This window comes from Semicossyphus pulcher, unplaced genomic scaffold (assembly GCF_022749685.1).
Source record: "Semicossyphus pulcher isolate SPU_LCO1_2020_fin unplaced genomic scaffold, fSemPul1.0.p SCAF_19, whole genome shotgun sequence".
NCBI lineage: Eukaryota > Metazoa > Chordata > Actinopteri > Labriformes > Labridae > Semicossyphus > Semicossyphus pulcher.
Genome location: NW_027211692.1, coordinates 12,052,900 through 12,197,078, shown reverse-complemented (window position 1 = coordinate 12,197,078; position 144,179 = coordinate 12,052,900). Strand labels below are relative to the sequence as shown.

General features: G+C 41.8%; 6 protein-coding genes across 7 annotated transcripts; all 6 read right to left on the bottom strand.

The window, feature by feature from the left end:
• Positions 1-47,598: 47,598 nt before the first annotated feature.
• mfsd1 (major facilitator superfamily domain containing 1) lies at positions 47,599-57,438 on the bottom strand. Its single transcript, XM_069668094.1, has 16 exons — positions 57,254-57,438; positions 57,015-57,067; positions 56,585-56,697; positions 56,429-56,471; positions 56,233-56,300; positions 55,877-55,985; positions 55,681-55,783; positions 55,090-55,188; positions 54,640-54,751; positions 52,800-52,856; positions 52,213-52,369; positions 51,983-52,080; positions 51,747-51,859; positions 51,572-51,619; positions 51,341-51,407; positions 47,599-49,812 (listed from the first exon to the last, which is right to left on the bottom strand). Exons 1-16 carry the CDS (start codon positions 57,435-57,437, stop codon positions 49,809-49,811), a joined length of 1,428 nt encoding a protein of 475 aa, XP_069524195.1. The 5' UTR covers position 57,438; the 3' UTR covers positions 47,599-49,808.
• A 2,697-nt stretch (positions 57,439-60,135) lies between these two features.
• Positions 60,136-64,268, bottom strand: LOC138596955 (P2Y purinoceptor 13-like). Of its 2 annotated transcripts, XM_069668442.1 has the most exons (4): positions 64,078-64,268; positions 63,093-63,304; positions 62,629-63,018; positions 60,136-61,127 (listed from the first exon to the last, which is right to left on the bottom strand). In XM_069668442.1, exons 2-4 carry the CDS (start codon positions 63,273-63,275, stop codon positions 60,654-60,656), a joined length of 1,047 nt encoding a protein of 348 aa, XP_069524543.1. In that variant the 5' UTR covers positions 63,276-63,304; positions 64,078-64,268; the 3' UTR covers positions 60,136-60,653. The 2 variants fall into 2 exon arrangements, with proteins under 2 accessions (XP_069524543.1, XP_069524544.1); XM_069668443.1 differs by lacking the exon at positions 64,078-64,268 and having other exon boundaries at positions 63,093-63,617.
• A 1,899-nt stretch (positions 64,269-66,167) lies between these two features.
• On the bottom strand, positions 66,168-67,301 carry LOC138597423 (P2Y purinoceptor 13-like). The gene is made up of 2 exons (XM_069669021.1): positions 67,274-67,301; positions 66,168-67,180 (listed from the first exon to the last, which is right to left on the bottom strand). Exons 1-2 carry the CDS (start codon positions 67,299-67,301, stop codon positions 66,168-66,170), a joined length of 1,041 nt encoding a protein of 346 aa, XP_069525122.1.
• Positions 67,302-71,198: 3,897 nt separating this feature from the next.
• Positions 71,199-72,188, bottom strand: LOC138597422 (P2Y purinoceptor 13-like). Its single transcript, XM_069669020.1, has one exon. It carries the CDS (start codon positions 72,186-72,188, stop codon positions 71,199-71,201), a length of 990 nt encoding a protein of 329 aa, XP_069525121.1.
• A 1,739-nt stretch (positions 72,189-73,927) lies between these two features.
• p2ry12 (purinergic receptor P2Y12) lies at positions 73,928-77,254 on the bottom strand. The gene is made up of 3 exons (XM_069668699.1): positions 77,156-77,254; positions 76,565-76,828; positions 73,928-75,364 (listed from the first exon to the last, which is right to left on the bottom strand). Exons 2-3 carry the CDS (start codon positions 76,817-76,819, stop codon positions 74,519-74,521), a joined length of 1,101 nt encoding a protein of 366 aa, XP_069524800.1. The 5' UTR covers positions 76,820-76,828; positions 77,156-77,254; the 3' UTR covers positions 73,928-74,518.
• Positions 77,255-89,393: 12,139 nt separating this feature from the next.
• Positions 89,394-102,003, bottom strand: igsf10 (immunoglobulin superfamily, member 10). The gene is made up of 10 exons (XM_069668473.1): positions 101,949-102,003; positions 101,346-101,607; positions 99,571-99,700; positions 98,994-99,384; positions 97,627-98,394; positions 95,647-97,413; positions 93,891-95,519; positions 92,519-93,422; positions 91,930-92,296; positions 89,394-91,847 (listed from the first exon to the last, which is right to left on the bottom strand). Exons 2-10 carry the CDS (start codon positions 101,549-101,551, stop codon positions 90,297-90,299), a joined length of 7,713 nt encoding a protein of 2,570 aa, XP_069524574.1. The 5' UTR covers positions 101,552-101,607; positions 101,949-102,003; the 3' UTR covers positions 89,394-90,296.
• Between the last annotated feature and the right edge of the window lie 42,176 nt (positions 102,004-144,179).

Genomic DNA, 144,179 nt, shown 5'->3' with positions numbered 1-144,179 from the left:
TTGTTTTCAGGTGTGTGTTTGGGACCGCTAATACCCTGAGCACTGGTTTTATGGAGCATGCTCTGTTTTTTCTCCAAGGGTGACATCCAATTGATCAGTACTTTCTACACTCTCCACTGTGGACATTACGTCGTCAATCAAACGCCGCTAAAACAAACCCAGTAAGCATTTACGGCCTCTTCACACACTCACATTTTCACACTCGTCCTCCTGCCCTCACAGCTACGACTTTCCCATCATCCCTCTCTCTCTGTCTCATTCCCTCTATCTGAAAGCTAATCTCCTTAAAACGGCAATCTCTTTCTCCCCTCCTCATCCCTCTCCCTTTGTCTCTCCCGTCTCTGTTCCTTCCCGCAGATCGCCCTCTGCCCATCACCAGACCTCTCCGTCTTCCCACCTGTCCGCCTGTCCTTCTTCGCTCATTTCTCTTCGCTCACATCTTCACTCATCATTCTTTTTTTTTTACCCCAAACAACTCCTGCTCCTGTTTTCCCTCTGTCCCCCCCCCGATGGATTGCTTCTCGGGCCATCCGTGCCCGCCGTCCTCTTCACATCTCATTAGCCCTTTTTCAAGGTGAAGTTCAAACGCAATAGATCATTTTTCCAATCCTGCAGCTAATTCAAACTATTAATGATGTATTATGGATGAAGCAGTCTGCAAACGTCCACATCTATTCTAAATGTTGATCCTTTAACAAATCAGATAGGTTTGAAAGCAGGGCTGTGTGAAGGTCAAACAAATTACTCGAACACACACACACGCGAGCAAGCACACACAACTGACATTTTAATTAACACAAGAGGCAAATATTCAAAAGGTGGAAATTAGAAAGAGGATGAGAAGTGTTTGCTTTCCATCACACTGAAAATGAATGAGAGAAAGAAATAGGAAGTAGGACAGAAAGCGAGGACAGGACGGGGTGAGAGATGAAGGACCAGCTGAAGGGAAAGTGTTACACAGCGCAGCCAGGGAAATGGAGACAGGTGGCAGGTTGGGTTGCTGGTGATTGACTGATGTTCAGGGCAGAGGGAGATTAAAGCAGAGCCAAGAGGCCACCGCAGACAACACACAGAGAGACAACTGGGAGGGGAGGGAGATGAAACAAAGCAGGGGAGGGAAATGGAGAATGTAGAAGCGGAGCGAAACATAGAAGGAGGGGTTTGGTAAAAATGGACGAAAAGAAACGTTCATTTGCAACTTCTTTTAGGAGAATATTGTCTGTAAAAAGGGCTTTCTCAGTACATGGAGGTGTGGCTCAGTGGTAGAGTTGGTAGTCTCTCAATCAAAGGTTGGGGGTTCGATCCCTGACTGCTACAGTCACATGTCAAAGTGTCCTTGGGCAAGAACCCCAAATTGCTCCCAGTGGCATAGCCATCGGGTATGAATGCACAGATCCTAATTGGAAATCGGCACTTAGGTCATTGTCATCAGTGTGTGAATGAGTGTGTGAATGGGTGAATGTAACATGTAGTGTAAAAAGCAGCTTTGAGTGGTCGGAAGACTAGAAAACAGCTATATAAGTACAGTCCATTTACCATTACATTATTTAGCCCTGAGTAGTGTCTGCAGGGCTTCTGCAGGCTGCTTGTTTAAAGGATTCAAACTCCTCTGTTTGCTTCCACACACACAGCCCAAATGACCTTGACAAAGACGTTTGGGAAGCCTTTTTGTAGCCTGACAGACGAAGCCCAGGGTAAAAAACATGTTGGAGCCACTCACTACACCAATTGTTGTCACTTTTCCTTGGAAAAAAGCATTACTTATTGGAAGAGAAGACGTGGGATGGGATTAAAGACCTGGGATGCCATTGGTCTTTAATTTTTTGTTTCAAACTGTAAAAATCTTTTTTTTTCCAGAGTATAAAGATCACATTTTGTGACATTCCATTTTTTCAAAGTAACTAAAGTTCACTGTAGTTGTGCAGATGTTATATGTATCCCTCGTCTTCTTCTATTTAAAGACTTTCCCCCCTTCGATAGGAGCGCAATGCTGGCCAGGAATGACAAATCCTGCTGGGTCCACATCAGGGGTTTATTCTCAAAGGTTAAGATGGAGAAAGGGAAAGAGTTCAGGGATAAATGGTGGCAGTTCTGGAAAGAAAATTGCAAAATAGTGATGTAGTGATGCTGAACTGGGGGACAAAACTGAAAGAGCAAGACAAAGGGATGGAGGAAACGAGAGTAGAGGGAGCAATGCAAAGGATGAAATTGGAGCATGTAAGAAAAGGAGAGGAGAGAAGGTACAAAGAAAGGCGGGGAGAGAAGAGGGTATAAGTGGAGGGCACTATCAGAAAAAAGGAAACAGGGGTATAACGGAGGGAAAGATTGCAACAAAGGGGTAAAAATGTAGAGGGATGGACACAGTAGGCTTCAAGGAAAGTGCTCAGAAAGAAGAGAAGGAGGGTGGTTAAGAGGAGGCGGGGGGGAAAATGGAATAAGGGGGAACAGAAAAGAGGGGGTGTTCAATGGGCCACAACGTATCTCACTCTCAGTACGACATCTTTCCACTCAAAATCTCACAGGTGGAGGGGACACACACACACGAGGACTTACACATGCTTACACACATAATACACGCACCAACAGAGCCCCATTACAGCCTTGTTTCAGTGTGTCAGTGCCAGTATTCAGCTGTGTTCTAGCTGAACTAAAGGCTCATTGCTCTTGATAACAAGTAGAGACAAGCCAAAAATACTTTGAAAATGGGACCATGATGGGACGGAGGAAAGGCATGAAATTTGTGTTAAAGCAAATACAGAAGAAGAGGGTGCATCATATTCTACTTTAGAGGCTCACATAGGACAGAGGTGGTAAGAAATTAGAAATACATTGTTACTGTACTTCAGTAGAATTTTCATGTATCTATTTCAAAGAGACAACTTTTTACTTTACCCCTACATTGTAACACACAAATATATTGGTTTCCACTTCTTACATCTTACATCTTACAAGAGGCATTGACACCAAAGAGGCATTGACACCAAGACCCATTGATGCTTTGACCCATTGACACCAAGTCCCATTGATGCCATGACCCATTGACACCAAGTCCCATTGAAACCAAGATCCAATGACACCAAGTCCCATTGAAACCAAGACCCATTGACGCCAAGACCTATTGAAACCAAGATCCATCAAAACCAAGACCCATTGAGACCAAGACCCAATGACACCAGGATCCATCGAAACCAAGATCCATCGACGCCGAGACCCATTTCAATATAATTGAATTGGACATACATAGACACACAACACGTAGGAAAATTGGTTCATTGGTGGATCCATCAAGACAATCCAAGACAAGACAAGAAAAAAAGGAAGAAAGGAGAACTTGACTGCTGACAAGACATGTCTGGTTAATGCATTTTCAGTGACTGACTGGGAGAACTTGTAGTGGCATCACTGGTACAAGTGAACCAGCCAACATGATGATGACATGCAAGCCAATTCAGAGCAGCAAGACATCCCTCATCTAACTGATGTGGGATATTCCATAGCTCCCAAGCCTCATATCCTCCCTAAATGATGTAGGTTGTTTTGGCTTTTCACAGAAAGAACTGGTAGAAATGTCCTACAGAGGGCTGCTTTTTACTTGTATGCTTTGAGTACAATTTCAGAGCTTTCTCTATTTTAAATCAGTAAAGAAGTCATACTGTGTAGTACTATTCTTACACAAGTACCTTTACTTTTACTTTAGTAAAGAACGTATACTTATGCCACTTCCAATGTGGAGTGAGTAATTTGAACAGGAGGTAAAAACCCACCCACCCAGGAGTTGGAAAGAATTTATACGCTATGCTGTACTACTTCTGTTTTATGATCTGACATTTGTTTTTTATGCTTCCGCCTTTGCAGCATGAGGTCATGATGTATGGCTGTTCGTGCAGCAAGTGCGGAATACTAGTTTTATACTTGCATGCTTTTGCAAGTAGGTGCTACAAGTTGAATACAGAGGCCTGGAAATTATCCCTTTAATATTTAAAAGTGCTGTCTGCAGCATTAAGATTGATGCAGGTTTATGTGTAGAGGTACTGCACTCACAAAACAGAATTTATCGCTGAGGACTGAAACAGGGCCGCGAGTGTAAGAAGAGGGATTTATGCAAAAGGCTGCAATGGCCCTTTAATTCTGAACTCAGCACAACCCATCTCACCTTCTTCATTATGATCACTGGCACTTTGCCAACACCACCTGCTATGTGTAAGTGACTCGCGCTGCTGGATGTAAAGAATATAATCCCTGGTATAATTGCTGCATTGGTGAATGTCAGCGTTGTAATATTCTGTTACAGAGGAGGGATAAATCCAATAAAGGCAAATCTTGGAACATTTTCCGCCCTTATTTGGATAAACCCTTAGCAGGGATATGGATTTGGACTGGATTTGGAATGTATCTTTGACTGTCAGTGAATAGGGTCATTATTCTAATGCAGTGGACTGTCTGATTGCACCATATCTGCTTCATTGTGTTGACAGTGAAGGTTATGCACATCGGTGTGTTCATGTGTGCTCCGTGAATGTCGGCATTGTCTCCTCTCAGGGAGCAGGCAGGTTACTTGGCTGCCGTGTCACAGCCTGTGCTCCTTACTGATAAGCTCCGCTGTTTATCTCAATGAATGATTGAGCCGCATGTATGAATGTGTGAGAGTTAGGGAGAGAGGGATTTGCTGCCACTCCAGGAAATTGTAAAAACACTAGTGCATGTAAGAGGGCACAATTTGATATGATATTTACCATCAGAGTGGACATTTCCATCCTATGACAAGCAGCCTACTTTAGAGGTCCTCACAGGCCACAACAGACACTAGGACTCAAGACTCAAGGTGGATCGCTGAAGACCTGTACATAGTGCAGATCAAGATGGAAACACATACTGCTGTTTGTGTAATTTGCATAATGCTCAGGCTTAAGATCAGTTTACGATTGAAAGTAAAAACCTTAAGCCACAGCACCTGCCAGTCAGAGGCATTGGAGCGGAGAAGAGGTAAATACTCTCTTCTCTGAGGTGAAAAAAAGAAGAACCTCTTCTGTCTGTTCTTGCTTATTGCAGTTTGCACAATGTCAACAAGCGCTTTTAAGTGTAATACGAGTGTCTGTTACCGTTCACCTCAGTAAAGACGGACACATCTCTGCATGTCTGTCACAAAAAACTAAATGATAAAAGAATGAAATCGTAAGATGGGTAGAAGAGTCATAGTTTCGGACACGATAAGTATATTTGAAGTAGAAAATTCCATTACAACATTTGTCTGGTCTATTTTTAACCTTTTAACTTCTGGTCACAGGTGCATGTCCTCTTTAACATGCACTAGGTCAGGTCTGTAATATCTCAGGAAACAGCTGTTCAGGTAGACATACTTATTTATAAAATTGTGGGTCCATTCGGCCTTGGAAGAAATGTCCCAGGTACATTAGGGTTTGGGTCCATCATTTTGGACCTGTGAGGACCTCTAACTTACTACATACATGCTTGTGTTAGACCCACAGTATAATTATTCACTGGGGAACAACAATATGTTATTTAAAGCTCCTGTGAGGAGTTTTTCGCTGCTTATGAAACAGACTGAAGTTAATTCTGATTACTCTATATGAGCTACTAAAGCAAACCAGACCATCAGCGACAAGATTGATTATTTTTTTAATAGTTATTTTTAATGCCTGAAACAGCTGGTGGGGCGAAGCGGTTAACTGCACACTGCCTTTGTTTACATTTTCCAGTGCAAAAAATTAAAGTGAGTGATACACATGACTGTTGAAGAAAGCACGATTAGATTTTTGTCAAAAACCACCACCTAAGCACGATCAGGACAAAATAAGCAAAGCAATATGCGTCTTTGTCCACAGGGGGCGCCAAAATCAACACAAGCCGAAAGTTCCTCACTGGAGCTTTAATGTATTCTTATAATTATTATCATATTATCAATGAATAAAATTACCATGTGTAATGTGAAAGCGGTAATCGTAATAATGAACCCACAGAGGATTATTACCTAACTCAAGGTTCTTCAGCTCTGAGAGGCACCGTAGGCTCTTTCAGCTCATTGTTTTGGTCTTAAGGCTGCAATGACTTGCCATAATTTGACCAAATGAACATATTTTTGTCCCCACAAATACACACATCTTCCAATTGTCTGAAGTCCCCAATAAGCCAATATAGGAGGAGAACAAACATCCACACATATAAAAACACCACATATACAAATGGATAATCAGAAAAGTTTGATTAGTATTTTTCCAGCAATCACTCGTCCATACTGCTCCTTACATATTTCTGACGTCCATTCAGAGCGACAACCATGGCACCTAATATTTGTAGATCTGATGACTAATTCCAGCCAGTTAATGGGAAGGTTTCCCGCTTCTTATCACTTTAGGACAGATGAGCTAATATGGATGGAAATTGCCTCACACAATTACGACCACAAACAGGATTGTTATCAGTGTAATATCGGTCTATTAGTCATGCAGCCTGATGCTGGCGTTTATGAAGCTGCAGCCGAGGCGGTGCAAAGACTGGCAACAGGAGAACAGCCTGCACAAAGTCAGACTCGGTATATTAGAGGTGAGCTAAGGTGGTGCAACCCCATTTTTTTTTTTTAAATCACTGTGGCTGTACTTAAGTGAATCACAGATATGGCTCTCTACTTCTTTGTCCGTTCACTCCGCCATTGTGGCTGTGAAGCAGACAGCCACACAAACACAGAGAAAAGGCGACGGTGGCATCTCTAATCCTGTAGAAGCAGCAGCAGGAGGGAGAAAACCTTGTGACGGCAGTGTTGGATAGAGAAAGCTTGCCTACAGCGATGTCTCCGCTTTTGGATACACTCTGCTGGGAGAAAATCATGCAGCTACACACACTTTACACGCACACACATGTAGGAAAATAGTACATGCAGACACCAACACAGAGGTTTGGGGTTTCAATATGCTCTGCCTGCTGTCCCACCTGGATGCTCGTGCAGCCTGAGGAGCATGGAGAAAGAGAGGCAGCGAGCAGTGAAAAGCATTTCACCTCACTGTGGGAGCGGGTGACAGGGTGAAGCTAGCACACACTGGGGCCCTGTCAGGTACAGAAACACACACACAGACACACACACTCAGACTGAGCGACATGCAGGCAAACAGACAGATCTGGCTGTCCCTGCATTGCGGTGAAAAATTCAATTATATGAGCAGTATACATTGGGTGCTTGAGCCAGTGCTTGTTGTCGGTTGAATTGCTCACAGGTGTTTGATTGCAGTTAACTTCCTCCAGGTCTTTAAATTATAACTCCCTGTCTCACGTGGCACTTTAAAAGCAAAGGAAATGTGTTCACTCATGTCAGACTCTGCTCTTTCCTTCCCTCCCTCACTGCTGTGAACGTCTCAGTCAGGAGCAAAGTGTGGACGACTCTTTTGAAGTCGGGGGTCTGTAGTTAGAGAACGCAAGCTGTGCTATTTGAAGTTTCCAAGTCTACAGATGGCCGAGCAGCAACGTTACTTGGAATTTAAAGTGGTAAAGGCCATATCATTTCATATACTACACTGTTAACAAATACATCTCGCTTCAACCATCAACTCTGAGCGCGATGTCACATCTCAGGGATGTGTTCATTATAGAAAATGCCAATTGTCCCTGTCAAACATCCCACCCTCCTTTGTTGATAATCACACACTCACAGCTGATATTTATATTTGTGTGTAGCACAGTGTGACATCTCTGAACAACTTGATTGCACGTTATGTAATGTATAATTAGTCTGACATTGTGAGCTCAGTGTACGGAAGGTAGCACACGGCACATTAAAGCTGTAGGGAGAATCAGACTTGTATGATTACATTTGCATAGCATCCCTGTTCAGCAGTGTGGAGGTGCAGGCCAGTCTAATTTAGGACTACCAGAAAGAATGGGACCTTTTTTCTAGTGATTAATAGACCAACAAAAAAGTAAAATCAAAGTGAATCTCTTCACTGATCTAGCACAGTCGGCAACTTGTTCTGTGCAGCCAGATGTCCCCATCCAGACAGATTTCAAGCTCAACCTGATTGGCCCAACCTGATTAAGGCCGGGCCAATCACAACGTTATGGGGCCGGATTTAGCCATTTTTTTAAACAACTTAGACGGCTACCTCTGATTTGCTCTCAATGTCCGAATCCTCTATCATGTCAGTATTCAATAACTGGAACTTACCTCACATTAAGTATACATGGTAAGCAACTGCTGCTAAATCATGTCCTGCCAGTTGACCATGTTGAACTAGAAGCCATATCAGCTGGATGTTAGAACTAGCCTAGCCGAGCAGCCTATTGCTACTTGACATGTATTGTGCATTAATTGGTTGTGGTGTCTAGAGACATTTTAAGGATCTGGTTAATGCCCCTTGGAAATAAAAAAATCTGGTGATGTCAGGCTGGAGAATAAGTACGAAATACTAAACATTTCCAATTGATTGGTTGGCAGGGTCGCAAAAATCCCCATGGGTCATAGTTCAAAATTATGGGTTTGAAGTTTTCATTAGGGCAAGCTTCATAAAGCTTGGATAAAGAGCTGGAACAAGCCAATGTGCATGTCCATCCATCCATTACCTATAACGCTTCAGGGTCGCGGGGAGGCTTGAGCCTATCCCAGCTGTCATTGGGCGAGATGCGGAGTACACCATGAACTCATCACCAGTCAATCAATGATGTTATACTGGTAAATGAGGTGATGTTTTTAGCTTCAAAGCTACTTAAGGGGAAGAAAAATCTATAGTCAGGGGGTTATGAACTGACTGCCCATTGCCAGGTCAACATGCACACTTGTAAAACTCACTGCTCTGGATGATTAGCTCTTAATGTCAGACACCTACAGGAAGCTTTTCCAGCTGAGCTAACCTTAAAGTGATGCAGCAGTTGGGCTAGTTTGTTCGTAATAATTTGTTCATAATAAACAGTTGCAGGCCAGATATGCGACTTAATCTTGTTTCATTCAAAGTTAAAGGCCACTCAAGGTGTCCGTGACATAATTTAAGTTAATTCTACAAGGCAGACTTAACAGAAAGTCATTCTAACCTTGTGTTTCTTTTTCTAATTTCTGTAGTATAAAATCATATTCAACAGAACAATTCACAGAAAGCCAATCTGTTCCTTCTATCAGCTCGGTGATGAAAACCACAAACCTGTATGAAGTCTTGAGGTGTTCAGCTTTTATGTTCTCGTCCTTTCACACTCTGACTAATGCTCTCTTTCACTGTCTCACTCCGTCTCAGAATAAAGGAAGAGAAGGCTGGAGATTTCAGAGAGGAGGCAAAGTGTTCTTTCTTTGTGATATTCCATCCCATTTCTTCCCCAAATGGATCCTTCACAAGTCGGAGAAACCTCCTTCACAGCTATTCACCAAGGAAACTAGTTTTGTGTATGTGTGTGACATGTTGGTACGCCTTTGGACACGCACGTTCATGATACAGAGACAGAAAAGAATGATGTGTTTGGCTTCCATGTAATAAAATTCACCACAATTGGAAGTATACCCAGTTGTTGTACCATACATTATGTAAGGGACAATATATAGTGAGGAGGTTGTTATCGCGGAGTGGAACCCCGACAGGGTGATAGTTTTGTGAAGTGGTTCCTCCACGATAACAACCTGCTCACTATACATTATCCCGCTTATTACACGGCAACCTACTTACGAAATCAATTATTTAACAACAAATAATGATATGGAAATTATTTTATAATTTGAAAAATGATTTTAGTTCTGTTTTCCATTTAAAACTAACAGCTAACATAGCTGTTATTACTCACATTAAAATGAGCTAACCTAGCTGTTTTTACTTTACTCGCATTAAAATGAGCTAACCTGTTTTTACTCACATTAAAATGAGCTAACCTTGCTGTTATTACTCACATTTAAAAGAGCTAACCTAGCTGTTATTACTCACATTAAAATGAGCTAACCTAGCTGTTATTACTCACATTAAAATGAGCTAACCTAGCTGTTATTACTCACATTTAAAAGAGCTAACCTAGCTGTTATTACTCACATTTAAAAGAGCTAACCTAGCTGTTATTACTCACATTTAAAAGAGCTAACCTAGCTGTTATTACTCACATTAAAATGAGCTAACCTAGCTGTTTTTACTTTACTCGCATTAAAATGAGCTAACCTAACTACCCACATTAGAACGAGCTAAGCTAGCTGTTTTTACTCACATTAAATGGAAACATTTCCACTGATGGGGAAGTAACACAAGGTGAACAGGACGACAGGAATCAGCGCAGCACCTGATTGAGGTTTTCTGTCTCTTCACTGTCGGAGTCTGTAGACATTTTCTTTTTCATTCACCATCTTTAAACTCAGCCGTATCCCAAACTGTGTTCCGTTTAATGTTTACTTAATGAGCCGTCTTCAGTTTTGTAGATCTCTCTGTCGTAGCTTACAGTTGTTGCATCGTTCAAACTTTATTGCCTTCTCTCTTCTGTTTTGTCTATTTACTTTTTTCCCTCTGTTCTTCTTTCGGCGGATTGATATGATTCAATTAGTCCTAGCAACGGAGAAATAACATTCCTCGGAATGCCGTAAATCCAATCAGAATCAAGTATTTAACAAAGCCTTGTAATAAGATGATTATATCTAAAGACTCTGTTAGAGCCAGTTCATCCAGTCACATAAGTGTCCCTCCCACCTACCTTACCTCCTCTTTCCTTCCCCCCATCCCTTGCACCATTACCACTAATACAAAGTGCCATAATGCTTGGAGTAAATTAACAGAACGATGTTGTTCACGACAGTTTCCGTGCCTTGATCAGACTTTAATGGGCTCGTAAATGTTGGGGTAAATACTGATCAGGAACAAAGTGGCTTGGCACTAGATCTTGGAAGACGTCTTCCTGTATTTTTGATGTTCATTAACTGCAGATTTTGGCGGGAGACAGAAAATAAATCATCTCAATGACTACATAAATTAAAAGTTTTCCTCAAGTGTCATAAACATGTCATACGGAGGGTGATCATGTGATGTAGGTTTTACTTGAAGCACTTAAATCTCCTCTAAGTTAAATGTGCCAAACTCCAAATTAAAGAGCGAATTAATTATCTTTACAACATATCTGCCAGTTTCTTTATAGGCTGTGTTCCTGCGTGTTTGATTATGCGTTGCATTCCTAGGTACGCTGTAATCTCCTGAGTGCGCATCCTGTTGTTTCACAACGAGCTGCAGCCTTCCAAAGTGCCTTCAAGACGGGAGCAGGGGGCATAGTAACACCTGGAGCGTGTTTGGCTCTTTAACAGCCCAAGAACATCTACATAAAACTCCAATTACACACACTCATAAAAACTCACACAGGCTACAATATATCACCTGCTCTAAAGTAGATTGATGACGAACGGAAAGGTGGGCATATTTCAAAAGAGCAAAGGAGCACCCTGAAACTGAATGCATCAAACTTCGCCCCCCAGCAAGTCTTGGCTTCTTGTAATTAGAAGGTAACATTAATGCCATATTAATGAGCACAAGTACACACACACACACACAAGGAGAGAGAGGAGAGCGTGTGAGAGAGACCCAGAGAGAGGTGGAGAGAGGAATTAAATCATGACGTCAAATTTATGTCCCGGCCATATTTACTGCTTTAATAAGAGTTGGGTAAGCAAAGAGAACTGCTGGAGGGCACACAGCCTATGTCAGCAGATATTCAAACGCACACACATTCACGCACGCACTTACACGCACGCGTCCTTCTCGATGTGACCTGTTTTACATATCAGCCTCTTTAACCAACCGCGAGCCTTCAAATCGCCCACCTTTATACGCATGCGGCTGCCATATTTACACAGTAGAGACTTACGAATGTGTGTGTGCATACTCCTAACAAGCTAGGGGGGTCATCCCTAACAGGCAAGAGCTAACTGAAAAAATGGTGTGTTGTGAATGAGAGCGATAAGAGATCAAGAGATGCAAAAGGAAAGAAAAATGTAGGGTGGGTGGAGGGCGAGTGAGAAAATTGACCAGATCTAATTAAAGGCCCCTCAGACTCACGCTGCCTGATAAACCCATCCTGACTCTATCTCTATTGTAAACAAAGCCTTAACAATATCGCTGTCATCCCCCTCCTTTAACTCATTTGTATGTCCACACCGGCCGGCCCTCAAGGACAAGAATGAACAAACCATACTACAGCTTGTGTCCAATACTGTCGTCTATTTAACCAGACTCCAATAGGGAAATGGATGATTTGATAACAGCGGTGGAGGTGGCGTTGGAGGGGGCTGGAGTCGGAGCGAGCAGCTGGCCACCCCGGCAGCTCGCAGGGGGCTCAGGGGCAGGCTGCGATATCTGACTGCTGGGTCGAGGTGGGAAGGTGGAGGATGGAGGTTGTGTGGGGAGATAAAAGCCCACTGATAAAAGCAATGAGCGCAGAGGAAAGGCTTGGTGCAGAATCTCAATCAGCCTGTAATACAACCCCAGAGAAGAAAAAAAAAAGCATGGCCGCTGTGGTGTGTAAGCGTGCATTATCTCGCAGTTAAATGAGATATCTGCAGTAGATGGGTGGCGCCACCATCTGCCGCCATCTAGCTATGTATGGGAGCGGCACTGGGGGTAACCTTTGAGAAGATGACCTGTCATTGTGTTATCATGGCGTGGACGAGCTCTGCCCCAACGCTTATAACCAACCTGACTGCAAATGGATAGAAAAACGCAGATCTATCTCCATGATTACCGAGCATATTCTAACAGCAGATGAAGACTGTCTGATGTGGTTTAAAGTGTACACTGTAAGCAAACCTTTAGATGGAACCGCTTTGTCCAATAATCATTTGGTTATTAAACTTTAAATCTGACAAGGACGAATGAAATTACAACTTTCCTTAAAGCATCGGTTTGTCAGCTACACCCAGAGGATATTGGTTCGGGCATAAGCTGTCTCTCGCTCTATCTTCTTAAAGCTAAATAGTGTGTGAAAATAATTATTGGCATCCTCTCACAGATGTGAGCTTCAGGCTTGTCATTACATTTCTTCCAAACAATCAAACAAGCTGCAAGAGCAGAATTAGTTTCGTCTCCGCTTGAAAGTTTATTCCTGACCTTGAAATGTTTGTGTAAGTATGACAGAAAAATCTCATGGTGCACTGGTCGTCATTAGTAGTTGGAATTGGCTCAAATGTCATCACATGACTGAAGTGTGCGGACCATTAAAGGCCCTGACTTAGGGTGCTTTCACACCCAAAGTCCATTTTACCAAGCTTTTACCAGCCGACCAAAAGAGGAAACTGCTTTCTGATTGGTCAGAATCTCCATGTGGGAAAACTCTCTGAAGTAAACAAAGCGAACAAGTACAAGAACAAAAGGACAAGACGGAGAGAATCGCAGATTTTTACTTTTAACCAACATTGTTCCACAGTTTGATCAGTAGCCTTCTCCTTTAGTTTGTCACTGAGCCGTTTGAATACCTCTGTATTCTTGTGCGCTTCGACAAGCATCAGTGAAGTTGTTTGGTCAGCACATATTTCTATTTGAACCTTCAACTAGTTGCTCCCCCGACAGTTGTCCTCTGCTCATCTTGCTGCCTGGCTGCGTGGATGTCTCTGCAAGTGTCAACATCCCTCAACAACCCACAATGCACAGTTTTTGTGTTTGCTTCCTATTTCAGGTCCTACTTTAAGTCTGTTTATCTTGAGATCTCTCCTGAATTGAACCGGACCTGATTTGGAAACGAGTCCCATCTTTTCTGGCGGGCCATGGTTTGAATGCGTGTTCTCACCTGTCCAAACGAACCGAACTGTCAGGTGAGAAAGCACCCTTAGTCTTCGACAGTAAAGAGGTAGCCTCCTTGATTCAAAAGTGAAGCCAATGAGGGAATGCCTTAAACCTGCAATTTTCCCAAACAGCCAGCAGGGAGGCGACTCAACTGGTTGCTAAAAGTAACATGGCTGTATGAAGCTAGATGAGAAAATTACCCTATTGTCATTTCATTTATTACCTCAGTAGACATTTTCAAAACTAGTTTAGGGTCTTAATCCCAATCTTCTTCAGTAAAATAGACCACAAAAACCCTGGTATATTTTAGGGTGTGGCTACATATGATTGAAAAGTCACTACTATAGTGACATGTCAAGATGTAACAATGCGTATCCTCCATCTCACCCAAATATGATCCCTTCAGGAGCCCAAAAAACAAGATGGCCATGGCCAGAAGGTCCAACTTCTCCTACTCCTCCTCCAAAACCGTAACCCTCAAATTCCACAGGAACCGTCTCTGGTGCGTTCCGTGTGCGCCGCGACCTCCGGAGTCGATCGCGCCCATTCAAGTCAATAATCGTGATTCCACAGCACGCGCTGCAGTCCCTCTCCGGCGCGTCCCAGAAGCGTCTCTCAGCTCTGCTCCACTAAAGATACACGCAGTTACTTTTTTGAAGGAGGCTGCTTCAAGCGCGTGTCAAGCTCAACAAGGCAGATCGTTCCAAACAGGAAGTCAGACAGAAAACAACACAGAGCATCCGGTCTTTTCAAAATGAAACAGACCGGTACAGACTCCCGGAATGATATCCAAAATGAGCAGATAATCAGCCTCAGAGGTGCAAACTGAACAGTTGTTTGTGAGTTTCTCTGTTTAACTTGGATGTTATTGTTGTTTTGTATTTCCAGCACGATAATGTAATCCTCCCGCGATCTTGTGATCTCCAGCTGCTTGGGCCAGCGCTCCACTGCCCTCCGCTGCCCTACGCTGCGCTGCTGACCAGACAGACGGAACGTGCCGGACACGGATCCTGTGGGATCGAGGGGTAATCCACGTCAGAGAGACTACATTAACTTCCTGTACACATAGAGAGTGGACCTTGAGTTGTTTTTGTCCCAGGTACAAAAAAAGGGACTTTCTTTCCTCTTTTAATCTCTGGCCATACAGAAAGTTTGTTTGACAGTACTAAACTGCCGGGAAGAATTCAACATTAGCAGGCAAGCTGCAAAAAAAATATTTTATTCAGCTCCATAAGGGAAACCTTGGACACACACACTGACAAATAAATGGACAAAAAGTAATTTCCCAGTCTGAAAGCATCCTCCGTTACTGTGAAGATAAATGTCACTGCCTGACCCGTCTTTCCCACTGGACGGGGTGGACACAAAGTTGCAGAGGAACAGAGAGCCCCTCTGGGGGCCGCACCGACAGACGGCATGACCGGGGGAGAGAGGGCGAGGGAGGGAGACGGATAGATGGATGGGAGACTGATAAGTCATTTCTCCTTGACATTCAGGGTAGTCAGGCTGCCTGATATGGGAATAGGTTGTCCAGGACGGGAGCGAGGCTACCGAGAGAGAGACATCACACAGACACACACCATAATAATGTATTGCAGATCCGATAGACAAAGTAATGCCTCTGTGTAGCACGAGATAAAGACAAGGCCACAGGCATCCACAGGGCAATCACTGCCATCCAGTCAAGCAGAGAGGCAATGACCTTATTTGTGTTTGTTTGTACGTGTGCTGCATGCATGTGGTGCAGCAGATCAACAAGTTGCTCCCGGAAAAGGAAAGAGTATATAAATACTCCTGTGTGGGTGTGTGAGCCTGATTTGCACCAGACGACTGTGCAGCAGCTCCGAGGTCTTCCCTCTGCCTTCTTCTTCGTCTCTCAGTGAATCAATCGTGTCTGACCGAGCTCTGTCAAAGTCAGACCAGAGAGTAATGAAACCAGGGAGGAATGGAAACGACAGAAGTGTCCAGCCTGGCTAAAGGTTTTACAAAAAGGTGCAGGAACTTCTGCCCCTGAGGAGACCTCAATAAGAGCCAGACAGAGCGACAGAGACAGACACAGACAAAGAGAGTCAACAGAGGGGCTGATGGTTAGAAACACCACAGCAATACACTCCTTTATCACATAAGATATCTGTCTCAATATCTTTTACAGTATCTTATCAGTGAAGTAACAGATTGTGCAGTGGGAGAGTTTAGAATCTACCATTACATTTTAGCATTTTCTGCGCTCGTGTCTGATCTTGTTATTTTAGAATAAAGCATTCTGTTGTCCTGAAATAAACCAAATCAGAAGCACAAAAGGAAAAACGCACAATGTCACCGATCATTGTTTCTGACAAAAGCAACGCGACTCCACACACTTTTTTTTCTCCATCCACTTTGCTGTTTTTGTTCTTTTGATCTTTTTCTGACATCCTGTGATCGGTGGAGTCACAGAGATGGAAATAGAGACGATGCAAGACACGATGTTAGAGTTTGGTTTCTGCAAGGATTTTGGAGGGCCTGGATTTCAGAATCTGGATCTTATTGTGAGAGATTAGGGCAGATGTTATACCCTTTTCCCACGGAAATTAGCGCGTTGACGCGGGTTTTTCAGACACGGGAAGACCCGCTTATAGATGCAGATTGTCTCTGTTCCCATTGCCAGTGGAGTATACGCCTGTCGGTCTATTTTCTGCAGCGTCACTGTCTGATGTCACAAACAGTGAAGATGTTACGGTGGTTAGGTCTTTATTGTATCTATTACTCATTCAGTCTGTTTATCAAACTCGGCAGCGACAAATTTGGATCAATGTTCGAGCGCTGCTCGGACGGGGATGGGCAGAATTTGTAGCTGAGAAGACAAGGAGTCGCAGAAGTTACCGACGTAGCATAGCATCACTTCAGAAAGGGGGCGGAGGTGAGCGTGTCAACACGGGCTTTGTGTTCCCATCAATGTCGATTGATGCCGGAGCCGAGGCGATAATTACCCGGGTCTACTGCAGAATCATTTGAATGCCGATTGTAGCCTTTCCCATTAAGCAGGTGTTAGCGTTTTTTTACCTGTGGGAAAGCAGCTTTAGTCAAGGCAAACAAAACTGCAAGCACACATGAATCCAAGGTTTTACATCATTGTGGGTTTACTTTTTTGTTCATAGAAAGGTGTCGGGGGTTTTCCTCTCGACTTTAGTGTTCTGGGGGTCATTATCTATTATCTGAAAGTATCTCACAGTGGCTTCAGCATTTAGCCGTGTTGTTTCCTGTTTATGCTAAATCGATAGCCTCAATGCCAAAGACAGATCACAGGTGTTCCAAGGTTGCAATGTAAAGTCTTACAGAAGCTTTGTGTCAATGTGTGAGCATATGCTTAGTTGCTAGCACCAATCTGCTACAGGCTGACCAGCAGGACAGCCTCTAGCTTAGAGGGTGTTACTTCCATATACACAGGGCAGCATGCATTAAAGATGAGAGCTGCTCACACCAAATACCAGCAGAGAGCCTCCTTACACTTATGTACACACGTGTGCTAAGATACAGAAAAACAGAGACGCACATGGGCTCGAGCTCTGGCTTGTGTTGAAGTGTGAAGAGCCAACATGCAACAACTCTCAGAGAGGCAGAGAGAGAATAACTTAATTTAGAAAGCAAACAAGCTGTTCGCTGCCTCCTCATCTATAATGCAGAAGAGAAAGCCCCAGTGTTTCAGCAGCAGCAGAACATACTGATGTCGTCAGCGTGTGTACAGTACCTGCAAGTGCAAAAAGTGTGCATGCATTCATGCATGTGCTGTGCGCCGGTGTGCAACACTGTGAGTACATGTAATTCAAATTCTTGTTTGTGTGTGTTTGTCATGTTTGTGCAGGATGTATGGGAAAATCAATGCCTCAGCTCATCCTCCTCACACACAGATTCACTATGACTGAGGGGCTTTGGAGGCAGTGTAGAGAATCTGATGTAATGCAGCTTCAAACACTCAGAGGGATCAGAAGAAACATCACACACTGTCACAAAACACACACACACCCTGTTTCCAACTCTTATTCTGCCAGACAGATTACTGAGGGAAACTAGGGGGGAAGGAACAGAGGTAAAGAGACAATACAGGTGAGGAGAAAACGCAGAGGGATTGAAAAAAAAAAGTGAAAAATGAGAAGGATCTGTATTCCTTATGCTACAAGCGAGGCTGGGGTGAAATAAAACCGACAACTATACCGACTGCTAAAAGACGACTTTCATTACACACTTAGGGCTGAGAAGACTGAGCAACTGTTGTGTAAACAAAAGATGATCATCTTTATTGATTATTGATGCTTTAGTTTCGTCTGGGCCAGAATAGCATCAACCGTTCCCAGTTTCCTCAGTTCTCACCAGAATATGCTGCTGTGCCAGGCGACTGTGTTCAGAGAGCCGTCTGGGAGATAAGGAGCTAAATATAACCATTACAGAGCCTCTACACATGCTACTACAGACAGCAGCCCTGCTGTCACCGATACAGCCCAGCCCCTTCCAGCAGGCGGCTGATTTATCGAGATTTAGCTCGAGTGTGTTTAGCTACATGGGTATGCTGAGATGGAGAAATGACAGACTTTCACTGGATTTTAGTCACGCTGTATGTCGGCCGTTGGTGTAGATTGTGGCTACGAAGTAAGGACTTTAAAGGAAATAGTTTGACATTTTAGGGGATACTGATAATTTGCTTTCTAGTAACTGTCAGGAGCCTTAGCTCCGCAATTAGACGCTTAATTTTATGTTATAAGTGAGCTTTGGTGTGCTGGTAGGCCTATTCAGTTTCTTTCTGTCAGATTCAAGTTAGTTGTTTCCCCCTTTCAAGTCTTTTTGCTAAGCTAACTAGCTGCTAACTTGTAGCTTCATTTTGATCAATGCCCAATTGGAACCCTAGATTTAAAAAAAACTTGTTTAAAGAAAACAGGTTAGGTTATGCAAGGTGTGGAAGTGTGGAAGAGTGTGGAATGGGTCGATGGGTTGATTGGTTGAAACCATGATCTGTTCCTGCAGGTTGGGTTGGTTAGCTTCCAGGCACCAAAACTTAAATGGACTCTACATGGTAAACAGCGCTTTTCTAGTCCACCGACCACTCAACACGCTTTTACACATGTCACATTCACCCTTTCACACTCACATTCATACACTGATTGCAAAGGCTACTATGCTAATCTCTAATCAGGATCTACGGATATTCACACGCTCAACTTTGGGAGCAATTTGGGGTTCAGTGCCTTGTCCCAAGGACACTTTGACATGTAGACTGTAGCAGTCAGAGATCAAACCACCAACCTTCCGATTGAGAGATGTTCGACTCAACCACTGAGCCAACGCCGCCCTAAGAAAACTTTGTTAGTTGGTTAAGTTGAGTGAAAGATCATGGTTTGGGCTAAAATAATACACTGTTGACTTTTGGTTTTGCGAGGGACAGGGACAACAGTTCACGAGAAGGAAGAGAAAGAGCAAAGGTGCAAGAGTGACTGATATCTAGGGTTAATATCGAGACAGAACCATTCACATTTAACCTACATACTTAAGAGTGATATTGATAATTGTTAAACTAATTCTTTAAGGATTAAGCTTCCTCAAAACCTCAAGAACAACTTAGTTCAATCGTTCTGTATCCTTTCAGTCTCTTTTTTTCAGGCTACTTTTACAACAAATCGAGAAGTTTTTTGTGTAAGTTAATGAGACATTGTGTGGCCACTGTTTGTGTTGTATTGGAACGTTGTCTTTTATACAGAATGACAAGGATATATGTGACATTAAAGAGGTATAAGAGATGGAAATTGAATAATAATGAGAAGGTAATTAGGGCTTTTGTTGTGACATTGCAGATGTGCTCATTATATTTCCTGAGCTCTGTACTGCAAAGATACAGTACGTCTAGCTGTCAAATTATCTATGTATCTGTAAATGCGTGTGCTCTATAGTTGAGTATTTAACTTTGTCCAGCAGTGACACAGAAAAACAGTGGACAAGAGCAGCAGAAATGATTGTCGAGTTGGAAAGTGTCATCTCAAGATTGTTATGCAATCATTTTGTCAAGTGCAAGGTTATTCTGGGTTAACACTTCTTAAAAAATATATCTGGAGTTCTTCAGGTATGAATGCATCAGTCATTTAGTAAGTGCACATGTCACTTTTTCAAACAATAATGTCTCCTTTCTCCTTTCTTTCCTTTATACTCTTACTCTTTGTGCCGAGCAAGGAGCAAGAAAAAAAAAGGGAGAGAATACGGATATTTATACGCCTCACACTGCAAGGACAGAAGTATTTTGGGGTGACAGACAAGCCAATTAACAGTCGACACATGGAGTGTGAAAGAAGAAGAAGTGAGAGGAATAGATGTAAAAAGATACAGAAATGGTAATTAAAACTGAGCTCATAAAGTGCACTTATTCTCATTCTATTATATTTCAAATGGACCTTTTTAACCACCATTACAAATAATTAACCAATGCAACTGTTAAAGGAGTAACATTTATGAGGATAATTTTTACTTCTAGAAATCAACTAACTGTCTTTATGCTGAGTAAATAAAAGACCACCATTGGATCCCCAGAATGCCATCTGGGTGAGTAATTATCTGCTGAGCTCTTAATGGTGCTACCTTATTTAATAAGGGTAAGATACTCTCAGAGCCGGCTGACTTTAAAGCCTCCGTGTGGCCATAAATTGGAAAAAGAGAAATTATTTTATGAGTCATTTTTCTTCCTGAAAGCTGCATATTACAGTTTTAAAGATTCATATCCCCATTCTTTACCGAAGCTCTTTATCTTCTCATCCTCCTGCCAGCTGAGTCTCTTACGACTCGGAGCCAGCTTCGTGTTGAATGCATATAATGATATATGGTGCTCATTTTTCTGCTTAAACAATGAAAGTAACTCTTTGTTTTATTCTCTGTGTGTATGCACACCCATGCTTACTTTAATACGAAGCTCTGCACAAGATCTTGTTAGTACGTATAGGGTATGACTAATGGGGTGAGGTGCAATTACAGGGATACTAGGAGCATCTACATTAAGGCTGACACGTCTTAATGATGATGCGCTTTTGTCATTTATATTTTGGGACTTTGGACCATTGTGGACATATAATGGATGGAAATATTGGATTAAGTTTAGGAACAGAAACTTGCAATGTATTAATTTTATCATAAATTTGAATAATGCTATGACTAGAAAAATACAACACTGGATCCTCAGTTGGAGCTCAATTTATCCAAATTGGACTGAAGATTATTTGGAATGATCCAAGTGAACTTATCAATTTTCTTGAAGAACTATAACAGTATATATATATACGACTGCGTATACTGCACAATCTGCATCTTGTCTTTATAATAACAAACACTATATGTTTGTTATTGCCCTGTTTAGCTTCCTCTGATTGTCAGTGGACAACGTTGAGGCGAGCTGATTGGCTGGTTAGCTGAGGCGTAAAGAAAGGGTCAAAATCAGTGCTTGTTACTCGTAGCTCGTAGCTCGTAACTTCAGGTTCACGCATGCAGATGGGCAGTTTGTGTGTCTGTAACTCAGACTTAGGGAAATCTCAAAGTTGAAAATAGTTTAGTTACTACAGTTACAAAATTTACATATATACATATTTATACTCCTTCAAAACTTATTTACAAATTCACAAAATTGAATGTGTGAGGACAAATTAATTTTTTTTCACATGCACGCAAAAAGTGAGACACAACTGCGGGCTGTGAAATTATTTGTGAACATTATGTTGGAAGTCAGTGTTATTTGACTCCATGACACCACTCTACCACATCACTGCAATAGTTAGAATTTTAAACATGAATAACCAAAATATGGCCACAACACAAAATGCGAACACGAAAAGGTAAACAGCTAAACACTTGATGATTTTACGCTTTCTCGAATGTGCAAATACCTCTGCAAAAATCCTGCAAAAACACACTGTTAATTAGCTGAAAGTAATTTAATACTGAGTATCAAAGTTTAATACTCCAGTGATACATGTATAATATAATCAATTCTGCTTCTTAGAGCAGGATAAAAAACTAAAAGTTAAACCAAACGTTCTCTAAAGCTCCTTCAACTCCCAAAACCATGCTTATCTCTGTGCTGTCAACAACAGCACTGAGTCAAGAGATATTATGTTCAGTTAATGCAACTGCTCTGAACTGTGTCACAGCTTCTCCTTCCTCTCTCTCTACCTCTCCTCTCAGTGTCTTAGTATTTCAAGTTGAATACTAATTCTGCTCTCTCATTCCCTGTTCACTCCGTGGCAGGAAATAGCTCCTGCTAAATGACTGCAGGAGGCGGAACATTTGGAGATGATGCATGATATCATTCTTCAAAGTAAATGTTTTACTGTAAACAGTGTCGTAAACCTCTTTCCCTCACGCACACACACACACATGCACACAAACCATTATGTTCAAGGAGATAGAACAGCAGCTCATAAGTAGTCATTAACCATACACAGAGGCTACCGTTTCCTGGTTGCTATTACAGCTCAGGCTTTTAGAAATTGCTTCATGGAGAGGATCGCTGAGCTATTTGTGTTTCCGTGCCAAGATCGGAATAACTTATTTAAGACCACCAGTGAAAATCACCCGGAACAATATTTCAAAACGTTTGGGACCTCCGCCAGCAAAGTATCTCATTTGCCACTCCCGCCCTTGCTCTTTCCTCTCCCTGGACAATCCCAAGGCCAGATGGGATATACAATAACTTCAGCGTCTTCAAGGTTTGCCCCAGGCTCTTATTCCAGATCAAGGTGTCCAAGGAGCTTCTGAATACACCACCTCAACTGGCCCTTTCCAAACTAAACGCTCCTAACACTACCCCGATATGCCAGCCCATCATTCCATACAATGTCATTTATTAAGGCACTCACTGAAGCTCTCGACTGACCCCGGCTTGTAAAGAAGACCATGACATACTTGAGCTTCCACAATCCACAAAATCTATACCCAGATGGCTCGGCCAGGACAAAGTGGAAGATAGCTGCTTTAACATTTAATCGCATACTTTGTCACTGAAACACGTACATATTGTAATGATTTGCACAGTGGTGTAAAAAGTGGAACTGTAAGAGAAGCTTTATGTGGGAGCTGCTAAGGCGGAAGAGGATTGGGGAGTTAGGATAGAAGACGAGGAGATGAAGAAGCTGCTAGAAGAAGAAGAGTGTCTAGTATCTCAGGTAGGAAAGCTCAGGAGAAGACTCAAACCAGACTGGAAAGGAAAAGAAGAAAGAAAACAACCCGGACTTGTGTAGCTTGTACAAGACGTAGAGAAAGAGCACTGTGCTGGTTGTCTGTAAAATGCAGTAAATCGTCTTAATTTCCCAAAACATTTCAACAATTTGTAATGTGTAAACAGACAAAATAAATGAGCAGAAGTTTAAATGCTGCTGGGTATGCTTGAAGCTTGAAGAAAACAGTTACGAAAACAATACCACACAAATAAAAGCGCGGTTAATAGGATTACAAAAAGATAAAAGAGAGTAAAAGTTCTGATGTTAAACTCACCAACATGGCCATGAGGTAATATGAGATTTGTCACAGCTTCAGAAAGCTTCACTCTTTTGTACAGAGAGCACTTGGCAGACACGTATTGTGCTTTGGACAAAGTGTTGCACAGTGGAGGTTACATAACTCGCCGAGCACAGACTGACAGTTCTCACCTTTTCGTCTGAATTTCTTAACAATATGCTCAGGATTGTGATTGACGGGTTGGAGCGCTCTAGGACGACATTTGCATAGGTAAATAAAGACGTCCTGAAGAAGTTCGCTGTTACCATGGTGATGGTAGGAGATTTTTTGAGGACACATTGGGCCAATATTTAAAGTGCTACAGAGGGCAGGGAGACAAGTGCTTTGTGAGTGGGTGCACATGACACACATGCATGCACTGGAGCGCGCACACATGCCTGCACGGTACCTTTACAGTTGATGTAAATGCATATGCAAATACAAGAGCTCTAACAGTGGCTTCAAAGATTCAACAATCTATTATAGACAAAGGCACAACTTCAAAGCAAAGGCTCTTGGCTGGGAAGATTCCCCAACACAGTAAAGCTCTCTCACTAAGTTAGTGCACGCCAACATGTGCACATGGACTGCATGCATTAGATGAGTGCTTTGGCATTTGGCCCACAGCAATCTCCACTCTATCTTTTTCACTCCTTTAATGTGTTATGCTCTTCCCTTTGTGATGCCGTAAAGAAAGGATACTCATTATGTGCATCAAACCAGAGGACAAAACCTCCTCCCTTAATCCCTGACTCATAGATCAAAAAGACATGAGAACAGGGCAGACAGAGATCAAATGTGCATGTGAGAAATCCACCCACGTGACATCTTCAGAGCCTCTACTGGCATACTTAACACAGTTTTCCAATAATAGAAAAACACACTTGCGTTCACGGACGCACACACATACTTATTTTTGTCACAACAAGAGGACGCCCGGCTGGGAGGTTACAGATGAGGACCACACTTCCTAAATGAAATTAAGGCCTGTTTTTAACACCTTATTTTACAGACTTGCGTCCACACACACACATACTTGTTTTTGACACAACATGAGGACGCCCGGCTGGGAGGTTACAGATGGGGACCACCATTCCTAAAGAAAATTAAGGCCTGCTTTTAACTCACAATTTCTTTGACTTGCATCCACAGACACACACACACACTTGTTCATACATCAACATGAGGACGCCCGGCTGGAAGGTTACGGATGGGGACCGTCATTCCTAAAGGTAATTAAGGCCTGTTTTTAACTGACATTTTGTTTCGACTTGCATCCACAGACACATACACACATTCAACATGGCTGAGTGGTTATAGTTCAGTCTGAATCCTACGAGGTCTTTCTTCAATTTAAAAGTCTTGAGATTTTAGACCAGGATTCATTGACTGAGAATCGACTGAGCCCTGCAGCTGCCAGCCGAACCAGAAAGCAAATACTCTGAGGAGATGATAACAAGACTTGCTGCTTCACAAATCCCCTATAACTCATATCCAACAATTTAACTATATCATAGCAGAAATAATTTCACTGCATATCTTTGCAACTGCCTCTGGAGGCTTTCTGGGCACATCCAACTGGGAGGACACCTGGAGGTAGGCCCAGAACTTGCGGGAGGGATTATATATCTCATGTAGCCTGGGAAACCTTGAGATCCCCCAGAAGGTGCTGTGGAGAGAAACACCTGGAATATCTTGCTTAGCTTGCTGCCATAGCTACCTGGTCCCTTATAGGTGGACGACAATGGCTGGATGGAATTAATGCTTTTGTGATGGCATTGTCTACTTTCAGTATCAAATGTAATCTCTTCTGGTGGAGCTGGTTCAGCTTTGACAATGACTACTACCGAATAGCCATATTGTCTATTCAAAGATGAATATAAAAGGCAAAGAAACAGCTCGTTACAAAGTAAAGAGGTACAAGATCGATGGGTTGCTACAGCAGGGAATCCAGCGTCTGACACAACAGCACACTGGCTATTGAAATACTCATTTGAATGAGTATTAAGTATCTCTTTCAATACCTTAGGTGTGCCCCAGAGATAGACAAGAGACAAATAGATGCAGATGCAGGTGGCTGGATAAATAGATACAAAGGATGAGGAAACTTGCACGTGTCTGTGAAAGGCCAACCACTAACCACACTGCCAAATACAGAATCCTTAAATGGCCTGAGAACATTTCATTAAGAGTCTCTTTTATCGAACTCCTGCTCAAAGTGTTAATGCACCGCTACAGCAGAGAGGTAGACGCTCGGCTCTCAGTTAGGGCAGAGACTAATGAGACAATCAGCTGCTCGTTGTCAGTGCCCGGACTTTATGATATCAGCGAGGTGCCTTTAGTTTAACATTCATCGACCGGCTCATCGCTCCTTTCTACTTAGCCGCCCTGTGGTCGATGGAGGACTGAGCTGCTGGATGATCTTTACCAAAGCTCATTAACATCAGAGAGATTATTTTTGAAAGAGGACAAGCAAACTTAAAATGAGATCTGTAGCTAAAGCAAGGGGTTATACGCTTGATGCATTGACTATATAAGGTGCAACGATCAGATCATAAGAGAGCACCTTATGGACCTGCTTCACAACAGCAAACTGAGCCTGAGGCCGAATGTGTAAGTTTCTGTGTATATTTATTTGTAGTAGTAAAGCACGAAATGCGTTCATAGAAAGTAAGCAGTGAAAGCCTTGAGTTACAAGCCAGGGACCCTGGAGGAGATTGTATAATGTATTTATGTTTATGTTCTGTTTATATTTATGTTGTTTCATTTACACACACATTATTCACTTGAAACCATGCATGAACTCAAGACGCAGACTGACTGGCTTGGGGTTCAGGATCGGCATCAGTGGGGGAGGGGCGCATTTGGTCTCATGCATTTAGGTTAGGAAGGGGACAGTGTACTCCGACTCAAAAGACTGTTTAGGGAATGCATACAAGTACGCCCGTTCTTACCAGCTGAGTAAGTCATCTCCCAATCAAAAGGTTGGCGGTTCGATCCCCAGCTCCTTGGGCAAGACGTTAAACCCCAAATTGCTCCCGAAGGCATAGCCATCGACGTATAAATGAGCGTGAATGGTTGAAACCTGATTGCTGATTGGCACTTTGCATGGCAGCCTCTGCCAACAGTGTAAAAGCGCTTTGAGTGGTCTGAAGAAGACGAGAAAAGTACAGTCCATTTAGAAGCCTGAGTGGAAAGTTGCAGAGTAAAAGATGTGTCTTGATATGTGCATTTCCACTGCCTCTTTCATATGCATGCATGGTTTACACATTCGGTCGCTAGACTTCATTTTCTTTTGCTTTTCTGGCCCTCCATTGCCGTCCCCACCCTCCTCTTACATATGCACGCTTTAGATTCTCCTCTACATTCAGAGACGCTCCACTCTCTGAAGACTGCAACCAATTTCTGTCTCTGCTTCTCCCTCAGCTCCTCCTCCCCACCAAGCGTACAGTACACACAGCAGGAATGCTGTCAGAGGAGTATTATAATGCCTCTGATCTTGTTAATGGACAGTAATGGCAGATGGATGATGAGCGGAGTCAAGGAGGAGACGATGGAGTTAGGGAGACAGAAAGAAAGTCGAACTATTCCAGTGGTTTAATTTCTGAGCAGGTCAGAGAGGAGATCTACCCTCAACTCTTCTCCTCCCTTCTGCCGCCCATCCCTGCTCTTTACGCTACTCCTCTCTCCTCCAGGGATCTCATTATGGAAGACTCGCTGGCCATGAGGACTGAGCCGATCTGCGTACGAGACGGGCTAAAGAGGGGCACAAGCCTTATATGTGCTCGAGAAAGGAGGGGGAGACTGAAGGAGATGGTGGAAGAGAGGATGGGGAGGGAAAACTATAAGAAGATAACTGCAGAGGAAGAGTGTGTGCAGAGGAGTGTGCTGTAATAGAACAGTAGAGCATATAGCCTTAGGTACCAGATTGTTATTATAGCTGCAGATGGTTGGGAGACGCTTCCAGCTGATTTATGTTGCATTATAGTCCGTGTGAGTGTATATATGTGTCACATCCATGTCTGCGTGAGGCATGCATGCAGCTACACGCTTGTTTAGTTTAAGTAATGTCAGCTAAATGGCACGTTTTCTAGATAAATAACCAATTAGAAGCTCAGGGGGGAGTTTGCACTCAGCTACAGCTTCCAATCAAATCCCCAATACGCCAGCTGTAAACTGCCCCTCTCATTGAAATGCTGCACACGACCTGCTGTAAATATCCAATCAAGTGATTCCGGATGCTTTGCTGACAAAAAACAACAGTAAACGCCACAAAGGGAGACGACTAAAATGAGCCGTCCCGTCTTCCCTCCAGTGTCTTGATCAAGATCCATCCTACGCTCTGCTCTCTCTCACCCGTCAGTCCTTCTCCATTTGTGTAACAGCTCTCATTGATTTTTTTTCTGAGGGGGTCATAAGATGGTCTTAATGTGCTGCTGAAGACCGTCGGTGTGTTTATGTTTGTGCACGTGAGTGGATAGGAGCATGTAAGACGGTTCGACGTTCATCTTTGGTGCACTCTGGATGGAGACAGTGATTAAGAAGAAGATGCACGCTTTAATAGACACATACAGTTCATCTCAGACCCACACGAGTGGAGGCTGTAATGTAAATCTATTATCCTCGCATTCGCTCCAAAATCCATGACATCTTTTTCCTCATTGTTCTCCTCCTCCATTCAGCTCCCTACTCATTCATCGTTCTCTCTCTCTGCCTCCACGAGTCATCAGCTCTCTCCTCTTGTCGATTTCCCAAGATATCTTCTCAGTGGGCTTTCACAAAATCAATGGCTATTTTAGAGCACCACTTTCCAGGTATTATATCGTGTGCATGCTGAGTGTGTACAGCACTGTATGTACTGTAGCTTCTCAGATGCTGAAAATACCTTCTCTCACTCTCGTGCACGTGTTTGCTAAGCTATGATTGAACACTCGTAGTGGTATTTACTTTATTTGACTATTTGCGGCACGGTGGTTGGAAGGTTCCTGGTTCGGATCATGGATGGGACAAGGGCCTTTCTGTGTAGAGATTGCATGATCTTCACGTGTCTACTTGGGTTCCCTCCGGGTACTCCGGCTTCCTCCCACAGTCCACAGACATGCTTGCTATGTTAACTGGTCACAATGAATTGCCCTAAGGTGTGAGTGTGCGCTATGTGTCAGCCCTGTGATTGACTGGCGATCAGTCCAGGGTGTACCCCCCCCTGTCGCCTAATGGCAGCATGGATAGGCTCCATCGCCCCTGCGACCACGAACAGGATAAGCGGTATAGAAGATGGATGGATGGATTTGCAAAGAGGGCGGCACAGTGGTGCAGTGGTTAGCCTCACACTTAGAAGGTTCCTGGTTCAGATCTTGGTTCGTACAGGAGCCTTTCTGTGTGGAGTTTGCATGTTCTTCGCATGCATGCGTGGGTTCTCTCCAGGTACTCCGGCATCCTCCCACAGTCCAAAGACATGCTCATTACTTTAACTGGTAAGAATAAATTGCCCGAAGGTGTCAGTGTGCGCCGTGTGTCAGCCCTTTGATTGACTGGCAACCTGTCCAAGGTGTACCCCCCTGTCGCCCAATGACAGCTGATGAACAGAAAAAGCTGTATAGATAATGAATGGATGGAATTTGGTTGAAGCAACCAAGTCCAGTTGCCTTTTAGATTAAGCTGCCACACAGTAAGTACAATATGATTGTGTGGTTAAATATATATTGTAGCGCTGGGTATAAGCTCCTGTTTATGTTGCTGTTGTTTTGCAGTTGGTTATTGAGGGAGGTGTCCACCGTTAATTGGCTGAAGTAGTTCCGGGGAAGGGAAGAGGCAGTTATAATTGTTATAAAGCTACTTTTAAGCAGGAGTTCGGCGTTCTGGGGAAGAGAAGACGCATGTCGAGTGAGTGAGAGCTAAGTGAGAACACTACAATATTATCCTGCATTTATCAATACAAGAGGGAAATATTGAACATTGTCGAAATGGAAACAGGGAACAACTACAAACTGTGGCTGTTAGGTGGCAAGGCCTGTGTCAAGCACAGGCTAGTGCTGCTATTTAGAAATGTACACTATACGATAAATGAGTGTTTCTACATGATTGGAGCTAACTTAAGTCCATGTCAGTGTGTGCACTTGAATTGAATATCCCTCTACAGTTTATTTTTTGCACAAGCAATCACGTTTTTCCCTCTAACGGATACAAATGGAAGAGTTAGAGTCTCTCAGGAAGCCAGCTGAGCCGCGGCCTGTTTTGACAGTAAATAAGCTAATAGGCAAATGTCACGGCTATTAAATGAGTTAAGCCCGATCGATGTCAACTCCCAGGCAGAGGTATATAAATTCATTTCAAATGAGACACCAACTGACACCAATAAAACAAGTAATCTGTTAGCATCTGTCTGCAGAAACGGGGTGTGTTGGGGAGCGCAAGGATATGCGAGTGTGTGTGCGTCAAGAGGCGGTGGGAGGGAAAGCGAGGGATGACACAGAGTGAGGGTGGGAAAAAGGGATTAAGGGGGGTAGAGGTGGAGGCACGGATGAAGCCGTCACTTGGCTTTGTGAGATTGTTGGCGGTGAGAGATGAGAGAATGATCTCCTACGCAGGCTGCAGGAATGCTTACACTAACACTTTCTCTCCGCCTGGGCCTCTGAAAGGAGGCGAAAAAGTGCAAACATGTCACAGAGATAGGAACAAATCAATGTCCACAAACACTGTGAGCGAACAAACGCAGCCAAAAACTTGTATTACAGCCCGAGCAGAGATGATGTAATGTGTTTTTTATCTATATTTTACCCTCAACTCTTTATTTCTCTCTTCTACTGACAGTCCATCTCGTCTCTTTGCCATCCATCTCTGAAATCTTTCCATTAGCGATCAGGCAGCCCAGCAGCATTATTATTAGTTCCTTTGTAATGACAGCGCTGAAGCTTTTCAACACTTAAGCTTTGATCACTGGTTTGTGTCCCTGAATAGATCTCAGCAAGCATCCCAGAGGGTCACGATCAGCTGTGAATCATGGGAATCCACTCAAGCAACAAAGTCAGCACGTATGGATACTCACACTTAAGCACATATATGCGTCACACTACAAAAGAGCGTAGTTTCAAAGCTAAACACGGAGCTATCTGTGCAAAATGTCCCGTAATAATCTACATTTATGCCAGCAAAAAGCACTGAAATCCACCTTGTGTCCATTACAGCGAGCAGATGTTCACATGTTCAGGCTCTCTCCTGTGTCCAAGCCCTCATATGTATTCAAAGCTGAAATCCAATCAGTTATCGGGCAGCTTTTTCAGATTTATACCCAGATAAGTGGACATGCAGAATGTTAAGTTAAGCCTGGAGGTGCGTTAGAAACATGGCCTGCACTACTATTAGTGTTGCCCTCAGCGTTTCCCATTAAAAATGTTAAGTATGTTGGTACATTTGATGAATATTTTAGGTTGTATTAAAGGGAGATGGACCAAGAGCTACATGAAAAGATGCCAGTTTCATGTCTGTGCTCTGACTACGAAACTACAACCAGTAGATGGTTAGCCTAGCTTAGCATAAAGGCTGGAATCAAAGGGTAACTGGAGAAACTCTTGTTGTCAGTGTGGTTGCCAGGAAAAACATCATCTAGAAGGTCACCCCAAAAAATAGTCCCTGACATAACCCCCGTAAAACCTCAACTTGTCATGGAGATGGACGTAGAGCTACATGAAATGATACTCGTCTCATGTCTGTACTCTGAGTATGAAACTACAGCCATGAGATGGTTAGCCTAGCTTAGCATACAGACTCGAAAAAAAGGGTAACTGGAGGGACTCTTGTTGTCTGTGTGGTTGCTGGGAAAATAGTAGTGAATCTAGAAGGACACCGCATCCGCCCCCCAAAAAATAGTCCCTTGCATAACCCCCGTAAACTTGTTTTTTCTTTTGAGTCGCAACAAAAGGACAATGTGGCAATTAGTGAGTTTTAAAGATGCTGGTTGGCAGATATCTTTGTTTAGGGACAGGCCAATCTCAGAACCCATCGGCTACAGTCTGACGATGATATAGCCTCTGGGGACAACATGCTGGGCGTGTCTGGTTCAACAAGCGGTTAGCGACAAGGACTTCCAGCCAAGACTTCCTTTTGCGTGCGCTGCTTTGTTTACGGTCAAGCTAGCAACTTGAGAAGCTACCGCGTGGTCAGATCAAAAGTGAGGCGAATTTCGCCGCTCCAGATGTGTCAGCAAAATAAACAGCGTTATTTCCCGGTTCATTAGGCGTTCAACTGTTTCTAGTGAGTCTCGGTTTCTCTGTACTCTGGCATGATTTAGCAGTATGAACTTGAAAAAGATTTACTTGCAATTAACGGGTTATTCTTTCAAAGTTGTTTTTACTGGATTTTAACAAGCCATACAGTTATTATATATTTATGTAGTACAGTTAAGACTTTAAATCCCCGCCCACATTCCCACCCCCGTCTACCCCATCATTATACCCACTGGCCAAATAAGATAAATTAACGGGTCTTAAGTTTGCATGGTCTACATTTTTATGTAGAATCTGTTAATAGAGGAGGGACGGGCTAGCGTTTTCCTGTTTCCACTCATTATGCTAAGCTAAGCTAACTGTCTCCAGGCTGTAGCTTCATACTCAATGGACCAACACGAAAGTGGCATCAAAAATTAGGGGATTATTAGGGGGTGTTACGGCTTTAAAATGCACACATTTGGTTCATGTTACGATTGTTTTTGGTGCTTTTTTGGTGCTTTTTTTTCAGCCGGATAAAGAAAAAACAACTTGCCCAATCTATATGGGCAAGTCCCAAATATGGACTTTATAGGCAAAGGAAGCATCCAATCAATTTAGGCTCGTAACCAATCAAGAACATGCAATAATATTGAAATTCAAATTTAATTCTTACACTTTTAGAAATACATCAAGCTTTGCATATCATAAAAGACTGAACTATTGGCCTTTGTGGAGGTCAGCGCTCTCAAAGTGCCCATCTGTATTTTATAATAACCCCGCTCCCAACATCTTACATAATCACCCACACAGCAGCCCCTGCAGCTCAGCCCACACACAGCCGCAGTGTGCTCAGAACAGTCAGACCTATTGATTTACTATCAAGGGGCCAGCAATGACCAGAGCAGGACATGCAGGGCCTGGCCCCTCTTTGTATAAATAATGCATTTGGGTCGAAGGTTACGTGCTTGGGCCCACCATCGCTGGACAACTGCGATACATAGAAGACAGCTTGACAGCGATATAGACAGAGTTGAATCCTGGGAGGTGTTAGGACAGTGAGAGTGTGGATAGAGGGTTTTTTTCTATATCGGCGTTTCATTAAATATACATGAAGTATGTTTGAACCCCCCTCCCCTGCAGGCCAGTTGCAAGGTCCTTGAAGCCCACATGAGCTCACCCGAACACCAACACACACAGGCAGATATAATGTGGCACCCCTGGCCTTATACCTGATGAATGTCCGTCCTTCAGAGAGCCAAACAGCCACAGGAGAGTGACACAGCGTGAGCGAGGACGGACGAAGAGAGCGGGAGGAAAGGTGATGTAAGGAAAAAAAAACGTGAGAGGTAGAAGAGAGAGAGAGGTGTGGGCAGAGGTGGAGGCACGAGGAGTGATGCAAGGGAGTGGAGAGGGTAAAGAACTGCAGTGCCTGTCCACAAAAACTGAATTTTAGTTTAATCCGACATGAAATGTGGCTCCCGTTTGATAAGTATTAGAGGACTTGTGCTTAACAGACGAGTATACGACTCAATTTTAGACTTTTCATTTTTCTGCATCTCCCTAATTTATTTTGTTTATGTAGTAGTACGTAGTTGAAGTCCAAGCGGCGCGTCGAAGGCTGTCCCATTTCGAAAGCTCCTTCAGACGTGGCCGTCAATTGCGTCCTCCTTTTCCTGCGCCGCAAACGATCCATCGGGTGAATCCTTTGCGGCCCAATGTATCCGGAGATTCATTGCGCGCCAATTCAAACGAGATTCTTAAATGGCTGTTAGCAATGATGGCTAGTTAGCCTGCCAGCCACCTGTCGCTAGGCAACAGGAGCAACGTATGGTAACGCAAGGTTAAGAGCGGGAACAGCTAGTGACGCAAACAGGAAATCCTCTGTAGACCAGACCGTCTCATTTCAGTTCGGTTGTAGCGGTCTACGCAGGCTACGAATAACTCGTCTTCCATAGATTGTGTCCTTCGAAGGATGCAGCCTCTGAACTGAGACACAGTTAAAGTTGTTCATGTAATCTGTCTACAAAGCTACAATAGTAAAGTACTTTATAATGAGTAAATGACACGCGTCAAAAGTGTTATTTATCATTAAACAGTACTAACGAATGAACAGGACAAAATCAGCAGAGAGATAAGTAAGTGGTACCGCTTTGTCCACAGGGGGCGCCAAAATCCACACAAAGCTGAAGTTCGTCAGGGACCAAGGACCTTTAACAAGATGTTTAAAGTTGAGGAGCAGAAGTATGATCATCAAGCACGAAAGAAAATACTAAAGTAAAGAACTTCTAATTTACACTTCCGAACTTTACCTGAAGAAATTTACACGACCCACCACGGGTGTCGAACAATGCCACCCTGTTTAAGGAGGGGGCTTAGGGGTATAGAAATAAGAGTATACCAACCTTCCAAGCCACTGCTGCATTGCAGGGACAGGATGGGTGGTATATTTGTATATATGTAGACAATATACTTTAAATAATGCTGAAAAAAGAGAGAGAAGGAAAAGAGAGAAGGAGGAGGAGGAGGAGGAGGGGTCTCTGTTATCTTGGTTTTTAAGTTACAGTAACTTTCTAATTAGGAAGACATTTGCTGCTGTGCTAATGAACAACAAACTCTTTCAAGCAGAACAAACAACCTAAAAACAAAGCACACACGCACACACACATGCAGACACACCACGACACCAGCCCATCTGTTTGCTGAGGGAGAATCTTGCTTTCCACCAGCACTGCTTAAAAAGAGAGTGGGATAAAATGCTTCCCACACACACACACACACACACACACACTGGTGAGTATGCAGACATGACATCATGTTTTTCAGTGCTGAGTCTCTGCACAGAGCGTGGGCAGGAGTGTGCAGGTTGCTTGTGTGATTACTACACTGCGAAAGCCAGCACAGACTGAGAAAGCAGCCAAGCAGACTGTGCGTGTGTGCGTGTGCGTGTGTGTGCGTGTCCTCGTCTGTCACTTAGAACTTGAAGCGATCTAAAAGGCCTCTTTTTTTGCATTCATCTCTTTATCTTCTCCTCCTGCCTTTGTTCCTCTCTCTCCCTCTTTCTCTGCTCACTGTTGATCTGCTTCTCGTACAGTCATTTTTCCCTCCCTGGCTCTTGTTTGGCTGCCATGCCCTGTGAGCACTGTTTAATTCTCCGCTGATCTCCCTCGGGAGCAGGACGGGGTGAGGAGGTGGGTGGAGGGGGGGTAGGACAAGGGCAGAGGCACTTCATTAATCAATCAACCAGCTTTGAAAATTTACCTAATTAACGGCTAATTACAGATCTGGGCACAGTGCCAGCTGGCATCAGATCCACCTCCACCAATACGACCCCCGCGGTCCCCACAGATGACACTGGAGGTAAACACCCCTCCCTCGCTCTCTTCGTTATTAGTCTATCCATCCATGCGTCTACTCACACAATAACTTTCACCCACCACGGAAACAACAGCTGATAACTTGTGTGGATGTATCGCCACCTGCCTCACTCTCGTGTCGCGCCATATGGCCGTCTGGGATCTTTATGCGGTCTTACCGGAGAAATGTTGGTGGTCATGACGGGGTCCTGGAGGCTCTCGGAAGGCTGCGTCTCACCCAGAGGACGGCTGGTGCTGCTCTCGTCTTGTCCCTGCCAGCGTCCTTTGCGGGATGTGCTCGCACGCCAGGCCCGCTGAATCCTGGGAAGAATAAAACAATTTAAAATGGGACTTTAAAGTAGTAAAAAAACATCAGTTTCTTCTTCTCTGACTTTTATTTCTCCCACATCTTCTCTCTGTATTTTGTCTTCCATTTAATTCCTGCTCACACCTTTCTGACCCCTCCCCTCCTATGTTCACAACCTCCACAGATCGCTCTCTCCGTCTCTCACTTCTCACTTTCTCTCATCCCCGTAGTCAGCCCGTCGGCAGGGTCCAGAATGGAGTGTAGGATCAATTACCCAATGGAGAAACACATTCACCTCTACTGGAGCAGAGAGACAGCTGAGCCAAATGGAACAAACTGAATTAAGCCATAACTCCTGGCTCCAAAACCAATACCTACCCCCTCTTTCCACCTTCCTCCATCCCCATTTTCTCCACTTTTATCCCCCCTTCCTATCTCTCCATGCTTCCCACTCCATTGCCATTTTTTTCCTTCTATCCGTCTCACCTCTATAAACCCCAATCATGTTAACTCTCCGCACATACATTGGCTTTCTCTTCTCTGTCCTCCGACTTTCAAGGAAGTGGAAGCCTGAGGCGAGAGCTGTCCTTCAGTCTACACCTATAAAAGCATGGTCTGGTGTTTAACTAAAGTGGTGTTAGATGGCAGTCTACGAGGGTCCCTGCGCTCAAAAGTGCACCCTGACCCCGAATCCAAAACCTAATAAGACAGAAGATTGAATTTAAGCCGCACAACAAACATAATGCACTTTTTAAGGTCAAAGGTAACACGCAGTGGGCGACACTCAAAGTGAAGTATAAGAAAAGTGAGGAAAAGAAGTGGACGTAGACTCACAAGGGAAGAATGGCCTTAAACCTGCATTCTTCCTAATGGCCAGCAGGAGGCGACTCCACACAGAAGTTGCATTGTGTAGAAGTCTTTTTCAATACAGCATGGTGTTCATTTTGTTACTCACTGCCCCATTTAGTTTAGAATTGGTGATTAAAGCAGGTTATGCTTTAGCACAGATAATCCTGTGATTGACAAGTTGCTACCACAGCAGCCTGTCAACCAGGATAGAAACAAAACTATGCTTGTCCACCTTGTTGGCCAAATATGGTCACTTCCGGGTCCAGAAAAACCAAGATGGCGATGCCCAAAATGCCCATCTCGAGTCTTCAAACCAATGACTGTGTATAAAGATGGACGACTCGTCTCCATCTGCTCCTATTGTACGAAATTGAAGCCGAAACAGCCTCCGTGATAGGAGCTGCTATCTTGCGCTGGTGACGTCATTTGGAGGGTGGAGCCGCCGTAGCCACTTCCGCTAACCAAAACACACACTTAACTTTCTGAAAAAAAACAGCAAAGATCCCGCACGCATTTAACAGCAGAACAGCTTCTTGTGTTGGTCTGAAGCAGACGTTCACAGATACGGAAACTTCAATGACTGTAGTGATTGTTTCTCTCGCCGTTCCTCCTCTACTCTGCTAATAAGGAACAGATCGGCTGCAGGAGCCATATTTGTCAACAATACTGTCAATCATCCTTTTTACAGCATCAAATAACTAATTAAAAATAAACTTGTCAGAAAAATGAAAAAACACTTTGACGTAAATCAGCATGATAAGAACTAACTATAATGACAGAAACCATGTTTGAGAAACATTTATTTGGCGTGTATTTTGATTTTATAGTTTGTCTCACGTCCCATCTGTTAACATGGAGGAGGCGGGCTTTATGACCTTTACTGCAGCCAATCAGCAGGGGGCAATAGAGAGGTTTGGGCTTCAGTTTCAAGGAGCTGTCATGTCGTCCATCTGTTCATACAGCCTATGCTTCAAACCAATGGGTGTAATCAAAATGCCCACTGCTTGTACATTCAGTTGGCTACACACTGAAAGAGCCACAGGTGATACTCACACTATAGCCTTAGTCTCCAGGTGCTGCTGTTGCTCACGACGATGAGGACTATTGTCGTCCTCTTCCTCACTTTTCTGAGGACGGCTTCTAGGACGATAACAAGGAAAGGACAGAAAAACTTCAATATTTGATAAGAAACAACAAAAACAGCACACACTGTTGGCAGCTGCTCTCGTTTACTGAATTAAAGAATAAATGAGGATGTTGGGGGCACGACTACCGACTTACCTCTCCACCTTTGAAGCTGCTTGCCCTCCGCTGTGGTTGCAGTAGCGGTGATACCTCTTCACTTCATCCTGCACAGTGAAAAACACAAATATGTTCACACATTTTTCATTCTTTATGCCGTGGATCTGACACAGGAGGAGATGTGTTTCGATACAGCAATAAATCAGCAGCATTTCCTGTGTGCGTAATTGCTCCTCCGCCCACTCAGACTGTCTGTCTGGTACAGCTGCATAACTGAGACAAAACACAGGAAAACTCCTTTTCTTATTCTTTATATAAGTTGTTTAATTAACCTTTAGTAGCAGCTTCTCAGACTCTGTGTCAATAATCATAAACACACATATTGTTAGGGAGAAGAAAACAACTGGGAATGCTGTTTCTGATGCAAAGCAGCACGTGTGTGTGCATGCTGCAGGTTGCCAACCAGCCGGGCAGCGGCTGCAGGCCAGGGAGGTGAGGCCCGAGTCAGGCAATTCTGGGTCCAGTGCCATCAAGCTGAATGGGAGCGGACAGATGGATGCGCTCCCAAAGCAGCAAAGCAGCTCCACTTCATCTCGAGTACTCACTCATCTCTCTTTTGGCAAGTGTGTTGGTGTTTATGTGCTTGGTGTAAAGATACGTTCAGGTCCCAGATCAGTATGATGGATAAGGATTCAATGATGTCTAGTGCGTGTAATGAGAAAGGTGACCCTCGTAGCGATGAACCCACAGAGAGTTCCCCCGACTCAGCAGTTCCCCAGGAGCATTTTAGTGTCTTAGGGAACACTTTATGGTAAGTGTACGTGAATTATGATGAATTTATGCATGACTTCATGCATGAAAAGGCTCAAATTCAGTCATGTAGTACATCAGGACATATCAGGAATATTAAAGAGTTAACTGTCTCTCATGCATGACTCAATGCAAGAAAAATATGTTAATTAACGCATCAACTAGGTGTTTCAATCATCAGGACTTCTGAGTTAATAATGATGGTCATGATTTCTTCTGATGTTTGCAGTTAAAGGGACAGTGCAAAAAATGGAAAAAATTCGGTTTAAGTGTTGTAATTGTAGATTATTTAAGACTCACTTCTTCATGACTTCGTCATATTTGTGATCTGTGAATCTTTACGAAAAAAGATGCTTAAATCACTTTTAGTGCTACAACCAGAGGTGTAAAGAGTACTGAGATATTCTGCTCAAGTACTCAAAGTGAAAGTTACTTAGTTAGTATGCAATGAACTTAAGGTTTATGTAGTTAAAGTAATAGGTGTTCCCTCAGCTCAACAGTTATAATTAATATGAAACTTTGAAATGTTCAAACCTGGGCCCTGTGTTAACATGTCTTGATGTCAAAATGACGAGAGACAGACCTTTTGTTAAAAAGTAACATCCTTTGTTTCACCAGAAACAGCAGTTATATAGCGCTCTTCTTAGCCACCAGACTCCATTGACAAAAACAGCAATTTTACCTCGCAGAACCCGGGACTTGCTCATGGTCTACCGCTGCCTCGATCAGTTAGTTTGTTTGTGTTGTTGTGTGGTGTTTTAAAGAGTATGTTCGGTTCCGAACTTACCTGTGTTACGACCATAGACTGTATAAATAATGGACGTAGTCTCAGTGACGTCAGACATTTGTTTCAGAAGAAGCATTTTGAAGCCAAAATTGCGCCACCGCTGGGGGTCGCCATATTGGAAATGCCAGAGCCGGCTTATCCAGAGGAAGGCAAAGAGCTGAAGCGCGACCGATTGAGGACAATAGGCGGGCCGCATGAATCAGCCAGCTACGGCTATGAGGCTAGGCTATATGCTCCTCAGCGTAGCTAGCGGTTATTATCCATAGACTGTATAAATAATGAATGAGGTAGTTTGACTTTGCCGGGAGGACATTCTGCCGGTGACTGACTGCAGGTGTTTAGTTATCAGACTAAAGAAGTAGCGGACTCGCTGCTCGCTCGCCCGGTGAGAGAGCGGCGAGCCGACACTTAACGGGAAACGTAAAAGAACCGGTCTCTTCATCACTACGGTCCGCTGTAATCTCTCCAGGGAAAAGCCAACAACTCCTGACTCCTGTTTACTGACTGACGAATAAATAAATAAACACTGCACAGGCTAACAAGCAGCTAAAGCGAGCACAGTATACCTGCTACTTAGTGCTAAAAATATTTCAGTACAATAACACTAGCATTTAACTTACCGAAAAGCTGGAGCTCAGACTTCTTGCACAGCCATAAAGTTCCATAAATCCCACAGAGACAGATTATTTTTCCAAACTTTGAATTAAAAAATCCCCAAAAGTCTCCAACAACACAAACAGGTGAAGTTAAGCTCAGTGTCTGTGTCTGTGTGACAGCCAGTAGGATCCACCTGTCAGTCAAGTGACCCGGCCCCTATGATTTAAGGCTTAATATAATTAAAACGAGTGTGTTACGTCTGTTTTGAAGCGATGCATGACACTTTGATCTGGTTGGCCTGTTTTTGATGCGATGCATTTGATTGGTGTCTGGTCCAAGTAAGTCTGAAGATACATATTTTACTCAGTAATCAATGTACAGATGTAGCAAATGACTTCATTTAAAACACACTTAAGTCAAAGTGAAATTACTGACTTTGAAAAATATACAAAAAAGCTACTTCATTACAGTAATGCGAGTTCTTCCACCTCTGGCACCAACATATAATTTAACCCCTTGCATGAGCTCATTTGCCTGCATGTTTTCCACACACACTGCGCACTAGTTTTCTGCATTACTTCAACAGTCCTGAATGTTCTCGCTTTTCCGCTCAGCGCAGCCAGAAAGGGATTAAGTGTCCAGGATGTGCCAGGCAGAAGGCCCAATGAGGGTTTACAATATAACAGTGTCAACAAGTGTTATGCAGCTATAACTGCAGACTCCATCCAAATTCTCAGGCTAAAATAAGAATCCATGACAAATGATAATGATGCCGTTTAAGTACATTTTTATAGACAAAACCTTCATATGCTGATATCCTGTTGGGCGTGCTGAAATAACAGATATGCCCAATTTAAAGCGACAGTAATACATCTATATGACAACAGACCTACCAACTGTCATTGTGAAACACTTATTACACATTAAATCTATGACTAAAACACGGACTATTACAGTAAAAGTGTCATCATGAATTGTTACTATTCCTCTGAGAAGTCGCAACACTTGCTTGATATTCCTTTGTTGTTCTTTCTGCAGCTGCTATCATTGTTTACTCATCTTTTACAGCTGCTATGTATTGTGTTTACAACCAAACGTAATGTATTGGGTCTGCGGAGCGGATAAAATGCACTAAAGTTATATGAGAGCGATCGTAACACCCAGGGAGCAACAAGAGCAATCATGACAGGAGGGATGGATTACATGCAGGATGTAGACACAACAATTTATTAAATTAGCTGTATATAGGTGTTAAAGGGGAGATGTGTGAGCATGTAAGCAGCTTATATCAAAATCAGGGCAATCAATAGAGTGAAGGACTGAAGGAAGGAAGCTGGAGGTAGGCGGTAATAAGCGTTTTGTCACTGAGAAATGAGGGAAGGAAGATGAAAAAACAGCAGCGTGTAGCAGAAAGTCTGCTGCCCTTTAATTTACGAGTTATTAAAATCATAATTTCTCAGAGTCCTAGTTCTATCACGGAGATCGATGGCAGGCTGAGCTGAATGTCCACACTAAAACACTCACGCACACACACAGAAAAAGAGGCTTGTTCCTTTGAGAGTGTGAGAGATCAGCTTTCTGTCCCCTGCAAAACGGACACACACCTGAGTGCACCAAGAGAGGAAACACACCTGAATGCACACGGTCACATGTAAACACACACACACACACACACACACACACACACACACACACACACACGCACACCTGATCTCATCAGACTATTGGCTGTTTAGCCGCAGCTCGAAACGTCCAATCAGGAAGAGGAGGAGCTGCGCCGGTGGAGATGCTCGTTAATCGCAACATCGGAAATCAATTTACATGCGCAGTGCGTGCGCCGAGTAATATGGAAGTCAACATTTACTCTTTGGAGTCCGCCGAGAGATGGAGGTGTTACTGATGAGCTCGTGAGATGACATGATTTGAAAGGCCTTTTTTCTCTCGCTGTTACGGCTACCTGGACAAATCAAGCACTTTCTCCAACCTCCAGGTTGAGGAGAGTAGAGAGGAGGGCAACAACAAGCAGGAGAGAGATAGGAGAAGATGCTCAGGTTTGAATTGACCAAAAATCAAAATGATAAACTTTTATTGTGAAAGAACTGCAGCGAGGAAGCAGTTTCATCCTGATCAGATAACAGCGTGCAGGAGCTATACATTCGCACAATAACACCCTGCAGTCACACAGCCATCAATACAAGGCTGCAGCAGGAGGTGCGCACTGACCTAGGCTCAGATAAGGATGCACACATACAGATGTGCTATTTGGTCCAAACAGCAGTAAAAGAAAAGTGATATAAGAAGCTGGAACAAGCTAACATGTGGAGGTTCTGCTGGATACGTGATGATTGATCCACTTTCTAAAATGGTTGTGGATTAATTTTCTGCTGATTTCTGCAAAGTGATTCATCACTTCAGCTCTAATGCACAGAATAAACATGAGTGTTCAAAACCACATGGAACGAGCCGATGATCCTGCTGGGAAGAATGCTAAGAGGTTTTGAAGACGGTATGAGGGATGGAAGAAGATAAGGGAGCTCCTAAAGGAGCTGGAAGAGGAGAAGAAGAAAGAAGAGGAGGAGGAGAAGCAGATGAAGTAAAGGGAGGAGAAGAAGAAACAGAGGAAGAAGAAGAAAGAGGGGTAGGCAAAGCAGATGAGGTAGAAGGAGGAGAAGAAGAAACAGATGGAGAAGAAAGAGGAGATGAAGAAGCAGATGAAGTAGAAGGAGAAGAAAGAGAAGAAGAAAGACAGATGAAGAAGGAGAAGAGTGAGAGGAGGACAAGACAAAGAAGAATAAAAACAGAAAGAAGGAAGAGAAGGAGAAGAAGAAGAAACAGATGAAGAAGGAGGAAAAGAAGAAATGGATGAAGGAGAAAAAGAAACAGATGAAGGAGGAGGAGAAAAAGAAGAAACAGATGAAGAAGAAGGAGAAAAAGAAGAAACGGATGAAGGAGAAAAAGAAACAGATGAAAAAGAAGGAGGAGAAAAAGGAGGGAAAAAAAGAAGAAAAAAAGGAGAAGAGGAAGAAGATGAAATGGATGAAGAAAAGGAGAAATGGAAGGAGAAGAAGAAGAAGACATCCAAAGTGTGGAGAAAGGTGGGATGTGATGAGTGCTACTCTATCAAAGTGCAAAATGGAGCGCGGGGAGATTCCCCCTGCTGCTGTTAACCGATAGGGAGCTGCTCTGGTTAACATATGGTGAGGGAGGGAATGAGAGCATGTTCACACACACACACACACACACACACACACACACACACACACACACACACACACACACACATGTGCCTATCATGGGTAAAGGGGGCTTCTCTCAGTGATCAAAGACTGAGCTCATTCATTTAGAGCAAACCAGGCTTCCAAGGCGCTGTAATGGGACGGGATGGAAATGACAAGAAAATTGGCAGCAGTGTGCATTCATGCATGCACCTTTTATGTTTGTTTTGGAGGAGTTATGGTGCATTTTCCTTTTAAAGAAAGTGCATTACATTATTTTTCCTCCACAGTACACACACACACACACACACACACACACACACACACACACACACACACACACACACACACACTGTGGGTATATAATTCTCTGTCGTATGACCGTGGCGGGCCGACAGTCACCTATCTGTCAGCGCGCAGGCTCATCTCGCTCCTGCACGGGTTATTACGACTCAATCGCTGGGCGTTTGAGTGAGCTGGCACAAACAGCACTCAGCAGAGCTCCGTCCCACTGGGGGAGAGAAGATAATGCACTTCTGAAATATGACACCCTTCCCTGGCAACACACTCCCACCATGTACATCCCTCTATATATTACAGCAGGCCGCATCTGTGTCTGACTCCCACGGTTTGTGTTAGTGAGCTGTCACGGGGTGTATAAGACGCCCGTGTGTGTTTGATTTCTGTGCATTTTCATTGAATTAGGAGCAACAAGAGGCTTCGTGCATGATATTGATGAATGATATCAGGGAGTGCTGTGTCAACAATGTCGCCTGCTCTGTATATTTCATGCTTAACCCCATTAAAACGTGACCCCCGCCTGCAGCATGCTGTTTAAATAAGCTCTGTGTAAAATGGTTAACAACCAGGACCTGCAGCCATAAAATTCAGCTGTCCCATTGATTATGGGGTAATAGCTGTGTAGATTAATGGGTTTCTCAGGGTGGGGGGTTCACGCCTCGACGATGAATCTGCATCACATGCGCGGACACAAGCCTCCATATTCAATAACCTGCATTTGTAGCCTCAGTCATATTTCACACGCCAATTACCGGGCTTCTTCTGAGTGTCCTCCTCGGCAGAACTCTGACATGACGTCTCACAGAGTCTCATTTTTTGGGGGGGGAAAGCGGTAATGGAATTCAACCGCAGGTGGTGCACATGGAATGGATTGGAACAAATCTGGAGGCAAAATGAGGAAGTTAAAAGGAACATGCATGGAACAAGAGAGAGAGAGAGTGTGTGTGTGTGTGTGTGTGTGTGTGTGTGTGTGTTGGAAGGGGGTTGTTGCACCATCATAATATATTGCAGAGTAAGTCAAAAGCTGTGATGGAACAGTGCTTTCAGGGCTCGCGCGCTCAATATCCCCAGCCGCCGATAATGCGCAACACTACATCACTGGCATTAAATATTCAGAAGCTCCATGCAACCAGGTGAACTTGTGCACCTACGCTTGCTCAAGCACACAAGACGACATCATCTGTTGAGGATGACTCCAGCTGAACGGCTTCACATGAAGAAGACGATTACAACTTTTTCTCTTCTGAAACTGTCAGTCTCGTGTTTTTTATATCCCCACACATGAGCTCTGAGAAGATGAGAAGTTCAGCTCTATATGCCCTCCCTGCTCCGTGCTGATAATGAAGGCGTTTATAGCAGGAGCTATGCTATGTAGTATTAATGAGACCTTTTCAGCTGCTGCCATGACAAAAATCTTTAAGTGGCCTAAAGCCAACATGAAAAAGCAATTTCCCAACACATATTGCACGCAGTCAAGTGTGCGACTGAATGTCTGAAAGAGGGGAGAGAAATTAAAAGAAGTTAATGTTGCTACACAGAAGGGAAGGGGGGAGGGTTTAGGTAAAGTTTCTCTGTCCATGGTGCTGATGCCTCTCTGTCGTATCTCCAGCTGCTAAACCACAGGGGGATGTGCCGAGAAGCTTTGTCATACTGCAGAGGATCATCATTCAATATTTGGAAGGTATTTTGGTTCGTTTTTCCCCATGGGAGAGACTTGCACGAGCAGACCAAGCATCAACTTACTATAAAAAGATCACAAAGTGAATTACATCATTGCTGAAATGTTCCCTCACCAAAAGGGACCATCATCCTCTGGCAATATTTTTTCAGAGCGGTGGACAGATACATACAAACTAGTTTAACGAAATGCTCTAATTTGTCATGTGAATGCATCTTACCTGGTTATTAATGCACAGAGCAAGATGTTTCCTCTCCCGAGCCACAGCCAGAGTCCCGCTGCGCAGCCTCGCCTCCTCCCCCTGGTACATGCTCCTGGAAGGACACCGCTCAAGTTAGGACACAACAACTCTCTAGATATGACATATAATAACCCGTGCGTGAAGTGGACAGCCTGTCCTGCTCTCTGTCCAGCTGCACGTAGTAGAAAACGTCATGCAGGATTGTATCACTCATCAGCAGAGCATGTCTAGGCAGCCTTTGCAGGAGCTTGTCTTCTCACCTTAATAAACACTGTTGCATTACATGCATGACTGTGATGAGCACTAACCTGTAAGTGCCGTTCCTCAGCATGACGAGCTCTCTGTCTGTCTGCCTCCCTCCGCGGTGACACAGACAGGGATGAAGTGAGAAGTGAGTCGGGAGCAGCCGGAGAGAGACCACACTTGGAAAATCCTCGCAGCCAATGGGACGCTGAACGTGCGCGCGCTTTTATACAGCGTGCGCTGACGGTGTCGTTTAACTTGGCGATCGGCTGTAATCACAGCATTAATTATTCTGCACGCCTTCTCCCTGGGGAAGGGCGATCGCACACTAGTATCCCAGGTTATTATTTCATTGTAACAGTGGTGATGGGGGACTACAACTTCCTTTATCTATTATTATTATTGTTATTAATTTATTTTATTAATTTATTTTATTTTATTTATTTATTTATTTGGGGGGGGGGTCAACATGTGCCTCTATGCATCTTACCGGTGCGTCCTGTGAATAGTAAGAACATAGGCCCAGAGGTTTTGTGTTGTGTCAAAGACAGAAGTCGATCAAATATTTGTTGTGTTTTTACTAAACACGTCACCCCTACACGGCAGTCCGACGAGGCAATATAAGAAGCGGTCTAGTTCACGTTATGTGACAGGGCCTTGAAATAAAACTTCTGAGCTCATCTGTTTGACAGGGCATCTCCACATCTGCAGTGACTTACTACATACTACCTTTGGTGGCCTACAGCCATTTGGTTTTTTGTGGGGTGTGAGTCAAAACGGTGTTCTGCTTGGGGGTCTGTGCGTCAGGAGGCGCCACTGGAGCACAGTCATCCATCTGACCTCACCGTGGAGGCGCTCTCCTCCCAGATTTGTCGCCTCTCATCGGGAAGAAAACTTTTTCTTAATTTCCACTGCAGCTCGATCTTGGTCTCTCGCGCACAGCTTCCTTGCACTGTGCTCTCGTGCATCCCAGCACAAAAATCTCGCGCTCTTTGCACACAGAGGTGTGATCAACAAAATTACTGCGTGCTTTGAAATCTCTGCCCCGCTGCAAGTTGCCGTTTGGGGTTCATGAAACCTCCTCCTCCTCGACGACGTGTTATTGCTCCATGATGAAGGTGCTCGCGGACAGCACGTGCGCGCAACAAGTCCCTGCACACCCCTTGTTTCCTACCCTATTTGTTTGTGAGGGTTTACGACCCCAAAGACTGTCATCTGTTAAACGTGGTTATGGTCAAGTTCAGGGCCTGCACGCCTGAAGTCAGTTCGAAATTCTACATTGATCATCTCCACTTTTGGGGCTCTGATACGCACCGTCAGATCCTCCGTGCCTGGCTGTTGATGAGGAGTGGTGCAGCAAAGCGTGTGTGTGTGGAGGGGGAAGGCAGCACTAACAGGCCCGGATGGCAGAGAGCACGCATTAACATAGAAGTGATAGTTACCATGATGATTCAGTGGGCTTTACAAACCACCTACAAGCTGTGTTTAATAACTCATTTTTTATTTAAAATATAATATGAGGAAACACTCAACAGGTCACAGAAGTCACGGACTTGTAAGGCCTTTTGTACACTATGATGTCCTCTAACTTATTGCAATCTATAAAACATAAAGGACCAGCAAAAGGAAAGGCACTTACTGATATTGCACATGCTGAGCCTGCTGTAGGTGGTTATTAAAAAGCAATGATACTCTGGCCTGGAGGCAACAATAAACATTTGAGTGAATTGGCGCCCTCTGTCGTTTGCAGAAGGTAGAGCCTCTAAAAGAAAAGTCACCGTGGCACTTTAAAGAACCAGTCAAACAAAGAAATAACGTGTGGTTTCTACAAAGAGGCAAACACCTCAAGTGTGCAACCAACTGAACTTCATAAATCCAAAAATAAATCTCTCTAGTGATAATTTAAGTCAAAAAAAATCCCCAGAACAACAATCACTCATATGAAGGTTAAAAATACCCTGAAGGTATAAAGTGCTTGTTTAAAAGAGGACACTTTGTAAGGATCCTCTGTTTCAGTGCATACTTGTCTGCAGCCAAAGAGCTACAGCGCTGAAGGGGGCAGACGGCTGAATGAAGGGCGTCATTTCAGAACACTCCTGTAGGCGAGTGATGACAGATGGGTGGAGCAGTGGTCTGGGAGCTGAGAGGGGAGAAAAAGACAGTTGAAGAGTGTTTAATTTTACAATGAAGCTGTTAAATGAAGCCTCCATGGCTTATTTTTAATGAATGTATGCTGGTGAATGAATGGGTTTATGCTTGAGTTGTGTCTTATCATTAGTGTGCGTGTGCATACCTGCGCGCCCAGCCTGGAGAGGTACCTGTTGCGTAAGCCAAAAGCAGACATGGGTGCTAGTCTAGCAAGCTCACCCTCTGTTGGTTTACTGGGTCGCCTTTTAATCCTGCAGGGATAATAATGTCGCCATCTTTAATCATCTCTGCAGGCAGCTCTTACACAAGAACAAGTATATTAACACGAGCATCAGTCAGCCGCAGTCTGTTGCTAAGGGCAGGGAAAATGACTTAAGAGTTGTACAATAAGAAAAGGACTCAAACGCTTTGACAAAGGTGTTTAATTAAATGCCATTGTTCCATGAACAACCTGATGTCAGATGTCATTTGGCTGTACAAAAACAAAAAGTGACTTTCCTTCCAGTCTCTCTCTGATTGTACAACAGATTTGGAATTTCTCATATACACTGCATTTGTAGTTTAACACAAATATTCTGAGTTAGCAAAGTCACAACATAGTGCAAATGAGTGACACGTCAGGAGAGCAGCATGTATCCGTCTGTGTGACACGGAGGTCATTATAATGTGCAATCACAACCTTTAACTCAGAGCTACTGACCATATTCTTATTTGTTCTGGGCATTTTCCTTGTAACTGAAAGTCATAAACTCGAAGATTTTCATTTAAATAAATGTCTGTTAGGTCACTATCAATCGCCGAATGAGGTAACACAATGGTGACTGAGCCTATGGCCCACTGATGAAAGCCTTGCAGTAATACGGACTGCGTGCCGGTGGCGACTGACAAGTTAGTGATGTGTTTTCCATCACCCAGCAGTGGTTGGTCTGCCAGAGAGGGTAGGCGGAGCTACGTGGCTGCTTTTCCGGTCTCTGCAAGTGTTGCGAGTAAACAGTAATCTACTATGGCTGAACAAACAAAGGAAAGATCGATGACTACAGATACAACTTCAAACATAAGTGAAAATCCAAAGAAAAAGAAACAAATTCGAGATGAAGGCAAACAGTCTAAAAAGGAAAATCAAGAGTTACAACCGGAGCCAGCCGTGGACGTCACACATGCGACACTGTCTGGATATCTGGGAAGTGTGCTCCCGCAATAACCGTTTATCACCATAGGTGCCGCCAGAGAGAACAAAACTGAGATCTTCGAGATTACAACTTTTAAAACAGATTTTTTTTTTAAATCAGCCTTTCACTGCCCGTCCTGTTTGAAAGTTTAAATCTGTTTCACTTGTAACTGAGCTGAGTTCTCTTTAATATTTACTTGACCAACTGAGGTAGTGAATGTTTATCATCCACAGTCTGCACCCTGATGAAACCACAGAGAGATAAATCTATTTCTAGCTACTGGAATGGTGAGAGTTTAAATATTGCACGAGTATTTTGTCTCATCCTTCAGATGAAGTGAGTAAAAGTTTTGGGCATCGCTCACAACAAGTTAATTACCTGAGCTTGATAAACGAGCAGAACACAGTCCATATTATTTATATGTGGAGCTGAGCCTTTAAAAAGGTTGCGTTAATAAAACAATTTGTAAAAAGTTCTGAATATCATTACACGGGTAACTGCGTTCAAAAGTGAGCCTCTCTCTTTTTCTTATCGTTATAGTAATGTGCCATTTGATGATGCAACAGAAAATTAATTTTTATGAACCCCTGAAAGCAGTGAAGAGCAGATAAATGAATTAAGATATAAAAGAATTAAGCAATAAAAATTTTAACAATAAAGAGATATGCTCTTTTTGAGATTATCCAGCGTGAAAGGTCAATGAGGCGTATGATTAAACTGAATATGAACTCACACAGCCTAAAGGAGAGTGCAGTAAGGAAGATTTTGATTGGCAATTATTTGCGAGTGCTGACGAACGATATGTGCGTAAATGAACTGCTGAGTCGTCTGCAACACGGCGAGTCCTGCTGAAAACAATTTGTAAAAAGGAACGTATAAAAAACATTTAAAAACATGTTCCCCCTTTACATACAAAACAAGTTCATTATTACAAGAGTCCTATAGTGGTAGTTGCATTAACATGTCATAAAATCAAGCACTTTTTATAAAGGCTATAGGCACCTTTTCACAGAATACGATTCGTCTTCTGCTGAACATTTAAAAAGGTTAAAACGCTTTAAAAGCACCTCAACTTTGTTCATTTACTTTCAAAACTTCATGCTGAAGTTTGACACGCATTCACACACACACACACACACACACATACATACACACACGTCAGTGGAGAGTGGATATTGGAGATGTCGGAGAAGTCAGAGAGTCCAAACCGTTACGTGTCATTTGTCCGTGTCCTCATAGGGACGTGAAAAGCTATGAATTCAGGGTCGGTTATGTAAAGCTGGGTCCAGACAGTCAGTTCAGGTGGGAAGAGCCACAGGTGACAGCACTGGGCGGAGTCAGAAGCGCAGTCCCGCCCCATGGCAGTTGATTGACAGCTCTGGGGTGGACAGTGCAGCATGCTGGCTCTGAAGCCCAGGACTATGTGTGTTTCCTTCATCACCATCATCATCATCATCTGGAAAATATCATTTACACGGACCAGAAATATTAGTCTGTTTTCACACAGCACAAGCCATAAGTAACATATAACACATTATGTATACACTGTTATCTATTACAAAGATAAGATGAATAGAGAGACGGACAGGCAGAAACAGGTGTGACCACTCTCGTGCCAAAAGTGAGAACAGAAAGTGGGTTTACCCAGCAGGAAATTTGTGTTTTTTTAAGTCTAGACCCATAATTCTCTGAAAACTAAAACCTAAATAAATGTGCTCATCTGGTCTGCGTATATAGCAACCACTTCCTCTATAAGGGGTTCGGTGGAGGAAATGCTGCAGCACAGTGAAACAGCACATCTAGGTCACAGTGACCAAATTAAAAATATGTCGTAGCACTGATGACGCAAGGTAGGCCACCAAAACCATAGATGGACCAGAACATAAACTCAACTTTTCTCTTGACATTGTTCACAACCGTAGTTAGGACAGTTTTTATTTTGTTTAAGTTTTAATACCTACATATGAACTAGGGCTGCACGATATTGGGGAAAACTAAAATGTATTGCAGGGAATTATACCAGATAAACTGAGTGTGTTTTCATGTTCAAACAAACAATTAACAATCATACTTCTTATTATTTTGGGACTTTAAAGTCATGTCCGCTCTGTTTCTGTAGCCACAGCTTTAACCAGGTTCGGCTGACACCAGTATTAGTCTCACTTATAAGCCACCTCACGTAACGGAGCGTCTGCCTCGATCATCCCGCCGACATGATCTGTGACGGCAGCAGCGTCGTGCGCATGTTGACAGTTTTCAAGCAGGTGACACACAGACTCTGCAGCTCATCGGTCAGTTTTCTGTGTGCTCTGTTGAAGAGCGGCACTAATGCGATATCAGACGGACTTTTCCTGGCAATTAGTCATTGAAAACGATAAACCGGCAAGTTTTCATTTGGCACGGAGCAACAATAAAGTAGAGGCTTGAGGTGTTTCACTTAATCTGCTTCACCATCGCACATCCTGAGATCTGACACACTGACACAGCAGGGCGGTGAGCACGTTATCAGGAATGTGTTCTGTTTACCACTTTGCACTCCTGAACCTTGCCAGCTTTTTACACCAGTAAAACGAGGCCTGATTCTGCAACTCTGCATGCCAGTCATTTGGCTTCAATACAGTATACGGGATCAAAGATCAAACCCATAAAAACAACAGTCTCTTATTGAGGAAAACATCATCAACTGTAACTATCACAGTGAATACGGCACTCAATCTATGAACTTGTTTATTTTTTTACCTCACTGGATGCTTAAGAGACTCGAGCTGAATAAAAAGTAGATTTATAGTCAATAAATTTGGATTCAATTGAATGCTGGAAGTTCAGCTAAGGACACATCCTGAACAAATGAGTACAGGAGCTCTTGCCTGTGTGCTGCTTGATTATACGAGTGGGTTTGTAATTATGTTTCTGAGATGCTTGTCTAATTGTTGGGTAAAGTGGGTCGTAAAAATGATGGAGGGTGAAGGGTCGAAGCTACTCACTCTGCGTCTGAAGTGGCTTCTTTCTGGAGTCTGGCTCTGGCTGAGGCTGACCGGTTCAGATCTCCTCCTGGAACAAGAGAGGGAGAACGGAGAGTTTAGAAGTGGGCGAGACTGGTTGAAGGAGAGAGGCGTGCTGAAGAGTGTCAGTAAAGTGAAAAAAGGAAGAAAAGAGAGGTTGGAAAGCAGAGAGGAGAGGGGGAGAAGTGAAGAAGTGGGAGAATTAATTCTTACCTCTTAGATAATCCACAAAGTACAGCATCACAACTGTCATCAGTGCAACTGCATGAGATGAGGGGAGGAAACAATGTGGAGAATTATAACGTCTCTCAAAAGCACAAGTACACAAGCACAAGTTTGAAAGACTTGAATCTCATTAACCCACACACAAACAGGCAGGATAACTTACTGCAGATGCAGGTGCAGAAAAACACTTCCAAAACCAGGTATCCTCTGGTGTCCAGGATGGATCCAGCTGCCATGGCAATGAGAGCGAGTCCCAGGTTCTGTATGGACTGCATGCTGTTGGTGACAATGACAAATAAAACCAACAATAATTCATCTATCTATCTATCTATCTATCTATCTATGTCTTTTAACTGTGAGCATGAGATCAGTCATTTTACTGCCACTACAGGTACATACAATCCATAGGCCGTCCCCAGCTGATGCTCAGGTACCACAAAGGCCACCATGGGCCACAGAGCACAGGCCAGTAGCGAGTATGAGACACCCAGCAGGGACTGGAAAACAAGCAAGGACACACACGTTCTGTCAGTAATTATCCAGAGAATTTCTTAATATCAATTCATCTGACAACAGTTTATAACATAAGAAAAATATGTTACACTACAAAAGGTTGCCAGGAGCATTACCATTGCAATCCATGGGTTCCAGAAGGTGAAGGCCAGCATCATGTGAGCGGCAAGAGTGGCAACCACAGCAATCATTACCCAAATCACATTCCTCCCCGTCTTATCAACCATAAAGCCCAGAATTGGAGATGCAGGCGCTGAGATGATGTACACAATACTGGGAGAGGCAGAGAATGGAAGAGACTAGCATCAAGACATGAATCAAAATCAATCTATAAAAGGTGCATTGTTGTGCTCATTTCCAGCTCTATCTTGAGATTCTTGGACTCCACTAGAGGAGCTCTGCATGTATCGCAGTTAGATAAAAATCCTTATTATCATATCTCGGCCCTTTATGCAGCCAGCAAGTTCATCCTCCATCTGAAACATGTCGTTTTAGCTCCTTTCTCTTTCAAGTACCCCTACATTAGGCAAGATCAGAACATTTCTCAGCTCAAACACTTGCAATGCTAAAAAACAAAAGTAATTAAGCGTGTCATCCACTGGAATAATAAAAATGCACCTCACACGATAGGAAAAAAAAGTTACCGGCAGACTATAAAAGTGTAAGTACGGCTCTATGGTTGACTACAGCTGGTCTGAGTTACCTGTTGACAGCTCTGGCCTGAGCAGGGGAGAAGTTGAATTTTTCAATGAAGAACACCCTGTAAATAAAAAGACAACATGATGAGCTCATATTTGAGAGTGCTGCTCAGCCTTTATAATGATGTGACCACAAGAGAAGGAGAAATCAAGTGGACTCCTGGAGCAGGTAGCTGTCAGTGCTCCATACATTGTTTTTTCTGCTCCATTTGCATAACAACAATTTGCTCCGTAAGCGCTGGCCCTCTGTGGAGAAACATGTCAGTTACTAAGTGATTTGAGAGTGCTTTTCAGAGAAGGACATGCAGGTTGTGAGAGCTTCCATTGTTTTCTTTCACTGCAAACCCATGTGTCAAACTGCCTTCCATTTATGACTCCATTTCTGCATTGTTGGGTTGCACTGTTGAATCTTTCCTCTGACACAGGCACTGTTCCTATTTAATTCCAACTAACATGTACCATTATATGACCTTGTTTGGGAAGCGAACAGCATGTTTTTCTTTGGTTTATTTATTTAAAATATTGCAGTGGAGATAGCTATAGGGGAGCAGCATTCGAGTCTGAGACAAATTTTCCTACAGGGACAATAAAAGTGTATTGTATCGAATCGCATTGAAACGTTTTATAACAATTTATTGTATCGTAAAGATCGTATCATATGTCGTATCGCACCGCATCGTATCATATCGCACTGTATCGTATATCGTTTTGCACCACATCATATTGTATATCATATCTTATCGCACCATATCATATCATGTCGTATCGTATCATATTGTATTGTATCATATCGTATTGCACCATGTCATATATCATATCGTAACGCACCATGTCATATCGTATTGCACCATATCCTATCCTTTCTCACCATATCACATTGAATCATATGGTATCGCACCATCGCGTCGCACCATATTATATCGTATCATATTGTATCACATCATATTGCATCGCACCATGTCACATCGTAATGCACCATGTCATATTGTATTGCACCATATCCTATCCTTTCTCACCATATCACATGCAATCATATGGTATCGCACCATATCGCATCGCACAATATCGCACTGTATCGTATTATATCATATCACACCATATCGTATCAGAACATATTGTATCGTATCATAACCTCTCGTGCCATATTGTATTGTATCATATCATATCGCATGTTTTTTTTTTACAAAAAAACAAAAGCCTTGAGGTGTTTCGAGTTCATATGTCAGAAATGTTCGATTCGTACACCTAAGGACCTGAATGGCTTGTCTGTGTTTACAAAGACTTGTGTATATATCTTACTACACTTTGCCACACCTGATGGGTGTCTGGTTTCCTCATTACTAAGAACATAAGCAATGGCCTGCTGCCATATACAATATACAAACTACATCTGCTGTAACCCCAAGCTGAAAACAGTTAATATATAAGGAAATCACTATTCCTTGTTCTCGTAATCTAAACTTAATACACTGACATGAATGAATAATACAGTTAAAGTTAAAAGGTATGTTGCACTGGGCTATATTAGACTGAAATCCTATTTACACACATAAAGGAGTCCAGTACAACACCACTAAAATGACCTCAATGTTAAAACACACTGCATAATTGAACTAACCACTATGGCAGTGTCAAAAAAATGGACGTAGACATTATAAAAAGATTCGATTTTACAGGCGTATCACACAAAGGACAGACAAAGCATATAACATAATAAATAGGTAAGTAACATAAAATGAGAAATGTGAAATTAGGATTAGGATGTTTAATGATACACAGGTATGCAGAAAATGTAAGAGACAGTAAATGCTTGTGATTGATAAATGGTACTGATGCAATACTCACTGTCCCAGTCCAATAAAGGGGAAAATGGCGACATAGTAGCACACACAAATGATGAAGATGAGCCACAGGGTGAAGGGGAAGTCTTTCACGTCTGTCAGCTTGATCACTTCACCTAATATGCAGGACGAAAACACACATTCAGATCGGCTGGAGAGCATTATTTACTATTTGACAGCCTAACAAAGATGCCATTAGCTCTAAAGGGAGGATTATACCACATCACATTGAAAAGAACTGCCCCCGTCATTAGACAGCAGACACACAACAGAAGTGAAAGTGCTGAAACCAATGATCTGTCTAGGGAGAGTGGGAGTTTAAGCAGATAACAACAAAAACAAAACGTGGCCTCACAGACTGTCATGGTCCACTCCCCACACAGACTGTGACTCTGGTAGCTATTGACAGATGAGGCCAAAGAGGAAAAACAAAAGATAAGACAGAATTCATTACCTGTGTTGCCTTGTTCCTTGTGGAGGATCCTCTCTGCTCTTTTGTCCAGGAATCCCAACACCAAGGCGCAGATGAGTGAAAACAGGCAGGTTACAGAAGCTAAGGAGAGGAAAAAGGAATTAAAAAGGCTTAAATAAACACAAAAAATAAAGTTATATTTTGGTGATAAGATAATCCAACAGCTCAAATTAAGATACCAGAGGAGTGCTAATTGATTCTTTATTGACATTTATCTCAAATGGTCTGGTTAAAGTTTAACCAACAGTGGCAGTGGATACAGACTGTTAAAGGACACTTTTACTGCAAGATAAGTGGAAGTATCTTTAGCACACTAAGAAGTGAACTGAGACAATTTTAAGAAGTGATGCTTCTTCCAACTCATCATGTGACTCATCTGTAGCAGGCAGCCACACTTTTAGTTCCACTTCTTCTTTCTGTCTCAGCTGGCTGTGTTATCCGAGATCAGCAGTCGCGGAAGAAAGAGCTCGTATTCGAGGCAGAAAACATGTAACCTGAGTAGTAATGTTAAACACTTGGCAATTTCAAAGCGTCTCCCTGACTGAAGCACAAAATAGTAAACTATATTTTTACCTATCATGAGAGATGCTCCCAGTGCAGTGTGTCCAGGAAAGCCAACGAGGATTACGATTTGGCTGTACACCCAGCCCATGATGTTCATGTTCACTGTGCTGCCCTTGAGACGAGTAGAGAAGAGGGTGAATAAAGCTTCACATGCTGTATTACCTATTAATTTCATTACTTCATGTCTCGTGGGCAGTGGTCTTACCAGTCGAGCCATGCTCAGCTGAAGGCCGAAAACAAGGTTGAGCTCCTTTCCTTTGAACCAGTTGACTGCATATGTGTTCTGGGCCACAGCCAAGGACTCGCCTCCAATACTGCAGAAGGAAAGAAAACAGCTTTTATTTAGCAGAAAACTAGTTTTGGCCACACCATGGACTATGGACAGATAATGCAGATTGTCTAGGGGTAATTTATTTATAATTTCCTGGTTAAAGATATAGGATTTCTGGTGATAACATAAAGGTGTAATAGTGCAGAAAGACAGCCAGGGGTATATAAACTTGTTAGATTATGTGCATAAATTGAAAAGGTTTTGACAGAGAATCCAAATTATGCTCTCACCCGAATATGAAACGTCCAACTTCCATAAGCCAGAAACGATTCACTATAGCTCCAGTCGCAAATATTACCTGTGCAGAAGTTAAAATACAACCAAGAAAACTTCCAGATTGATTGATATCTAGATTATTCAACACACGTTATCATATTCTCTCTTTTATGTAATGCCTTTCATGCCTAGATTTCAAAGTAAACCTACCTGTCCAACACAGACAAAGAGCGAAAAGAGGATAGTTCCTAGCCTGTAAAAAAAACAAAAGATCATAAAGAAAGATGACACTTAGCAAGATAACAAGCACTTAAGCTGTTCAATTTCACCAAACACGAAGTAAACGTGACTTGTTGGTCTCCGTACCTGATGCCGAAAACCCTGTCTAGAAGGAATCCCCCGAAAAAGCAGAGGACCACGTTGGGCCAGGAGTACCAGGCGTACAGCTGCATGAACTTTGCAGTGTTCAGGTTCAGATCCTGGCACAGTCAGGGAGGAAACATATCAGATTCTTGTCCGTCACTTAAATAGTTTTCAATCTCCCTTTGAAACACATGGTAGTCTATAGTGTGTGGACTTTAAATAATATCCTTTAATGGCAGCATAGGAGGATGTTAACTTGACTGTTCTGGTTGGATTATAATGCAGATTTCACGATGCAAAGATGCCTATCTAAATGCAGAAGCCTATCTCTCTTCCATGTATCTCTAAAGGAGGACTGTGTCTCAGCCATGTATCTGAATTACTGTATATAGCATTCTGGTGTACAACTTTGCATTTAATGACCATGACTTACCTGAATGACTTGAGTTTGAAGTGCAGCTGGGTTGTCATAACAGAAGTAGCTTCCTGGAACAAATAAACTAAATTAACAGACTTCATTCATAAAAATACTGCATTTCTAAATGAGCAACAAAGAGCAACGACAATGCAAGCTTTCGAACACATGTAACTTATTTAACTTAGTCCCAAATCTCGACAATACCCATTCACGACGCTTAGGGAAGTTATTGTTATGTGTTTTTTAGTACTCACCGAATCCCAGGAAACACATGAAAACCAGGATAACCACTCGGTGCAGGAGGTGGCTGGGGTCGCAGATAGCCGGCAGCGGTCTCCCAGGTCTCGGCGTCTCCCGGGTCCCGTCAGACTGACTGTCACTATGCGACACATCGCCCTCATTTCCAAGCAGACTCCGCCGCTCTTCAACGTCCGCCATGTTCGTTTGTTTGGGATATGCGGGAGGAAAAGTTGACGGCAGCGAAGAAGACGTAGCTCGATCACATGACCCAGCAGTCACGTGGCGTTAGCCTTGTAGCCTTGTAGCTCGTGGCTTGTACAAATAGGGCTTTGCATCCGGTGTTTATCTCGGCGCGTGCTTGTACTTAACTTGAGCGCGCGAAAGCGTCAATATGTTTCATGTTGTTGTAGACCATATACTGTCATTTTTGTAGACATATACCTTAACTTTTGTTACCCATGCCACGAGCTTAGAAGTTTATCAGTTGAGTTGCTAGAATGACTACTGTGTTCTGCTTTTCCCAGAGAGCTTTAAATGGCTGTATGGTATTATAATAAGGGGTTTACACCCAGAGACATGCACCTTTATTAAACGCTCCCTAAAGGCTTTTATTACAAAAAACAACAAAAAATACTTACACAGTCATACATATGGATACATCAATCTGGTTTATATACAAAAGTAAACTAACCAATTTGAGTGGGTGTGTTCATATCATTACCAGTCTGATTGAACATGTAGGACGGCATAAACATAATTAACTTTTGTAGTATGTGAATTGTGTTCAAACTATTGATTGGAACACAACAAGTTATTATTATTATGGACTGCATTACTTTTGTTATAAGATAAACTTAAAAGTCCATTATTAATATCAGTGACAAAGACAGCTAATTCCAGCAATGAGGATGCTTATTGCTAATGTGGTGGAGACTCGTTTTTCCACAATTGGAGGAGGACGATGAAGACTGGCCAAAGGAGCGGCATTAAAACTGTAAGTTAGCCTTGTGAGCTGAACGTAAGCTAGGCCTAATTGTGTTATATTAAGTGTGCCTTGGGCTAACGTTAGCTGTAGCTGCTCTTAGCTAGCCAAGAGTTTGCTATCGTAATTTACTTCCTGTATGCACTTCTTTGGTATGGAGTTAACTGAACTTGTGTTGTAAATGTTAACACGTTCGTTTAAAGTAAATACTCTTAATCTCGTTTTTCTGTTGTAATATTCTGTTATGTTGTTTTGTCAAAAACCATTAGCACTTCCTCCTCACTCTCTTAGATAACATACCCATAAAGTTACATAAAATAGTTTCATTAACTATTTGCAGAACACAGTGGCCGAATTGATTGTGGTCAGTTTGCATTTATGGTAATGTAGATAAAACCCAGTTTTTGAGAAGAGTCCAAGACAGTGACAAAATACTGGTTTTGCTGCATCAGGTTTTGTCCCCTTTCTAACTTTTTGTCCTGTTTCCTTGTTCAAAAAAAGCAATGCTAAATTAGTAGTGTAAAAACACTGATAAACCTTAAAAAAAACCTATTGCTCCTGTACAATGTCGGTTAAATATCTTGCTTATTGAACAGCCTGGCAATATATTCTTGAAACTCTGTAGTCATAATTATTTTTGTAACATAAATTGTATTTAAGTTCCGCCTCTAGGGGAAAAGAAATCCCAATGCATTTTCTTCCAGGCTTTTCTTCCCCCTAGTGGCCAATATTGATTATTACAGATTTCAGAGACTTGACCTCATAGTGGATTTTCTAGTTTTCAGTTTTACCTGAGGTGTTGAGAGGAATAAGGTGTGCCTGTTCTGATTCTTTTTTTTCTAGAAGATTTAACAAATTAATATGTCTCAATATGATTTATTTGAACCTAAAGCCCAAGTCAAAGCTTTGATAAGCTGCTTTAAAGCCAATTCTCTGTGTCATGAAACTGTTTATAAACCTCTGCTTACTGTCATGTAGTCTTGACAGGTTTCTATGTTTTGCAAGCTTGTTCCATTAGGCCCTTCGCACACATCAAGTAATATGAAACTGTCAGCCCCCTCCTCCACCTGCCCCCTGTTTATCCAGCTCTCTTCTGTCCCCAACTTGTGTCTGTGCATATACTGCTCGGCAACACTATCTCTAGGGTTTATTTAATTTCCATGAATGTCATTTAGAATTTCATATAATTCACCACTGCAGGGTCATCTGTCAGAGGATTTAATCTGAGGGTGACGAACGGTCCTTCCCCTCGGCTGCAGTGTAGCCGCTCCGACCGTCGTGAAGCTCATTAATTTCCTGCCCAAATATCAGCTTCTGTCGTGGCGGACAGAGTGTGGGATGGAGGGAGATCATATTTCATTATTACATTAATCAGAGCCACATGCAGAGACCAGTGTAAATCAGGTGGGAGGTGACATTAATCCTGCAGAACCAGTTTGTGAATGTCCTGAAACCCGTCTTGCAGTGTTGGAAAAAGTCAATTTATTCCAATTCTTCGTTTTTTTTCCTCCTCTTGTTCAATTTGAAATTTAATGAGGCAATGATGTAGTGCAATACTTATGCACGGCTACTTGCAGGTTTGCAGGGCGTTGTTAGATTTTGTTTGCATTTAAGTTTCATTGAAAACCTAACCTTGTGCAAGATCGTACTGACCAAGATAACGTTATCTTTATTTTCACTTGATGCATATGACTTTTTCATGATATTTTAAATGTGCTTGAGCATGTTGTGAGCTATGAATCATATCAACATCTACATCAGCAGCACTGTGGTGAAGCAACTGGTTTTATCTTCTATTGTTATTGGCTTGTAATTGTTGCAAAGCCATGCAGTCTGCTAGTTTTTATTTATCAGCTTTGACTTCCGCATACTAGTTTCACAGAGAAAAAAAGGTGCTTGTTTGAGCTCTGTTAATATAACTTAAGAGATTTAATGTATAAAAGTGAAACAATGTGCAATTGTAGTATCTAAAATATGACTTTTATTATCATTATGGTTATTGTTATTTATACACAGACGTTATGGCTTAAAGATGTGTCTGTGGAAGTCCTTTTCCCCCTGCTTTTGTTATCATTCAGTCCCTGGTCACATTGTGTGTGTTGTGCATGATTACATGCTCGACTTTTGTACCCTTAAGCCAAAGTTTGGTGGAGGGAAAGTGCAGTTTGAGCGAGATTAGAGTGGAGGAAGTGGAACATGATAGAAAGCACGATGAAGGAAATGTGTTTGGATGACTTAGCAAACAAATGTGACCGGTGGTTAGTGCTGTATCGAGAACAGTCATTGTTTGCGTGACCCATCCAGACATGTTGCACTCATGCATTAACCTCAATGTTCAAAATAAAATGCTATTTACAAGTAAAATAACACGTTCTTTCAGGCCTCTTCACACCCTGACAGTTATTGTGTCCCATTGTACATTGTCCTGTGTGTTACTGTGGCATCCCGTTGTATGACAGTCGGTTACTTTGGCCTATCTGTGACATCTCCACTTGAGTTGACGTCAATGTGGGAGACTCCATGGTACCTTTGTGGACCAGCTTGTAACAGAGTGCAGCTGTCAGTCTTTTCCTGAACACCTTACACAGGAACACGTAGATGAGCGGGTCCAGACACACGTTGGTGGCCGACAGCCACAGGGTGGTTTCCTTGGCGATGTAGAGCGCGTTCTGGGCCCGGCAGTGACTCGCCATGCTGCCCGTCTGGGTCAGAGTGTAGGGCACGCGGGCGAAGTGGAAGGGGGCGAAGCAGATGAAAAACACCCCCACCACCACGAACACCTTCGCCTTGGTTCTGCGACTGGCAGCTTGAGATTTGCTCTTTGAGGCTTTGTACGACTCATAGACTTTCTTGCTGATGAAAGTGTAGCAAACCACCATCAGGGCCAGCGTGCCCCAGAAAACCACCTGCAAAGTTCATGTAAACAAAACATTTAGCAAGACGGGGAGTTTTCACAGCTTCTTATCTATATTTTCATCAGTGCATGAGAAATTAATAGGTCAACAGTTTCATCTGTGCAAAATTCAAACCATTAAAATGATATATCACCTCGGTATACTCTCACCGGCGACTTCATTAGCTACACCTGAGACATCTAATGTAATCCAATACACCAGCTCAGCCTTAAGACTTGCTTATATGTTGCCTGTAACGTACAGGCTTCTTTCTAAGCTGTCGCAGAGGTGTTAATTCAATGATATTTCAGCATCAACCTCATAATTGGTGGGGCTGTACTGAGCTGCATTATGTTCAGAGGTGTTTCTAATACTCTGGCCCCCTCGTGTATGTAAGGATAACAATGAGAGACACATCTCAATATAATGTAGTTCAGTACCACCTTTAAGTACGGCCTCAGTATTAAACATCATTGAATTTACGAACTTCTGATTCTTCAACAACAACTAAACTTCATAAAAGCAAATTGAACTGTATTAGATTGTACAGGCGTACCTAATGAAGTGGCCGGTGAGTATATAATCATATACATGGGTGGAAAGTAACAAAGTACAAATATTTGCTTACTGTACTTAAGTAGAGTTTTCATTCATCAGCACTTTACTTGAGTATTATTTTTCTGACAACGTTTTACTTCCACTTCTCAGATTTTAACAGTAGTATCTGCACTTTGCACTCCTTGCATTTTGAAACAACCTCCTTACTTAATCTTTGATACATTGGAGGGAATCATCAGTTTTTCTTTTTCAATCATCAGGAGCAATTTTAACCTCAATGGCAGGGACACTATGTATTATTTGGCGCGTCCCTCTGTGAATTCTACGCACGACAGGTGTAAAATGACATAAAACTAGTAAAAGTGGAAACTCCACATCTGAGAAGAGGCGTCTAGCAGATGTGATTTCTCTTGATGACTGGGAGGACTTGTAGCGATACAGATGAAAGTGAAACAGCTTACATTGCCAATTTATTTTTGTCGTTAGACGGATTAAGTCTAAAAGTCTCCTAAATAAAACGTTACATTCGGTTAGCTTTGCACATTTAAAATGTACTTTAGAGAAATCACTTCTCACTTCTATATTGTGAGTGCATTTCCGAGAATTTTCCCTTTCACTTTTACTGCAGTAAAGAAGCCTCATCAATACTTCTAGTAATACTTTTACTACTTGATAGAGTAGTTTTTTAATCCAAATATTTAGCCAATACTTGCAAATATAATACTTTTACCACTTCTGTTTGTATGTTGTTATTTTTTTATTTTGTTACTTTCTTACAGAGCTGGGCTAGCTGTTACCTCCGTTTCCAGGTCCAGTTTTTATGTTAACCTTAGCTCACCACTATCTGGCTCAAGCTTTATGTTACCATACATGAGTGTTGTACTGATCTTCCCTTAATCTTGGTTTGAAAGCAAATAACCCAATTTTGTAAACTACAGCTTCCTTCAACATTTACCTGACAGAAGTAGTTGAATCCTTCGTGCCACAGCATGCCAGCTTTGCTCTTCATGGACGTGCACTTCAGTCGGCCTCCAGAGACCCGGGGTGGCTGATCACTCAGGATAACGTTGGGCAGCGCAAGAGAGAGCATCACCACCCAGATAACCGCACTCAGCACCTGGCCGACACGGACCCGCTGCAGAGCGCACTTCCCGAAGGGCCGGACTATCTTCAGGTAGCGGTCCAGGCTGATGAGGCCCAGCAGGAGGATGCTGATGTACATGGTGATGTAGAAGAGGACGGCGGAGTATCGGCAGTGGAAGGCGCGGAGCTTCCAGGAACCGACACCTGCATCACTGAGGACCCTCAGAGGGATGGTCAGAGTCATGAGCAGGTCAGCCACCACCTGGTAATGAGGGATTTATTAGTTTTACTCCACACTGGCGAACACATTTTAAAGCCAAAATCTGAAAGTCTTACCACATTTTTTAGAAAGACGACAAATGTGGAGGTGCTGGGGATGCTGAAGAATATCCATGCGGCCAGGGAGTTGAGTATGAGGGCGACTATAAAGAGGATGCTGTACAGACAGGGGAAAACCACGGCTGTGACGCCGGTTTCACGAACACACTTGATGGAAGTGTTCGACAGGGTGGCGTTCATCTTCCTCTCTTCAGTGGACCTTCAGGAAACTGTGAGTAAGAGATATGATGAGGGTTGGATTGATACACAGATTAAGTAGATGAAGGGAAAACACACAGAAAAGTCATATAAATAAATGACATAAAGAGGAAACACTGTGTGAAGATTTAGTTTTCTACCACTTTCTGCAGCATACGCTTCGTTTTGTGCAATTAACAGAAACAAACTTGCCTAACTCTATTTCACCACCTTAAGACACGGTCTCAGTTAGCCATGGTAGGACTTCTAATTCAGTTCAACTGCAGAGATATACCTCCCACACAGTGATGAATGCCTCCAACAACAGACTGCATCCCCCTCCTGTCTGACAGTATATCTGCCTGGTGTGCTGTCTTTACATTGAATAGAATAACAACCAGACCAAGAGCAGGAGCTATGGCAACCAACATATACAATACTGCGAGGAAAATAATGTTAATTAGGTCTGTCACAACTGTTGTTAGATAAAGTATTCTGTCTAGAAGATGTAGGTTCTCTTACCTCCTTAATGCGTCCTTATGGGCTGTGAGTGCAGAAGATGTGCAGATAAAGCAGAGAAAAAATACAGTATTTCAAAAAGAGGAAGAGGGGAATATCCACTTCTCTTTTCACCTTCCTACCCACAGAAATCTAATGAAATAAAAGAAAAACCAAGTTTTACATTGGTTTCTTTTATCAATCTACAAATACACAGCCTCTAACCTAAAGAGAGTTTCAGTCCCTCTGGATTACCCAGTATTTCTCCCTCACTCTTTAAGCGCATGTGTGTGTTTGATGCTCTTACAATGGGTGGTCTCTGCAGCTACTGTGTGGCTGTCTTGTCACAATCCCAACCAGTTTGCCAGTCTTCCTCCGGGGTGAAAGCCCCTTTCCTTCCTCGCTTCCTGCTCCGATTGTCTTGCCGAGAGCCTTGTTCTGCTCCGTGCCAGTCCCCCTTCCTCCGCTAGCTTGCGTCAGTCTCCGTGGCCGCTGACAGCTGAACACCAAAGCCGTGGGCTCGTTGCTCGACACACATCTATAGACCTCCTGCTCCCCTGCTGCTCCACCCCCCCCATATCCTGTGGCTTATATACCCCCCCCACCTCTATCTGTCTGTCTTTTCTTTATCATGAAACTCAGAGTTGTGGTTTTAGTTGCTGAGAATGATGTGAACATTTCACCACTAATTTGTTCGTCTTTGTGTTTCTCTTGTAAGCAAGGACTTTAGAAGCAGATTATTTAACTACACCACACATCTTTTTTTAGATTGCAAATTGTGTGTAACAACTGTCATAAACAACACATTACATAAAGTAAATTGGAAAAACTCCTTGCACTAATTTCTGATCCTGTTTTGCTCTCTTACCGTTGAATTCCCTTCTGTGCTATCGAGACAAAAATAGTTCATCCTGAGAACAACAGCGATATTTCCTTCCTCTGTGAATTTAGTTGGGTCAGGGCCAACTGGGGGAAATAAGTATCTGAGAAATGATGTGTGTACAGAACTCGGAGTAAACTTTCAATTCATGTGACCCTTACTTGTTGTGTCATTACAACTTTTAATGACACACAGACAGGTGTTTTCCAGAGCCGCAGAGTTGGTACATTTGAGCTCATAGTGGCAGTAATCAGGTCACACATCCGCATTGCAGTTAGATCACACTGTACCTCATTTACAAGAAGTCTTCTGTTGCCAAATCACAAACTTAAAAGAAATTAAAACCAAACTTTTAGGAGACTTTTCAGTAAAAAAACCCAACATACTTTTGCTCAGCTTGAATACTCAAGCAGTCACCTTTAAGTTTATTTTGGCTTATTTTCAGAGATGAAAAAAGAAGAATACCTGCCTTAATAAATATTAATAGTCATAAATAAAAAAAGATCTTTATTATACATTTTGATGGAAAATGTGTTTGCTTTCATATACAAATTATTATACATTAAAAATGAAATATTATAATAGTTTTTTTATTTATCACTACAATTTTTAGATCTACTGCACATTATTATTATTTTTCTTTATTTATTTTCTTTTTTTTGTGTTGAAGATCAATTTGCTTCTTACAGTGAACATTTTGTTTTTAGGTAAAACCACAAAAAGGTAAAAGAACAAACAGACATGGACTGTATATTACAAACATGAAAGCATTATGTCCCGATCAGACAGAGCCCGTTTACGCGCTGAGTTGTTTTCAATGAGGGAAACTTTTTGCCCTTAATGCGTAACATTAAACCAATCTGCTAATGCCGGTGGCACCTGATATAACCACTTTTTCATAGTGGCTTTAATGCTTGAAACCAGCGTTATTTTAAACGTGTGCTTTAGAAAAGCCAGAAAGTTGAGGTGGCATTTTACCCAGAAGCAAAAACTGTGGTCATGTATTTTTTCTATCAAGACAAATAACACGTTACAAACCAAACTTTTGCACACACCCTTTATTCTATGCAGTCAGTAACTTTGAATGTTTAGCACTGATGAGCATGCAGCAAACTGATGATAAGAGCTGATAGACACATCTGCAGAGCCACATCAAAGACATTTTAACTGTAACCACAAATGTTATACAACTTGCAAATGTTAACTAGCTTTAACCTGCTTTGCATGGCAGCTTCAATGAACCCTTTTTGCCTTCTAATTGTATGCACCTATAAAACTGTGTTTTCTACAAAAACAGCACATTAACACTCTCACACTGTCTCACACCATCCTTATTGTGTTTCCTGTTCATGGTTTACAAGTTATTTAGAGCGACATGTTTGCAAGCCACATAACAGCAGAGGCACATGTGAAACCAAACCAAATAGAAATAGAAATGACACCACAATCTGACATTTAGTCTACGAAATCAGCAACATCTGAGATTAGTCTATAGAAGAGCATTTTCACCAGTGCTGTCAGAGTCTCGTCTGTGGTAAAGCGCGGCCTGCTTTCCCTGCCGAGGCCGCACGAAACGGGGCAGACAAACGCTTCATCATAGACTTCAGTTCCTCCATAAACTCCCGACACAGAAACACATAGAGAAGTGGGTTCATGCAGATGTTTGTTGTGGCAAACCAGAGGCTGATCTCCTTGGCAAACTTGCCTAACAAGTACGCGCAGCTGGTTTTGGAAGAATAGTTGACTTGCTGAAAAGTGTACGGGATCCTGACAATGTGGTACGGTCCGAACGACACGAAAAACACGATGACGACCAGGAAGACTCGTAGTTTGATCTTCTGCTTTCCCTGGCTGTTGTTGCTGCCGGAGTTTCTGAAAGACTGGATCACCTTGTTTGTGATGCAAATGTAGCAAACCACAATGACCACGCTGACGAGCCAGAAAAGGACATTCAGGTAAATCACTGTCCGTTCATGTGTTTCGAGCCCGGCTGGTCCTTTCAGCTTCATACAGGAACCGATCTCCGTCATATTCGCCGTTGATTGATTGCTTAAGATGATGTTTGGTAAAGCACTGCTGCCAAACAGAATCACCCAGATTGATGCTGATACCACTTTGCTAAAGGTCAGATTAGCAAACACCTTGCTTTGGGGCATCATGATCTTAAAAAAACGGTCCAGACTTATTAACCCCAACAAAGCGATACATGTGTACATGGTGCTGTAGAAAATGACACTGAAATAACGGCATGAAAGTGCAAATTGTACGTTTGACGCACCCGACAGGTCACTTGCAGCTTGGATTGGGACGATTACGGCTATAATTATGTCAGCAGCGACGAGGTTTTTCAGATATACTATGAAAGTGGAAGTGGACTTGAGGTGCAAAAACACCCAGGCTGCAACACCGTTTAGCAACAGAGCTATGGGGAACATCAAGAAGAAGAGAGCGGGGGCAAGATTCGGGTTGTAAATGAAGCCTTCACAGTGCGAATCATTGTGAGATGTTTGATTTGATGGTGTCGCTACGCCTGAGGAAAATGAAAATACATTTTAGAATTCAGCAAACATTTTCTTTATGTGTCAGCATCTTGAGATCAATGGTGTTTGAGTTCTCGACTCACCATGCTGGTTAATGTCGAACGGGTCCATCCATGCATCGATGTTCTGTCGCTGTTGTGTGTCAGGGTTGCAGGCTAAGCAAAAAGGGAGTAATGTATTGTTTACAGTGTTGTTTATTGTTTATTTTAATCTTTACTATTCTCTCTCTCTCTATATATATATATGTATATATATGTATAATATATATGTGTGTGTGTGTGTGTGTGTGTGTGTGTATATATATATGTGTGTGTATATATGTATATATGTATATGTATCTATATGTGTATATGTATATATATATATATGTATATGTGTATATATATGTATATGTGTATATATATGCACATTTCTTCCACATTCATTCAGTATTATATATACTCTTATCCCTATTTTTGTTCACCCTAACCAAATGTAGTAAATTTAAAACAAATATAAGTACATACAAAGTAATACTGCAATAATAATACAATATAATTATAAAATAAGTAATACAAAATCTGAATTCATTAAGGGTTGCTTGTTGTTTTCTTCTTCCCTCTCTTTCTTCTGATGGACTCTTATTAGGTAGAAGGCATAAAAGAGTAACTAATTAAACTAGTTACACACGAGACATCTTTACTCTGAACATTAACTGAGAGGCTGATGTGTAATTTCATGTAAAACCAGAAAGAGATAAAGCACAGGGTGAACCAAAAACTCTAATTGAAGCAGTTTCTTTATAGTACATAGCCTTTAACCAGAGGTGACATGGTATGGTTTCAATAAAATAAACATGTATTCATTATTTCTTACTTTCTGACCATTTTAAACGCTATAATAAAATAAGATAAGATAATCCTTTACTGATCCCCAGTGGGGAAATTCAGGTGTTGTAGTAGCACAAATAAAAATTTGCAAGTAAGTAAATACAATATAAAAGAATCAACTGAATAAAATATAATAAAATAAGTGTTATATACAACTGTTAAACAAGTAGGGGTAAGTGACAAGTTAAAGTGACAGTTATGAGATAAAGTGACATGTATGGGTAATAGCAGCGACATTTAGCAGCATGAGATAAGGCAGTACGATACGAGGTATAATGTGTATGATATAGTACAATATAAGGTGCAATATAAAAGTGGCAATTACATACAGTATGGTATATTACAGTATGTATATGTATATAATATAGTTTGATACGGAATATTAAGTCAATAGTAAAAAGTAATATAAAAGTTGAACTGCAATTATATAGTATAATATAATAAACAGTATGTGGTATCAATAATGATAATAAAAGTAATAATATATTTATAGTAATGATTTTCTAATGTACAGTACAGCAGCAAATAATTGTCATTTGTTTGACACTGTGTTAACATGCTGTGCTTACATGTATCATAGTACATCGTATAAAATCTTACCTCTTCTCAAAGAAAATATTAAAAGAACACGCTGAGTGTCTTTAGCTACTCTTGATCAACTACTACATTATGAACCATTCATGTAATCAAGATACATTTTGATTATAACTTACAGTTGATGACTTGACTCACTCTTCTCAAACCCAAAGCTGCAAGACAGACCTGTGTGGCAATGTACCGACATGGTAGGTGTTTAAGAAACACTGTTGATTTACCTAGCAAACAAATCAACATTTCAGCTGTGATGGGACAATTCGGAACATATGCAAAAATAGGAAAAACCCACTGGTCTTTAGCCAAAAGCAAAGCAGACATCACACACCCAGCCCACAGTGGAGAAGGGCAGAGATTGGATTCAGCTGTCAGTGCTTCCTTTGGCCTACAAATGACTCCTATACTGTTGTTTCTGTCTTACCTTTTAAATATGAGCTGATCAAAGGTAGTTTGTTTATTGATTGATTGCATTATTTACCGCAACAGTTCATCAGCTGATTCTGCAGCGCCTGGCGCAGTGGCATCATATGACCAACAGGTGGCCTCAGCTATTACAGTAAAGCAGAACAAGTGAGGCCACTCTGCAGCAAAGAAAGGAAGTGCAAGAAGATTTACTGTCTCAGTTCCACTTCGGTCAGACTAATTAAAATCTCTGTCAAGAGTGGTGGTGTGTATTAGTGACCAAATTTATAGGTGCAGTGTGTTGTGCTGATGAACAACGTGGGTGCATTGGTTTTTCATTTACATTTTTAATTTCATTGCTTGGCACTTAGGAAGACAGTATTGCACAAACGCAAAGTTTATTACTTAGAGAGTCTTTAAAACTAATGAAAGGTTTTAATGTGGTGATGAAAACCTGAATGTAACAAATTAATTAAATAAAAGAAGTTATTTTGTGGCAACTCAGCCATGATGACTGCAGCCAAGCATTGGCAAGTTATTCAATTTATGTTAGCAGCAATTGGTAAAAGCAACTGAAAGAAAAGGCTAAAACATTGTAGGGCTCATTTATATTCTTGCTCTGTGTAGCAATTTGTAACGTTGCAATAAAAGTACTAATGATGAAGAGTATATTCTAGAAACTCAACAAAACGTCCCTTCAATATTTATATGTTATAGTCTTTGTTTAGTGTCAATCACCCTTTAAAGGGGCCATATCTTTTAAATGGATATTCTCATATTTTGCATGGGTTTCACTAATTTTTGAAAACGTCGCCTCTGAATGTGCCGTTCAGAGCAGCTGCAGGTTTCTACATAGAACCTTGCTTTCGCTGAAATCGACATCCTCATTCATCGTCATTCACCTCAGGCTGCATTCTTGCACTAGCTTGTTGTCAAGTCGTTGTCAAGATTTCAACTAATCATTTTGATACCTCCTCGTGATTCAGGCTCGTACATATAAGGCCGAATAACTGATCCTAGAGCAGCCATGTTTTCTACAACTTTGGAGTGACAGTGCAGTGCGGCAGCTCCCCCACGGGGGGCTACGCGGTCACTCCAAAAACTGTCAGCCAATCGTGGATAAGTTCTGACCTTCAGGAGGAAGGAGAGGCTCCGAAAAATAATTAAATTAAAATATATGTACATTTTTAAAATGAAACAAACTTCACCAACGTGATTCAAAAAGACAGAGTAATAGAAAATTGATTGCAGAGCTAAAACATGTCCCCTTTAAAGCTACTGTGAAGAACTTGTGCTTTGTTGATTTTGGCGCCCCCTGTGGACAAAGCCGTACCTCTTATCTCTCTGCTGATTTTGTCTTGTAAATGCTTTAGTGGTGGTTTGAAACAAACAAATCTCATCCTGCTTTCTTTAACAGTCATATGTATCACTCACTCTAATGTTTTGCCCTGGAAAATGTAAACAAAGGCAGCGTGCAGTTAATCGCTTCGTCTGACACCTCCCCCCCGCCAGCAGTTTCAGGCATTAAAAATATCTATATAGAAATAATCAATCTTCTTCCTAATGGTCTGCTTTGCTTTCGTAGGTCACATAGTGTAATCACAATAAATGTCAGACTGTTTCATAACCAGTGAAAAACTCCTCACAGCTAATGGTACAACTGTACCTACAGTGTCACAATCACAGAAACACAAAACCTTTTTTAACTTTATTGATAAATGTCTCAAAACAACACCTCCATATGTTATGAACAATAGTGTAGATTCATGAAAACTCCTACTTATATATCTTTATAAATCTATACATCACTCTTTACATGCATAAGGACACCCTGCTCTTAGACATGACCATGAAGTTTATCACAATACATTTGCGTAGTGTATTTTTGTCATGGAATTGACATATTAATGAAATCAAATGCATCATATTTCTGCCTTATATTTCCCTTTTCTTAGTCTAGATAGAAAACAGTCCTCATGTGGTCACTAGAGGGCAGTCCAACATAAAATTTCAAGATAAAAAGTTACTGTTAGAAAGCAAGGGCCTTAATATTCTAAGTTATTCATGATAGTCATTCCATAACACAACACAGCCTTGTTTATGTCTGATAACATCTCATTTTTTTTGAAGGTATGACTTTAATTTACTCTGAGGTTTCCTCTCTTTCCCTTGAACAAAACCTGACACATATCCCTCTCGCTTTCATCATGTCAGCCAGCTTCTCCCTGTACTCCCTGCACAAGTAGATGTAGAGAAGAGGATCCAGGCAGGCATTAGTGGTAGAGAACCACAGTGCAAACTTGTGGGCTATATTAATCCAGGATTGAGTGCAGCCGTAAATATCAAAGACTTCATGCAGAGTGAATGGAATACGCATAATGTGAAGAGGCACAAAACATGCAAAAAACACCAGAAGGATCAAGAAGACCCGAAGCTTGGTCTTCTTCTTGCCTTGGCTGTTGTTGCTCCCAGAGTTTCTGAAGGACTGCAGGACTGTCAGGGTGATGCAGATATAACAAAACACAATCAGTATGCTGATGAGCCAGAAAAGGATCTCCATGGAGAGAACCACGCACTTGTGAAGGGAAACACCAGCCGGACTTTTCAGGGACATGCAGAAGTCGTTTGTGACATTTTCAGGGTTCCGGTCGGTCAGGATGATAGTCGGGATAACCGTAGTGCCAAATAACACCAACCAAACCAAGGTGGACATCACGTGACTGAAGAAGACGCTTTGTCCCAACAGCTTTCCACATGGGCGAACGATTTTGAAGAAGCGGTCGAGGCTGATGAGACCCATCAAGGTGATACTTGTGTACAAGCTGCAGTAGAAAATGACAGAAAAGAAACGGCAGTTGAACGCCCTCAAAGCAACTGTTGCTCCGGGTAGCATGCTAGCTGCCATCGTCGGGAGGGTCAGTGTCATGAGCAGGTCAGCGGCCACCAGGTTTTTGAGATACACTACAAAGGTGGAGGTGGACGGGAGGCGCAAAGACACCCATGCTGCTACCCCATTCAACAGCAACTCGACGGGGAACAAGAGGAAGTAGAGACATGCGAGGGCTACATTAATGGACACAAAGCTGAAAGGAGCACAATCAGGCGAGAGGAACGTAGAGTTTTTGGAGTCCATTGTGAAATCTGGAACAAAGAACATACAGACATCAAAGAAAACTCAACAACGTTTTCTGATTTTGAGCAGAACCTGGTTTACATCTGTGATTAGTTCTTGATGGAATTTGTATGGAGTTGTGTTGGGCCTGTAGACCAGATCCACACCCAGAGCTTTTGCTTCAGATATCTGAACTATGTTTCAACAAATTTGGAAACGAAAGCAAGTTGAATCTATTGGTGCAAGAGTGCATTGGCATTAACTTTTAAAGCAACATTTTGTATAGTGCAGTTTCAGAGCTATTAAGTTGAGGTGCGATTCTACTGTAACCAGCAGCTGCCCAGGACTCGTCCGAGACTCACGACTGCCCTGAATGTTCCCTGCTTTCCCATTTGACCCTTATTTGCATTCATCATTACTTTCAAACACATTTGTTACTATGATTTGGTTTTGAATGCTCAACCAGAGCATTTGAATGCGTCCTAGATGTGGAACCTGACGCTTCCTCTTTTGACACTGAGTCGGGGAAGTTAGGTAATTGTCAGATTTGTTTTCACCGTACAAAATAGAACAGCAAAAGAAACGATTTTATGCCTTTATCACATAGAGTAGTGCTGGATGTACAACACAGAAGTCACATGACAGTTTGTAGTTGCTTAAAAGCTTCTTTAATAAGCCTGCTGTTCTTTTTCTCCATTGTAATTTGTTTAAAAACGTTTTACCTGGAATCCGCTGGTGTGCTCTGTTTTTAAATGCCCTACATTCAGGTGTCTTTTGTGTAATAAAACTAAGCCTTACTTTATGAGTGAATATATATATATATAGAATGGGCCATAACAGTAAAAACTACCTGCTAAAAAAGTGGCAGAAAAGCACTAGTTTGAGACAAATTAAAGCTTCTGTGCAAAACGCTTTTGTCAAAACACAATATAGTTTTATAAGTTTAGTTGAGTTACACTTACTTGAGTTTGCTGTAATGAAATCCAATGATCAAATTGGATTATTTTTTAGCATTTTTTAATCCTCTACAGAAAGATTAAAGTTTGCTTTTGATAGATAATCTTGACAAAGTTCGCCAACAAGGCCCAATTATAGTTCTTCAACCAGCATAGATACAATTCTCTCATTGGTAACCAAACCAAGAGAGGCTAAAACTCTCTCTGGCTGTCTTATGTTCACATAAATCAAAGTCTGTTGCGATATGTCTTTAGTCACGCTTACATCCAACCTAAATACAACACTCTTTCCAACTCATAAAGAAAAACATCATTTTAAGTCACTCACCTGCGATGCTCACCTCTTTTGCTCCACACTGTAACACCTGGGTGGTAACACGTTCAAAAGGTGAGTGACAAAGTGTGGACGCCTATTCAACCAGAAAGATGCAAATCCAGGATGATTGAGGTGCTGTGGAAGGAAAATTATTCAAATGGCATACAGTGTTTTTAACAATGTCTTTCAGGCTACGCTGATGAAATCTTTTGTCAAATCCAGGTTGCTTTGTTTCTACTGGTCCCAATATGGTCATTCATTCTTTAATGGGAACGCATCTCTTGTTTTTGAAACATATGAACTTTCCTTTTTTTTACCATAGTATAGTGGTTACAACTGTGTTCATTTAGTGACAATGTTGCATGTAATCATTATCTTCTTTTACTTTTTTACTACTATAGCCTACAGCCCTATGGGGTTTAATGCTTCTTCTTAAACAGTTACTTTCTCATACAAAGGTCGCTGTTAGCTGCACAACTGGACACAAATAAAGTACAAATGTTTAATGCTGATAACATTTTGACACATCAACGATGGACATACAACAATAAGAGATTACAGAGTATTTACAGGAGATAATTATAAAACATGAGGTTTATTATACAGGTTAGCTACTAAGAGGACGATTAAAGGATTAGATATATTTTTTGTAAATAACAGCATCACGTGTCTTTTTTCCAATGTATTGGTTATGAAAATTCTAAAAGAGGAACTTCATGTTGTTTATAATAACTGGAATGGAGAACAGAAAGGAAAACATAAAAAAAACAAAAACATGCCAGTTTCAGTTCTTGGAGTGTCGCAAAAGAAAGCAAAAAAAACATGTTCATGTTTTTGCTTTTAAACATTTTTCACATGCAAAGATTATAATTTAAGTTTACGATGTTCAGCCTGTATATTTTTTAAAAGCATTGTATTATTTTTTTTAACATTCATGAACACAAACTTATACTGTGTCTCACAATATTCATGACTGTCTTGAGGACAGACTGCAGTCCTATTCCGCTGGCTAAATAAAGCAGGAGTCTGCACTGTATCAGATTCAAATAGCATATAAGGAAAGTCTTAATCATATTGCCCTACGTACAGCCAGAGGAGTCTCTCATAGGAGTGCTGTCCGTGTCCGAGTCTGACCCCCTCTTTAGCAGCCAGCTGCAGGTCCCGGGAGGCAGCTGCAGGGTCTTGAACAGAGTGGTCCTGAACGACTTACAGAGGAAGAAGTAGATGAGAGGATCCAGCAGAGAGTTTGAGGATGAGAGGAAGAGTGTGCTCTCCTTCAGCTGGAAGAAGAAGAGTTTGAGTTTACAGTCAAAGAGAACCACTCTGGTTTGGCTCATTGTGTACGGCACGCGGGCAAAGTGAAACGGCACGAAACACACAAAGAACACCGCCAGAACCAGGAACACATTTGCGCTCATTTTTCTTTTAGCCTGGCCCGGCTTCCGGACTGTTGCCCCACTTGGTGCTTTACATAAAGCCCCTCCAGCACCCTGGGCTTTAGTGCGGGAGTAGGATCGGTACAGCTCCTTGGTGATAAGAGTGTAGCATACGACCACTGTCACCAAGTTTCCCCAGAAAACAACCTGACACACATAATTCACCACCTCGTGCCAGTACAGCCCAGCCTCGGTCTTCAGGTCACTGCACTTGAAATCTGGAGACTTCGGGGTTTTACTTGTGAGGAACACGTTTGGCAGACACAGACCCAGCTGAAAGGTCCAGATGGCTCCTGAGAGGAGTTTGCGACGGGTCAGCCGGGCTGCGTTAGTCCCCCTGAAGGGCTTGAGGGTCTTTCTACAGCGGTCGATGCTGATGAGGCCGAAGAAGAGTATGCTGATGTACATGGTGAGGTAGAAGAGCACTGAGGAAACCTGACATACAAATATACGCAGCCCAGTGGAGCCGATGTTGGAGTCTGACAATACCTGCGGAAACACATATTATGCTATTAAACACTCATATTCATCCAAACCCTATAATATAGTTTGTTAATTAGCTAACGGTGCCATTTTTTAAGTAGCACCTCTTAATAAAAGGTTATGCAAATGAAACAACCATTTAGTTGTATACAATGAACATCTGGGATCCAAAATTGCGAATGAACAATTTGTATAGTTAAATACATAACTTTATTATTGATAATCATTCGCTAAGTTATATGGAAATGTGTAGAATATTTGGGATGCAAAATTGTGAATGACCTGTTTAAAGGATGAAATAGAAGTACCATTATTATTGATGATTATTAACTAATTTATATGGATATAGATAGAACATCTGGGATGCCAAATAGTAAAAAAGAAAACGATTATAAAGATCAAATATATACCTTTTATTATGGATGATCATTAACTCATATATATAAAAATAAATAGTAAATTCGGGATGCCAAATTGTGAATAAAGCGTTATAAATATGAAATAGTTAACTGTATTATTGATAATCATGTACTAATTTATATGGAAAGACAGAACATTTGGGATACCAAATTGTGAATGAACTGTTTAAAGCAGGGGTGCCCAATCCTGCTCCTGGAGAGCTACCTTCCTGCATGTTTTAGGTTTCTCCGTGCTCCATGGCCGATTCGAATGTTTTGCTCATTATCAATCCCCTGAGAAGCTTCAGTTGATAATGAGCAGATCATTCAAATTAGCTGTGTTCAAGTACAGATAAACCTAAAACATGCAGGAAGGTAGCTCTGCAGGAGCAGGATTGGGCACCCCTGGTTTAAAGGATGAAATAGAACCTTATTATTGATGATTATTAACTAATTCATATGGAAATAAATATAACATTTGGGATGCCAAATCATAAAAAAATGGTTAGAAAGATGAATTAGAAAACTTTATTGTTGATTATCATGAACTAATTTAAATGGAAATAAAAAAGTATTAGGGATGCCAAATTGTGAAAAATCTTCCTGACTGTGTCCACCCTTCCCTTGCAGAAAACTCTCTTTTTATTAATGACTTTGATATGAATTAATTTTTTTAAACCATACAACCAAAACATTAGTCTTATTAATGACCTATAACTTATCGATTCAAAATAGTTCAATAACTGTTATTAAACGATTCAGTAACAGCATATAAACCCTTATAAGTAAATAACCAGTTAAATCATACCTTGAAAGGGAACGTTAAGGTCATGATGACATCAGCAACCACAATATTCTTCAGGTATATAATGAAGTGAGACTTGGACGGGATGCGAAAAAACACCCACACCGCCACGGAATTTAGAGTCAGCCCCACCAGGAACAGAAAGGAGTAGAGAACGGGAAAAACCACCGTCTTCAAGACGTTGTCTCGGGAACAAGTGGTGTTGGTGCGGCTGCTGTGATTGCCAGGGAAAGTGGGGAAAGTTATATAACTCTCCATGAGTGTTGTCTGAAAGAATACAAAAGAGTTTCTCTCATTACTATAAAAGATGAGTACACATAATGAAGCTGGACAAAAATATAATAACCTTGTACTTAAAGCAGTAGATAAAGCAATCAAATGTGAGAACCTGGCACATTTTGGAGACAATTTGAACACATGTTCAAGTTGCGTTAAGCATAAAAATATAGAACAAGATAACGTTCCTTAAAGCTGTAGCTGTTAGATTACATCCAATCTGCAGTTGATGTAGATCTCAACATCTGCACAATCTGTAGCTCTGCACATCCATCCTGATAAACTATGATAATTACACTTTAAGGTTTTGTAACTGACCTGCTGTTTATTCTAATATCTGTCGGTCGAGTCCCATCAAGGTCCCAGTGCAGGTCTTAATAAGTTTTGTGCTCCTTGTCGCTTATGTGACATGCACGAATGTGATGCCCGTCTGTCTGGTCAGCTTAAATGTTGCAAACAAGAGTACTTGTTTGCACGTTGGTGATACACAAGCCACGGGAAGACTTTCTCTTTTTCTTCTGCTTTCTATTTCCTGTCATGTGTAAGGAAGGGCTGCAGACTACAGGGTTATTATCTTCAGAGCCATTATTGCACGCATGTTTTATGGTCAACTCATAAAGTGTAAACATTGTATTATTATATGAATACTGAAATATGACAGAAGCTTTGCATGCTCAAATTTAACTATCTTACTTTTTGTTCTTGCCACTGCTTCTGTATTATTTGATATAGTTGCTTAACCGTTAGATAGGAAGGTATTGTGTATTATTTGATCCATTTAAACTTGCTTCATTGTGCAGGGGTGTGCTGATATGAAATTTGAAATAACAGGAAAATCACTAACAGGGTCATGCAAGAAAAAAAAGGATGAGTCAAGATGAGTAGTTAGACACATCCTTCTCTTTATTTTCTATTTCCGTTTGTTCCTCTGCAGCTTGGGTGAACTGCAGCCCACCCCAGCATTGCACTGCACAAAAGGAAGAACAGTGAAATATATTGGTAAAGCACGGACCAATTTAGATAGTGGAAGTAAGACCTTTGAGACAATATAGTGCAATTCCTTCAAGAATAAACTGCTTTGAAACATCTGGCAGTAAAACCTCCTGTTCCAAGGTGGAAAATATATGACAGCTTTTGGCAGATGTTTCACTGATATAAAACTTCCCCACTGCTCACAAATCCATTCACATTTTGAACCCACTGCCTTCCCACCCTGTTAGGCTTTACTAAGTTGTCTCTAAGACACAATCCATGTTGTGAAACTAGACAGTTTTTCTCTGTTAGTGGTTTCACCCTCCATCCTCCGTCCCTCTAGACAGCATGAAGAAACTTCCCTATTTTATTTCTTTTGTAATTTGTAGCCGACACTGTCCTGTCTGAAGGTCTCCAGAGAACGAGTTGTTTGGGGAAGGTTGAGTGTTATGTTGCCCTGGTATTCCTTGGCCGAGACCTCTAAATATAAAAAGTATTCAGAGTCTTTGAGTCTTGGGGGTAGAAAGTTCATTGAGTCATTTTTTCTTGGGCAAGTCAAGTGAAGTCACAGGTTATCGGTCTTTATAAAGAGAAAAGACAAGGTGTTAGTAGCCCGTCTAATAATGATATTATTGGCCAATTTATATAACCTGTTCAAAAAGAATTGTATCTGTATTATCTTGGCACAGAAGCAGCCATGATGATGGTCTGGTCTGGGACTGTATTGAGTAGTAATGAGTACGACTGATGAGGCTTCTCTTTAAGGAAAAAAACATCAGGGAGCTGGGGGTCTTTGATGTTGTGTGTTGCCATAGCGAGGAGTTTGACTGACAGCCAGTCCTCCAATCATGACAATCACATACCAGGGAGCTTCGTGAGTCGTCTAATCATGATTCCCAGTTTGCGCTGCATACATACTTGATAGTTAGACAGAAACTTGACAATTTTATCATCAGCTAACATTTTAACTTATGAACACACTCAAGTCATCCCAGTCATCATGCCTCAAGTCCAAGTCGAGTCTCAAGTCATTTATTTTTTGGTCCAGTCAAGTCACAATCCATCAAAACAGTGACTCCAGTCGACTGGAGTCAAGTCACCAAGTCTCAAGTCCACACCTCTGATTAGCACGTATAAGCACTAAAAATAGTGTTAACGTTCAATCAAACTGCAGTCCTGCCAAAGTACGGTCTAACAAGCTATTAGGCCAACAAGCAGCGAGTCATACTCTGGTGCATGAATGAATCTGACGATGGCCTTGTCAGTTGTCTTTTTTGCTATTTTTAAAAGTTTAAGCCGGAAAGCTTCAGCAGCCAACTAAACTTGGTTAGTCAGTTTCAAATTACATGAATAAAGTCTTTTAAGTTTTTACCTAAAGATGACATTAAAGCTCCTGTGAGGAACTTTCGGTTTGTGTTGATTTTGGTGCCCCCTGTGGACAAGGTTGTACCTCTTATCTCTTTGCTGATCTCACTCACTGAAATATTTATCTAAATCATCATTTTTATGTTGCATATAGAACTATATGCTTTAGATGATGACCCCAAATATCATAAAGTACATCTTATAACTGACTTTTATCCATTTAAATATAATGTTTCTTAATGTGATTGTTTATTACGCTTCATAACACGCCATTAAACACTACTGTGGTTTATGTTTTCTTTATAAAGATATGGCTCTGGTTGTGTTGCAGTGATTAAAAACTGTATACACATGTTGGTATCTACTTCTCTCTTCTTATCTCACGACCCGGATGGCCTTCTGCCCCCCATTCTGTCGTGTGCCAGCAGTTAGCATGGCAGTGCTGCAACTTCCTGTGTCTGGGACAAGATCAGCATGGTCAGCAGCATTCACTTCCTCATCATATGCTTAACTAAATTTGTGTTTCTCTTGTGGTTGTTGTGTTATGTAAAGCTCAGCCTATATTTTGTCATATGTACTGTACCTGAGGTCAACTTCTCAACCTCCATATTTACATGCAGTCTTCATGCTCCCCATAGCTGTGATCTCTGCACATCTGGGTCTGATCAGGACTGCATCGAGCATGACTTCTCCTGGAAAGGACTTCACTTTACTTGCTGCTTTTCAGTTTAACACGAGTCAATCTGCGTGTCTCTATTTCTCATCTGTGCTTCCTTGTTGGACGTCCAGGGTTTCATGACAGGTCTGACATAAGTTGGTCAAATGATTAATCTGCTTTTTAAATAAGCGGCCTTTTGTTTTGTTTTGGCAATCGATCTCTAAAATCACAGAGTTCTCCAGGACGAGGCTCTCTTTGCAAACTGGCCTCTTGTATTAATGTTTTAAATTTGCATGAAACATTCACACAAAGGCATAATCAAATATGAGTGTGTGAATGCACAGTTCAGGCAAACTGCACTCGATCCGCACACACAGTAATCCTCGTCAGCTCCCTCTCAGACAGACAGGAAGAACGGAATGAGGAGAGGAAATAGAAAGAGAGTAACACAAGACTTGGACTGACTTTCCATTTAAGCCCCTCTGAGTCTCCTCAACACCCGCCCTTAAACACACACATGCTTTCCCCTCTCTGTAGGTGCGCTCCTTTTCTCACCTCCCTCGCCACCCTTTGACCTTAAAGTCACCACTCATCACTTTCACCTCCTGCCAAATCCCACACCTCATGATTACTCAAACACAGCTACCGTCTCGCACGGTTTTTCCCCCGATGGAGCTGGAGAATGGACGCAGAAAAACTTAATTTCCTCTCCGGGTTTTTGCCGTCAGCAGCCCTGCTTTGAGCGAAAAAGGCGGTCTTTATGTAGCTAGAGGGGTAATGGAAAGAAACCCTGCTGATTTAGGGCAAATATCAAGCTGACACAGAGCTGTAACAGCTGTGGTCTGAAAAGCCTCTGATGCGAGGGCATGGTGTGAATGAACTGTGACCCCTGACCTTTACAAACACTCGACAGTTGATCATCTTGTCATCGTGACAGGTAGAAAGACGTACAAAAGGACCTAGAGAGAGAGAGTAAAAAAAGCATTCAGGGTGGCCCTCGCTGGTGGTTTGTTTGTGGCTGTCTTTGTCTTTGTGTAGGCATGTTTATCCGTATACATTTCCTACGGCAGCTTCTTCTTGCGTAGTTGAAATGTGTGGGCCATACTTTGTTTTGACAGTGTAAGGTTTCTTAGCTACTGCTTCTGCTGGTGCGCTGTTCAGTGTCTGCCTCCCATATGGTCACCCACACTGACTAATCTACAGCAGCACATATGGAGGTGAAGGAGGTGATGGATAAAAATACTGAGCTACAGCGGTTCTATCTTTTATTCAGGATAAAACCACATTTGCTGCCATGAGCCATTAGGGTGTAGAGTATCATTCTATGCAGATGATAAACACGTTTAGAAAAAGGTCAATTTGTCCGACTAAAGCTTCTTGTTTTATTACTTTAGGAGCTTTCTGAGGCCTCTACAACTGCTGACTTGAGTGCATTCCATCATTTCTCCTGAGTCCAATGCTCTCAGTGTGGGTGTATTGACCGTCTGCTTCAGAACTGTGCAGGCGCTCGCACACACGTAAATCAGCATGTCCAACTGGCTCCTTGACTTGTACCGGTGAATGATGTCCTCGATTCCATCCCCAGCTCCAGTTTGTTTCTCTCACAGACGCTTACCTAGCAACTGCTTTTGTTTGGGTATTACTACAAAACCTCTCCCATCTCTTAGGTCTGGGATATGCATCAATGAATGACCTATTAAACACTACCTGACTTACACAACTGATCTTTGCAGGAATGCATGCAATTAGACCAACACATGTTTAGTTAAAGTTTTAATGGTAGTTTTGCTTCTCCATCCGACTGTGAAGTGAGTTCAATCCAAACCTTAAACCTATTAAAAACAGATTACTTCTATGTAACAAGAAAAGTAGAACACTTTGACAAACCCACAATTGTTACCCAATTGCTGGTTTCCTCATAAGGGTTTCAACATCTCTCAGATCAGTCTCTGTTGGCTTTACAGGCCATATATTTTCTGGCTTGGTTAAGTCTAACTGCTGTTTTTGGCCGGACCAGGCAGCTGTTTTTTCTTTTTCAGGAATAGCTCTGATAAAACCAATGTATACTACTTGGATGTCAGATGTCAGACAGACAAAGTCTGGCCATGTCTATAGTTTTATCCTCCTTCGTTCGGCCTTCCACACAAGCACTAGGGCTGGGTTTAAAGAAATCGATTTTTCCAATTCGAATCGTGTCTGATCACTCATGTTTCTGAGTGCTCCTGAACACAGCACGACTCAGCGCATCCCCCTGGAACATAGCAGTGAGGGAGACATGCCCGGACTTGTTTACTGCTCTTAATACGGAGACATCATTGATCGCAGACGGACTCTTTTTATCGTGTGTGCGTCTATGAACATATAAGTTAGTTTTGCACTGATGTTTATGTTACTCTCTGTTAGCGTCGGCTTTGGCCACCAGTGTATTTTCGGCGTGTTGTTAAACAATATGCCTCTTCCTATAACTCTTAGTCTCATGTGGTTTTGTTCTTCCCGCTATGAGATGTCAAGTTGAACCCCAGTTTGTTTAAACAAAACCATGAGCCAGATGTACAGACTGAACATCTGAAACTGGACAAAAAGTTCATAAGCTGTCTAATTCACAAAAATGTTAATCATGTAAAGAGGAAAAGGGGGATGATATATCAATAAAGTGGATGAGTAACTGTATGTATAAACATGTATAAAGTCCTGTTAGCTAGTTTAGAGGCATCATGTTTTTTTCACATCCGTCATTTTGCAAGGAAAGTTGCCTCATTTGTGACACCTCACAAGGGAGATAACGGCGCACAGCCTGACATCACGAGCCAGTTTACCCCGCCTCCATGGATACAGACTTTCCTCCTCCTGGCTGGAGTTTTACAAAAGATCCGTATTCAGTGACCTGAAATGGCATTTGTGTGAGGACGAAAGGCCAAAGCGCAGAGAAAAAGCTAAGTTATAAAAAATACCGGTGTACGTGTAGACATGGCCTTAGTTACTAGCTGATCCTATGGGAGAATATAGCTCTTTAAGAGCCAGATATTTCCCATGGGATTTGGTGGAGACTAGGGCAGAGCTAAAGTAAGAGCGACTGAACTTACATTGGTAAGGGGGACAGAAACATGCCTGCATGCTAGATCCAAAAATAGTCTACTGTTCGCCAACAAATTCCCTCTTAGAAACATGGTAACATGCATGCTTCAAAGTGTCTAATCTACTAATGCATGTTAAAATAGCTCTGTTACAATCACCATAGGAATTTGTGGTTACATTAAAATAGAGCTGTATCATGTTTATTCTTGAGTAGCATTTTTTTGTAGACATATTGTGTCATCAGGAGCGTCAGTATCTACAGCTTTACTTCCAGTCTAAACAGCATTGACCACACTCTTACATACCGTCTCAGTGACTCTTTTTTTAACAGATGACCTCAAAGCAAAACCACAGACTAGTGAGGAAGCGAGACATCAGCTTAGTAATGTTGAAAAACTCTATCTGCTACTGCAATTTAAAACCAAAGTGGGAACACTGTTTGAGTGCTTCTGGCACCTGTCAGCAGTGACATTCCTCTTTTAAATTCTCAACCAGAGTGTTGATGTTTGTCTAATAATCCCTCAGCCCACTGCCTGTGAAAGCAGGATGCAGAGCCCTGGCTTGAGACTTTGCGGGGGGAAAAAATGAGGCACAACAGCTCTCTTTGACAGACCGGCCAGTGTTGGATACCAGGCATATTTGACAGGGTGTCTATGTACTCGGCAGAGACCTGTGTGCACACAGAGGGCAGCAGATAGGCCAAGAGACTGGGCCGAACGTGTCAGCTTCAGCTGTTAACCATGATGGTGTGGAATACATGTGCAAAAAGGTCAATGTCATGTTCAAACTGGGGCAGAAGGCACTGTAATTGCCTGACCCTTAAACACATTTTCTTCATATGTAGACTTAAGTTCTAAAATTGAATTCTGAGGCCTGTAATTTCAAGGCCTGATGAGACATAGGGATTGTGTTGTGAGTTACTTGAAACGAAACCATGCCAAAAGGTTGCTTGACTGCCTTGGACATTAAACATAAAACAACTTGTTATAAAATAATATGACAGAAAACAGCTTAAGGCAATTTCCACAGCTACTTTTACAATCTAAGTAGCCAACATGTCTTCAGGAGCAGCCAGCGAACTCAGGGCTATAATGAGGCTCCGCTTTTCCTGTGATGTCATCGTGGTATCTGAGGTTGCTAGGTGCCGTAAAGACACAGACAAGCAGCAGCAGGTGGTCTCAGTGATGTCATGTCAAATGATTTCACCGCACCACTTTGTGTAAAAGTAGAAGTGTGAGTCTGTTTACGAGTTTAAAACAATACATTTATGTCTGTTTTTGTCTCTACTGCAGTTTACAAAGATGTTTATATTGAAATCTGGAATGTAATGTAATTTGCAGGTTATTAAGTATTGCAAAACAGGTGCAGACAGAACAATAGAGCTGTTGATGCCATCTATTGGAGGCTGGTAAGGACAACACAATAAGGGTAGATAGTTGCACGATTTAACTGGATTTGCAATCTTATATAATAATTTAATAATGTATCTAATAGTTACAAAAATAAAAGCTTTGTCCTGGAAGTAGTTTTCTTACAAAATAAGACACTGTGTGTGAATGTTTGACTATATGTTTACTTTAGGACTATTGTAATTTACATCATGACAGCTTATGATATTAACAGTCCAAGGTTACATATTTATATCAATAATGGAAAGCACATTTCTAAAAGAGCCTCTTTCCAGAGAATGTACATATATCTTACCTAAACTCTAAAACACTTCTATACAGAGCTGTCCGATTGTAGGACTTCTGCTCCCGCCTCATTTTTTATTTATAGGTGTTTAGTGTTTCCTCAGCTGTGTTACAGCTCCACCAGATTGCCTCTAAATTACACATTGGATTTACAACATGGTGGTAAATTAGACTCTTTTTTGTTTCCACAAGCACAGAGGAAATGCTGGCGGTGGATGGGACTGAGGAAAGGAATGTTATTTGCCAACAAATGTCCCTTTCTCACAACAGCACTGCAACTTATTTGGCTTTTTGTTCTTATACTGGAAACAATGGTGTTGCAAAAGATTATGATGAACCGGATAAACACAGCGGAACTTATTCAAACAACCATTGGCACAGAAAAGAGTACAAAATTCCCTCAACTCCAATCTTCGAATAAATCAACTAAATATTTGCAAGCCTTGACTAAAGGAAACACCTTGCCAAAGCTAATGTTAGGGATATTGCGAGTAAACGGTCATCGGATGTATCACACCTACTACAGACTGAGGGGTTCCATGTCATTAATGCTAGATCCCAAAGTTCTTGCCCCTGGAAGTTTCTGCAGGCACCAACCCTACTTACCTTTATTGATTCAACACTGAACTTGAAAAGTTTCCTGGAAAAGCTGTCAGACAGAAACATCAACCTCTCCTGTAAAGTAGCAGTGCCACATTGTTGATGCAGCCTAATTGGCTGAGCTGGCTTGTTTAAAAGCTTCCCCTCGCCTTAGGGACTCAATCATGCAGAAGTGCTTTGATGTTTTTAGTTCAGTGTTTGTGCGACTGAGGTTGGGAAGGTTAGGTATACAGCGCTAGGCTCCACAAGTCCACCTGGTTACTCTCTGGGGACCAAAGGACCACATCTGCACCCAATCAGATTGGAGGACCCCCACTGTTATACTTCCACTGCCCCCAGGACAGAGACTGAGGGATAGGCACCCATTAAAAAATGTATTCCATGCTTTATAATATAAAATGTTTGTGCCATGTTGGATCCTTTTTGTTGTTGTATTTATTAGGCCTCTCTTGCCTAATAAAGGTTGCGTGTCCACTTTCTAAAAGGTATAGCAAATTTATGGCTAAAGTCAGTTGATTTATGGTTGCACCATTGCCCTTGTACCTGGCTCTTCTACAGTACCAGACTTAAAGCGCTTAAAGGGTCTTAGGTAGGAAGACCTTAAGAATTAAAGCTTTCACAGAGTCCCATTGTAGAGCCAACGACTGATAACTGCATGCTTTTCTTTCCAGTATACCGGCCAAAATATTAGCTCTGTTGAAATTGAAACACGATCAAAAATAGTTCTGAGTCAGTTCCTCAGAAGCAATGGTCTGAGAAACCTGGATCCGCCAACACAGTGCAACAGATCCTACATGGCAGCGAAGTGCAAAGATGAATCTGTCTTACTTGTGGTTGAAAAGGTGGATGTGTGGATTCTACAATGCAGATGTGAAATTCCAGCATTACCAACTGTACTGAGAGAGACGGCGATCTACTGTATGAGCATGTGTGTACCTATTGGAAGGCTTACCTTTATATTTTAAAAAGATTTTCCCGACTACTTGCTTGGATTGCAGCAAAAGACAGACTCACTGAGCTTACACAGAAGTACTGTGTCAAACTTCTCTTGCTCAGTGCTCTCCTGAGTTCTCAGTTTCCATGTTCAGGCTGCGAGCACTCTAGTTTAACTGTGGAACGCATACCATAAACCCAAAAATATGTCTCACCCTATCCTGGTTTCCCTCATCCACCACTGTAGACTTTATCCTTCCTTTCCTCCTTTTCTCACTCGGCTCTAAGTTTTCCCCCTTTTAACTGTTTGTCATGACTCATTTCAGTTATTGCGCACACACAGATACATGGCACACATATTGTCAACTTATATTAGTTGAATAAGTGGTAGTGAATTCTTAAATGTATGGTAAAATATGAAATTTAAAAGAAGCATGTGCTGATAGTATCTTAAGAAATTGAAGTTAAATATTGGATTCAAATATCTTCTAACATTATAGAAGAAGCTCAGTTGCAATTAAATTTAACATCCAATTTTGCTTCCTAATACGATATCCTGTTACCAATGTTAGAGTGTTGGCTCCATCACCAAAAGCCCAAAATATTTCCTAAATATTGTGTTTTTAAAATATTTCAGCTTTGTTTCATTTCCCTTAGTCTCTGACCGCAGCACGCAATCTATTTGTTTTATTACTGTGGGCACATTGCCTTCAATAGGCAGGACCTAACTGCAGTGAGTATTATATTATGGTATTATTGTATTGTGTGTGTCAAGTTTAATTAGTACAGTCATCAATGTGAGCAAACTTGCTAGCCAGCTAGCTAATTAGCTTATGAGCTATTGATATAAAGTTGGTATTAACCAGTCAACTGCCATAAGTATTAGTAACTTGGTGAGACAACTAGCTTAATTGCTGGTTAGCTTTCTAATTTTAGCTGGGGTTAGCTCGCTAGACAATGTTAGCTTGGTTAGCTCTCTAGCTGACATAAGCTGATTTGACTGTTAGGAATTTTCAGGTATGGAAGTGTAGATTAGAGGGTTGAGGAAGAGAGAAGTGTTGAGAAGAAAAGAGTGACAAAATAGTAAAAGGAGAGCAGATATGCATTTATGTTTTCTGCATCTTAAATTTTATAATTTGAAATCTTAATACTGATTTTGTTTTATGTTGACACGTTTTTAGCCTACTGTGCTATTCAAAAAAACAAAACAAATATAACTTGTATTGACAGAATTGATGACCATATTTATTTATTTATTTATTTATATTGGCATTGTTGGGATCTTTGATTTGCAATTACTGTGGCCCAGATTTCTATGGCATAGATCATAATGTAGCAGATTTTTTAATTTTAACATTTATTCTCTCAACCATTACTGGTTGAACAAAGCATCTATTTTTAACTATCACTGCAGTTTAGGCATAATTTATGGAGTCTAATATCAAAAACTTTGGTAGTGAGTTGACAGCAGAATCCAGATAAAAAAAGAATGAACTGTGCAAAATCTAAAAGCACAGCACTAGCAGAATGATGTCATTTGATTCTGTGCAGATTTGTTCTGTTTTTCCACAATCTTCGAGGTGGCCAAGGAGTGGTCAAACTGCCCTACCTCATCTTGTGTAAAAACAGTTTTTGTTTATTCATCTTGTGAAATGGTGGTGGGAGTGCAAATCTTCATGTTGACACATCTCACTTTACCCACTGTGTCTAGATCTCGGGTTCAGAGGTACAGTATATTTGACCTAGTGAAGCTGAATGCACACAAACATAAAATACACACTGCTCCTTTCAGTAGCTTCTCGTAAAACCATATTTTGTAAATGGTACGTGTAAGACTTCAACTCTTTTCCTTTTAAACACCCGTGAGAAAAGGAACAAATGGGAAAATCACATGTTTAAAATCCTCATAAATATCTTTTCTCCAACACGAACCGCAAAGGCAGAACTGAACAAATAAACTCTTTACCTTCCACAGGGGACACAGGGCGTGAATGATGAACTGTCTATCACACAGAGAACCAGATATAATGATATATAGAGGCTTTTAAAGACGTCATTTAACTAGTTTAATTTGTGTATGATTGTCGCCTAGTTCACATATGCAAGCAGTTTTCTCTGTAATCATGGAACCAGTAGCCTGCATTCCAAAGTTTATGGAAGACAATTCCCTCTCTCCCCGTATGTACCTGGGTCATATCACACTGCCGTGAACTCGCTCTTAACTATGGAACATTTGTTTCTCAGAAACCTCAAAATGTTATTTATTGGAATGTATCCACCTGAGGATAAACGACTGACCTCTTTTTTGAGTGCCCATTAAAATGCAGCTGTTAGGTACTAGAAGTCACTATAAATTAATTATATCATGTTACCAACATTTGTGGTTAAAGCTGTCCTTTGTGCTACAGCAGTAATAAAATACTGCAGGAAATAGTCTGATTTAGTTTTATCCGACACATTTTAACAATAAGAAAATTGATTTTCTCTTGTTTTCCAGATGAGTGTAAAAATATACCTTAGTTTGAGTCGCAGCAATTTTTTTTATTTAAAAAGGGTCGATTTTAAATGTGCTTCATTATAAGGCGATTCACATTTTGTGCAAATTACTGACAAATTGTTTCCAGGTGCTGCCCTTAAGGCACAGCGTAGTTGTCCCAAAGTGTACCATTAGAAATAACCTATTTTTTAGGACTAACAAAAAAAAGTTAGCGGCCAAAGAAGTGTATGAACAGAACAAACATCACTATATTAGAGACGATCTCACTCTAAATATTTCTCAGTGTAATTACACCATCATTATTGATTAACTTCAGAAACAGGAATAATACATCAGGTCAATTACATACAAGTTCAGATTTTTCATATACATGTCTCTGTTCCCCTATTCTGTCTCAACGTCCCTCATCTTGCAGTTCAATTTGCAGGAGGGCAGTAAAAAACAGCACACAATCAAAAACAAAAATCCAAGGCTCCCCTGTGGGTCATTCTTATTGACGAGCTGGGTGAAGAACTATTTTCACAGCTGCCGAGTTGTGTATGTCTGGAAGGTTTCTACCGCAGCCACAGTCATTACCCCCTCCTGTAAGGTGGGGTACAACTTAATCCTAATGGTCTTCATTAAAGTAGCCGGCCAGTAATGTGTATCTTCAGCAGTACTATGCCGTATTTCATATACATGATACATGTAATGTTTAAAAATGCTTTAGTGTATCAAATCATCAAATATAAACATACAAAAATTTATTTTCATTTTCTGGAATACTTTAATGAAGTAGATACTACAAATACATATACATATACTGTATTGTTACAGATTAGCATAATGTATAACATTACTGTAAATTCTTGTGTACAACACAATAGATTGATAGTGTCTTTGTGATGATTTGGCCATTGGTCCAATGGACATAAAGGAATCGGCTTTACACTGTCATCAAAATAAAAAGTATGATAAAGAAATCTGTTGTAAATCTGGTATCAATGCACTACTGCAAATGCAGATATGTATCCAGTGTTAAAAGGGCCTAATATATTTTTTGAACATCTTGGGATTAGGATTTTCAATGAATTCCTAAGGAATTCTATTTTACTTTTTGCTTAGCCTACTGCCAATGCTTTTTCTCTTGCTGTTAAAGAACAAAACATGTCATGAGAGTGACAACTTCTGGCCAATGTCTAAAGATAATAACCCCCCTGGGAGACCTAATGTCTTTCTTTCAATCTGTTATATAGTTTGTTTCCACTCTCTGTGTAGTATGTCTGTATGTGCTGTAATAGGACATATTTAAAGCCAACAACCCCTACTCAGAAAAATAGCCTATAGTTTGAGTCTTTGCACTGGCTTTTTTGTTCCCATGAGAAAGAGCCTAAATGAGAACCACCAATGAATTTCCAGACCAACGGACCAGAGTTACAATAACAACTTTCTAGCTCCACGCTGGGTTTCTCTCCTTTCTCTTTTATAAAATGTCATTCATTTCTCTTCTTGTGATTGTGTACTTTTTAATCCACAATTGTCACTTTTTAAATTACATACCACAAGCTGTGTTTCTCGCTAACCCACATGTGACAAAACAAGTACCGTACCTCGTAGACACAAGTGACAGTATGTCTGTTAATGTTTACATTCAGTTTTACCACTGTTCTCCCTTGAGTCTTTTTCTCACAGTACATGTACATATGTGACTTTTGAGTCTGTACCCAGGTGGTTCTTGGCCAGGCACTTGTATGTGCCAGAGTCTGAAGCTGTGGGCCTTTGAATGATGAGTGTGCCCTGAGGATGAAGCAGTTCACTACCCATTGGCCGGCCCTGTTCTGCTGCTGACAGAACTGAATGATCAGGCAGCTCCCAGGTGATCTCTGGCTTAGGCATTCCAGTCGCGGCACAGTTGAGCTGGAAAGGTTTCCCAGTCACTGCCCTCACACTAGGAGGTGGACCTGACGTGATCCTTGGAGGGTAGCCGATGATGATAACAGAGACAGGGAGCACCGCTTCCCCAGCATCATTCCGAGCCCTGCAGATGTAGTTCCCTCGGTCATTGAGAGTAGTATCCTGAACAACCAAAGTACCATTCTCTAGTAATTGGTAACGCCCAAGGACTTGAGGCCGAGTAAGAGTGTGGCCACCTGGAATGGTCCAGTAGATTCTGGGTCTGGGACTCCCATCAGATAGACAGTGAAGAAAGAGAGGTTCTCCAGAAACACTGCGTATGATGCCCCTAGGCCTTGTCAAGATGTAAGGCTTCTGCCCAACATCCAAAATTATTAGCTTCTCTATGTAGCCCAAGAAATTCTTGGCACCACAGCGGTATTTCCCAGCATCCTCTTTGTCAGTGTTGTAGATGAGCAGCGTTCCATCGTTGCCTAGGCGGTGATGAGAGCCATGGTGGCGTTCTCCAGTAACCCGTGTCCCATTAGGCAAAGTCCAAGTGATTTCCGGCATTGGGCGTCCATCAGCAGAGCAGTTCAGAACTGTGGTTTTCCCAACCCGAGACACAATGCGTTCGTTGAAGGGATTCTTGAAGATGGGCCTTCTGAGCATACTGGTCACCTCCAGCTGCACCACCATTACTGCCTCTCCTCCATCATTCCTTGCCATGCAAATGAACTCTGCTGTATCAGTTGGCCGCACATTACGAATCTCCAATGTCCCATTATGGTGAACATTAATCCTGCTACCAAAGTATGGTGCGGCCAGAAAGATGTTATCAGGCATAATCCAAGTGATACTAGGAGTGGGGTTGCCCTCAGCCTTACAGGCTATTAATTTCCTAGAGAATTTAGCAGCTACGTCTTTGATTACAGTCCTGTTCTGTCGGTAGCCATTGATCATTGGTGGATTTCCGTCTATATCAAGCTTGTAGACATTTCTATTTTCTCCAGCAGGATTGCGAGCAATACAAACATACTCCCCACCATCGATAAGCTTCACATCCCTGATATCCAGAGAGCCATTGACATGCATTAGGTAGCGTTCATTTGATGCTCCAATTACATCGTTGCTGGGCAGCATCCACATGATCTTGGGTTTTGGTTCCCCAAGTGCTTCACAGTCAAAGCGGATGCTCTCTCCAGGCTTCACTCTGGCATAGGTCTGGCTGGATGGACGTATTCTGGGGGCAGCAGTCACCACGCTGATATGCACATGCATTTCATCCTTGCCTACCTGGTTTTCAGCATAGCAGGTGTAGTCCCCTTCCTCTGACATACCAACCTGGGGAAAGATAACACAGTGATCTTAGTCTTTTTAAAAGGTTTTTCTATTTCATTGAGGAAAATGTCATGCAGTTGCATACCTGGTTTAGGTATAGTGTTCCATTGTCGAAAAGTGTGTAGCGCCGTGCTCGTCCTCCTCCACTGCTGGCATCCGACTGTAGTGCGCTGTTGACCACTGTACCATCTGGTAGACCCCACGAGATCTCTGGCTTTGGTGCCCCTGAGGCTTTACAGTCAACCTTCAAGTCGTTACCGTATGGTATCTGCTTTTTTCCATAGAGCTTATGCTCAATCTTGGCAGCCTTCATTGACACACTGACCTTCATCATTTGGAGATCATCACCAAGTTTGCTTCGTGCTACACAGAGATAGTCTCCGGCATCTTTATCACTCACAGTGCTAACAATAAGAGTACCATTATCCAGGACCTGAATTCTGCTGCCCATCCTGGAGAAATACAAAACATATATGAGAATAACTTAAGTTAGGAAGGAAGGAAGTAGTCTGCCTTTAAAATAATTAAGTTTCTTTTTTTAAGTTCTGCAATCAGTAATGTTTCTTCTTTCAATAACATTAGCCCTGTCTATTTTAGCTTTTACCAATAATTTTACAATAAATGCTACCATCTTTTCTTCTGAGTATTACTGCCACTGATCAATGCATTTTTACCTGTGTAACTGGTCCACCACAGCTTTAGAGGGCAGCCGCCACATGATCCTGGGTTTAGGGTCTCCTATGGCTGAACAGTTTAGTCTCATCTGGTCCCCAAAAAACAACACTGTCATGCGCTGAGATGTCGCCACTATTTGAGGTGCAGACTCTTGTTTCTCAACCGTCAGAGTCACCACCCTTCTCTCTGAACCAGTTGAGCTGGTAGCAATACATTCATATTTCCCGCTGTCTGCTAGAGTCACATCCTTAATGTGCAGGGTTCCATTGACATAAACTGATATCCTTTTGTTACTGGCAGGTCTGTTAAATCTAACCATTGACCCGTCATGGAGGACCCAATGAATAGTGGGCTGTGGGCTGCCTTGGCCAGTGCATGGTAGCCACAAGTTGTGGCTAACACCAACTTTTACCAGCTGCCGTTTCTCCTCCATGATGCCTGGGGGAGCTGCCACAACCTGCAGTCGGACTGTAGCAGTATCAGCTCCTGCTGGATTGCTGGCGATGCATTTGTAATGACCTCTGTCATAAACAGACACCTGCTCAATGATCAGTGTTCCCTCAGCAGATACTGATACCCTGCCCTTCTCTGTGTTTTGACCCCTGACCTGAGTTCGGTTGGCCAGGATCCACGATATCATGGGGGACGGCCGACCCTCTGCTTTACATTTCATCTCTACAGTGTTTCCTGCGTAAGACTTTATGTCCCGCATTTTTGGCTCCAGGATGCGTGAGGGGTAGGCCACAACAGAGAGGGTGACAAGAAGTTTATCGGATCCATGATCATTCTCAGCTAGACAGAGGTACTGACCACGATCCTTAACATTGGCATTCTGGATCGACAGTGTGCCGTTGCTCAACACCTCGAATTTGCCCATTCTTCCTGAAATGGTAATGGTGCTTCCTGAAGAAAAAAGACAATTTCTTTTAAGAAACATCCAACTTAAAAACATCCAGAATTTAAACCTATTTAAACGTATTTTTCTATTGTGGTTTTTGAGTAATTTATTACCTTTTGTAATAGTTAATGTTAATTTTGTTTAATTTGGTAGTGTTGTATTAAAATTCCATATAACAGAAAAAAAACACCATACATTCTTCATGAAGCAGACTGGGTGTACACATAATTGCCCTAAGACATAACACAACAAACGGCAGTTTCAGGAAACGTAATTACAGAGTGAACAAAACTGTACTCTCTGCTCTTCGAAATCAGAAAAAAACATTAAATTTACATTTGACTTTGACAACATGTAATGACTATTTGCCCCTTTACTACAGAATGAACATTTTTGCATGACTTTTTAAAGCTGTTCACCCTGCACCTGAACCTTTTTTCTAAATGATAAGATTAATGAAATTGGTTTGGTACCTGTACTTGAGGATAAGCGTCTCCAGGTTATAGTTGGCGGAGGGTTTCCAACAGTCTCACATGGCAAGAAGGCATCAGAGTTGGATAACACAGTAAAGCTAGCTGCATTGCCCCCAACAATCTTAGGCTTGCTTGTCATGACCTTTGTAGTTGGTTCAAAGCCAGGAATGTTGGCACTTGTAGTTTCAACGTTAGTGACATGATTATAAACACTAGATATGGCATTGTGTGTGCCTCTGTTGTTGTTTGGGGTAGGGTTGTTGTTGTATTCTTGCTCAGCTGTAAAGATGGTCATTGTATCAAAGATAAGGCTCTTATCTGCACTTTCTTTAGTACCACTGCTCTGCAAAGTAGGCCTGATTCTCCTTATTAGTGGTCTACGAGTGGTGTAACCATTCCTCTTTGGTGGTCTGATGTTGCTGTGGACTCTGGTCCGAGCTGTTGTGTAAGCCCTCTTTGTGGTAGGTATTAAAGTGGTAGTGGGGTTGAATGTGGTTGAGGGGATCAATGGTGTCTTGGTTGTAGTGGAGACAGGTAAACTGCTAGATGTGCTCCAGTCTAATTCCTCATTTAAGTCGTTCTCCTCCTCTGATGTTTGGTCAGTGGAAACAGCTACTGCAGTTCTGTCCTCTTTCCTAGATGGTTTGTACAGCGGATTGTGGAGTATAACAGTCTGTTGTGGTATTCTGGTTGTCTTCATTGTAGTTTCCATAGTTGTTAACTCAGTAGTTAAAGCCTCAGTTGTGGTAGTAGGGCGTAGTTTAGTGATTGCAGGTTTCTTGAAGGGTCTCCTGCCCCTAAAGGGCCTCCTTCCTCGCCCTCGCTGTCTTCTTGTCCCACCAGGCCTCTGTCTGATTACAGACCAATGATCAGGAAGTCTCCCTGACCCAGATGATATGGCTTCATAAGGATCTTCACTTGAGGGTGGTTTGACGGTAGGTGGTGAAGGTAGAGTTTGCGATTCTGCTGGTGTTTCAGCAGTAGCGGAGGGCCTGGAGTAATATAATGAACTCGTAGTAGTTATAACGTGAATGCTGGGTCCTATTGTTGTGAAATCAAAATCTGCAGAAGACAACTCTTCGTAGTCATCATCTAATGAGCCCTCTTTGCTACCTTGGTGTCTGGGCGGGGAAAAAGTATCAGGTTCAGCCAGTGAGTTTGCGGTGGTGGTGAGCACAGCAGCAGGGGTTGTGGTTAGGGTTACTGTTGTAGGTTCAGCTGTAGTTGAGGTTTTTTGCATGATGAATGGCTTCCTTAGCCTGCCCAGTATCTTTTCCCTCTCCTTGCCTCCAAACAGCCTGTTCCATGGGATTCTTCCACGAATCACCTTGGAGGCAGTTTTAGAAGTAGCAGCCGTGGTGGTGATCGGGGGTTCTTTATTTGCCGTAAACAATGGATCAATTGTAGTGTCAAACTCTGGGCTATCAGCAGATGTTATGTAGCCACTGGAACTGTCTATCCTTGACTCTGTTTGGGCGACAGGGGCTTTTGAAGTAATGTAGTAGTTTGTTGTAGAAGGTTTAGGTGTAGAGGCTGGTCTCTCTGTTCTGTGTAAAGAAGAACTGGAGGAACTTGGTGTGACCACCTGCAGATCAGTCATTGATGTCTTCTTATTGTCTTCCTCACAGTCTTAGGGGAATTGAGAATTGAGGGAAAAAAAGGACACAGTTACACAAAATATCAGCGATATACAGCACATACCATCAAGCAAAAAATGAACTGTGGCTCTATTTACTTTCAAAATGAGACTGCTTACCTGTGGTCAATTCAATTTTATATGGCACCGTGGCATTCCCTTCCTTCCTCACGGAGGGCTGTTTAAGTTTATTGATGAATGACTGAATATCAGTGATTCTGTTGGGCTTAATGATCCTCCTGCGCCCTTGGAAGGTCCTCCTTCGGCCCCCTCTGCTGTTTTTGTTTGGGATGATATGGATCTGCTGCCTGGAGATAATGGTGGATCCTGCAGGCAGACGTGGGGATTTGATGGTTTGGGTAGTGTGGAAGGTTATCTCATCTTGTTGTCTCTCTGTGGTGGTGACAGCTGTGAATGTGGTCTGGCTTTCTGGATCTTTGGATGTGTGGATGACTAGCTCCACTGGGTCTGGGCCATCACTCATTGGAGTGACATTAGGGTCTGTGGTAAATGAAAGTGCTGCACCAGTAGATGTCTCTGGTTCTGCATGTTGTTCTCCTGAGAACTGGAGCTGAGTTTCTTGTGACGTGTCTGTCACAGTAAGTTGGAGAGTTACTGGGTGCCTGATTGAGCCTGGCTTGGTAGTTCTTTCCAAGGCATAAAATTCAGTGGTCTCATCAAAACTAGATGCGTGACCCTTGTGTGGAAATGTGTTATACGGTGTAACTGCATCACTTTGACTTTCAATGTTTTCTGTTGGATTCTGTGTGAATCTGGACTTAATTGATGAAGTGTCTAACTGCATGTATGACTCTGTTGTTGGTTCATTTATAATCTCTGTAACTTCAAATGGTCTACCTTTTTGTGGATTATCTGTAGTTGGTGTGAATATCCTTGACATGATGATGAGCTGATCTTCATTACGATCCTCTCCAGAGCCAATTTCACCATCACCAGAGAGCCCATTGTCTGAGTCTGCATCTTTAACTTTGTCTTTCTCTGACCCAGTCTTTATTCTTGATCCATCTTGAGCCTTTTTCAAAAATTCTGCAAATTTCTGAGGGTCCACTTTCCTAGAAGCTTTATCAAAGACCCTACCACTCCAGACACGTCTGTTGCTGACCTGCACCCTCCTTCTCTGCCCCAGTCTACCTCCAGCACCTCCTCTACCTTGTGACCTGAGTCTGGGGTATGGTCGATCTGAGGTGATGGTTCTGGATTCCTGACTAGTTTTGTCAGAGGGACTTGAAGAGGGGGCCTCATTGAGGATGACTGTGTTTTCAGTCAAGCTAGGGTCAACCTTGTCGTCCAATTCCATCCCTGATCCCCCACTTTCCAAAAGTGTTGCTGTCCCAGGCCTTTCTTCGGTCACTGTTACCTGAGACACAAGCAGGTCAACTCCAAGGTCATTAGCAACCAAGCACCTATAAAATCCTCTGTCCCTTTCTGTGAGACTATGAATCAGTAAGGTTCCATTCTCAAACACTTTCCTGTTCCCATGTGACTTGTCCAGCACTGAGTGATCAGGGAGAATCCACTGGACTGAGGCCTTGGGACCCCCTGCAGAGCTACAGTCAAAGACCAGACTTCCACCCAGTGCTCTTGAGAGTTGAACACCATTGATTTCAGACTCTTCCACATCAGGGGACAGCACTGTCACTCGAAAGATTAGTATATCTGCATCCAGGTAGTTCGTGGCAATGCACCGGTAGAGACCTGTGTCTGACGCATCTGCACCCCGAAGAGTGAGCTTCCCTTCTGCATTGATAATGATCCTGCTGTCCTCACTGGAGTAAGGAGCTCTTACTTTACTTCCATCTGGTAAAATCCACTCCAACAAGGGCTTTGGCTCACCGCGGATTTGACAGCTCAATTGTGCTACACCACCTATGTTAAACATAAAACAAATATTTTATTACAGTAATTATCGCTTTCATATTCAGTTAGTCTCTCGAGTTCTGACACTTTTACAATGCTTCCTGTTTTGGAAATAGAAATTCTCTGAAGATTGTCATGCATTAGGTAAGAGTTTTATTAATACTAGATGTAGCTTGAAGTTTATGTCAGCTGCTTTATTAAGCATCGATGTCTAATTCCCACCTGTAAGTACAGTGTGCTCAGTCTTGGTTTGATTATCTCGCTTGATCATGGTCCAAGAATAGCGGTCCCTCTTAGGTGATCTGTTTTCCACACGTAGGTTGACCAAAGACTGGTACTTAATATGCAGAGTAGAGAAAGTGGTCGTAGTGCGGTCAAGCTGAAAGCTCACCTCTCCTTGCATCAACCATGCAGGGGATGCTTTAATATCAGCCTTAATGTCCGTGTGAATTCCTTCCTCTCCCTCTTCTGTTTTCATCTGACTATACCTGTAAATCATTTCGGGGCTTCTCGCCAGCATAAAACCTCTTTCCAGTCTCATTGGAGAGTCACTGTAGCTGGCCAGTATCTGCCATAACTGCTGCATATGTTCATGGTCAACGTTACACACCAAATAGGTTGTTATGCATGTGGTAAGAACTGTGACATTGTTTCCCTCCTCCTCCTCAAAGGTTTGTGTCAGGTTCTCGAACACTGAGGGTCTCTGGACAGTGCAGGAAAGACTGGCATCACTGTGAAACTGGTCCGTAAGATTCATTTGTATAGAGCCTAGTGGGGCAATAAAGTCCTTGGGGGCAACTGGAGTAAAGTCCCCCTCGTCCAGGCTGATGTTTTTCTGCTTTAAATGAGGTTGTATCCAGGGTTTGGCACATGTGAAGGCATCACTGGGGAGAAGGGATAGAGGTCTGTTGTGGTACGGGGCAGGATTTTCACAAACAGGACACAGCTGGCCTCGCGGATATCTCCGGTCTCTCTTGCATTTCAGCACACCTGGAAACATTTAAACCAAGTTGTGTAGCGTTTAGTTGTTGCCATGTAAGAAAAGACATTAACAGTTTCCGTATTTTCGGCCAACCAAACCAAAACTGATCAGTAAAAGGTGTAAACCCAAAAAGATCATCATAAACATGCTGAATTTTAATTTATGAGTTGCCTTTTACATTGGCCAACACATAAATAAAAGGTCTAACTTTTCTTTCTGTGTGTTTTCTGTAGCTCTCAGGATTACAAAAAGGTATCTGCCTTCAGTTAAGTCCCTGCAAAGATTTATATGTTTCCCTTGGATATGTCTTTTTTGCTGTGGATACAATCCCATGTACTATTAGTTTTCAGGAAAAAAAATAACACTTTAAAAGTCTGAGTAGAACATCATATTAAAGTACCAATGCAATTAGCAACTTCACCAGATGTGTCTTGTTAGAGCTGCTAGCAAATGTGGCTTCACAAAGGTTTTGATCAAGGAAAATGGTCATATTAGGGGAGAGTCCTTCATTACGAAAGAAGAGGTTCTCTTCCCTTATAAACATTTTACAACCTGACACCTTTCCAAATGCTTTCAGACAGTTCCAAAGCAAACATTCAGTCCTCACCTGTGTTCCTCTGCGACCACTTTGAGAACCACTTCATACGGCAATCACACATCCATGGGTTGCCATGGAGGAAGAGGTTTTCTAACTGGCTGCAGCCTGAGAATATATCCGCAGGCAGAGTGGTGAGGAGGTTGTCTGACAGGTGGATGTTTCTTACTGAGGACACCTTGAACACCCCACTGTGTCTCAGTGTGATGAAAGTGTCAGGGTGGATCTGCTGGAGGTGGTTCCCCTCCAGATGGACCAACTGTAGCTTGGTAAGGCCGTAGAAAGCCTCTGGGCTGATGAACTCGATGTTGTTGTGGTCCATGTGGAGTCTCAGTAGACTGTCCAGACCTTTGAATGTCTCTTTTTTGATTTCCTTTACTTTGTTAAAGGACATCTTCAGGACCTGTGAGAACATATTTGAGAAGTTGCAAGTATCTTTCAAAATAATCTTGGCGTAAGAATATTATTTTAAGTCACTATAAGTTTGTACATGAAATATATTTAATGGTGTTCACTAGAAATGCCGATACATGTTTTCTCAAGAATACATCATTTTATGGAAGATATTAAAACAAACACATTATGCTACCTGTAAGGACTTGAGGTCTTGGAAGGCTCTGTCTTCAATACTGTGGATAGTGTTGCTGTGCAGCATCAACAACTCCAAGTTCTCAAGTCCTGAAAGATCATTTTCTCCCAAGACAGTCATACTGTTGTACCTGAAAGCAGAGGAAGGAAAACAAAAGAATTCAGCTTATCAAGTCAAATCTAAGATGTACTATTGTATGTTTTTGTCAAGTTGATGAAATGTGAAAATAGTCTCATATTCAGCCCTGCACACGTTTTAGATTACTCATCCAGATTAGGCTTATGCTCAGTCTGAAGTTAAGTGGGCTATTATGGTAAATGTCACATCATATAACCATAAAGAATGTTCTTACAACACACATATGAGTTAAAGTAGTTGTGCCATTACAGGTAGAAAATATACCAGATATCAATGAAGTCTTCATAACCAAACAGTCATGAGAAGAGGCTTAATCTGTTAGTGAGGATGATGTCACCTGTGCAGGTGAATCAGGGTGTTTGGCCTTTGATATTGACATAGGATATCAGTTCTTGGCTTAATACTTGCAACTTATTCCATCACTCCTTTTAAACTGGAAACTAAAAAAACATTTTTTTGTGACTAAGAAGGAGACAATATTCAATATGACTAGTGTCCAACTAGTTATTGTAATAGTATATATATATATTTTTAAAAAGACATATTTTTGTTTTTTATGCTGTTAATTTTTCAAAACAGGTAACAACAAACAAGAATCGGCCACATTCTGAACATTTTACTCTCTTACACTCCTGCATGTGGTTGGCCCAAAATTTGGCCTCTCCCTTTTGGTGCTACAAGAGACGCATTTTCTGCTTCGACAGAACATTTTGACATGTTGCAGCAGAAAGAGCACAGGTGCTTAAAGTAGGATTCCATGTGTGCTAGAAAGCCCTGCCTGTGAGCCAGAATGCACAATATAGGAAACTAAATGGAATGCAGCAATTATTAGTTATTAATTACACCTGGGCTAATCCTGCCATGACATGACTGGTATAAAAACTCCACAAACAGAGGTCTAATCAGGTAGAATAATTAAAAACACCTGTGAGCACGCACCGTAATTATGTTCTTTTTCTGCAAATCAGCGGTAATTCTGTAAAAGTATTATTTTGAGGCAGCTTCCCACTATCCTCCTTTACAATTTTGGTAAGGTCAATTAAAAAAATTAAATACATCTTATTTTATGATTTATATTTTATTTTATTTACTATGTGTCAGGTCGTTCTTGGTCTGAAAACTGACCAACTTTGAGTTTTCTGAGAGGCTAATGGCACAGAAGGTAGCTAGCTAGTAGCTACTTGACAGGGTGGGACTTTAGCTCCTCCCTTGTAACAGGAAGCCATTGATTTGCCCAATTTTCAGAAGTTGAAAATCTAGAACTGAGGAGCTACAGTAGTTTGAAGTTACATTATTTGCATTATAGTTAAATAAAATTAGAGTAAAGGTTAAGACAGCAATTAGCTAGCAGACATAACCCTGCATGCCCAGTTAGCACCCAAGCTAATTTCAGTGAACGAAAAATTACTGCATGTCCCTTTGAATCTATATGTTGTTTTAGTTGTTTCTTTTAACCACTAGTGATTATTAAGGTAAGTTAGTTTAAACTCTGAAAAGGCAGTAGCTAACATTAGTTTCTCTGTAATATTACTGCAGCATTTGTAGTCTGTGGTTTAAATCAAACAAGTACTTCCCCTGGAGTATCTGTGACGCTTGTTTTCATTCTGCTAAAAGCCGGGAAAAAAATGAAAGCTCACCCGAGGTTAATTCTTTCCACAGCTGGCTGGATGTGGTCAGGTACTGCGGTCAGGTATCTGAAGGTGCAGTGCACTTCAGTAGGAACATAGCAGGCGCACGATTTGGGGCAGTCGCCTCTCGTCGGCAGAACCACAGCGGCCAAGAACAACAGAGCCTCCAGCAGCCTCCTCCGCAGGTATGAAGCGCTGCAGGCACACACACTCATTGTGCAGAGAACAGGGGGGGGGCTAGACTTTGTCCTGAAGCATTAATGAAACCCACCTGGAGAGACAGGCACAGACATAATGATAGACAGATTACTTGTTACTATAAACACGTATAAAGATGGATTATTAGATAAAATGATATGTGCAACTTTTATGTAGCCTAAAATAGGACATTTTACAACTCATTCATAATTTTGTATTTAACATTATTTATATATAACTATTTAAATGCATTTTGGAATCAGGCAGATATTTTTGGTAGGAGCACACATAACATTACCATAAAGAAACAAATAATGTTACATGCATAATTTCATTATAAATATGTAACATGCAATCACAGGCAGAAAGCTATTGTCACCATAGGAAAAAAAAAGAATCTCCAGTTTCTCTCACCTCCCTTCAGCAGCTGTACAAAAATAAAGCTGCTGCTCTTTTAGGAATAATAATCCCTATGGAAGAATAATAGGTCCACAGTCAGTTTCTGTAGTTCTCCTGTTTGATTCCTCAGATGAGTCCACTGTGTCTGAGGCACAGAGGGAAAGGAGGCATGTCTCTGTGAGCGCCTGCAGTTGAGCGCACACTTTGGTGTACCTCCCCTGCCCCCCCCCCCCCAGTCAGCTGTAACGTAATCCAAGAGTAACTGCGGCTGTGAAAGAGTCTGGGAGGTGGAGGTCTCTCAAAGATTGTTAAACGGCATCAAAAAGACTTAAATTATTTGTATTATTAATTGCTGCCAAGACAATATAATATTTAACATGTGTGATTAACTTTTAGAAGTAGGTCATGTTTTTTTTTTTACACAGAAGCACAGCTAACAAGAAGAATTTAAATGCTTCCCTGATGTTAGATAATTTTTTAGACATTAAGTCTGAAGTGCCCCAAGCTCGTCTCCGCCAAAGACAGATAAAAGCACATTTCAGCTAAAATGGTCAAGGACAAATGTGCCATAGATTAGTTCAATATGCCTTTTACATTCTTCTTTCTCCTCAAATGGGCCAGCGGAATCCTTTTGTTTTTACTCGTGTTTTGTGCTTACAATAGAAACCGCAAACCAACCAATCATTCCAGGCATGTGGGGGTCACTTTAGTTTTTTTGGCTTTTTCCAAAATCTCATTATTTTCACTGAGGCTTTCTGTGCCCTCAAACCAGCATGTTTACACGCACAGCATTTTCACATTGTAGTTAGTGAGAACACTAACTTTATCAGACATATAGCAGTCTGTCTCTGACTTTAAAGTTAAATGGTGCATTCAAAGGTAGAAATGGAACACTCTTTTGATCTGGGGTCTTATTGCACCTCTAATCCCTAAAAATTGTGCCCTGTGCAATTGTTAGTAAATGTACCTTTAAATTAGATTGTATTGTACACTGTGTTAGACTGTAACTTCCAGGGCTTCAACATAAAATTATACACGTGACCTGATCGCGAACTGATCTCCAGCTTAAAGCTCGCGTGTTGTGGTTGACTCATTGTTTCTGTCGCCCTGACATTTCTGAGTTATTCACCTGTAAACAGTGTTCAAGAAACAGTGCCCTTTAAACAGCAGCTGCTACAAGCTGTCTTTAAATCATATAATGTGTGTTTTGGCCTTCAAAATACTACATGTATGTTCCTCCCCCTCTGCTGGTTCACCGCATCCCACATCCACATTGTTAAACATCAGCAAACAGACACACACTTTGGATGCACACTAATGCGTGCACGTTTCACAGCCGCACACACATTGCACTTTAAGGCCTGTTTTAGAGGAGATATCTTTTTAATGTTCACTGTTTTTAGTAGCACGGAAGGCTGTAAATGACTGTTGTGTAGCCTTTTAGTAGTATTCTAACCACAGAGGAAGGAGCATGGAGATAACTTCATTTCAGATGTGTTGTGTGGAGTATGAGTACTGAGCATGGAATGAGGATTTATGGGGATCCCTTGCATCAATTACTTCAGGTCATAGGCCAGGTTGGCTTGTTCCATTGCTTTTGTCATCTGTGTTGTTTATTTCAACATCTGGACAACACACCAACACATGTGAACAACAACTCTTCTCTTTCTCATCGGTGAATAAATCAGATTTTTTGTTTCACTATGGCTAGTTTCTAACACAGAATCCAATAAATATAATTAAGTTGCTCTTGCAGCTGCTACTGTAAAATAAGAGTATTCGCTGTAATAGTCGCTGTGGGGGTAAGACGTACTCGTAAATATGTCCATGTGTTCAACTTGATTTACCAACAGAGGCACACTCCTGAGGGCCATCAATCTGTCTTTTTTGACAGTTGATTCACTTTGAAACAGCAACTTTAAAAGCAGTTGTTCGTCCTCTCTCCAAGATCATCTCGATACAAAAAAGATTCAATCAGGCGAGATTTCATGCCTATTTCTAAACCTCTTTTAAATTGTGTTTAAAGTAATAATCTGGAAGATTGTCATTTAAATAAATGTCTGTTAAGTCACTATCTGTCGCCAAATGAGATAACACAATGGTGATTGAGCCTATGGCCCACTGATGAAAGCCTTTGCATTTGCAGAATTACAGACTGGGTGTCTGGTGCGACTTTCGCGGAAAAAAATCACAAGCAGCGCCCAGTTAGTGACGCGTTTTCCCTCAGCCAGCAGTGGTTGGTCTGCCAGAGAGGGTAGGCGGAGCTAAGCGGCTGCTTTTCCGGTCTCTGCAAGTGTTTTGAGTAAACAGTAATCTACTATGGCTGAACAAACAAAGAAAAGCTCGATGACTACAGATACAACTTCAAAAATAAGTGAAAATCCTTTCACTGCATAATATCTGGGAAGTGTGCTCCCGCAATTACCGTTTATCACTATAGGTGCCGCCAAAGAGAAGGAGATCTTCGAGGTTACCACTTTAAAATGCTAACAGAGCAGTTTTGTTATTCTAGGAAGGCAGATGGTGGAATTAATTATGTCTTGTCATCATAACTGAAGAGTGAAAGCCCCTCTTAGAGAAGAGGCTTAGGGGGTTGTAGGAGAGGAGATGATGGGGAGAGAATAAATTCCAACAGGCTTTTGGTGTGTGTGTGTGTGTGTGTGCGTGCGTGCGTGCGTGCGTGCGCCTGCTTATCTTTGTGGCCAGAACAATGTGATTTGTTTGTTTGTGATTCCGCTGATCACAAAGTTGAATCTGGTCCATCGTTTTTCTTGCCAAGGAAACAGTTTCTCTTTGGCTTTAATTTGCTCCAGATGACGGAGTACTACGCAGGCAGCTGTATTATTCTTCAAGCTACGATACTTAAAATCAGGATTCCTGGTGGTTTTAAAGTGACTTTGATTCGGCAGCATGCTGTTTGATTTAAGGAAATTCCCTGCGCTATGTTTGCTGACAGTGGGAAATGATAAACTAATATTGCTCTCATCTTCTCTCCTCTCTCAGTGTGGGCTAAAGGGAGTGCGGAGGCACGGGGCGGCTGTTAAAAGTCACAGCTAGCTGGTAGGCCCTGAGGAATCTGTAGACACATATTGCTTTGGCCTCAGCTTCCTCACACTCACTGCTCGGTTATGAGTGGGGGCCCACCTCTGTGGGAGGCGAATGACAGGAATAGCGTGGTTTGGAAAAAATATCACCTTACATGAAACGCTCTTTCAACATCCTTGACATGTTTTTCCTCATGCGTGGACTTCTCTTGTAATAATTCAGCACATTTTATGTTCTTGTGTTTCTTGGTGTTACACTCACCCTTCACATTTCTTATTTTTCACTTCACACACATTGGCCAGGGTATGGGTAATTTATGTCAGCTAGCACATGGTTAAAATTTTGTCCAAAGTGGTGTGGATGGTTTTATGAAACAGAAATCGCATAGAAGTTTATTTTCCTAAACATCAGTTTGTCTGTGTGTAGGCTCCAGGTGCAGGTTTCAGAGCGGTAAACAAACAGAGGATCTTTTTAATCGTTTGGAAAGAGAACCATAAGCATTAAATTGTCTTTGTATATACAGCACATGAAGGGAGTAAAAGATTCATTTGTTTTTTAAACCCACATTTGGGTAGCTTGGAAAGAAAGGGATTACAACATATAATCAGAAAACAGACGGCAATTTCTGCATGGATAGCTTATTGTATTTTTTAAGATGCAGGAGAAATATCCAGCAGGATCAGCTCTGGCTTTTACTGTTTGGTTTCTAATCTGTTCAGTCGACCTTTCCAGGTCAGAGTGGGCTGGGAGCTGTCAATGCCATCCCAATCTGGCATATTCCCTCTGCTATTTGCTCTGTCTGCACAAAAAGTAGTATGAACTAGAAAGGTAGTTAGCAAGGTAGAAGTTTCTGATTAATTTACTCTGTGATAGTCAAATCTCATGCAGAAATCTATGTTTGAGTGAAGCCAGGAGTTGCAGTTGAACTCATCTCATCTTAATGTACATTGTCATCCAATGTGTTGCTTTCTTAAAGACCAGCTCCTGTCATGTTACAGCCATATAAGACATATAAAATGCTCTGCTTGAAATAATAATTTGTGTCTGATACTCTTTCTTCCTGCAACAACTACGGTCTCGCGTGAGATTTCAGCGCGAGACTTCTCCGTGAGCGAGACTTGGTTACAGACAACAACAGAGAGCATAAGGTAAAGTAGCATGGCTGCCACAGTGTTGTCAGACACTTATTATAACGATCTGAACCTGTCAGGAGCAAAAACAAGCGCTTTTAGTGGCTGAATATTCGCGTATGCCTGGCGCCCCGTTTAGTTACATTGTGTCTAATTTCGCGGCTGCCGGCCGGTGCTCCCTCCCTGAATGCTGGATCGATTTCAATAATTGATGTCTCCACTAGTCATTTACACACAAACAGATGGGGAAATAGGGTCTAGGTTGAAAAATCCCGAAGTTATCCTTTAACTTGTAAAAATCCTCCCAAGGCATCTCCTCCTTCTCCCTCATTAAAAATTCCCCAATCTGCATAGTCCCCGCCCACTATGCACATTTCCAACCGCCTCCTCCGTCGTGAAAACAAAACACGTCTCTGCCATCGCACTTAACTAGCTTGACATGTAGTAATTAGTCGTAGTAATGTTAACGTTAGAAGTCAGAAGTGAGTTTGCAAAAGTTACGATGACGGTTACAGCCGGCTCGCGCATCGCTGAAGTTGTTGCCATAGGTTACACATAATGATATGCATAGCGTCGCCCCGTACATTAACGGGATTGGCTCATTAGGTTTGTGACGTCTCCAACCTGCCAATCTGAACACGTGTTGTTCAGCCTGTCCTTGGTACACTGCAGTTTAAAAGCAGACAGGCCCAGCCATGGAGACTGCTTATGTTGTCCCTGATTTGTCTTGTAGCACATGAAGAACACCACATGGAGATGTTTACAAGGTTCAACACTTGATTTTCACTGTCGGGGGTCTTTAACATTCTTTGTTTCTAGTTGTTCAATGTCTTTGTCTCTCTGGGTGGAAAGCATAAAAACGAACAGTTGAATCTCATGAGAATAGTTGTTACACATGAAATGTCTAGTCTTCAATAATTCTAAGCTGTTCTCAGCTTGTTCTTTTTTAGGGTCCGTCTCCTGTTAGTCCCTTCTCACACAATGTCTGCTTCCTCTGTTCTTTTGGGCTTTTGGCATCCCAAGCAGCCTGAACTGCGGTTATGGTAGACTGGTAGACCAGTATGGAACTGAAGTGTCTTGTTTGTACTTGTCACCATGTGTTACAAATCAATAATGTTACCGCAGATCCTGATTGTCCTGAGGGATTGCATGAAGTCCTAAATGTCTGAAATGACTCTTGATGACACAAAAAAAAAGTACTGAATGTGTTGTCATTAACATTTCCCTGGTCTGTCTTTGTTTATAGTAGTTTAGACTGTGAGTTTGTGGGTTGTGTGAGTGTTTGAGCGATCTAGTTCTTGGGATTCAGTCATGTGACCTCACTCTGACTCAGGTTTGATAGACTCTCAACAGTACTGATGAAAGTGAGCCGAGTTGTCCTAACACCTTTGATCAATGTCTAAAGCTGTCTGATGTGACCTTTGGCCTTTTTAGTGTCATGGCATGGTGACTGTAGCGTAAGACAGGGAGGCTACTGAAGCTTTTATATCCATAAATCTGTGTCAGTCAAATACTGTAGATTTTGTTGGTTTATCCTGCCCCAGTTTTGTTAAATGATCTTATAACACAGTTTATGCTGATAGACTAGTTGCAGAAATTGTCAAGGATGAAATGACGAGTCTGGCGAAAGCGTAAAAAACACATTAAGGTCAGCGGAGTTTGGTTTCTGGAGCAGATAAAGCTCTGGAGCATGATTAAAGATATTTGTTAGTCATTTCAAAAACATTTGCCCCAGATTGTTTCTTAGCAAACAAAATAAATCCTAATCAGAATTTGCGATTGCATGCTCGATCAAGTTACAATTAAGAACATAATTCACTTCCAACGACAGGATGATTTCTTAAATCCCTTTTCACAGTTTGTTTTTCACTGGTTTTAATTTAATTCCAGACATAAAAATAACAAATGAGTTTCAAATACTCCCAAAGAGAATAAATGTCCTGCAGTTTGATATGTGATTGCTGCAACATCATCACCGTTCAAATAGTCAATCCTGGCTGACTTGTCCTGCACTATCCCCAGTAGCCACCACAACAGCAATCACAGTAACAATGGTGTGTTTATGTGCCAGCTTCCCCCCCCCGGCCCTCTGTCTGAAGGACACTGACCTCTCCTCAGAGAACTTAAGCCTCCGCTCTCAGTCGGCTTCAGATGCTATGATTAGAACCATGTGTGATGGTTTTTGTGGACAAGGCCTTCTGTTGGTGTGTGAGTGGCTCTATTTAATGTCTCACTTGTTTTGTTTGACTAAGTTCCACGACTACATCAAAAAGAGCAAAGCACTGGTTTGTCCTAATAGATGACCCGCAGCATAACAGGGTTTTAACACATGTAGTAACGTTTGTTAATGCTTTACTTCTTGATATTTTGCAGGAAAGCATTAGTTTGAAGACGACATCCTACTTCTATTAAGGGATAGACATTTCAAGCCTCAATGCTGTTTGATTTTTACTGGGAACTATTCAACAATTTTTCCAAATTTTTCAAAAGTGGGTCGGGCCTGGGCCCTACCGATTCCGCGGTCCGTGAGGCAGAACGTTTACTTCACAGCTCCGTTGGTTTTGTTTTCATGTTAAAGTGTGTTCCGACAAAACCCCTGTAAAACACGGGGTAAAAAAAGCAGTTGAATCGGCGTCCATGTACAGAGGCTACAGTCCTCAATGTGGCGGTCCAGGGTTCAACTCCCGCCCTCGGCCCTTTGCCACGTGTTGTCTCCACTCTCTCTTCCTCCATTTCTGCCACTGTCGACTGTCCTCTCTGAAATGAAGGCATAAAAGGCCCAAAAAATAATCTTAAAAAAACCCCAAAAACTGTGCATCTTACCTTCATAATACATCGACGTGGATCATTTCTCTTACGGTGAGAATCATGCTGAGAATAGATGTGTAGACTTATGATATGCCAGTTTTACCTTTCAAACTTTTCACTTAATTTTCATTCATTTATTCAAAGGATTAACACAAAACTCTTTGTAGTATCTGCATTTATCTCCGGTTCCAAATCTCACAGTGCCTCACCTGTTTTACCGGCACCTGGTGCTAATGCTTTCTTCTTCTTTGTTACCTTACCTTTGCGCTAGCATGCTAACATCCGGTTAGCTTGTCCGACCCGGTTTGAGGCACCTTCCTGTCCAACAGAAAGAAGGCCAACTATGCATCGCTCTTTCGCCATGTTCGCCGGTCTGAGTGGGGCCCAGTTGCTAATTTGAGCCACTCCCACACTCACCTACACGCTGTGATTGGCTCAGGGAACCACAACAGCACCCCTCCTGAAAACGTCCCGTGCACTCACCAACACACATGTATAAAGGCGCATAAGTGATGATTTATGTTATCCCTTTATATAGACTTCAGATGTGTTTGTGTATAAAACATGCTGTGAAACTTCCTGCAGCTTAAAGAAAACGCAACATCTACCCACACTACTAGTCCGTCATGGTTCACACATGCTTATGTCACCTGTGATTGTAAATTTGGGTGGAGGTAATGTATGTGTTCTCTCAACATGTGTATGCACGTTCTGTATATATGTTTGTGCGTGTGTCTCTGAGGGTCTGACTGAGGGACGCTCAAGTGAAGTTGACTCTGTAGTGTCAAACACATTCCAACGCTTGAAGATTCTGCTCGCTCTTTTTGTATTTGGTATTATTTATTATCATGGACCCACCTTTAAGGGATCTGTGGAACTGGGCCATGGTACAGCAGGATGTCAGGCAGTGTGTGGTTTCTATTTTCGAGCATACATCTAACTGAGAGCTAACTGCTGAACTGAGCTATAGTTAGATTTTGGAATTTGTTGATATTTTTACCCAGAAATATTATTGGAGCCCTCAAAATCCACACGGCTGTTTGGCATTGACCTCGTCATCGCTGAGTTACAGACATGTCACCGGCTGTCCTCCGTGTCAGTGAGCATGTAAATCACATTGACGGTAAAAAGGGTTTTGGCAACACGCTCGTGATAGCGAGCGAATGCTGGACATTCTGAGCGTGCTGCTCGATGAGTTTACGATGGATCTCTGTTTTCCAGCTCTCGGAGCAGCAGGAGATTCTCATTGTGATGTCTGTAAAGTGAGTGTTTAAACGCCGATGAGTATTGAGTATTTTAGTCTTCAAGACGGAGACGAAACAAAACCAGATGGTTGGAGTTTGGCCTTCAACAAGAACAGGGGTTAGAACAACTATAGCGGGAAGACAAAAGTAATTTATATCCACGTTTCCCTCTCTTCTCATGCTCTATACGGTCTCGGAACAACTGTGTTTGCATTCATCACTGGATTCGGTTGTCAACGCATTTAGCTTTTTGCTCAGTCAAAAGTATTTTGCAATCCAGTCAGGGGTTAAATGAAGTGAGCTGCTCTTTGAGGAGAGTGCTCTACTGAACTCTTCTGAACCCTGTCATGTTTCTAATATCCTTCACGCAGCCCCTCCTCACTCTGGCACGGAGTGTGCAGCGTAGACAGGAAGCAGCAGTCAGTGGGATAATTACAGTTGTGTGTGTTTTGTACATGTATGTATATTTATCTGCCCAGGCATGGTTTAGGTCTGCCTTTTCTATATGCAAGTGCAGATTGAAATGAACAGCCGTTAAATCAACAGGGAATATAACTGGAAGATGTAGATTAATTTATGGGGAAATCCTATGGAGAAATATGTAAAATATATACTGTATGAAACTATAGTGGAGTTAGAATACTGGCACAATCTGTTTAAGATGTGCAGCAATGTTTATAGTTATGAGATCTGAATTATTTAATCTAAAGGTGTGAACATTTATGAGTTACCTGAACCTTTGACCATTGAACCTGAAGAACATAGTGTGGCTTGTTTTATTGTAACTGCTCTAAGTGCCCGAGTTTGGTCCATTTCTGTGAGTTTGTGGAATTTATACTTTTTCCCACATTGGAACAAGGGAGATAAACTGTACTTTTTGGGGGATTTAGTTTGGGCTATTTTTGCCTTTATTGATAGGACAGCTGAAGAGAGACAGGAAATACTGGGGAGGAGAATGGGGGATGACATGCAGCAAAGGGCTGAGGACAGGACTTAAGCCTGCGCCCGCTGCGTTAAGCACTATAGGACTAACCAGGGGCGGCTGTGGCCTCAGTGGTAGAGTTGGTCGTCTTTCAATTGGTTGGTGGTTCGATCCCCAGCTCCCTCAGTCTACATGTTCAAGTGTCCTTCGGCAAGACACCAAACCCCAAATTGCTCCTGATGGCATAGGCAAGGGTGTGTGAATGTGACCTTACGTAGCAGCCTGTGCCACCAGTGTGTGAATGTGTGTGTGAATGGGTGAATGTGACATGTAGTGTGAAAGCGCTATATGAGTTACAGTAAGATTTCCATTTGTAGCCTCTCTATATGGGGCGCCTGCTCTACCCCACGTATTGACAATTTTTGAACTCATTTTTTAATGTTCGGTGGTCAGCAGGTTTAACCTTTAGTTCCTCATCTGTCTCGGGTTTTAATAAAAACACAATATGATAATTGTTGAAGAAAATGAAGGAAACCCAGAAAAGTTTTGGTTAAACAAATATTTTAGCTGTAGATGAATCATGGCGTAGTACATGAGGCAGACTGGCATTCCATTTCTGCTGTTGGTGCTTTCCTGGAAGGTTCCTGCTATGTCTCACATTATTAAATAGTGTGATAATGAGAAACACAATCCATCTCCTTCCAGATGCATCTGCGTTGCATATTGTCAAGTGAAGTCAAACTTTATTTATATAGTACGTTTCATACTCAGGGCAACACAGTGTGCTTCACATGAAGGGAAAAAGCACTTGCAATATTATTAAAAAGGTGAAAATTAAAAAACAGTTATATAAAGTTCAGAGGAGCAGAAAAAAATAAAATAAAAACTCAAATATCAAAGTTCACACACACATACACACACTGATCCTTGGGGCATAAATACTGAAAGCAGCGTCCCCTGCTTTGGGAGGGTCAAAAGACCACTCCCTGTGGACCCGAGTGTTCTAGCTGGTTTGAAGCTGATTAGCACGTCTGTTATGTACTGAGGAGCAAAGCCATTTCAAGCTTTGTACACAAGGAGGAGGATTTTAAAATGAAATTTTGACGGGGAGCCAGTGGATGGATCTAAGAACAGGTGTGATGTTTTCAAACGTTTTAGTTCTGCTGAAAACTGGTGTCGTGTATTTGCACAAATAAACCTGTAATTTTTGCTAAACATGGGCGAGTTTCAAACCTTTACAATGTGCTTGAACACATGCAACCACTTAAACCTTCAGCTGTAACGCACCCAATGCTCAGTATGTATTTCTGGTGCATTCGTGCCGATCTCTGCATGTCTTCTTTACATTCAGCTCATAAATAACGCTCCGGCTCAACATGCTCACTCACAAAGTGGAGCACAGTGAAGGAGTGAAAGAATGAAACTCCTGGAGCCAATCACGTAGTAGGTCATCGGTTCTGTTTCCCCTCTTTTCACCCCGTCTTTTTCATGCACCCCTCCTTTACTGCTGCCTGGAACATGTGAGTCAGTTATTTTTACTGCAGGCACGAGAGAGAACAGATCGATCAAGGGAAGTCAAATATATTTATGCAGTCCAATATCTCATGTCACATATTTTCCAACATACAACATATGACCCCCTGCAATCTTTTCACCTAGTTTACGTTATCTTTATTCTGACATTTGTTTTGCAAATTGTTTTTACAAAACCTCCTGGCCTGTCACACCATCCCCTTCAATCATCGTGTTGTTTTGTTGCAGACTTGTTTTGTGAACGAGGCCTGTTATATTGGTGTCTGGTGTCTGTGCAGTTTTGTGCACAAACGTGTTAGTGCATGTGAATGTGTGTGACCTCATTCTGTTAAGTATAAACTTGAAATCCTCGAGAGCTGTAAACTCATGTGTTTACTGCTTTGTTTATCCGTCTGATTGCAGCGATTAGGTTACCATGGAAACCCGATTCAACAGTGCCAAGAGTCATTTTCTGCATCTCACACCCACGAATGAATGGTCTCAAACAGTCTGAAACTCCAGAGTTGTTGGTCACAAAGGTGAGTATAAAGTTTGTTTATGTTGTGTGCTGGCTCGTAGCTCAAATGTCATTGTGCAAATTCAAAAACTATGGTGGCCGATAAGGGCAATCTTTCCATTAGAAGAAACAGGCTGCAAATTCAAAAACACATGCAAAAGTCCGAAACAAATGCAACGACGGAAACATGAAAAAAACATGCTGAAAAAAGACAGGTGAGCATTTCTGTGGTGTCACATTGTTTACTAGTTTTATCTTGAAGCAAGCGAGAATAATCAATAGATCGCACTGTATCACTTGCTGCTGTAGCAGAATTCAATGGTGCATGTTATCCACCTCTTTTTGTCAGGGCCGAGTGATCCCGACTTACAGAAGCACAGAGCCCACCGCTGTGCTCCGACCCCCCTGTTATCTTTAGCTGCTGTAACTCCCAGTGATTCCAGAGGCTCAAGTTATAGGCCCCATTGACTGAACATGAAGAAAACATGGCAACACATGTTTCTGATCTAATGCTGCAGAACACAGGCTGTGTGACCCAGGACGGTGATAACAAAAGCGTCCCCTGCAACCTTTTTTTCTTTTATACAGATTTATTTCCATGCCGACTGCTCCTTTGGGCCCGAATGACCCCAACGAAAACAGGACATTCCATCAGAGTCATTAGAGGATATCAGGGTCCTGCTGGTAATCCTGTTTGTTCTGATCATTCTCTTTTATCTGCACATACATAAAAGCAACACATTGGACACACATGTGTGAGTTAATCCATTAAAGGAAAATGTCATTAATGAAAAACAGCTTCCTATTCATCAGTTGCATTCATTTAAGACCATCAGCTTGAACTGTACAAACATGTACAAGCATTAAAGGAACATATTAAAGTAAAACTTAATACTTAATGGAGTTCAACAGGATATAAAACAGCACCAACAACAGCATATAAATATGAAAACTGTTTGGGACAATTAAACTGCTCCAATAAATGTCTGATGGAATAAGAAGAAAGATGTGCTCTTCCTGTGCAGCATGATGTGTAGCCTTAAATGACACAAGTTATGTGACTGATCTCTCTGGTAGCACTAAAAAGACAAAGACTGACGTCCAGGAATGGAGTCCAACCTATTTTAACAGTGCATATGCAGACATGATGTGTGTTAAATGAGGTGGCAGGTGGAAATGACACAGGAGAATTGCAGGGGTGGGTATTGTGAGGATTCCATAGCAAGGCTGAAACATTTAGTGATGGTTTATATAAATGCAGACTTTCATTACCTTAGCAAATCCATGATTGTACAATAATATAGGAATTATAAGCTCATCAGAAATTGTATTTGAAATACTGGGCGTGCCTGTCTATCAGGCAGTTGAAATATTGTCATGTTATTTAACATTTGGTGAATATGTCATTGTTTAAATTCTTAAATGACCGAGGAACTCCATCCTTGGAAATGTTGCGAGCAGCATCTAGCCATTTAAACTAAATCCATATACCCATTATCTTTTAGCTTATCCTGTTCAGGGTCCCAGAGGGGCTGGAGCCTATGCCAGCTGTCACTGGGCGAGAGGTGGGGTACAACCTGGACTGATCAGCAATCAATCACAGGGCTGACACATAGAGACAAACCATTCGTGCTCACATTCACACCTATGGGCAATTTTAGAGTCACCTATGAACCCAACGAGCATGTCTTTGGACTGTGGGAGGAAGCCAGAGTACTCAGAGAGAACTCATGCATGGGGAGAACATGCAAACTCCTCACAGAATGGCCCCCAATGTCCGAACCGGGATTCGAACCAGGAACCTTCTAGCTGCGTGGCGAAAGCGCTTATCACTGCACCACCGTGCAGCCCTAAAAACTAAGCAAATTATTCAAATTACAAGTGAACAGTCACCATGATGACGTTTAGGAAGTCTGTTTCAATCGATACTGTGATAAATACAAATTTTAAGCTCCTGTGAGGAACTTTCGGTTTGTGTTGATTTTGGCGCCCCCTGTGGACAAAGCGGTACCTCTTATCTCTTTGCAGATTTTGTCCTGTACATGCTTAAGTGGTGGTTTTAAACAAAAAATCTCATCCTGCTTTCTTTAACAGTCATATGTTTCACTCACTTTACATTTTTGCCCTGGAAAATGTAAACAAAGCAGCCAGCAGATTCAGGCATTAAAAATAACTATAGAAAGACTCAATCTTGTCTCTGATCGTCTGGTTTGCTTTTGTAGCTCATAAAGAGTAATCAGAATTAATTTCAATCTGTTTCATAACCAGCGAAAAACTCCTCACAGGAGCTTTAAGACAACAAAATAGGTAAAAAATTACCCTATTAAGTTCCCATGCATGGCTAAGGCTTGTTTACAGTTTATATTTTCTAAGGAATAAAGCTGTAATTTTAATTTAGTGCTCACTTCTTTAGAAATTCCCAGCTAAAATATTTCCTCTGAAAGAGGGACCTGTAAATTGAATCATTTCTCCACAGTCATGGAATGAGCTCACACTGTCTCTCATGAAGTGCCTCTAAAACATGTGGCTCTGTGATCTCAGTCGTCCCCTGTGCAGGCCAAGTTTTCCATCACAGGAACAAATCTGAGCGCTTTACAAGTCTTACTATCACCCGGCCAGAAACTCAAACAGGTCTGAAGCAGGAGGAGATGAGTCAGCCTGCTACCCTCCGTGACCTTATTCCTCACTGAACATTAAAACAGTGTCTGTCCGTGCACATTTTCAGATGGTGGGTTGACGAGTCACAGTGGTGCTTTGTTCAACTCAGGACGTGATGCAAAAGACATCAAAGGCAAACGTCCATGTTTCCATCCTCCACTTATTCAACTTGGAAACGGACAATATTATACTGCACTTGACCTACTACAAGGCTTGCATGATAGATTAAAGAGAGAAAAACAGAAAAGAAAAACAACCTGCGGGTTTGAGAGCAGAAACCAGTAGACTCATCAGAGCAGTCTCAGCGGTGTCAGTTAAACATTTATGGAGGTTTCATCATGTTTTGGCTTCTAATATTGGAGCTTCTTCACCTCCTGAGCTTTTAAGCCTCAAGGAAACTATTGGAGATGAGGGATTACAAAAGCATGAATATGAATAGGGAGAATGATTTTAATGTGAAAGGATTGAGTGGTTTTGGTTTACATACTCAACAGCAAACTTTCATTTAGAGATTGGAAATGTAGGCAATCCTGAGGCCTGAAAGTCTTATTGGATCTAAAAACATAGGAATTGCTATGTCTGAGTTCCAAACATTATTCATTTTCTCAGGATGAGATTTGTTGTTAAAATGTAAAGACTAAAACACAGAATTTGAAAGAATGGGGAGTTAATTTTTTTGGCAAATATCAAATCGATCTGTAAATAACTTGACAATAGCAGTTAATTTAACAGGTTAAGGAGTAACAAAGCCATCAGCTGCTGCTCTTGTATAACACTTGTAGTGTAGGTGTGTCTGATCCAATTGGTCTCAGCTCTCCAGTATCATGACTCTGTGACTCTGTTTTTCCATCTGCTCAACTTAGACAGAGAACCAGAATGTGCAAGTTCTGCCCCTGAACACGAACCAACTTTAATGCTGCACTTGTAAAGGTGAGTCAGACGTATCGAGGATGAAGATTACAGTATATGTTACATGGAATGGTATAGCCATTAAAACAACCAGGATGTCGGGTATAATGACGCAGTAAGACGACACATCAAGACGACAGGTATAATGACACAGTAAGACGACACATCAAGACGACAGGTATAATGACACAGTAAGATGACAACCAAGACGACAGGTATAATGACACAGGAACATGACAACCAGGACGACAGGTATAATGACACAGGAACATGACAACCAGGACGACAGGTATAATGACACAGTAAGACGACACATCAGGACGACAGGTATAATGACACAGTAAGATGACAATCAAGACGACAGGTATAATGACGCAGTAAGACAACACATCAGGACGACAAGTATAATGACGCAGTAAGATGACAACCGACAGGTATAATGTCGCAGTGAGACAACACATCAGGACGACAGGTATAATGACACAGGAAGATGACAACCAAGAAGACAGGTATAATGACACAGGAAGATGACAACTAGGACGACAGGTATAATGACGCAGTAAGACAACACATCAGGACGACAGGTATAATGACGCAGTAAGATGACAACCAAGACGACAGGTATAATGACACAGTAAGATGACAACCAAGACGACAGGTATAATGACGCAGTAAGACAACGCATCAGGACGACAGGTATAGGGACACAGTAAGACAACACATCAGGACGACAGGTATAATGACGCAGTAAGATGACAATCAAGACGACAGGTATAATGACGCAGTAAGACAACGCATCAGGACGACAGGTATAATGACGCAGTAAGATGACAACCAAGACGACAGGTATAATGACACAGTAAGATGACAACCAAGACGACAGGTATAATGACACAGGAACATGACAACCAGGACGACAGGTATAATGACGCAGTAAGACAACACATCAGGACGACAGGTATAATGACGCAGTAAGATGACAACCAAGACGACAGGTATAATGACGCAGTAAGACAACACATCAGGACGACAGGTATAATAATGCAGTAAGATGACAACCAAGACGACAGGTATAATGACACAGTAAGATGACAACCAAGACGACAGGTATAATAACGCAGTAAGATGACAACCAAGACGACAGGTATAATGACGCAGTAAGACGACACATCAGGACGACAGGTATAATAACGCAGTAAGATGACCACCAAGACAACAGGTATAATGACGCAGTAAGACAACACATCAGGATGACAGGTATAATGACACAGTAAGATAACAATCAAGACGACAGGTATAATAACGCAGTAAGATGACAACCAAGACGACAGGTATAATGACGCAGTAGGACAACACGTCAGGACGACAGATATAATAACGCAGTAAGATGACAACCAAGACGACAGGTATAATGACGCAGTAAGACAACACATCAGGACGACAGGTATAATGAAACAGTAAGATGACAATCAAGACGACAGGTATAATGACACAGTGAGATGACAATCAAGACGACATGTATAATGACACAGTAAGACAACACATCAGGACGACAGGTATAATGACGCAGTAAGACGACACATCAGATCGACAGGTATAATGACGCAGTAAGACAACACATCAGGACGACAGGTATAATGAAACAGTAAGATGACACACAGGACGACAGGTATAATGACGCAGTAAGATGACATCCAGGACGACAGGTATAATGACACAGTAAGACAACACATCAGGACGACAGGTATAATGACGCAGTAAGACGACACATCAGATCGACAGGTATAATGACACAGTAAGACAACACAGCAGGACGACAGGTATAATGACGCAGTAAGATGACAACCAGGACGACAGGTATAATGACACAGTAAGACAACACGTCAGGATGACAGGTATAATGACACAGTAAGACGACACAACAGGACGACAGGTATAATGATGCAGTGAGACGACACAACAGGACGACAGATATAATGACAAGGTAAGATGACAATCAAGACAACAGGTATAATGACGCAGTAAGATGACAACCAGGACGACAGGTATAATGACACAGTAAGATGACAACCAGGACGACAGGAATAATGACGCAGTAAGACAACACATCAGGACGACAGGTATAATGACACAGTAAGATGACAACCAGGACGACAGGTATAATGACGCAGTAAGACAATACATCAGGTCGACAGGTATAATGACGCAGTAAGACAACACATCAGGTCGACAGGTATAATGACGCAGTAAGACAACACATCAGGACGACAGGTATAGTGACGCAGTAAGATGACAACCATGAGGACAGGTATAATGACGCAGTAAGACAACACATCAGGACGACAGGTATAATGACACAGTGAGACAACACATCAGGACGACAGGTATAATGACTCAGTAAGATGACACATCAGGACGACAGGTATAATGACACAGTGAGACAACACATCAGGACGACAGGTATAGTGACGCAGTAAGACAACACATCAGGACAACAGGTATAATGACGCAGTAAGATGACAATCAAGACGACAGCTATAATGACGCAGTAAGACAACACATCAGGACGACAGGTATAATGATGCAGTAAGATGACAACCAAGACGACAGGTATAATGACGCAGTAAGATGACAATCAAGATGTCAGGTATATTGACGCAGTAAGACAACACATCAGGACGACAGGTATAATGACACAGTAAGATGACAACCAGGACGACAGGTATAATGACGCAGTAAGATGACATCCAGGACGACAGGTATAATGACACAGTAAGACAACACATCAGGACGACAGGTATAATGACGCAGTAAGACGACACATCAGATCGACAGGTATAATGACACAGTAAGACAACACAGCAGGACGACAGGTATAATGACGCAGTAAGATGACAACCAGGAGGACAGGTATAATGACACAGTAAGACAACACATCAGGATGACAGGTATAATGACACAGTAAGACGACACAACAGGACGACAGGTATAATGATGCAGTGAGACGACACAACAGGACGACAGGTATAATGACACGGTAAGATGACAATCAAGACGACAGGTATAATGACGCAGTAAGATGACAACCAGGACGACAGGTATAATGACACAGTAAGATGACAACCAGGACGACAGGAATAATGACGCAGTGAGACAACACATCAGGACGACAGGTATAATGACGCAGTAAGATGACAACCAGGACGACAGGTATAATGACGCAGTAAGACAATACATCAGGTCGACAGGTATAATGACGCAGTAAGACAACACATCAGGGCGACACGTATAATGACGCAGTAAGACAACACATCAGGACGACAGGTATAGTGACGCAGTAAGATGACAACCAGGACGACAGGTATAATGACTCAGTAAGACAACACATCAGGACGACAGGTATAATGACACAGTGAGACAACACATCAGGACGACAGGTATAATGACTCAGTAAGACAACACATCAGGACGACAGGTATAATGACACAGTGAGACAACACATCAGAACGACAGGTATAATGACACAGTGAGCAACACATCAGGACGACAGGTATAATAACGCAGTAAGACAACACATCAGGACGACAGGTATAATGGCACAGTAAGATGACAATGAAGACGACAGGTATAATGACACAGTAAGATGACAACCAGGACGACAGGTATAATGACACAGTAAGATGACAACCAGGACGACAGGTATAATGACACAGTAAGATGACAACCAGGATGACAGGTATAATGACTCAGTAAGACAACACATCAGGACGACAGGTATAATGACACAGTAAGACAACACAACAGGACGACAGGTATAATGACACAGTAAGATGACAACCAGGACGACAGGTATAATGACACAGTAAGATGACAACCAAGACGACATGTATAATGACACAGTAAGATGACACAGTAAGATGACAATCAGGACGACAGGTATAATGACACAGTAAGATGACAACCAGGACGACAGGTATAATGACACAGTAAGATGACAGTCAAGACGACAGGTATAATGACACAGTAAGATGACAACCAAGACGACAGGTATAATGACGCAGTAAGACAACACATCAGGACAACAGATATAATGACGCAGTAAGATGACAATCAAGACGACAGGTATAATGACACAGTAAGATGACAATCAAGACGACAGGTATAATGACACAGTAAGATGACAACCAAGACGACAGGTATAATGACGCAGTAAGATGACAACCAAGACGACAGGTATGTTGACACAGTAAGATGACAATCAAGACGACAGGTATAATGACACAGTAAGATGACAATCAAGACGACAGGTATAATGACGCAGTAAGACAACACATCAGGACGACAGGTATAATGACGCAGTAAGATGACAATCAAGACGACAGGTATAATGACGCAGTAAGAAACACATCAGGACGACAGGTATAATGACACTGTAAGATGACAATCAAGACGACAGGTACAATGACACAGTAAGATGACAACCTAGACGACAGGTATAATGACGCAGTAAGATGACAACCAAGACGACAGGTATAATGACGCAGTAAGATGACAATCAAGACGACAGGTATAATGACGCAGTAAGACAACACATCAGGACGACAGGTATAATGACACAGTAAGATGACATCCAAGACGACAGGTATAATGACGCAGTAAGACAACACATCAGGACGACAGGTATAATGACTGTAAGATGACAATCAAGACGACCGGTATAATGACACAGTAAGATGACAACCAGGACAACAGGTATAATGACACAGTAAGATGACAATCAAGACGACAGGTATAATGACACAGTAAGATGACAACCACGACGACAGGTATAATGACGCAGTAAGATGACAACCAGGACGACAGGTATAATGACACAGTAAGATGACAATCAAGACGACAGGTATAATGACACAGTGAGATGACACAGTAAGATGACAATCAAGACGACATCTATAATGACACAGTACAATGACTCAGTAAGATGACAACCAAGACGACAGGTATAATGACGCAGTAAGATGACAATCAAGACGACAGGTATAATGACGCAGTAAGACAACACATCAGGACGACAGGTATAATGACACAGTAAGATGACAATCAAGACGACAGGTATAATGACACAGTGAGATGACAATCAAGACGACAGGTATAATGACACAGTGAGATGACAATCAAGACGACAGGTATAATGACACAGTAAGATGACAACCAAGACGACAGGTATAATGACAGTAAGATGACAATCAGGACGACAGGTATAATGACACAGTAAGATGACAGTCAAGACGACAGGTATAATGACGCAGTAAGATGACAATCAAGACGACAGGTATAATGACACAGTAAGATGACAATCAAGACGACAGGTATAATGACAGTAAGATGACAACCAAGACGACAGGTATAATGACGCAGTAAGATGACAACCAAGACGACAGGTATAATGACACAGTAAGATGACAATCAAGACGACAGGTATAATGACGCAGTAAGACAACACATCAGGACGACATGTATAATGACACAGTAAGATGACAATCAAGACGACAGGTATAATGACGCAGTAAGACAACACATCAGGACGACAGGTATAATGACACAGTAAGATGACAATCAAGACGACAGGTACAATGACACAGTAAGATGACAACCAAGACGACAGGTATAATGACGCAGTAAGATGACAATCAAGACGACAGGTATAATGACGCAGTAAGACAACACATCAGGACGACAGGTATAATGACACAGTAAGATGACAATCAAGACGACAGGTATAATGACACAGTGAGATGACAATCAAGACGACAGGTATAATGACACAGTGAGATGACAATCAAGACGACAGGTATAATGACACAGTAAGATGACAACCAAGACGACAAGTATAATGACAGTAAGATGACAATCAGGACGACAGGTATAATGACACAGTAAGATGACAACCAAGACGACAGGTATAATGACACAGTAAGATGACAATCAAGACAACAGGTATAATGACACAGTAAGATGACAATCAAGACAACAGGTATAATGACACAGTAAGATGACAATCAAGACAACAGGTATAATGACGCAGTAAGACAACACATCAGGACGACAGGTATAATGACGCAGTAAGATGACAATCAAGACGACAGGTATAATGACACAGTAAGATGACAATCAAGACAACAGGTATAATGACACAGTAAGATGACAACCACGACGACAGGTATAATGACGCAGTAAGACAACACATCAGGACGACAGGTATAATGACGCAGTAAGATGACAATCAAGACGACAGGTATAATGACGCAGTAAGACAACACATCAGGACGACAGGTATAATGACACTGTAAGATGACAATCAAGACGACAGGTACAATGACACAGTAAGATGACAATCAAGACGACAGGTATAATGACACAGTAAGATGACAACCAAGACGACAGGTATAATGACAGTAAGATGACAATCAGGACGACATCTATAATGACACAGTAAAATGAGAACCAGGAAGACAGGTATAAGGACGCAGTAAGACAACACATCAGGACGACAGGTATCATGACACAGTAAGATGACAACCAATGCGACAGGTATATTGACACAGTAAGATGACAATCAAGACGAAAGGGAAAATGACACAGTAAGATGACAATCAAGACGACAGGTATAATGACACAGTAAGATGACAACGAAGACGACAGGTATAATGAAGCAGTAAGACAACACATTAGGACGACAGGTATAATGACAGTAAGATGACAATCAAGACGACAGGTATAATGACGCAGTAAGACAACACATCAGGACGACAGGTATAATGACACAGTAAGATGACAATCAAGATGACAGGTATAATGACGCAGTAAGACAACACATCAGGACGACAGGTATTATGACGCAGTAAGATGACAATCAAGACGACAGGTATAATGACACAGTAAGATGACAATCAAGACGACAGGTATAATGACGCAGTAAGATGACGCAGTAAGATGACAATCAAGACGACATCTATAATGACACAGTAAGATGACACAGTAAAATGACAACCAGGACGACAGGTATAATGAAAGAGTAAGACAACACATCATGACGACAGGTATAATGACACAGTAAGATGACAACCAAGACGACAGGTATAATGACACAGTAAGACAACACATCAGGACGACAGGTATAATGACACAGTAAGATGACAACCAGGTTGACAGGTATAATGAAACAGTAAGATGACAATCAAGACGACAAGTATAATGACGCAGTAAGACACCACATCAGGACGACAGGTATAATGACGCAGTAAGATGACAATCAAGACGACAGGTATAATGACGCAGTAAGACAACACATCAGGACGACAGGTATGACACAGTAAGATGACAATCAAGACGACAGGTATAATGACGCAGTAAGACAACACATCAGGACGACAGGTATAATGACACAGTAAGATGACAATCAAGACGACATGTATAATGACACAGTAAGATGACACAGTAAGATGACAACCAGGACGACAGGTATAATGAAACAGTAAGATGACAATCAAGACGACAGGTATAATGACGCAGTAAGATGACACAGTAAGATGACAATCAAGATGACATCTATAATGACACAGTAAGATGAGAACCAGGAAGACAGGTATAAGGACGCAGTAAGACAACACATCAGGACGACAGGTATCATGACACAGTAAGATGACAACCAAGGCGACAGGTATATTGACACAGTAGGATGACAATCAAGACGAAAGGGAAAATGACACAGTTAGATGACAATCAAGACGACAGGTATAATGACACAGTAAGATGACAACGAAGACGACAGGTATAATGACGCAGTAAGACAACACATCAGGACGACAGGTATAATGACAGTAAGATGACAATCAAGACGACAGGTATAATGACGCAGTAAGACAACACATCAGGACGACAGGTATAATGACACAGTAAGATGACAATCAAGATGACAGGTATAATGACGCAGTAAGACAAAACATCAGGACGACAGGTATTATGACGCAGTAAGATGACAATCAAGACGACAGGTATAATGACGCAGTAAGACAACACATCAGGACGACAGGTATAATGACACAGTAAGATGACAATCAAGACGACAGGTACAATGACACAGTAAGATGACAACCAAGACGACAGGCATAATGACGCAGTAAGATGACAATCAAGACGACAGGTATAATGACGCAGTAAGACAACACATCAGGACGACAGGTATAATGACACAGTAAGATGACACAGTAAGATGACAATCAAGACGACAGGTATAATGAAGCAGTAAGACAACACATCAGGACGACAGGTATAATGACACAGTAAGATGACAACCAAGACGACAGGTATAATGACGCAGTAAGACACCACATCAGGACGACAGGTATAATGACGCAGTAAGATGACAATCAAGACGACAGGTATAATGACGCAGTAAGAGAACACATCAGGACGACAGGTATAATGACACAGTAAGATGACAGTCAAGACGACAGGTACAATGACACAGTAAGATGACAACCAAGACGACAGGTATAATGACGCAGTAAGATGACAACCAAGACGACAGGTATAATGACGCAGTAAGATGACAATCAAGACGACAGGTATAATGACGCAGTAAGACAACACATCAGGACGACAGGTATAATGACACAGTAAGATGACAATCAAGACGACCGGTATAATGACAAAGTAAGATGACAATCAAGACGACAGGTACAATGACACAGTAAGATGACAACCAAGACGACAGGTATAATGACGCAGTAAGATGACAACCAAGACAACAGGTATAATGACGCAGTAAGATGACAATCAAGACGACAGGTATAATGACGCAGTAAGACAACACATCAGGACGACAGGTATAATGACACAGTCAGATGACAATCAAGATGACAGGTATAATGACGCAGTAAGACAACACATCAGGACGACAGGTATAATGACACAGTAAGATGACAATCAAGACGACAGGTGTAATGACACAGTAAGACAACACATCAGGACGACAGGTATAATGACACAGTAAGATGACAATCAAGACGACAGGTATAATGACGCAGTAAGATGACAATCAAGACGACAGGTATAATGAAACAGTAAGATGACAATCAAGACGACAGGTATGACAGTAAGATGACAACCAGGACGACAGGTATAATGACACAGTAAGATGACAGTCAAGACGACAGGTATAATGACACAGTAAGATGACAACCAAGACGACAGGTATAATGACGCAGTAAGACAACACATCAGGACGACAGGTATAATGACACAGTAAGATGACAATCAAGACGACAGGTGTAATGACACAGTAAGACAACACATCAGGACGACAGGTATAATGACACAGTAAGATGACAATCAAGACGACAGGTATAATGACGCAGTAAGATGACAATCAAGACGACAGGTATAATGAAACAGTAAGATGACAATCAAGACGACAGGTATGACAGTAAGATGACAACCAGGACGACAGGTATAATGACACAGTAAGATGACAGTCAAGACGACAGGTATAATGACACAGTAAGATGACAACCAAGACGACAGGTATAATGACGCAGTAAGACAACACATCAGGACGACAGGTATAATGACGCAGTAAGATGACATCCAGGACGACAGGTATAATGACACAGTAAGACAACACATCAGGACGACAGGTATAATGACGCAGTAAGACGACACATCAGATCGACAGGTATAATGACACAGTAAGACAACACAGCAGGACGACAGGTATAATGACGCAGTAAGATGACAACCAGGACGACAGGTATAATGACACAGTAAGACAACACGTCAGGATGACAGGTATAATGACACAGTAAGACGACACAACAGGACGACAGGTATAATGATGCAGTGAGACGACACAACAGGACGACAGGTATAATGACAAGGTAAGATGACAATCAAGACAACAGGTATAATGACGCAGTAAGATGACAACCAGGACGACAGGTATAATGACACAGTAAGATGACAACCAGGACGACAGGAATAATGACGCAGTAAGACAACACATCAGGACGACAGGTATAATGACACAGTAAGATGACAACCAGGACGACAGGTATAATGACGCAGTAAGACAATACATCAGGTCGACAGGTATAATGACGCAGTAAGACAACACATCAGGTCGACAGGTATAATGACGCAGTAAGACAACACATCAGGACGACAGGTATAGTGACGCAGTAAGATGACAACCATGAGGACAGGTATAATGACGCAGTAAGACAACACATCAGGACGACAGGTATAATGACACAGTGAGACAACACATCAGGACGACAGGTATAATGACTCAGTAAGATGACACATCAGGACGACAGGTATAATGACACAGTGAGACAACACATCAGGACGACAGGTATAGTGACGCAGTAAGACAACACATCAGGACAACAGGTATAATGACGCAGTAAGATGACAATCAAGACGACAGCTATAATGACGCAGTAAGACAACACATCAGGACGACAGGTATAATGATGCAGTAAGATGACAACCAAGACGACAGGTATAATGACGCAGTAAGATGACAATCAAGATGTCAGGTATATTGACGCAGTAAGACAACACATCAGGACGACAGGTATAATGACACAGTAAGATGACAACCAGGACGACAGGTATAATGACGCAGTAAGATGACATCCAGGACGACAGGTATAATGACACAGTAAGACAACACATCAGGACGACAGGTATAATGACGCAGTAAGACGACACATCAGATCGACAGGTATAATGACACAGTAAGACAACACAGCAGGACGACAGGTATAATGACGCAGTAAGATGACAACCAGGAGGACAGGTATAATGACACAGTAAGACAACACATCAGGATGACAGGTATAATGACACAGTAAGACGACACAACAGGACGACAGGTATAATGATGCAGTGAGACGACACAACAGGACGACAGGTATAATGACACGGTAAGATGACAATCAAGACGACAGGTATAATGACGCAGTAAGATGACAACCAGGACGACAGGTATAATGACACAGTAAGATGACAACCAGGACGACAGGAATAATGACGCAGTGAGACAACACATCAGGACGACAGGTATAATGACGCAGTAAGATGACAACCAGGACGACAGGTATAATGACGCAGTAAGACAATACATCAGGTCGACAGGTATAATGACGCAGTAAGACAACACATCAGGGCGACACGTATAATGACGCAGTAAGACAACACATCAGGACGACAGGTATAGTGACGCAGTAAGATGACAACCAGGACGACAGGTATAATGACTCAGTAAGACAACACATCAGGACGACAGGTATAATGACACAGTGAGACAACACATCAGGACGACAGGTATAATGACTCAGTAAGACAACACATCAGGACGACAGGTATAATGACACAGTGAGACAACACATCAGAACGACAGGTATAATGACACAGTGAGCAACACATCAGGACGACAGGTATAATAACGCAGTAAGACAACACATCAGGACGACAGGTATAATGGCACAGTAAGATGACAATGAAGACGACAGGTATAATGACACAGTAAGATGACAACCAGGACGACAGGTATAATGACACAGTAAGATGACAACCAGGACGACAGGTATAATGACACAGTAAGATGACAACCAGGATGACAGGTATAATGACTCAGTAAGACAACACATCAGGACGACAGGTATAATGACACAGTAAGACAACACAACAGGACGACAGGTATAATGACACAGTAAGATGACAACCAGGACGACAGGTATAATGACACAGTAAGATGACAACCAAGACGACATGTATAATGACACAGTAAGATGACACAGTAAGATGACAATCAGGACGACAGGTATAATGACACAGTAAGATGACAACCAGGACGACAGGTATAATGACACAGTAAGATGACAGTCAAGACGACAGGTATAATGACACAGTAAGATGACAACCAAGACGACAGGTATAATGACGCAGTAAGACAACACATCAGGACAACAGATATAATGACGCAGTAAGATGACAATCAAGACGACAGGTATAATGACACAGTAAGATGACAATCAAGACGACAGGTATAATGACACAGTAAGATGACAACCAAGACGACAGGTATAATGACGCAGTAAGATGACAACCAAGACGACAGGTATGTTGACACAGTAAGATGACAATCAAGACGACAGGTATAATGACACAGTAAGATGACAATCAAGACGACAGGTATAATGACGCAGTAAGACAACACATCAGGACGACAGGTATAATGACGCAGTAAGATGACAATCAAGACGACAGGTATAATGACGCAGTAAGAAACACATCAGGACGACAGGTATAATGACACTGTAAGATGACAATCAAGACGACAGGTACAATGACACAGTAAGATGACAACCTAGACGACAGGTATAATGACGCAGTAAGATGACAACCAAGACGACAGGTATAATGACGCAGTAAGATGACAATCAAGACGACAGGTATAATGACGCAGTAAGACAACACATCAGGACGACAGGTATAATGACACAGTAAGATGACATCCAAGACGACAGGTATAATGACGCAGTAAGACAACACATCAGGACGACAGGTATAATGACTGTAAGATGACAATCAAGACGACCGGTATAATGACACAGTAAGATGACAACCAGGACAACAGGTATAATGACACAGTAAGATGACAATCAAGACGACAGGTATAATGACGCAGTAAGATGACAATCAAGACGACAGGTCTAATGACGCAGTAAGACAACATATCAGGACGACAGGTGGAATGACACAGTAAGATGACAATCAAGAGGACAGGTATAATGACACAGTAAGATGACAACCAGGAAGACAGGTATAATGACGCAGTAAGACAACACATCAGGACGACAGGTATAATGACACAGTAAGATGACAATCAAGACGACAGGTATAATGACACAGTGAGATGACACAGTAAGATGACAATCAAGACGACATCTATAATGACACAGTACAATGACTCAGTAAGATGACAACCAAGACGACAGGTATAATGACGCAGTAAGATGACAATCAAGACGACAGGTATAATGACGCAGTAAGACAACACATCAGGACGACAGGTATAATGACACAGTAAGATGACAATCAAGACGACAGGTATAATGACACAGTGAGATGACAATCAAGACGACAGGTATAATGACACAGTGAGATGACAATCAAGACGACAGGTATAATGACACAGTAAGATGACAACCAAGACGACAGGTATAATGACAGTAAGATGACAATCAGGACGACAGGTATAATGACACAGTAAGATGACAGTCAAGACGACAGGTATAATGACGCAGTAAGATGACAATCAAGACGACAGGTATAATGACGCAGTAAGACAACACATCAGGACGACAGGTATAATGACACAGTAAGATGACAATCAAGACGACAGGTATAATGACACAGTGAGATGACAATCAAGACGACAGGTATAATGACACAGTGAGATGACAATCAAGACGACAGGTATAATGACACAGTAAGATGACAACCAAGACGACAGGTATAATGACGCAGTAAGATGACAATCAAGACGACAGGTATAATGACACAGTAAGATGACAATCAAGACGACAGGTATAATGACAGTAAGATGACAACCAAGACGACAGGTATAATGACGCAGTAAGATGACAACCAAGACGACAGGTATAATGACACAGTAAGATGACAATCAAGACGACAGGTATAATGACGCAGTAAGACAACACATCAGGACGACATGTATAATGACACAGTAAGATGACAATCAAGACGACAGGTATAATGACGCAGTAAGACAACACATCAGGACGACAGGTATAATGACACAGCAAGATGACAATCAAGACGACAGGTACAATGACACAGTAAGATGACAACCAAGACGACAGGTATAATGACGCAGTAAGATGACAATCAAGACGACAGGTATAATGACGCAGTAAGACAACACATCAGGACGACAGGTATAATGACACAGTAAGATGACAATCAAGACGACAGGTATAATGACACAGTGAGATGACAATCAAGACGACAGGTATAATGACACAGTGAGATGACAATCAAGACGACAGGTATAATGACACAGTAAGATGACAACCAAGACGACAAGTATAATGACAGTAAGATGACAATCAGGACGACAGGTATAATGACACAGTAAGATGACAACCAAGACGACAGGTATAATGACACAGTAAGATGACAATCAAGACAACAGGTATAATGACACAGTAAGATGACAATCAAGACAACAGGTATAATGACACAGTAAGATGACAATCAAGACAACAGGTATAATGACGCAGTAAGACAACACATCAGGACGACAGGTATAATGACGCAGTAAGATGACAATCAAGACGACAGGTATAATGACACAGTAAGATGACAATCAAGACAACAGGTATAATGACACAGTAAGATGACAACCACGACGACAGGTATAATGACGCAGTAAGACAACACATCAGGACGACAGGTATAATGACGCAGTAAGATGACAATCAAGACGACAGGTATAATGACGCAGTAAGACAACACATCAGGACGACAGGTATAATGACACTGTAAGATGACAATCAAGACGACAGGTACAATGACACAGTAAGATGACAATCAAGACGACAGGTATAATGACACAGTAAGATGACAACCAAGACGACAGGTATAATGACAGTAAGATGACAATCAGGACGACATCTATAATGACACAGTAAAATGAGAACCAGGAAGACAGGTATAAGGACGCAGTAAGACAACACATCAGGACGACAGGTATCATGACACAGTAAGATGACAACCAATGCGACAGGTATATTGACACAGTAAGATGACAATCAAGACGAAAGGGAAAATGACACAGTAAGATGACAATCAAGACGACAGGTATAATGACACAGTAAGATGACAACGAAGACGACAGGTATAATGAAGCAGTAAGACAACACATTAGGACGACAGGTATAATGACAGTAAGATGACAATCAAGACGACAGGTATAATGACGCAGTAAGACAACACATCAGGACGACAGGTATAATGACACAGTAAGATGACAATCAAGATGACAGGTATAATGACGCAGTAAGACAACACATCAGGACGACAGGTATTATGACGCAGTAAGATGACAATCAAGACGACAGGTATAATGACACAGTAAGATGACAATCAAGACGACAGGTATAATGACGCAGTAAGATGACGCAGTAAGATGACTATCAAGACGACATCTATAATGACACAGTAAGATGACACAGTAAAATGACAACCAGGACGACAGGTATAATGAAAGAGTAAGACAACACATCATGACGACAGGTATAATGACACAGTAAGATGACAACCAAGACGACAGGTATAATGACACAGTAAGACAACACATCAGGACGACAGGTATAATGACACAGTAAGATGACAACCAGGTTGACAGGTATAATGAAACAGTAAGATGACAATCAAGACGACAAGTATAATGACGCAGTAAGACACCACATCAGGACGACAGGTATAATGACGCAGTAAGATGACAATCAAGACGACAGGTATAATGACGCAGTAAGACAACACATCAGGACGACAGGTATAATGACACAGTAAGATGACAATCAAGACGACAGGTATAATGACGCAGTAAGACAACACATCAGGACGACAGGTATAATGACACAGTAAGATGACAATCAAGACGACATGTATAATGACACAGTAAGATGACACAGTAAGATGACAACCAGGACGACAGGTATAATGAAACAGTAAGATGACAATCAAGACGACAGGTATAATGACGCAGTAAGATGACACAGTAAGATGACAATCAAGATGACATCTATAATGACACAGTAAGATGAGAACCAGGAAGACAGGTATAAGGACGCAGTAAGACAACACATCAGGACGACAGGTATCATGACACAGTAAGATGACAACCAAGGCGACAGGTATATTGACACAGTAGGATGACAATCAAGACGAAAGGGAAAATGACACAGTTAGATGACAATCAAGACGACAGGTATAATGACACAGTAAGATGACAACGAAGACGACAGGTATAATGACACAGTAAGACAACACATCAGGACGACAGGTATAATGACAGTAAGATGACAATCAAGACGACAGGTATAATGACGCAGTAAGACAACACATCAGGACGACAGGTATAATGACACAGTAAGATGACAATCAAGATGACAGGTATAATGACGCAGTAAGACAAAACATCAGGACGACAGGTATTATGACGCAGTAAGATGACAATCAAGACGACAGGTATAATGACGCAGTAAGACAACACATCAGGACGACAGGTATAATGACACAGTAAGATGACAATCAAGACGACAGGTACAATGACACAGTAAGATGACAACCAAGACGACAGGCATAATGACGCAGTAAGATGACAATCAAGACGACAGGTATAATGACGCAGTAAGACAACACATCAGGACGACAGGTATAATGACACAGTAAGATGACACAGTAAGATGACAATCAAGACGACAGGTATAATGAAGCAGTAAGACAACACATCAGGACGACAGGTATAATGACACAGTAAGATGACAACCAAGACGACAGGTATAATGACGCAGTAAGACACCACATCAGGACGACAGGTATAATGACGCAGTAAGATGACAATCAAGACGACAGGTATAATGACGCAGTAAGAGAACACATCAGGACGACAGGTATAATGACACAGTAAGATGACAGTCAAGACGACAGGTACAATGACACAGTAAGATGACAACCAAGACGACAGGTATAATGACGCAGTAAGATGACAACCAAGACGACAGGTATAATGACGCAGTAAGATGACAATCAAGACGACAGGTATAATGACGCAGTAAGACAACACATCAGGACGACAGGTATAATGACACAGTAAGATGACAATCAAGACGACCGGTATAATGACAAAGTAAGATGACAATCAAGACGACAGGTACAATGACACAGTAAGATGACAACCAAGACGACAGGTATAATGACGCAGTAAGATGACAACCAAGACAACAGGTATAATGACGCAGTAAGATGACAATCAAGACGACAGGTATAATGACGCAGTAAGACAACACATCAGGACGACAGGTATAATGACACAGTCAGATGACAATCAAGATGACAGGTATAATGACGCAGTAAGACAACACATCAGGACGACAGGTATAATGACACAGTAAGATGACAATCAAGACGACAGGTGTAATGACACAGTAAGACAACACATCAGGACGACAGGTATAATGACACAGTAAGATGACAATCAAGACGACAGGTATAATGAAACAGTAAGATGACAATCAAGACGACAGGTATGACAGTAAGATGACAACCAGGACGACAGGTATAATGACACAGTAAGATGACAGTCAAGACGACAGGTATAATGACACAGTAAGATGACAACCAAGACGACAGGTATAATGACGCAGTAAGACAACACATCAGGACGACAGGTATAATGACACAGTAAGATGACAATCAAGAGGACAGGTATAATGACACAGTAAGATGACAACCAGGAAGACAGGTATAATGACGCAGTAAGACAACACATCAGGACGACAGGTATAATGACACAGTAAGATGACAATCAAGACGACAGGTATATTGACACAGTAAGATGACAATCAAGACGAAAGGTATAATGACACAGTAAGATGACAATCAAGATGACAGGTATAATGACGCAGTAAGACAACACATCAGGACGACAGGTATAATGACACAGTAAGATGACAATCAAGACGACAGGTATAATGACGCAGTAAGACAACATATCAGGACGACAGATATAATGACACAGTAAGATGACAATCAAGACGACAGGTATAATGACACAGTAAGATGACAATCAAGATGACAGGTATAATGACACAGTTAGATGACAACCAAGAAGGCAGGTATAATGACGCAGTACGACAACACATCAGGACGACAGGTATAATGACAGTAAGATGACAATCAAGACGACAGGTATAATGATGCAGTAAGACGACACAACCAGGACAACAGGTATAATGAAACAGTAAGATGACAATCAAGACGACAGGTATAATGACACAGTAAGATGACAATCAAGACGACAGGTATAATGACACAGTAAGACAACACATCAGGACGACAGGTATAATGACACAGTAAGATGACAATCAAGACGACATGTATAATGACACAGTAAGATGACACAGTAAGATGACAATCAAGACGACAGGTATAATGACGCAGTAAGACAACACATCAGGACGACAGGTATAATGACACAGTAAGATGACAACCAAGACGACAGGTATAATGACACAGTAAGATGACAATCAAGACGACAGGTATAATGACGCAGTAAGATGACACAGTAAGATGACAATCAAGACGACATCTATAATGACACAGTAAGATGACACAGTAAGATGACAACCAGGACGACAGGTATAATGACGCAGTAAGACAACACATCAGGACGACCGGTATAATGACGCAGTAAGATGACAATCAAGACGACAGGTATAATGACACAGTAAGATGACAATCAAGACGACAGGTATAATGACACAGTAAGATGACAACCAAGACGACAAGTATAATGACGCAGTAAGACACCACATCAGGACGACAGGTATAATGACGCAGTAAGATGACAATCAAGACGACAGGTATAATGACACAGTAAGATGACAATCAAGACGACAGGTATAATGACGCAGTAAGATGACACAGTAAGATGACAATCAAGACGACATCTATAATGACACAGTAAGATGACAATCAAGACGACAGGTATAATGACACAGTAAGATGACACAGTAAGATGACAACCAGGACGACAGGTGTAATGAAACAGTAAGATGACAATCAAGACGACAGGTATAATGACACAGTAAGACGACAATCAAGACGACAGGTATAATGACACAGTAAGACGACAATCAAGACGACAGGTATAATGACACAGTAAGACGACAATCAAGACGACAGGTATAATGACACAGTAAGATGACAACCAAGACGACAGGTATAATGACGCAGTAAGACAACACATCAGGACAACAGGTATAATGACAGTAAGATGACAATCAAGACGACAGGTATAATGACACAGTAAGATGACACAACCAGGACAACAGGTATAATGAAACAGTAAGATCACAATCAAGACGACAGGTATAATGACACAGTAAGATGACAACCAGGACGACAGGTATAATGAAACAGTAAGATGACAATCAAGACGACACGTATAGTGACGCAGTAAGATGACAATCAAGACGACACGTATAATGACACAGTAAGATGACAATCAAGACGACAGGTATAATGACACAGTAAGATGACAACCAGGACGACAGGTATAATGACGCAGTAAGACAACACATCAGGACGACAGGTATAATGACGCAGTAAGATGACAATCAAGACGACATGTATAATGACACAGTAAGATGACGAAAAAGACGACAGGTTTAATGACGCAGTGAGATGACAATCAAGACGACAGGTATAATGACACAGTAAGATGACATTCAAGACGACAGGTATAATGACACAGTAAGATGACAATCAAGACGACACGTATAATGACACAGTGAGATGACACGACAGGACGACAGGTATAATGATGCAGTGAGACGACACAACAGGACGACAGGTATAATGACACAGTAAGATGACAACCAAGACGACACGTATAATGACGCAGTAAGACAACACATCAGGACGACAGGTATAATGACACAGTAAGATGACAACCAAGACGACAGGTATATTGACACAGCAAGATGACAATCAAGGAGACAGGTATAATGACGCAGTAAGACAACACATCAGGACGACATGTATAATGACACAGTAAGATGACAATCAAGACGACAGGTATAATGACGCAGTAAGATAACAAGACGACAGGTATAATGACGCAGTAAGATGACAATCAAGATGACAGGTATAATGACGCAGTAAGATGACAACCAGGACGACGGGTATAATGACGCAGTAAGACAACACATCAGGACGACAGGTATAATGACACAGTAAGATGACAACCAGGACAACAGGTATAATGACACAGTAAGATGACAACCAGGACGACAGGTATAATGAAACACTAAGATGACAATCAAGACGACAGGTATAATGACGCAGTAAGATGACAATCAAGACAACAGGTATAATGACACAGTTAGTTGACAATCAAGACGACAGGTATAATGAAACACTAAGATGACAATCAAGACGACAGGTATAATAACGCAGTAAGATGACAATCAAGACGACAGGTATAATGACGCAGTAAGACAACACGTCAGGACGACAGGTATAATGACGCAGTGAGACAACACATCAGGACGACAGGTATAATGACACAGTAAGATGACAACCAGGACGACAGGTATAATGAAACAGTAAGATGACAATCAAGACGACAGGTATAATGACACAGTAAGATGACAATCAAGACAACAGGTATAATGATGCAGTAAGATGACACAGTAAGATGACAATCAAGACGACATGTATAATGACACAGTAAGATGACACAGTAAGATGACAACCAGGACGACAGGTATAATGACGCAGTAAGACAACACATCATGACGACAGGTATAATGACACAGTAAAATGACAATCAAGACGACAGGTATAATGACACAGTAAGATGACAACCAAGACGACAGGTGTAATGACGCAGTAAGACAACACATCAGGACGACAGGTATAATGACACAGTAAGATGACAACCAGGAGGACAGGCATAATGACACAGTGAGACGACACAACAGGACGACACGTATAATGACACAGTAAGATGACAATCAAGACGACAGGTATAATGACACAGTAAGATGACAACCAGGAGGACAGGCATAATGACGCAGTAAGACAACACATCAGGACGACACGTATAATGACACAGTAAGATGACAATCAAGACGACAGGTATAATGACGCAGTAAGATGACAACCAGGAGGACAGGCATAATGACACAGTGAGACGACACAACAGGACGACGGGTATAATGACACAGTAAGATGACTACCAGGACGACAGGTATAATGACACGGTAAGACAACGCATCAGGACGACAGGTATAATCACGCAGTAAGATGACAACCAGGACGACAGGTATAATGACACATTAAGATGACAATCAAGACGACAGGTATAATGACACAGTAAGATGACAACCAGGACGACAGGTATAATGACGCATTAAGATGACAACCAGGACGACAGGTATAATGACACAGTGAGACGACACAACAGGACGACGGGTATAATGACACAGTAAGATGACAACCGAGACGACAGGTATAATGACACAGTAAGATGACAACCAGGACGACAGGTATAATGACACATTAAGATGACAATCAAGACGACAGGTATAATGACACAGTAAGATGACAACCAGGACGACAGGTATAATGACACAGTAAGACAACGCATCAGGACGACAGGTATAATGACACAGTAAGATGACAACCAGGACGACAGGTATAATGACACAGTAAGATGACAATCAATATGACAGGTATAATGACGCAGTAAGACGACAATCAAGACGACAGGTATAATGACACCATAAGATGACAAACAGGACGACAGGTATAATGACACGGTAAGACAACACATCAGGACGACAGGTATGATGACGAAGTAAGATGACAACCAAGACGACGGGTATAATGAAACAGTAAGATGACAATCAAGACGACAGGTATAATGACGCAGTAAGACAACACATCAGGACCACAGGTATAATGACACAGTAAGATGTCAATCAAGACGAAAGGTATAATGACGCAGTAAGACAACATATCAGGACGACAGGTATAATGACACAGTAAGATGACATCCAAGACGCCAGGTATAATGACACAGTAAGATGACAATCAAGACGACATGTATAATGACACAGTAAGATGACATCCAAGACGACAGGTATAATGACGCAGTAAGATAACACATCAGGACGACAGGTATAATGACGCAGTAAGACAACACATCAGGACGACAGGTATAATGACGCAGTAAGATGACACAACATGACGACAGGTTTAATGACACAGTAAGACGACACAACAGGATGACAGGTATAATGACACAGTAAGATGATAACCAAGACGACAGGTATAATGACACAGTAAGATGACAACCAAGACGACAGGTATAATGACACAGTAAGACGACAACCAGGACGACAGGTATAATGACACAGTAAGATGACAACCAGGACGACAGGTATAATGACGCAGTAAGATGACAACCAGGACGACAGGTATAATGACACAGTGAGACGACACAACAGGACGACGGGTATAATGACACAGTAAGATGACAACCAAGACGACTCGTATAATGACGCAGTAAGATGACAATCAAGACGACAGGTATAATGACGCAGTAAGATGACAACCAGGAGGACAGGCATAATGACACAGTGAGACGACACAACAGGACGATGGGTATAATGACACAGTAAGATGACAATCAAGACGACTCGTATAATGACGCAGTGAGACGACAATCAAGACGACAGGTATAATGACACAGTAAGATGACAACCAAGACGACACGTATAATGACACAGTAAGATGACAATCAAGACGACACGTATAATGACACAGTAAGATGACAACCAAGACGACAGGTATAATGACACAGTAAGATGACAATCAAGACGACACGTATAATGACACAGTAAGATGACAACCAAAACGACACGTATAATGACACAGTAAGATGACAATCAAGACGACAGGTATAATGACACAATAAGATGACAACCAAGACGACGGGTATAATGAAACAGTAAGATGACAATCAAGACGACAGGTATAATGACACAATAAGATGACAATCAAGACGACAGGTATAATGACGCAGTAAGACGACACATCAGGAAGACAGGTATAATGACGCAGTAAGACAACACATCAGGACAACAGGTATAATGACACAGTAAGATGTCAACCAAGACGACAGGTATTTTGACACAGTAAGATGACAATCAAGACGAAAGGTATAATGACGCAGTAAGACAACATATCAGGACGACAGGTATAATGACACAGTAAGATGACATCCAAGACGACAGGTATAATGACACAGTAAGATGACAATCAAGACGACAGGTATAATGACACAGTAAGATGACAATCAAGACGACATGTATAATGACAGTAAGATGACAAAGTAAGATGACAACCAGGACGACAGGTATAATGAAACAGTAAGATGACAATCAAGACGACAGGTATAATGACGCAGTAAGATGACAATCAAGACGACAGGTATAATGAAGCAGTTAGACAACACATCAGGACGACAGGTATAATGACACAGTAAGATGACAACCAAGACGACAGGTATAATGACGCAGTAAGACACCACATCAGGACGACAGGTATAATGACGCAGTAAGATGACAATCAAGACGACAGGTATAATGACGCAGTAAGACAACACATCAGGACGACAGGTATAATGACACAGTAAGATGACAATCAAGACGACAGGTATAATGACGCAGTAAGATGACAATAAAGACGACAGGTATAATGACGCAGTAAGATGACAATCAAGACGACAGGTATAATAACACAGTGAGATGACAATCAAGACGACAGGTATAATGACGCAGTAAGATGACAATCAAGACGACAGGTATAATGAAGCAGTAAGACAACAAATCAGGACGACAGGTATAATGACACAGTAAGATGACAACCAAGACGACAGGTATAATGACGCAGTAAGACACCACATCAGGACGACAGGTATAATGACGCAGTAAGATGACAATCAAGACGACAGGTATAATGACGCAGTAAGACAACACATCAGGACGACAGGTATAATGACACAGTAAGATGACAACCGAGACGACAGGTATAATGACGCAGTAAGATGACAATAAAGACGACAGGTATAATGACGCAGTAAGATGACAATCAAGACGACAGGTATAATGACGCAGTAAGACAACACATCAGGACGACAGGTATAATGACACAGTAAGATGACAATAAAAACGACAGGTATAATGACACAGTAAGATGACAACCAAGACGACAGGTATAATGACGCAGTAAGATGACAATAAAGACGACAGGTATAATGACGCAGTAAGATGACAATCAAGACGACAGGTATAATGACGCAGTAAGACAACACATCAGGACGACAGGTATAATGACGCAGTAAGATGACAATAAAGACGACAGGTATAATGACACAGTAAGATGACAACCAAGACGACAGGTATAATGACGCAGTAAGATGACAATAAAGACGACAGGTATAATGACACAGTAAGATGACAATCAAGAGGACTGGTATAATGATGCAGTAAGATGAAAACCAGGAATACAGGTATAATGACACAGTAAGATGACAATCAAGACGACAGGTATAATGACACAGTAAGATGACAATCAAGACGACAGGTATAATGACACAGTGAGATGACAATCAAGACGACAGGTATAATGACACAGTAAGATGACAATCAAGACGACAGGTATAATGACACATTAAGATGACAATCAAGACGACAGGTATAATGACGCAGGAAGACAACACATCAGGACGACAGGTATAATGACACAGTAAGATGACATCCAAGACGACGGGTATAATGACGCAGTAAGACAACACATCAGGACGACAGGTATAATGACACAGTAAGATGACAATCAAGACGACAGGTATAATGACGCAGTAAGATGACAATCAAGACGACAGGTATAATGACGCAGTAAGATGACAATCAAGACGACAGGTATAATGACACAGTAAGATGACAATCAAGACGACCGGTATAATGACACAGTAAGATGACAACCAGGACAACAGGTATAATGACACAGTAAGATGACAATCAAGACGACAAGTATAATGACGCAGTAAGATGACAATCAAGACGACAGGTATAATGACGCAGTAAGATGACAATCAAGACGACAGGTATAATGACGCAGTAAGACAACATATCAGGATGACAGGTAGAATGACACAGTAAGATGACAGTCAAGAGGACAGGTATAATGACAAAGTAAGATGACAACCAGGAAGACAGGTATAATGACGCAGTAAGACAACACATCAGGACGACAGGTATAATGACACAGTAAGATGACAACCAAGACGACAGGTATAATGACACAGTAAGATGACAACCAGGACGACAGGTATAATGAAACAGTGAGATGACAATCAAGACGACAGGTATAATGTCACAGTAAGATGACAATCAAGACGACAGGTATAATTACGCAGTAAGATGACGCAGTAAGATGACAATCAAGACGACATCTATAATGACACAGTAAGATGACACAGTAAAATGACAACCAGGACGACAGGTATAATGACACAGTAAGATGACAATCAAGACGACAGGTATAATGACGCAGTAAGACAACACATCAGGACGACAGGTATAATGACACAGTAAGATGACAATCAAGACGACAGGTATAGTGACACAGTAAGATGACACAGTAAGATGACAACCAGGACGACAGGTATAATGAAACAGTAAGATGACAATCAAGACCACAGGTATAATGACACAGTAAGATGACAATCAAGACGACAGGTATAATGACGCAGTAAGATGACACAGTAAGATGACAATCAAGACGACATCTATAATGACACAGTAAGATGACAACCAGGAAGACAGGTATAAGGACGCAGTAAGACAACACATCAGGACGACAGGTATAATGACACAGTAAGATGACAACCAAGGCGACAGGTATATTGACACAGTAAGATGACAATCAAGACGAAAGGGAAAATGACACAGTAAGATGACAATCAAGACGACAGGTATACTGACACAGTAAGATGACAGCGAAGACGACAGGTATAATGACGCAGTAAGACAACACATCAGGACGACAGGTATAATGACAGTAAGATGACAATCAAGACGACAGGTATAATGACGCAGTAAGACAACACAACCAGGACGACAGGTATAATGAAACAGTAAGATGACAATCAAGACGACAGGTATAATGACACAGTAAGATGACAATCAAGACGACAGGTATAATGACGCAGTAAGATGACACAGTAAGATGACAATCAAGACGACATCTATAATGACACAGTAAGATGACACAGTAAGATGACAACCAGGACGACAGGTATAATGACGCAGTAAGACAACACAGTAAGATGACAATCAAGACGACAGGTATAATGACACAGTAAGATGACAACCAGGACAACAGGTATAATGACACAGTGAGATGACAATCAAGACGACAGGTATAATGACGCAGTAAGATGACAATCAAGACGACAGGTATAATGACGCAGTAAGACAACACATCAGGACGACAGGTATAATGACACAGTAAGATGACAATCAAGACGACAGGTATAATGACACAGTAAGATGACAATCAAGACGACAGGTATAATGACGCAGTAAGATGACGCAGTAAGATGACAATCAAGACGACATCTATAATGACACAGTAAGATGACACAGTAAAATGACAACCAGGACGACAGGTATAATGACACAGTAAGATGACAATCAAGACGACAGGTATAATGACGCAGTAAGACAACACATCAGGACGACAGGTATAATGACACAGTAAGATGACAATTAAGACGACAGGTATAATGACACAGTAAGATGACACAGTAAGATGACAACCAGGACGACAGGTATAATGAAACAGTAAGATGACAATCAAGACCACAGGTATAATGACACAGTAAGATGACAATCAAGACGACAGGTATAATGACGCAGTAAGATGACACAGTAAGATGACAATCAAGACGACATCTATAATGACACAGTAAGATGACAACCAGCAAGACAGGTATAATGACGCAGTAAGATGACAACCAAGACGACAGGTATAATGACGCAGTAAGACAACACATCAGGACGACAGGTATAATGACACAGTAAGATGACAATCAAGACGACAAGTATAGTGACGCAGTAAGACAACACACCTGGACGACAGATATAATGACACAGTAAGATGACAATCAAGACGACAGGTATAATGACGCAGTAAGATGACAATCAAGACGACAGGTATAATGACAGAGTGAGATGACACAGTAAGATGACAACCAGGACGACAGGTGTAATGAAACAGTAAGATGACAATCAAGACGACAGGTATAATGACACAGTAAGATGACAATCAAGACGACAGGTATAATGACACAGTAAGATGACAATCAAGACGACAGGTATAATGACACAGTGAGATGACAATCAAGACGACATGTATAATGACACAGTAAGATGACACAGTAAGATGACAACCAAGACGACAGGTATAATGACGCAGTAAGACACCACATCAGGACGACAGGTATAATGACGCAGTAAGATGACAATCAAGACGACAGGTATAATG

Coding starts and splice junctions, on each gene's coding strand:
- igsf10 (XM_069668473.1), bottom strand. CDS start 101,551: ATGAGTGTGTGTGCCTGCAGCGCTTCATACCTGCGGAGGAGGCTGCTG. Junction 98,395..98,993: donor GTGGTCGCAGAGGAACACAG/GTGAGGACTGAA, acceptor AAATGTTTCCAG/GTGTGCTGAAATGCAAGAGA. Junction 97,414..97,626: donor TGAGCACACTGTACTTACAG/GTGGGAATTAGA, acceptor TGTTTAACATAG/GTGGTGTAGCACAATTGAGC.
- p2ry12 (XM_069668699.1), bottom strand. CDS start 76,819: ATGGAGAGTTATATAACTTTCCCCACTTTCCCTGGCAATCACAGCAGC. Junction 75,365..76,564: donor CCTTAACGTTCCCTTTCAAG/GTATGATTTAAC, acceptor GTGTTTCCGCAG/GTATTGTCAGACTCCAACAT.
- LOC138597423 (XM_069669021.1), bottom strand. CDS start 67,301: ATGGACCCGTTCGACATTAACCAGCATG. Junction 67,181..67,273: donor GTTCGACATTAACCAGCATG/GTGAGTCGAGAA, acceptor CATTTTCCTCAG/GCGTAGCGACACCATCAAAT.
- LOC138597422 (XM_069669020.1), bottom strand. CDS start 72,188: ATGGACTCCAAAAACTCTACGTTCCTCTCGCCTGATTGTGCTCCTTTC.
- LOC138596955 (XM_069668442.1), bottom strand. CDS start 63,275: ATGAACGCCACCCTGTCGAACACTTCCATCAAGTGTGTTCGTGAAACC. Junction 63,019..63,092: donor TCGTCTTTCTAAAAAATGTG/GTAAGACTTTCA, acceptor CCTCATTACCAG/GTGGTGGCTGACCTGCTCAT. Junction 61,128..62,628: donor GATTCAACTACTTCTGTCAG/GTAAATGTTGAA, acceptor TGAACTTTGCAG/GTGGTTTTCTGGGGCACGCT.
- mfsd1 (XM_069668094.1), bottom strand. CDS start 57,437: ATGGCGGACGTTGAAGAGCGGCGGAGTCTGCTTGGAAATGAGGGCGAT. Junction 57,068..57,253: donor CATGTGTTTCCTGGGATTCG/GTGAGTACTAAA, acceptor TATTTGTTCCAG/GAAGCTACTTCTGTTATGAC. Junction 55,189..55,680: donor GGGAGCATCTCTCATGATAG/GTAAAAATATAG, acceptor TCCTCTCCTTAG/CTTCTGTAACCTGCCTGTTT.